The sequence below is a fragment of the Arachis stenosperma genome, chromosome 8 (assembly GCF_014773155.1).
Source record: "Arachis stenosperma cultivar V10309 chromosome 8, arast.V10309.gnm1.PFL2, whole genome shotgun sequence".
Classification (NCBI taxonomy): domain Eukaryota; kingdom Viridiplantae; phylum Streptophyta; class Magnoliopsida; order Fabales; family Fabaceae; genus Arachis; species Arachis stenosperma.
Window position 1 is genome coordinate 29524102 of NC_080384.1, and position 144179 is coordinate 29668280.

General features: G+C 34.5%; 12 protein-coding genes across 15 annotated transcripts; 6 read left to right on the forward strand and 6 right to left on the reverse strand.

Annotated features, from left to right (window-relative positions):
* Positions 1-13887: 13887 nt before the first annotated feature.
* Positions 13888-29127, reverse strand: LOC130945747 (uncharacterized). Its single transcript, XM_057874453.1, has 25 exons — positions 29026-29127; positions 28548-28715; positions 28122-28196; positions 27849-27927; positions 27447-27511; positions 27267-27356; positions 27028-27117; positions 26824-26910; positions 26568-26651; positions 25837-25956; positions 25265-25293; positions 25038-25170; positions 23808-24365; positions 23072-23619; positions 22894-22957; positions 22635-22737; positions 22360-22532; positions 22163-22288; positions 21844-21914; positions 21003-21065; positions 20490-20562; positions 20176-20295; positions 14533-14610; positions 14253-14303; positions 13888-14177 (listed from the first exon to the last, which is right to left on the reverse strand). Exons 1-25 carry the CDS (start codon positions 29116-29118, stop codon positions 14076-14078), a joined length of 3243 nt encoding a protein of 1080 aa, XP_057730436.1. The 5' UTR covers positions 29119-29127; the 3' UTR covers positions 13888-14075.
* Positions 29128-36504: 7377 nt separating this feature from the next.
* Positions 36505-48159, forward strand: LOC130945748 (uncharacterized). The gene is made up of 10 exons (XM_057874454.1): positions 36505-36622; positions 44696-44931; positions 45244-45430; positions 45560-45693; positions 45952-46064; positions 46350-46596; positions 47397-47549; positions 47697-47776; positions 47882-47931; positions 48035-48159. Exons 1-10 carry the CDS (start codon positions 36505-36507, stop codon positions 48157-48159), a joined length of 1443 nt encoding a protein of 480 aa, XP_057730437.1.
* Positions 48160-50489: 2330 nt separating this feature from the next.
* LOC130946298 (phosphatidylinositol N-acetylglucosaminyltransferase subunit P) lies at positions 50490-51796 on the forward strand. Its single transcript, XM_057874974.1, has 4 exons — positions 50490-50754; positions 50835-50907; positions 51151-51269; positions 51430-51796. The coding sequence occupies exons 1-4, from the start codon at positions 50586-50588 to the stop codon at positions 51552-51554; spliced, it is 486 nt and encodes a 161-aa protein (XP_057730957.1). The 5' UTR covers positions 50490-50585; the 3' UTR covers positions 51555-51796.
* Positions 51797-52991: 1195 nt separating this feature from the next.
* Positions 52992-55647, forward strand: LOC130944351 (uncharacterized). The gene is made up of 8 exons (XM_057872642.1): positions 52992-53343; positions 53475-53515; positions 53617-53680; positions 54183-54371; positions 54531-54602; positions 54891-55066; positions 55194-55312; positions 55429-55647. Exons 1-7 carry the CDS (start codon positions 53182-53184, stop codon positions 55309-55311), a joined length of 822 nt encoding a protein of 273 aa, XP_057728625.1. The 5' UTR covers positions 52992-53181; the 3' UTR covers position 55312; positions 55429-55647.
* A 125-nt stretch (positions 55648-55772) lies between these two features.
* Positions 55773-59872, reverse strand: LOC130944349 (aspartic proteinase 36). The gene is made up of 10 exons (XM_057872641.1): positions 59242-59872; positions 58896-59025; positions 58539-58789; positions 58174-58401; positions 57537-57699; positions 57343-57416; positions 57129-57225; positions 56761-56827; positions 56551-56622; positions 55773-56242 (listed from the first exon to the last, which is right to left on the reverse strand). Exons 1-10 carry the CDS (start codon positions 59475-59477, stop codon positions 56079-56081), a joined length of 1482 nt encoding a protein of 493 aa, XP_057728624.1. The 5' UTR covers positions 59478-59872; the 3' UTR covers positions 55773-56078.
* A 3319-nt stretch (positions 59873-63191) lies between these two features.
* On the forward strand, positions 63192-66597 carry LOC130945749 (serine/threonine-protein phosphatase 7 long form homolog). Its single transcript, XM_057874455.1, has 5 exons — positions 63192-63269; positions 64313-65028; positions 65100-65190; positions 65277-66348; positions 66458-66597. Exons 1-5 carry the CDS (start codon positions 63192-63194, stop codon positions 66595-66597), a joined length of 2097 nt encoding a protein of 698 aa, XP_057730438.1.
* A 1210-nt stretch (positions 66598-67807) lies between these two features.
* LOC130945750 (uncharacterized) lies at positions 67808-70507 on the reverse strand. The gene is made up of 3 exons (XM_057874456.1): positions 69919-70507; positions 68727-69719; positions 67808-68628 (listed from the first exon to the last, which is right to left on the reverse strand). The coding sequence occupies exons 1-3, from the start codon at positions 70505-70507 to the stop codon at positions 67808-67810; spliced, it is 2403 nt and encodes an 800-aa protein (XP_057730439.1).
* A 7208-nt stretch (positions 70508-77715) lies between these two features.
* Positions 77716-81228, reverse strand: LOC130945751 (uncharacterized). Its single transcript, XM_057874457.1, has one exon. It carries the CDS (start codon positions 81226-81228, stop codon positions 77716-77718), a length of 3513 nt encoding a protein of 1170 aa, XP_057730440.1.
* Positions 81229-85341: 4113 nt separating this feature from the next.
* On the forward strand, positions 85342-88835 carry LOC130944623 (uncharacterized). The gene is made up of 4 exons (XM_057873026.1): positions 85342-85793; positions 86331-87293; positions 87428-87475; positions 87954-88835. Exons 1-4 carry the CDS (start codon positions 85602-85604, stop codon positions 88365-88367), a joined length of 1617 nt encoding a protein of 538 aa, XP_057729009.1. The 5' UTR covers positions 85342-85601; the 3' UTR covers positions 88368-88835.
* A 637-nt stretch (positions 88836-89472) lies between these two features.
* Positions 89473-95507, reverse strand: LOC130944626 (magnesium transporter MRS2-11, chloroplastic). Of its 2 annotated transcripts, none has more exons than XM_057873032.1 (14): positions 94940-95507; positions 94693-94765; positions 94426-94481; positions 94246-94331; positions 94041-94131; positions 93421-93489; positions 91839-91919; positions 91586-91751; positions 91411-91456; positions 91068-91148; positions 90884-90966; positions 90355-90398; positions 90108-90226; positions 89473-89924 (listed from the first exon to the last, which is right to left on the reverse strand). In XM_057873032.1, exons 1-13 carry the CDS (start codon positions 95348-95350, stop codon positions 90131-90133), a joined length of 1383 nt encoding a protein of 460 aa, XP_057729015.1. In that variant the 5' UTR covers positions 95351-95507; the 3' UTR covers positions 89473-89924; positions 90108-90130. The 2 variants fall into 2 exon arrangements, with proteins under 2 accessions (XP_057729015.1, XP_057729013.1); XM_057873030.1 differs by having other exon boundaries at positions 94411-94481.
* A 243-nt stretch (positions 95508-95750) lies between these two features.
* LOC130944625 (uncharacterized) lies at positions 95751-100841 on the forward strand. 3 transcript variants are annotated; one of them, XM_057873028.1, is made up of 10 exons: positions 95751-95944; positions 96232-96573; positions 96708-96773; positions 96896-97035; positions 97499-97625; positions 97840-97991; positions 98187-98322; positions 99079-99163; positions 99323-99537; positions 100470-100841. In XM_057873028.1, exons 1-10 carry the CDS (start codon positions 95861-95863, stop codon positions 100605-100607), a joined length of 1485 nt encoding a protein of 494 aa, XP_057729011.1. In that variant the 5' UTR covers positions 95751-95860; the 3' UTR covers positions 100608-100841. The 3 variants fall into 3 exon arrangements, with proteins under 3 accessions (XP_057729011.1, XP_057729012.1, XP_057729010.1); XM_057873029.1 differs by having other exon boundaries at positions 95752-95944; positions 96078-96573; positions 99266-99537; XM_057873027.1 differs by having other exon boundaries at positions 95753-95944; positions 99266-99537.
* Positions 100842-100993: 152 nt separating this feature from the next.
* On the reverse strand, positions 100994-103048 carry LOC130944627 (GDSL esterase/lipase At5g22810). The gene is made up of 5 exons (XM_057873033.1): positions 102707-103048; positions 102484-102614; positions 101773-102006; positions 101421-101676; positions 100994-101341 (listed from the first exon to the last, which is right to left on the reverse strand). The coding sequence occupies exons 1-5, from the start codon at positions 102963-102965 to the stop codon at positions 101148-101150; spliced, it is 1074 nt and encodes a 357-aa protein (XP_057729016.1). The 5' UTR covers positions 102966-103048; the 3' UTR covers positions 100994-101147.
* Between the last annotated feature and the right edge of the window lie 41131 nt (positions 103049-144179).

A 144179-nucleotide genomic window follows, 5' to 3' on the forward strand; every position in this document is an offset into this window, starting at 1 on the left:
AGATGAACTTATATAAGATTTAATATAAAAAACAAGATATCTCATGATGGTTAAGTAAATTGTATAGTTGAAATTAAATTTTGTAGACAATAAAATATTAAAAAATTAATTATACAAATAGTATATCTATTTAAGATTTTAAGTAATCCACTAACATACATATCAATATCTCTCAAATTGTATATCTATTTAAATTTATACAATTTCAGCAACTTATAAACATAATCACAAATTATAATTAAATAAACAAATAAAAGTTCATATATTCAAATGAGTAAATTACAACAAATTTAGTAAAATTAACAACAATCAACTCAGCAAAATTAATTCAAAAATAATTAACTCAGACAACAATAAACTCAAAAAATTAACAGTCATCCAAAACACCTTTAACTCAAAACAAATACTAAATTACACCCTACCTAATATTATTTAATTTCTAATTGCACTATATTAATATAACAAACTCTAATTACACACTTCATTAAAAAATTTAATCAATAATTTAATAAAATACCTAACAAAATCCTAAGCAAACAAAGAATATGAAAAAATACAAAAATTATAGAAAAAATTACTTCTGATTGTGGCTATAGAATGGAAGTGTGGCGGTCACAGGAGGCGGCAGGAAAACCTACAGTAGTGGAGTTAGGATTTAGTAATATAACAAACAACTAAAAGAAAAAATGGACAACAACCTTAACTTGGCGCAGTTATGATAGCGACAAGGCGACGACTTCCGATCGATGGCAAGGGACACCAACAGCAGTGGCACGGCGGAGGCTCCAATAGCAGTGACGACGACATGTTGATCTGCGACGACAATGTGATTTACCAACAGCGACAGCAGTTTCAGGTGGTAGCGGCGCGACCTTCTTTAATGGACCAGAAGGAGATAGATGAGAGAGAGACGAGAGAGAAAGAGTTTGCAGAAGTGAGGGAAAAAGGTGTTATATTTGAATTTTATCCCAAATTTATTTTTTGATTTATCAACAAAAAAATCCGACAATAAAGTGTTCATCGTTGTCTAAACAAAGTGTTTCACTAAATTTTGTTATTGTCAGAATTTTTTGACAAAAAATTCGATGATATTCAGCGCATTTCTTGTAGTGTGAAGAAAAAAAAAGTAATAAAAGTTTTATTTGAGAATGTTTATTTGTGAGTGATTTATAACTACTTTATACCTACATAATTACTAGTGTATCTAAAAAAAAGATATGTGATTATATATTGAGGACAGAATATATTATTAATCATTTGGGGCATCTCAAATATGTAAAATTTTTTTCTTATTTTATATAGTTGGTTAATATTATTTTTAATGGTACCAATTATTTTATTAATTTTAACTAGGCATGAGGTATATAATTAGTGTGTATTAGAGTTATATATTTTGATAGTTAATTATTCTGTAAATAATATGAAGATTATATATATATATATATATATATATATATATATATATATATTGAAAATTTATTTTATTTGAATGATTTTAAAAATAATATATATTATATTATTATTACTTAAATAATTGTAATGCTAATTATATTATAATTTAATGTATGGATATTAGTTATAATATTATAATAATTAATTTTTTGTAAATAATTAAAAATAATTTTAGAATTTTATTTTTTAAGATATTATATTATCATAATTTAAATAATTGTAGTGTTAATAATATAAATATAAAATATATTACTCAACAGCGAGTCACTCATCAATCTATCCAAATTATAAATTAAGAAAACATATTCTTTATTCACGTACGCATGTTTGCATGTTTAGAAAATTTCAATGTATGTATGAAGTCAAGACCCAAACTACACATAAAAGATAAAACATTAAAGAGTTAAATGACTGCACGTAAAACCACTATATTATTTTGCATGACTGTCTCATCACTGGCTTCGTAATTAGCTTTAAAGTCTTTTTTGTTATTACTGTGCATTTTTTTGTACATTTCAGCTCTGCCATCTTCCATCTCTGAGTCATGTTAATCCCTTATTATATATAATCTATATAATATATAACATAAATCAATCGTCGGCACTTGCACTTAAGTGTGCTGATGAATATAAAATATCTGTTGCATACTTGCTTTGTCAACGATGAGCATAGTGTCAAACTGTATTGACCCGCCAAATACGTATAAAATTTCTGTGTAAAATATGGCTCACCTTCTTTAAGATAACATTTTCTATGCTTTGACAAAAATTTTATTGTAGCTCTGCAAACATCACAGTGCATGGAATAATAAAGAAAAATGGATTCTCACATGCAAAGCTCACACCTTTATGTATATTTCGTATAATCTTATCGTTATAATACATCAGTATATTTGTACTACCCTCCATCACACCACCAACACACTAAAACAATTCTCGCCTTACACTGGGTAAAATGGTTAAGAGCTTTGTATTTATAGCAAAAATTTTCAAAGAGCATTCAACATGCAGGTCATATGTGTTGCATTAGCAACGATTCTCCATGTGACACATGACAACATACAAATGCATGCTGACGGCACGCATTCTTTCTTTTTTTGGTGAAGATGGAGGGTTAAAGATTCCAAAAAAAATAGAAAAAAGAGAGGCTTAACAAGACCTTTTCAATCTAAAAGAACCGAAACTATCAAAAATTAAAGCATGAGTTATATCAAGGGGAGGATTGTCAAAGATGTGTAACCCAAAAGAAAGCTCCTGTCCTTTTTTAACTAAAATATCAGTAGCAACATTCGTCTCATGGAGTGTATGAATCCAATCGGTAATTTGCATTCAGCTGGTCAGAATGCTAATTTTTTAGACAAGAGATGGGCAAGAATGGGAATTTGGAGATCTATTCCTAATGAAACTGAGTGCCATTTGTGAGTCAGACTCCACTATGACATAGTGAATTTTGAGTAATAGCAATTTGGAAACCTTTAATTTAATAATCGCCTAAAGCTTCGCATGTATAATAGAGTAATTTTCAAAGTTACTAGAAAAACCTGTAATAAATCTTCCCAAGTGATCTTTAAAAATATTATCTTACTTTGCATTACTATTATGTGAGAAGAATGATCCATCGACATTTAGCTAGATAAGATGTTCTTGAGATGGAACCCAATGAATAAGTTGATCCATGGCATCATTGGCTTCTTAAGGACCATCATACTTCCTAGAACATAAAGGACTTTCTTTGCCCGAGATTGGATGGAAGCACAAGCAGTATTTGGAGGAGTGACTTTACTTTCAAAAATCAATTGATTTCTAAGGTACCAAATAGTCGATCAGGCACTTACAACATATAACACAGGCCACAGATCCTTTCTATTGATGTTGAACCCAATCCAGTTTCTTGTATTTGAGTTGAAAAAATTGCTCATGTAGGCTCGAAGAACAAAGAGACTCCAAATAAGCTTTGCATAGGGACAATCTCTCAAGATGTGCAAAGTGGTTTCTTCCCTTCCAACACATCTAGGACAATCTGCAATATTTATCACGTGTCTCCTTCTCCTTGTCAAGTTGGTAAGAATGGCTTCATTAACCATAAGCCATGAGAGGTATCAAATTCTTTCATGACCTCTCCACTTTCATATTAATATGAAAATATGCTCAAAAGGGATTAGATTATCTTCTAGCGAGTAGTATGCAGTATTCATGCTGAAGGTTTTATGAGGGGTAATTCTCCACACCACTTAGTCATTTTTTTCCATGGAGATGGAGGTGCCACGACTATAATTCTATCCACAATGTTGTTCGACAGCCACTCCTTAAGTTTGGCTTCATCCCAATCTCCTGAAACAGAGAAAAAGTCATTCAAAGATATATTATTATTCAAATATTGATTTACCTGCAAGACATATTGATCAAGCCTTCCAATATTTGGAATTTATTGATGTTTCCAAAAATTTATATGAGAACCATTTCCAATACGCTAAATAGTATTCTTTTGCATATCCTTTCAAGAAGAACAAACTCCTTTCCACAAGTTTGAGTTATTTCTTCTTTTGACATTAGGGTCATGTCATTTTTATATTTGTACTTTGATTTTAAGACTCTTGATCATAAGCAATCTTTCTTTTCTACCAATTCCTAATCAATTTTCATTATGAAGGCATGGTTTAAATCCTTGGAGTGACGAATTTCTAGGCCTCCCACATTCTTGAATTTTGTGACATCCCTTAAGCTAATAGAGGACATCTTTTTAGATTGTTCGGTGTCAACTCAAAAAATTTTCTGTAATTTAGATCAATCATATTACAAGTAAAAATAGGAAGTAATGCAATCTACATAATATAACTAGAAAGACAGTAAGAACGTATCTCATCAGAGTAGCTCATCCTGCAAGAGAAAGAGAAGCTGTCTTCCAATTGCTTATTTAGATTTCAATTTATCCATAATCCCATTATCGATATGTTTTGTGACTCTAGAATGAAGTAGAGAAACACCCAAATACATACTTCTCAAGATCATTTGTTTTGGTAAACTGAAGTGTCCTCCCAAATGTTATGGCCCACATTTTTAGAGAAAAAAATTCCAGATCTTATCATTCTGTGCGTTGAATCCCGCTTCCTGCGTGCTGGGCCAACATGTCATTTACATGTTGATCTTATATGTTTGCCACTTCTATACACATGCAATTACAACTGATCGGCTCATTTTAACAAAAAAAATTCACATTACTTTTTTATATTAGAAAATCTATTTGTACACTAAAATCAGCCACTAAAATCAGTCATTGATGTATTTGTGTATAAATACATGTATTGTTTAATTTATTTTTAATGTGTATTTATATTTCAGCATGTATTTTATATTAGTAACTGACTTTGATGACTGATTTTAGTATACAAGTAGCATAACTAAAAAAATAAGACTTGTTTTGATGTTAGCCGTAAAATTATAAGTTAGTTTGCATAATTGTATTTGCACCTTTTTCAAGAGTAAAGGTATGGCTGTGTGACAACGACCAATACTAAAAGTCTCACTCCATTATTTCCTATTTTTTAAAGGTGGATACTATCATGAAAATTTTACAATTGTCTTCATGTAAAGATGTATCTTTTTTATCATTAGATGTTGAATTATAGGATTTGATTTGATATGCTATAAAAATATTATCTTTTTTTAAAGTGTGGCCAAACAAACAAAACACACTTTTAACATAAGACTCTTCATAAGAAGATGTTTTTAACATCTTCATTTGAGTAAGTGCCTTTTTCAAATGCCACCCCTCACAATTCTCATATTTCCTCCCACACACATCCACTTTCTTCCTCATTCTATGCCATTTGTTTTTTCTTCATATCTTCCGTTTGGTTCCCCTTGTCACTCTTAGAACTTTTTTCTCTGTTGCCTCAGTAACTACCTCTTTCAACTCTCTATTTCTCATTTCTTATTTAGTTTTTGCTTCTTTTTTGTAAGACCATACCTTAGATGGTGGGCGTGGTGGATAGAGGTGGGGTCAAAGAAGTGAAGGTGAGAGATTAGTAGTGAGTTGTGATTGCGATTGTATGGTGATCCCAATAGTGGGATGTGTGGAGAATGGAGGTGAGGTGGGAGAAATAAATATGGTAAAAGGTAGGGATGTCAATGGGGCAGGGCGGGGGTGTCTCCCTACTCATCCCTGCCTCCAGATTTGCTTTCCGTTTTTATTTTCGTTTCTCGCTATGAGGGAATATTACTCCCTATTCCCATTCTTCACAGGACTCCATTCTTCGCAGGGACCCCATTCTCCATCTATTTGATAGTTCTAACTAATTATTAATTTCTATATGAATAGAGTTGTAAATATCTATCTTATAAAAAATAGCAAGATTTCATACAAAAAGTCTAAACGACAAGATGGTAATTTCTTTCGAAATGACGCAGTGGGGGACGCAACGGCAAGCCAAAGGACAGAGCAGTGAACGAGGTGGGAGATGCAGCAACAGAGAGGATAGAATGGACACGACGGCAGAGTTACGGAAAGGAACGCCGCAAATAGAGAACACGATGTGGTGAGGGTGATGACATGGTGAGGTGTGACGATGCAGTGAGAAGGGATTGTGGCGAGGGGGTGGCTGCAGAGAAGTTGGATGGAGTATGGAGTATGGATAGCATTAGGAATCTCTGAATTGAAGAAGGGTTATGCAAATGAAGATTAGAAGTTTTGGGTTTATATGTGTGTGTGTGAAATGACTAAAAAATATATATGAGAAATAAACTATTAAGAATAAGTAAATTTATGAATTTTGGGGATTAGCGGGGACGGGGCAGGGATCCTCGCTCGGGTCCCCACGCCTGCTTCGGAGTAATTTTGTCCCCCGTCCCCATCCCACAAAAAAATTCTCCACAATCAGATCTCTATTCGAGGCAGTCTCCGCAGGGATTTCCGTGCTTCGAAAAATTTTGCCATCCCTAGAGAAAGGAGTAGAATAAAAATTTTAAAACTTAAATAAAAATTAAAAAATCATTAAAATTTTATATTTCAAAACAGATATTTTAATTTTAATTTTTCGTCACATAATTATATAATACTTAGTCCAAAGTTCTAATTCTCTCCGTCACGGTCTTAACAAATAATCGTAACCTAAACTTAAACACTTTTTGTTTTTTTTTTTAATTTTTTTGTCAAGTAAATTGGATAATCTCTAATTCTAGGTACAATATATATTTATACACTCTTCACATACTTACCAATTTTTTCTTCTCAATTATTGTTGGTAGGAGATAAACTCAAGACCTTTAAAATGGGAAGAGAGCGAAATGCTGTTGTGAGTTAAAATTCATTCGCCTTTGTTCTTCTGGATGAAACTTATCATCATGTAAAGTGGGCCACGTGATGAATATCAGGAAAAAAGTATAAATTGTGAGAAAGGGTGAAAATGGAATACAATAATAAATATGTACCTTTCAAACATTAATTATGTAAATCCACAAAAATTAATGTAAAATTCTTTTCTAATATTATAAATATAGAGTAAAGTATTGTTTTTGTCTCCAATATTTTAATCATTCTATTTAAATTCTTAACATTTTAAAACTGACTTAATGTTGTTCTGCCATTAGGGATCTGTTAGGGACTTAAATAGGACGAAAACGTTGGGGACAAAAATAATACATAGAAATAAATTTTAATTTTATCCTTCAATAATATTAATTTTTTTACTATACATAGTATTTAATTATTTTTTAATCACATCTAAGTAAATTATACTTAATCATATTACTTTTATTTTAAATAAATTAATTTTTTTATAATTTTACTCTTAAAGATTTTTAGTTATCATGAAATATTTGTAGAATGACTAGTATATAAATTTGCAGAAAAGAAAAAAAATAATATATATATATATAATAAAATATAAATTATATCTTTTGTCTCTAATGTATCAAAATTCTTTAAAATTATAAAAAAAAATAAATTTATTTAAAATGAAAGTAATGTGATTAAGTGTAATTTATTTAGATGTAATTAAAAAACAATTGAATACTATGTACAGTAAAAAATTAATATTATTGAAAGATAAAATTAAATTAAAATTTATTTTTATGTATTGTTTTTGTCCTTAACGTTTTCGTCCTATTTAAGTCCCTAACGTTTCAAAAGCATCTCAATTTTGTCCCGCCGTCAATTCTGTTAACGGATCCCTAATGGCAGAACAACATTGAGTCAACTTTAAAACGTTACGGACTTAAATAGGACGATTAAAACGTTAGGGACAACTTTAAAACTTACCCAAACGTTTGAAACAAAAACGATACTTTACTCATAAATATAATATCTCAATGTAACTAGAACAAATGTTTTCCTCTAATTTTTATTAAATTATTATGTGAGTGTAATTAGCTTCATGTACTAATCGCTCGTCTAATTAAATTGAAAGAAATTGAATAATCATTTGAATGAGAAAGACAATTAATTATAGTTATTGATTTAGTATACAATTAGACCAGATGAGAGTGGTGATTTATTTTTAAAAAATTTTATTGCACTCAAGTTGTACGCATGTATCCATATATAACGATGTCATATAAATATTTTGTACTATTTTTTTTTTTATAAGAAATATTTTGTACTATTTTTATATTAAAAGTGTTTAATTATTATATATTCATCTGAAAAAAAATTATACTATTATTTAATAATATATTTATATTTGTGTGATTTTAAAAATAATAATTTTCACATAATAATAATTTAAAATTTACACAAATTTCAATTATATTGGCAAAATTAAAATAACTAATCATCATCTAAATAAATAAATTTGAATGAATAACAAGCCACATGCATTTACTCGCCATCAAAAGAATATAGAAGTGTGAGATGTGTGATTATAGTAACACAATCTTTTCTTTTATTTTTTCTGTAGATATTTATTGATATTGTTCGTCCCAATAAAAAATAAATCTAAACTTGAATGTACAAGAATTTTGAACATAAAATAATTATTCATATAAAAATATCTGTACATAAATAATTATTATATATAGTTAAAAATTACTAAATAATTTAACATATTTAACTAAATTATTTAATATCATACATATATATTTACCTCTTAATTATTATTTTTACATCAAAATATCTTTGTAGAATTTGCCAGCAAAATAAGACCTGAACATGCATGTGTCAAGTAATGCTGATATGTAACTATTTAATAATTAATTAAGAAGCAGCCCTACAAGGTGTTCCCTTTCTTTTCCTTGAATTTGCATTGGATGGTGTAGGAACAGCAGTGGTGGGCAGCTGAGCAGACTGTGATAGCATGGTTCTTGAAACTCCTTCAATGGGGATGCTTTCCTTCTCACTCGTCTTTGTCCACACAAGCTAGTCACAAAATGAGATATATATATAACACACCAATATTAATATATAAATAAAAAAAAAAGTGTAAAGAGATATTATATTTAATTATGTTGTAATGCATAATTGTATCTATGTATTAGTTAGTTGAGAGTTTTATAATTAGTTAGATGTTGTAACAACAGTTAAGTGACAACTAGTTTTATATCATGATCACTAGTTATTTTAGAGTATAAATTAGATATAAAAGGGGCTAATGTGGCATGTGTGAGTACTCTTTTATTTGTTTTTCTTCAACTAAATACTTTTACACAAAGAATATAATTTAATTTTTATACAAGCTTTAAAAAATTTTAAGAATTCAAATATTCAATAAATAAAAGAAACTTGTCAAACATCATATTTTAATCCAAAATCTAGTTAAAAATGATAAATCTATGAATAAGTTATTTAAATTATATGCACTCTTTATTTTATTCATTTCTATTCAAGATAAATAATACTTATCACATCAAATCAATATCAATTATATTTAACTGTTTGATCCATAATATTAGTTATAAAACTTTTATATATATTATTACAACATACAACTTAGCCCAATTTTAAATAATTTATAAATATAATGAACAAGAGAAGCCGTAACCTGCTTTTTATTGCACTACACATATAATGACAATAATGGTTTAATTAGCCTCATGTTCTAGAAATTCATTAGAAAATTAAATTTTTAAATAATAAATAATAAAAAAAATTGGATAAGCAAATATTGAAAAAGAAAAATAAATATTTTCGAAAACAAAAAATACACAAATTAAATGAGATATGAAAAACTAAATTGAATTGAATAAGCGAAGTATATCCAAACCTTGCATTCCAAAGAACAGAAAACAAAAGGCTCCACTAGATTCCTTGTGCAAATGACACAGTTAGTGTTGTTTTTATTAACACTAACTCTATCACTAATTAGGCTCTTATTATTTGGATTAATAGGCCTTGTAATCAGGAAAAAGACCTGGTAACCATTGATTCTATATGTCTGAATCCCAGTTATGTTCAAAGCATTTTCAATCTCTTTCACTCTCACAACATCATGATAAGATGACCTCCTTATCTGCATTACAAATATATATACCACTTATTAATGAATTATATATATAATAACATCAAATGAATAATTCATTTATAGACCTGAACAACTCGGTGTTTTTCATGAGAATATGCTATGCAATGTGCGCAATATGCTTCATTGTTGCAATCGAGACAGAACATTTTGCATTCATTCCTAGATTGCTTCTTGTGCACATTGCACAGAGAGAAGAATCTTGTCGACAATAGATTTTCAAGCCATGATGGCACCTGAAACACATAATTAAACTACTTATAAGACAAATTGAAAATAATAATGTGAATAAATTAAAATTAATTAGAGGGACAATGAATAATTAAAGCATGGCATTACTACCATTGCCGAGGTTGATTTCATTATCGAACCTTCAAAGGAGATAAGAGAGAGATAATATGAGAAGAACTAGAATGATATAGAGACTAGCAAATTCAGTGATAGTAAACATAAAGCAAGTATATATATATATAGAGAGAGAGAGAGAGAGGGGGAATAAGAGAAGAGAAGGGTTAACTTTGTGATGAAATTAAAAACTAACATGGAAAAATATACCAGACAAGGGTAATCGTGGCGGTTCAGATGAGAGGATGTTAGGATGGGTTAGATGAATTTTGAAAGATGACGTGAGAGAGTTGCGGTGACGCAGGTGAATATATAGAAGATAATAAATTGTGAAAAAGGGTTTACATGGAATGTAATAATGACAATATTTCTCATAAATCATATATAATTTCAACAATTTTGTTTAAGAAATTAATGTGATGCATATTTCGACTATTAAAGTGTCAGAATACACTAGACATCTGATGACTCATTAATTAATGGAAAAAAAATTCAATAGTTTTAAATTATATTAACCATTAATTGAAAAACATTATTTTTTATATTAATTTTATTTTTTATTGTTCATATAATAAATTTTATTATTTTTTTATAATATTTTTTTTATGTTTTCTCATGCATGTTATTATTTTTATAGAGTTCTTATTATTTCTTATTCATATGAGTTTTTTTTTACAGTTTTTGTTATTTTTATGGAACTTTATTTTATTTTATTATTTTGTATTGTAATTTTAGTAATTTCATTAAAAAGAGCAAATTAAATAAAAAAGCTAAATGAAAGTAATATTAGAATTATAAATAGTAAAAAAGTATACTTAAAAAAGAATACTGAAAATAGAGTATTAAAATTTATTTAAATATTTAAAATAAAAATAATAAATTAATATAAAATAATTATTTAAATTCATATTTTTTAATAACTTTTCATCTCAAAATAATTTTAAATAATATAATTCAAATAATATTTTAATTTACTGTAATTTATTTTGATATAAAAATTGTCATATATAAATTAAACTACAAATATAAATCATATTAATATCAACTCATTCTTAATTAAAATCAAAATTATAAAATTAAATTTTATACAAAATTTCATTTACAAAACTTCAATCTAAATACACACATCTTACAATAAAATACTTATTAAATTAAAATTTAATTTTAATATACTATTAATATAAAATAATTTTATACATATATCTAATTATATTATTTAACATCATGTCATTAAAATTATTATCTTTTATATTAATTACATAAATAATTATCTAAAATAATAAATATAATTAAATTTGTGTAAAAAATTTTATGTTCTCATTGCATTAAAATTAACTTATTAAATTTTTTTTGGTGACTCAATTAACTTATTAAATAAAAATAACCTTAATGTATAAGAAATATTATTGTGAAAATTTATCCTGGGTCAGTTGCTCCACCGAAATAAACATAACCTTAATTCCAGCCATATGATCCGTATCATCACCATTTGTGTGCACAACTCCAAAGCAATGTTTTCCAAATCAAAAATGTTAATTAAAATTACCCACTAATATATATATTTGTGTATAAATATATATTTAATTTATTTTATTTTTAATATATAATTATATTTTAATATATATTTTATATTAATGGCTAACTCTAATAACTGATTTTAGTGTACATATAACATAATCGTATCCAAATTAATTATAACATACATTGTATATAAAGCATAAATAAATGAAGGTTTAATTATTTTATTGGTCTCTGTAGTTTTATTAAATTTGTAATTAGATTCCTATACTTTTTTTTTTAATTAAATCCCTATACTACTTTTAATTTTATAAGTAGGTCCTTTTCAATATAAAAAATATTAGAGTTAATTGAATATTTCATTACAAATTAAATGTATTCATAATTAAAAATCTAATTAGATTTTTTACCAAATATAGGAGAAATATTTTATTAATTTTAATATTTTTGACATGTAAATGACCTAATTATAAAATTAAAAGCAGTATAAAAACCTAATTAAAAAACATAAAAATTTAATTAAAATTTAGTAAAATTATACGAAACAACAGAATAATTAAACCATAAATAAATGTCCTAATTACTTTTAATTTTTTTGGTTCTTCACCATAACATTAAATAATGAGAGCCACTCAAATAGAGACGTTTAAGACGTCTTTTTTTTAAAGATATTTTATAGTAATTATAATTTAGTATATATAATAGATTAAACCGTGTTATTTTTGTCAAAATTATGTCAGATAAATTAATTTAATCGAAAAGATGGGAAATCAAATCTTAAACCGGTCTAAATTTATTTTTTATAAAAAATAACTATAATATCCTTATTATAGAAAATAACAATTCAGGCAAGCCAGATTTATTACCCATAATATAAATGCGTTTTAAAATAAATGAAAGAAACTATTATTTACTTATATATTCTTTTTAAAAATTATTTACATTCTTCCCTTTTATTTTTATCACATTTTTTATAACGTACCTCGTTGTCAATAACAATAAGATATGTATATTTTTATTTCATTAATAAACAAAATAAGTAATAAAAAATTAATTTTTTTATAAAACATATATTGATAAATAATATATTTTATTTATTCATTTATAAAAAAATCCTATAAATGCCATAAGTGATATTTGAATATTTCTGTTCCTCCAAGATGTAGACAGTTTTGGAGTATAGAAATAAAAGTGTGGATTCTATAATTTTTCTGTAGATCTCACATATTTTTTTAATGAATTTAACCTCTCTTAATATATGTTTTAAGAGCATATATGTATTAAAATAAAATATCAATTGAAAGTTTTATAAAAAAAAATGAAAATAATTATCTTTTGAATATATTTATTGAAAAAATTAAAATTACTAATAATAATTTTAATTAATATATATTTTTAGATCACATGAGCTAAATCTTTTTTATTCATAATTATTTATACATTTATTTCTACAATTTATAACTGTCTACATCAGTTTTAAAGGAGTAGAATAACATTTCTTCTTTTAGAGACGGAAATATATATAACGCAGAATAATAACGTACGCATGCATGAAGTGAAATGTGCATGAAAGGCACATGGTGCTCGTTCAAGTTCACTTTTTTCACACAGGTAAGACAATGTAGTGTGCAAGCGTGTAACCAAAAGGACATGATCACATGGATTTGGATGAGAGAGATTGTAAAGTGAGAAAATGATGATTATGGGTTAATTACAACTTTAATTTTTTGGATTTGTAATTTCTATTGCAATGTTAATTAAACGGTTAACCCCTCTTCATACGTTCACTTTACAACTTCAAATTAACTCTACTTTTATAGAACATACAGGGAAGGTAGAGCACTGCCAACAGTAGAAGACACCATAAACAATTCTTAAACTTGCAAGCAGTAGAAATTAATCTTATCAATTTCTGATGAAGTGATGATTGTTATGTACAAGAAGATAAACGAAATAGAATAAAACTAGAATAATGAAGGGATCAAGTCATTTCAGCAATTATGGACTTCACTATACCAACATAAAAGCCCGTAAGATAATGATGAGTTCCATTTCACATCTTACTTTTTATGCACTATCATACACTACATACAGGACTAAGGATATTTCCAGAAGATACACATTCAGGAAAGAAAATTACTCCGTAATTATCAAGAGTTTAAATACCATGCAATATACACTACTTTACAAAGAGCGCCCAAGAGTGGAATAAAGTAGACTAAGGATAAAAGGAGCAAAGATTCTATATATACGCCTGAGACACAACAATAAATTTTTAGAAAATAAAATAGAAGAAAAAGGGAGAGGAACATCACTCAATCTTCTCTAGTACTTGCAACCTGGTTTTCCGCTTCCAACCTTTCATAGAGGCGACCAGGTTGACCAGTCCAACAATCTGGCTTTTACTATATACCTGCAAAGGATGGAATTCTTTATTAAAGTTCGTGTGAGAACTTGTAATGAAGCCACATAAATGGAATGTCCTTACCGGGTGTGCATGTGCCCATTGCACATATTCTTTATCAGGAAGGTAGTAAGCCTGGTTTGGAAGTGAAAGTGTAGATGTCCGTAAGAAAATTATATTTTGGCTGCCCCATAATGGAAGCGTCAAACAAGAAATATTTGACATTATCAAATAGTAAATGATAGGCGAAAGGAAATTTATTTTGACCTTATGACCAAGAGTATTTTGTATATGAAAACACAAGTGGAGTGTGTTATGTTACCAGGTTGATGAGATCCTTATTATTGGTTCCTTTCTTCCTTACCTTGATATAAGTTTCAACCATTTGTAGCTTGGACTTCACATTCAACGACAAAAGATGTTGTAGCCCATTGATTAAAACCTGAAAGGAGAGCAAAAAAAATCCTAATATAACATAGGGCAACTGAAAGCTACAACTACGACGGGAAGAAGGATTTATCAATATATTGGTTTTGACGTTTTGTCTGCAATTAATATGATATAGAGGCGCCTACTACTAACAGGTTTGGACTGTGTTACAAAAGGAGAGGTAAGTAGAGGTCATGTAGAAGTATTTTAGGAGTTGTTAGGATATCCAGCTGGCTGATAGGTTGTTATAAATAGCTAGGATATAGTAGTTTAGGGAGGATAGTTTTTCTGTTGTGAATTCTGTTAGAAATTGGAGAGGATCTCTCTCTAAGCTGGTAGTTCCAGCTGTGTAGAACCTTCTAGGGAGAGCTAATTGGCCATCCCAGTATATCAATAAAGCTTGATCATTCTGCTACAACTGGTCCTATCAACTGGTATCAAGAGCTTGAGGATCCCGACGCTGAATGGTGCAATCGAGATCGAGGAAAATGGAGTCACGATTTGACACGATTAAATCGCGCATGGAGGAGATATTCCGATCGATGCAGGAGACGCTACGGCGCTTCGATTCTCGAATAGATGCGTTCGAAAATCGCGTGCCTAATCGGAATGAGCGTGGTTCACCGGGATCGCACCTGGCCGCAGGCTCATCGGCCGGAAGCCGCAGCGCGCCGAAGCAATGGCGAAAGCTGGAACTTCCGATCTTCCGCGGAGACGACGCGGTGGTTTGGGTTGAACGCATGGAGCAATTCTTCTTGCTACGCACAGTGTCAGAGGGGGAATGGCTCACGGTCGCCACCTTTGCAATGGAAGGAAGAGTATTCACGTGGTTCAGGTGGTGGGAGGCGACGGCGCCGGTGCTGCAGTGGCGGTTTTTCAGTGCGGCGCTACTGTGGCACTTTCAACCGGAACGGCTACAGAGCCCGTATCAAGTGCTGCTGAAGCTGAAACAGACGAACTCAGTGCGGGACTATGTTGACCAGTTCATGCATCACGCGCGGCCCCTCTGTGGAATTGCACCAGAATTGCTGATGGATCTCTTCTTGAATGGGCTGAAACCAGAAGTAGGAGAAGAATGTAAACTGTTCCCATACCAGTCAGTGGACGAGTTAATGGAACTGGCACAGAAGGTCGAAAACCGCAATGCTGCATTGCGAGGGACATCGGGATGAGGTAAATCACTAGCTCCCAACTTCACCGTTGTCAATTCAACCGCCACCAAAGCGGTGCATCCCGCTACAGCGTCCACCTCTGCAGTAAGCAACAGCATGGAGTTGACGACAGACCCCTTGCGACGGCGCAGATTGAGACATCTCAGCAACGAGGAATATAGAGCTAAGCGGGCCAAGGGGGAATGCTTCCTCTGTGACGAACTATACATTGCAAATCACAATGGCAAGAATAGAGAGTTCAAGCTTTTACTCATGGAGCCAGACTTTGAAGCGGATTGGTTACAGCATGAGGCAGTTCCGGAAACAGGGGAACATGGACAATTGGAGCTCAAATTCATGAGCTTAAGTGGACATCACAAGTCAATCAAAGCCTGGGCAGAGGTAAATGGCCACCGTGTACGCGTTCTCATAGATTGTGGAGCTTCGGACAACTTCGCGACACCAGAGATTATCACTGAGTTGGGCCTGAGAATTGACAACACCCCTAAGTTCCAGGTCAAGGTAGTGGAAAGTACCAATACAGAGGGACAGGGAAGGTGTTTGGGTGTCACACTCCAATTCAAGGAAGTGGCAATCAAGGAAGACTTCTTCATCTTCCCAACTGACGAAGCGGAATTTGTCCTGGGACTAGCGTGGCTAGATAAGTTGGGAGACGTTCTCGCAAACTTCAAAAAATCACACCTTCAATTTCGGAATGGGGACAGCATGGTTACATTGCAGGGGGACCCAGAGCTGTGCTATGGAGGTATGCACCTTCAATCTGTAGTTTTGTCCATTCAAGAAGGGGGAGAAGGATTTATGGTCCAGCTGTGGCCCATGACTTTGCAAGCGGCTATGGTATTGCAGGAGCCGCAGGCAATCGAATCAGTGTTAGCGTCTCATGCTAAGGTGTTTCAGGCATTACCGGAGCTGCCACCACATCATTACCATGATCATGCCATTCCACTAATAGAAGGAGCTTCAATTCCGAATATAAGACCTTATCGTTACCCGCACCATCAGAAAGCAGTAATTGAACTAATGGTATGTGAAATGCTAGCCTCAGGGATAATTCGGCCAAGCTCCAGTCCCTATGCGAGTCCGATATTGTTGGTGAAGAAAAAGGACGGCAGCTGCAGATTCTGTGTCGATTATAGGGCGTTAAATGGTATTACGGTGTCGGATAAATTTCCTATTCCCGTCATTGATGAGCTACTCGATGAATTGGCGGGAGCTGCAGTTTTCTCTAAGCTGGATTTAAAATCGGGGTACCACCAAATTCGGATGAGGGACCAAGACATCCACAAGACCGCCTTCCGCACTCATGAGGGCCATTATGAGTTTCTAGTCATGCCCTTCGGCTTGACCAACGCCCCTAGCTCCTTCCAAGCCTTAATGAATGACATTCTTAAGCCTCTATTGCGGAAATTTGTCCTAGTTTTTTTTATGATATCCTCATCTACAGTCAGGATATGGCTAGCCATGCCCTTCATCTCCAACAAGTTTTCCAGATTTTAGTGGAGAACCAGCTGGTGTTGAATGAGAAGAAATGCACATTCGCAGTAAGCTCGGTGGAGTACTTGGGCCACATTATCTCGGCACAAGGGGTCTCGACGGATCCTAACAAAACCACAGCGATGCTAGAGTGGCCGGTGCCTACGGACTAGCGAGCTTTACGAGGATTCTTGGGCCTTACCGGCTACTATAGGCGGTTTGTGCAAGGATATGGGGTAATCGCCAAGCCGTTAACGGAGCTGACAAAGCGAAATGTGTTTGAATGGAATGACAAGGCACAGGAAGCTTTCGAGAGATTGAAGAGGCTAATGGCAGACCTACCGACTCTAGCAATTCTGGATTTCAATCAAGACTTTATTTTGGAAACAGATGCATCGAGTGAGGGGTTGGGTGCGGTGCTGTCCCAGCAAGGCAGATCAATAGCATTCCTAAGCCAAGCACTATCTCCAAGGGCCGGACAAAAATCTGCATATGAGAGGGAGTTGATGGCCATTGTCTTCGTTGTCCAAAAGTGGCGGCATTACTTGTTGGGTCGCCATTTTATTGTTCTCACAGATCAGCGAAGTCTGAAGTTCCTCATGGACCAGCGACTTATGGACCCAACTTACTTGAAGTGGACCACTAAATTGTTAGGCCTGGATTTTGAGATCCGATACCGGCCAGGCCTTGAGAATAAGGCAGCAGATGCGTTGTCACAGCAAATGATGGCAAGGGCGATTTCAGTAGTACATATGAACCTCTGGGAAACGGTGGAAGAGGAGGTGGCTCACGACCAAGAGCTACAAAAGATTGTGGTCGCCTTGCAGCAGGGGCGGAATGACTATCCGGGGTATTCCCTACACAAGGGTCGGCTGTTTTATCAAGGGAGAGCAGTGTTGCCTGCAAATTCTTCTCAGATCCCACTTTTGCTGGCTGAGTCCCATGATAGCGGAGCGGGTGGACATTCAGGCTTCTTTCGAACCTATAAGCGGCTGGCAGCAGCGGTTCATTGGCGCGGCATGAGGCAACGGATCAGGGATTATGTTGTGGGCTGCCACACTTGCCAGCAAAACAAGCATGCAACGATGAAACCGGCGGGGCTGTTGCAGCCACTACCAGTCTCGGAGCGAGTTTGGGAGCACGTTACAATGGATTTTGTGGCGGCATTGCCAAAATCCAAAGGCATGGACACTATCCTAGTAGTGGTCGATCGGTTAACTAAATATGCTCACTTTATCCCCTTAGCTCATCCATTTTCAGCCAAGGAGGTGGCACTAGCCTTTATTAAAGAGGTAGTTAAACTGCACGGGTTTCCCAAGTCAATCATATCGGATAGGGATAGGGTGTTCATGAGTAAGTTTTGGTCCGAACTGTTCCAAGCAGCAGGGACAAAATTGAAGTACAGCACGACATTTCATCCGCAAACCGATGGCCAAACCGAGGTGGTGAATCGTTGTTTGGAGACTTATTCGCGGTGCTTTGCGGGGGGCTACCCAAAGAGATGGTTGGAGTGGCTACCATGGACTGAGTTTTGGTTTAATACCTCCTACAATGCCTCAGCCCAAACAACTCTATTTCAAGCACTTTATGGGGTGCCGGCACCTATTCTTTTCCGGGGAGAGACATTTCCATCACATGTCGAGGAGGTGGCAGTATTGACTGCAGCCAAGGATGCGGTGTTGGTAGAGTTGAAGATGCACTTGGTGCAGGCTCAGCAGCGAATGAAACAAGCAGCGGATGAGCATCGAAGGGATATCGAGTTCAAGCCGGGTGAGTGGGTTTATTTAAAAATGCAACCTTATCGGATGCGGATACTGGCGCGGAGGGTCAATGAAAAGCTAAGCCCTCAGTACTATGGACCGCTTGAAGTGGTTGAGAGGATAGGGGCAATGGCATACAGGTTAGCCATGCCTCAATGGTGCAGACTTCACCCGGTCTTCCATGTTAGCAAGTTGAAAAAGGCTGTCCCGCCGCAGCAGCAGGTACAGACGCTTCCACCAGGGCTGGCTGAGGAAGGTGAGCTGATGACGCAGCCATCCCAGATTGTGGCATCGCGAACCGCAGAGGATGGGGCATTGGAGTATTTGGTGCGCTGGGTGGGCCTATCTCCTTGTGAGGACAGCTGGGAGCGAGCAGCGACACTGCGGGCCACCTTTCCGGAACTCCACCTTGAGGACAAGGTGGTTGTCCGAGAGGGGAGTATTGATAGAGAGGCGCCTACTACTAACAAGTTTGGACTGTGTTACAAAAGGAGAAGTAAGTAGAGGTCATGTAGAAGTGTTTTAGGATTGTTAGGATATCCAGCTGGCTGATAGATTGTTATAAATAGCTAGAATATAATAGTTTAGAGAGGATAGTTTTTTTGTTGTGAATTCTGTTAGAAATTGGAGAGGATCTCTCTCTCTCTCTGAGCTGATAATTCCAGCTGTGTAGAACCTTTTAGGGAGAGCTAATTGGCCATCCTGATATATCAATAAAGTTTGATCATTCTGCTACAACTGGTCCTATCATAATACTTACTCCATAACAATAGATTTGATTGACACTAAGATGTAGAAAAAATTTGTTGTCTTAAAAGCTCAAACTTTGAAAGTATTTCAGACATTGGTAAATTTTTCAATAAAAAAAATTACATAATATTCAACAGTGAAATAGGATCAAATTACGATATCGCAGGGCCACAATTATTAGTCCATGTTGACTTGAAATTCAATTTGTTCATAGCACTAAAAAAGATATTAACAATAGGTGAATATTATGCCACTTAAAAATTTGGTGTTTAAATACCAAAAAAAATATTTAATTTAAAAGTATAAAGATTAGTAAATTTTAAATATTTAAAATTTATTATAAAAAATAAATTAAACAAAAATTAAACACCAAATAATACATATCTTAAAATTGATCTTAAACATATCTGAAAAATAATTAACCTGCAAATCCAATGACATTAGAGCTCGTCCTTCATCACTACATCTCTTCACCCGTGAAAGTCCTTCGACAAGCGTTTCTGCTAGGATCTCAAGTCCATAGTCCAATAGTTTGTCTTGAATCTACACATTCAAAGATCAAGTTTATACTTGAAAGACTAGGAGTAGTTACTTTGGTTTTTTGGTTTCAAAAATTAAACAATAGTATGAAATTGTAACCGATATTTACCAATTTTTGCTTTGGGTCATCAGAACTTGTAACTGGGTTTATATGTATACATGTATATGTCATATGCAACATCGAGCAAGAGCAATACCTCTTTACGAATTCCACCATGAGCAAGTCGCGCTGCATAATGCTTAAATTCCCCCAGCAATAAATCAACATACCTATAAGGACAATTTAAATAAGAACTTCATGCAGAATGCAGCTCATTTATTATTAAATATAATAAAACCGGAAAGAAGTTGCAGCTATATGTTCTGTTTAAATAGTATACATTTTTTACCTATATAGTTGTTGTTTCATAGCACCAATAGAGCTAAATATTAAGTTATACCACGTCGTCTCAGACACAAAGGCCAAGATGAACAATGAGGTAAAATACTGTAGGAACTAATATCAAGTATGGATAAAGTAATAGAAAATGCTAGTGATTCTCTAGGATTAAGGCAATACCAAAAAAAGTATCACACTCCTCTCGGTGTGTGTATTATTTACTGATACTGAGAAACATGTATACTGCTGAATATTCGAGAGACTTAACCCTTTCCTAGGCTAGTTTTATTGCCATCGAATATATATTAAGATGAGATCCAGCAATACAAACCCATTATGCTCTAGACCTAGCTCTTTCACTTCCCATTTAGAATTGGCAATGCGTTCGATGTACCTGTAAAATGTTGACAAAAAATATAGAAATTTGTAACTTTAAGAAAACCAAAATTATATAATAATAAATTTTTAAAGTCATGCAATATATAAAATTGAAAGTTCTCAATGGTGAAGAGGCCAAATTAATTAGGACCAGTGGGTATTTTAAGGAAACACAAGAACGACAATCTGCATTGAACACCAAACACAAGCCTTTGCTAAGAGAATTCTGTGCTCTTTAAGCATCACAGAAGATTGCCATTGTGCATATGGTGTGTTTTGCACTTTGGCTGTGTCCTTGTTACTATCTCTTGGATAATAAGATTTCTAAACTGAGTAGGGCTAAACTGATTCTACATGAGTAGGAGTCATTTTGGTAATTTCAGCATTGTGGTATTGTCCACTTCCCTAGTCTGACTTACGATTAAGGGACTTTCTAGTCAAACATTATAAGGATATCATTTTTCTTAAGGACGCAAATTATAAGCTAAATTCCTTAGGTGCTTGAATTGCTTTCTCTAATAATAATATAACCAGTTTACTAATTTTTAACCGCCTCATCCTTTGTTTTCTCAAAAAAGTAGCAAAAGTTGTGTTTATTGGAGAACAACACCACATGTATCCAAAGATCATCACATTGGTCCTTTTATTAAACAATAATTTAAGCATCATATAACTTTCCTCTTCAACTGATATTTGTAACAGACTGACCCACATTGTCATCATGGAGATTAATTTGAAACTTAAGAAATATTGTTTGATTCATAACAACAGCCAAGAGTTCAAGTCATATTTACCCATTAACATGAAGAAGGAGTCTTGCTGTTGTCCTATGAACATGCTCTATAAGATCTGGAACAGCATCCACCTAAGGAAATCCTTAGATATCATTATCATATATATTGAGCAATTTTATATTAATTATTAAAGGATGAATCAACTAGAGTTAAACAGGTAGATAAAATAAAAATCCTAACGATCCAATCCAAGCATGCTTTTTCACTGGAAGTAGAGACCTCAGTAAATATGTTAAGTGTGCCTGAAAATTTAAGGCTTCAACAAAAGTGTTTTAATTTAGTCTAATCTCTCAGACCTCAGGGATGATATTCCACATACCAGATGCACATAGAAATCCTCAAGTACAGTTGTATTACTCTGCAAAAGCATTGATCGGAGATGAGCTCTGGATCTATTCAGTGTCCGAGCAACAAGAGACAGAGCGTCAACAGCTACACACCTTTCCTGCGACATAATAATCTAGTTGAAGAACTAGATTATTTATATGATACAAAATGATGAACTCAAATGCATACCGTGAGACCCAATGAATTCCCTGAAGAATGACCAAAATTCATGCCAGGAGGACTTGTAGGGGTCAACTCTGCATGTACAAATGGTGAACCTAAAGACGTGGGTGATGACTGGGGTTTCATCATCCACATGTCACAGTCTTGCTTTATTCTGGACAAGGCTGTCTTCAGCCGATCTGCAAGTCCCAGTTATATTCAACCACTAGAAATGAATAAATACAGGATTCTTCTATTGCCAATGCTTGAGAATGTAATACCCTACTGACTATATCACTTACGATTATGAGAACAGGGTGAACTTTTTCCACTTGAACTACTATTCAGCTGACCAAAAGTTTCATATATAAAATGGAAAAAAATCTCAAACGACTGGCATATTCCCTGCAGCAGTATACTGAATCAGGAAAAAGAATTCAGAGGAAAAATTAAAACCATAATGATGGCTTATATTTGAAAATAGCAAATCTTGGCAGCGGTCCCGGCCTTTGGGCCCCAAGAAAGTGTAAACAAGTGCTTTGACGGTAGAATAGAGCTTACCTTAAAGAATTCAACATTTATTACTTCTATTTTCTGCATAAGCCTTGCATATTTATCCATACACCTAACATGTTTAAAGCATCAAATAACTCAATAAACCCATTCGAAAAGTGGCAGAGACAAAATATAGTACATGATAATAGCTGATTTTGTTCATGCAAAACGGAAAACAACTCACCTTAGCAAACATAGCGAAGATCCAGTGTGTGCTGTATTCTCATCATCATTACAATGGGAAGCATAACCTCTTTTAAGATTCAGTTTTGAAATTCGACTAGGTAGTTGGCTGTCTTCATCAATAAAGTCAGCAAGAAGATCCTCATTTTCATCTTCAGAAACAGAATCATCACCCTTCATTTGAACTGAATCATTTTTCTTAGGCTGGACTTTATCACCCCCGAAGTTGTTTCTTGAGCCCCCATCTATAATATCACCATGAATCATTCCATTGGGTTGGGAGTAACCATGACCTTCTTTAGGGGTTGATGATGTTAGCAAAAATGGGTTTCCCCTTCTAATCCAATCAGAAAACCCACTTTTCCTAGCTCTATTGTGTGTGAAGTTTACTGATTTATCCAAATCAATTGCACTGGTATTAGTTGATTTGGTATTAGTTAAAGAAATCAATGGTGCACCATCACCAGTAAGTCCAGCAAAACTGACAAGTTGCACTGTATCTGGAGGTAATTTTAACCAAGAATCTTTCTCCAAAACCACTTTAAGTGCCTAAAAATAGTAACAAACCTACAAAATTAATCATTATGTATGATCTTGGATTGCATATAGAGCCATGATTTGCAGATCTCAAACTAGTACCTAGTACTTATCTCTAATATCATACAAGGCTCAAAGGAAATCGCAACCACTATGATAAGAAACAATTACGAAGAAGGAGAAGCGCTTAGTTCACTTACATGTACATTTTGTTTATGAAAAGTTATAAAATAGTTTTCACAGACGAGCTTCAACTTCTGCCTGAATTCAACTGCTTCAATTCCACAAAAGGCTTCCCCAGCCAATATGAAGACAGTGAGGTCTTCATAATTTTTCAGGAACTGATGAATACTAGCAGAAGCAGCAGCAGAAGAAGAAATCAATACTGACACACGACTAGTAGTAAGATGCCATAGATTCTTGCATCCTCTTTGAAGAGTTTGTGAAACAAATGCTGTTGCATCTTTGCGAAGATGATACCATGGGGAATCAATGCTTGATTCTATGTTGTCCTCCTTTCTAGAAGCCTCAGCAACTGGATCATGAGAACCACTTGATGGTGAACCATCATTTACATTATTTTCAGCTAGTGAGGTAACTGTTGCAGATTCCTCCCTATAAGACGAGCCACACATTACATCCCCAGGACTGAACACAGAATTGTTGCTGGCTCTTACATCTGAAACAACTTCCTGAGCCTCACCTGGACTGCAGGAAATGTCATTGTTGCACGTATTTGAAGTTTGGTCTACTGAATCCTGCAGGTAAAATTGACCAAACGTAATTAGAATGAATAGCATATATCAAAAAACTAAATTCTTGTAATAGTGCACTCAGCGTGAATAGCTTTATTCCTAGTCTTAAGATTAGATGCATATTGGTGTTTAAATTCTAGTTATACATGTAATCTACCATTGAGTAGTACTTTGCTCGACCAAATGCAAATCAAACCTAGGTTTCCTCGAACTTCCTTATGATTGGGTTTCATTTCATAAGTAGCATGTTCCTTTTATGCAGTAGCTATATGGGCATCAAATGGAACATATTCTGATTATAAAGAATTGAGGAATACTCTCGAACCATTTACAGGAAACTATTTTAAAAAAGAGCTATTGAGCTTTTACTGAAAATTTTAAAATTTCCCCCCTGGTAGTGTCAAATAGTATAATTGATGCGCAAAGGCAATCCTACCTAATATGTATAAGACGTTATTGTCACTTTAATAGGGACATAAAGATTGAACTCCTAACTGCTTGGGTCATAGATGCTTTAATTCAATGTAAACAAATGATAACACACACACACACGAAAAAAAAGAGCATCGGCTGCTGATAGGAGGCCAAGAATAAATACTGACCTAATTCCAGCCTATATGAATATATGTAAGCAGAGAAGAAAGTAATATCTCGTTAGAAGAAACCCAAGTTTACCTTTCTTTCTAGCTGAAAATCCATAATTTCGTGGTATGAACACATAATTTCAAATAGAATAGCCAATGTTCTTAATAAGCACTGTCTAAACTTAGATTCAGGTATGTGAAGGCATAGATCGCTGTAAGTGAGCCTGGAATCAAATAACATTCATGAAGCACAACAAAAGTATTGTAATTGGTGACTACAAGATGGTAACTAAGCATGTGAAGGGAATTGAAAAGTACCTACTATTTTGTGAAGGAAACTCTTCCTCCTGCAAGAGAGACCAACATTATAATTAAACAAGTTCTCTGCCAATTTGGATGAAGGGAAAAGAAATTATAATCCTTTAAATCAAGCAGTAAAAACTTGTGCTTATCCATCTCTTTCAACAATACCGATTTCCGTTGTTTTCTTTTCACTCATTAAGAATATATTGTACTCTTAAGACTCATGAATCAGACTGCAATGTCACGGATTATTTACTGCAATTAACTGATAATAACATATACAAGAAACAGAGAGAATCAGGTAGACAGATCTTTAGCTAGTCGCTAACAAGAAAAGTTAAATAATTCAGAATTAAAATACATCAGGAGCCTCTTAGAGTTGCTTAACCCATCCATCCCAAAATATCACAAGCTAGTACCCATATTGCCCCTATCCCAAAAGGGAAAACAATAAATCATGTTTCCTGTTTTACTTTTGCCTTCGTAAAATTTCTAAAATAGAAAATATTAAAACTGAAAACGCAAACCAAACAGGTAGAAACCCAGATGATCCTACAGAGGAAGTCAGAAAGAACATATTGTCATACCTCTTGCACAATAAATTTTAACACAGAGTTGGTTTCTGATATAACTTCTTGCATGAAGAAACTTTGTATCTTTTCAGCAAGGCCAGTTGTATCTCCCATTAATGCATATGCATCGATTACCTGTATCAACTCAGCTTGTATTACATTCCGGTTTGATAATATATACCAGTAGTCCAATAGAAAATCTCAGCATACACAGCACATCCATTGGGGTCAAATGTTGATAGCAGTTTGTTATATATAAACGAGCCATGTTCTGACTTTAAATTGAACCAGAGATAGATATTATTGTCATAATGAAAACATGCTAATAAAAACATGCGTGAGCAAACATGTGATGATGAAACAAACAGATGTTTTTCAGAATGTCTTGCTAAATGAACCTGGGTAAGTCATAAAAACACGTTTTGGCAACCAATTCTTTTTTGAAAATATGATAATGTGATGATAGTTTATTTAGTCAAAGCTAGTCCAAATTAGAAGAACCTATTGGCATGTGATTGACTACAGTAGTTCAACTGTATATGGATTTATGTTACAAAACTAACGTTCAACCTCCATACATAATTTTTAATGTTGCCAAATATGTCATTGAAGGAAAAGTACAACAAAGCAAGTCCAAAGGCTCATCACAAAACTGTCTGCTTGCTACTAGCTCCATGAAAATAGAACAACAATCAATTTCCTGCGAAAGGAAATAAAAATACAAAACATAAAATCTGCACACTCACTGTTATATACCCATCTTGCTTGAACTCCTGGCATATTTCCAATAAAAGACCATCCAGCTTCTGTAGAGTTATTCCTAGCCAAACCTAAGTAATCATATGATTGAGGAAATCAAGCAGTTAAACATATCTTATATTGTCATCGGGGATTTGTGTTTTGACACAAGTGCAAAAGAATGGATTTTATTACATAAGTTACTCGGATGTAAAGAAAATATTACAAGACAGCTGTATTCGTAAATAGTAATTTGTTATTCACCTCCACACCCTGACTCATCTCTTGTATTACTGAGAGCTCTGACAAGCTATCTAAGACTTGCAAATACTCAGAAAACACTTGAAATGCCTGCATAATTATCAATGTAAAAAAATTGTACGTTTTGGAACCTAGGTTTCATTCAAAATAAACAGCAAAAACAAATAGAACGCCATACACAGCAGCAAAACAAATATAGAAGAACACCTTGCAGTAACTCCCTTCCTCAACGAGGGATTCAAGTGTTGATTTCATAACAAATGCACGATGAAGTTCAGTCAAGATTGGAAGCAGGTCCTGTGAATGTAGAAGCACGTATCATAAAGTTACTGCCAAATATCATTCAAAGTTTACACGATCATGAAGAAAGGGAAATCAAATCACAATGACACAGGAAAAAATTGGTAGCGTTTGGCGCTTATCTATGGAGAGAGAGAGAGAGAGACCAGAAGAGCTTGTTTCTTTTTTGAATAAGAATTCACAATCAGATCCCTTGAAACCTCATTGACAGATGATGTCAAGTGTCTTCTTCCATTCTGAAAAAAAAACCATTAAAAATAATCCAGTGAACCATAAAAATCTTGTAACAGTAGGAGTTGTCAAAAACCTTCTGAAGCTTATATTACCATGCTGATGACATTAGCAATCCTCAAGTCTCTTTCTAATTCCCTGACCAAATTCATCCCCTTCACTGGCCAAAAGTAAATATATGAACCTTTGGTAAACTAAATGAAATGAGTCAAATGACCCATAAAAGGCAGCTAGAAGGTTCCATATACAGAGCTTCCCGAATTTCTAAATAAACTTGGAACAATGGGGTTCACTATTTTAGTATAACGTATTATTGTATTCTTCCATATATAGTGATTTATGAATATAGAACCATGAACTGTAGTTTTGGATTAGCAAATGAATAATCACAATAATTGGAAACCATGAATTTTGATAGTAAAGAAGAGGTGGATGCTAAAGGCATAACATTATCTACTAGCACAAAATAGTTGGTGAGAATTAATCCTTGAACTTACCCATTACTTCATGATGCTCCATAACATGACGTGATAAATGCTCTGCTACTCTATCCAATTGTGTCAATCTAAGGGCAGCCTACATTAAAAATCACAGACTAAGGCATCTTATCAAAAGAGTTGATGCTGTGCACCAGAATTGATATTGCATACTATCATCAACTGTGGGTTTAAGAAGAACTGTTCAAAGTAGAAGTAATACAAAGGAGTGATTTCCTCAAAACATTTAGAATGCATTCCACAAACAGTAAGTGTCAGTAGGAGAAACTATACCTGTTTTTCAAAATATATCTTCTCGTTTTCGTTTGCTGAAAGATGCACCAAAACATGCCTAACTGGATCAAAGTCCTGCAGCAAGATATATTTATCAGAATTTTCTAGGATTTGCCAAGAATTCATTCACCTTACTAAAACAGTGATGAAATCCATCTAATTTGTGTTCATTTCTATTAAAAATGAGAAGAAACTATTTGAAATGCTTGCATGTGGATGCAAGGAAGTACTGAGAAACTTAATATTTATTTACTTACAAGTTACAGACGTCGTTCATCTTCTTCTAATAATTATTAAATATGTAAATAGATGTAAGTAAAAGCATAGCATTTTTAAATTTAAAATGCTATGTCCCTTCAACAGAAAGGAGGATGCAAGAAAATATCAGCACACAATCAAAACTAAAGAGACGCCATCACATAGCACCTCTTCATAGAATCCATCCTCCAGTTCCTCCACCACTTGATCATGAGGTCTCCTCCCATATATGGAACTCAACTCCTCGGAACTCGTTGAAAGGCTATACCTCTGGTGAGGAGGCAATCTTGCAATAGCACGAGCAATTGCAGCTGCCGCAGCAGCTCGAGCAGGAATCTGCAGAACAACAAAGATTCATTTCACATTCATTAAAAGCACGAGCTAAAACTCCAAGTCGCACGGAGCAACTAATCAGAATATCAGATCACCAAAAATCATATAATCCGAAACTCGAAACGAACACGTCTCTAAAACGATTGAAAAACTCGCACCAATCGGACACATCACAAACAATGCATAACAGATTCAAACACGTTGTCTTAGCTAAACCGTAAAACAACAATCAACGATTCAACTCCATGGATTCAGATAGGAATCAACTGAAACTAGAAATGGCGCATTTGAATCTTCTTTCATTTTTATTTACCTCGGGGCGATCAGAGAGGGGAAGCAGCTGGCTGCGCGATGTGGTGGATATGACGGAGTTCAAGATCCTCTCTCCAACCTTGGACAAATCCATTGATGACGATGGTGCTAGTCCTTCCTGGAATAACGAGAAAGGAAGCAATAAGAAAACCCTAGAGGTCACGCTCAATTCGCCATTGGAGTGGTTGAAGATGAATAACGGATTTCCGAGAACGCTTTCAAATGGAAGAAACATCTATTTATACTCTCTCTTTGGCGCGCGCGATCGAGCGGGAGGCTCAACTCCAGTCACCTCGACTGACAGGTAACAGTTTCATTATTGATTTCAATTCAGAGTGAAGCTATGCAATTAGATCTGATTAGTGAGTGTTAATTAATTAATTTTGATTTGGTTGGAGGGTAATTGAAATTAGAGAATGAAGATTTTTTAAGCTGCAGTTCACGTTAGTTAGGATCGTCTCTTCTCTGCTCTGCATGAAACAATACCGAAATTGATTATTGGTTACGATGTATCATGCATACAACATACAAGTCCCTTGCATAGAAATACAAACTTATTATTAGAAAAATATTGTGACCGGTTAAACCAGCATAAAAAAATTTGTTTAATTAGCAGAGTGCACATTATCGATTTTGTAGTTGTACTATTTTTATATAAGATATTTCGTTAATTATTTAATTTTAACTTTACAGACATTGAAATTAAATAATTTTTTTTATTCAAATATAATACTTTAAAATTTAAAGATCAAAATAGGATTACGCCTAAACGTAAGAGCATCTCTAATGAAGAAGTCCGGTTACTATTTAGTCAGAGAAAAAAAGAATTGGACCTTTGGAGGAAACTAAAGTGAGTTCCTTCACTTTTTTCAAGAAGAGAGAGAGAAGAGAGAGTCCCTCTGAACGGATATTCTCATTAATTAATATACAATTGCCAAATGGCAACTAAATAAAAAATAAATAATTATATAAAATATTAATTAATTAAATAATTATATTATATAATTAAATAATAATTAATTTAATAATAATTATAATGATTAATTAAATTAAATATTAATATTCTTATTTAATTAATAATTTATATTAATTAATTAACTAATAATTAATTAAGTAATTAAATTATAATTAATTTATTAATAATTATAATAATTAAATAAATTAAGTAATTAAATTTTTATTTAATTAATAATTTATATTAATTATTTATATCATAATTAATATTAAATATTATTTATATTTATATTATTATATTAATTTAGCTGTTGCAAAACTAGCTGTTGTAAAAATAACCGTTAGAAACTAGCCGTTACTATGTTACCGTTATTGTTAATAAATTAATATTTTGTTACTCTATATATACCACTTAGATACACTTCAAATAATGATATCAACGTTGATGAGTTTGGAAAAATCCAAATTAATATTTGTGATGAACAAACATTATTGAAATAATCAATTACAAAATTATTAATATGATTTTCATTAAACATGTGTTAATTAATAATTTTGTGATGCAGGTTTTAATATTGGTCCGAAAAATAAATTTCTGATGCAAGCCCAATCACATTCAGCCTTTAGTTTTGATAATATATGATAAATATGGCTAAATTGATTTTTTATGTTACTTGGGCCAACTTAATCCAAGTCCAAGCTGAAAATGCTTTCCTATTTGTTTTATGCATGATCCAAAAATTCATCAGGAAAGCAAATATTATTAATTGGGCCAGATTAAATTTTGTTGCTACCAAGCCCAATATTAATTTTGATGAATGCTTCCAAGCTTGGTCCGAAACCAAATTAAAAAGAAAGCAAGTTGGCTCCATGCTTTCAACGGATTCCATTTCTTGTTAAGGGATGGATTTCAAAACTTAATTTCCTAGCATTGGAAATATGAGAGAGAATTTGACATTGATTTGATTGAAGGCATCATTGCTATACGCCACTCTAAGGGAAGTAAAAGCAACTTTTACCAATTAATTGGTTTAACTCATTTAATTGCTTTTCTTCCAAGATTGCTTATTCTCTCTCATCTCTCTCCTTCTTCTCCTTCGGTCATTGTCCAGGAAACAATGGAAACTATGTTCAGCAACCAAAAGAAAGAAGAAGATGCATGTTTCGAGACCATCGAACTAATGATGGCAAGAAAACATAACAAAAGAAAAGTATGTTGTGGCTCAGATCATCACCAAAAGTGGTAAGATTTGGTGAGGTAATCTCGGATCCTTCATACTCAAAAAGAAAAAAGGAAATTCGGCCAGCAAGGAGGAGATTCTTGGAGGCATGACTTGTCTCTGATTCTGCTCAACCACCACATGAAGTAGCTAGAGTGGCGAAGTGATGGAAGAGACAGAGATTGGAGCAGATGAAGCCATCATTATCATGAAGCATCAAGGGCCAGAAATTCATCTTGGAGAGCAAGCCAATGATGGAGCGCTCGGATTGATGTAGAGTGATGACCAAGGAAGAACTAGAGGTATTTGCATGTTGGGTTATGCATGAGTTACCTCTTCTCTCTCTGTGGCCGAACCAGATTTGTTTTTGAAGGAAAAGAAGTTTAAGCTTGGCTTTATTTCAACTGTGAAGGCTTCTCTTCTCTATAAAAGGAGTGAACAGTCACGGTTTGATTCAAGGAAAGAAAGTGAGAGTGCAAGGCACAGAAGTCTCATAGCTACCTAAACTTACAGATTTTTTTCTCCTTCAATGTATTCTGTTTTGTAATTTTTCTATTTAATTTTGTCATGTCTTGAGTCTCATGGAAAAAGACAAACAGTGAGGTTTGTAAGAAAAAGCCATAGAGCGGAAAAAGGCAGAGAGTGCAAAATTAAAAGAAAAAGCCATAGATGTCCATAGAGTTCCTTTGTTCATCTATGTTGTGTTTCATGATTCTGTGGGAATTCCCTTGTAAGTTGGGTTAGCACTTTACAATTTGTAATCTGGATGATTATAGTGAAATTCCATCATTGTTGTTATGGAGACTGGATGTAGGCTGCATTGCACTTAGCAGCTGAACCAGGATATATCTAGGTGTAATCTTCTCTCTCTACTTCTTCATTTCTGTTTCTACTGCACAGGAGCTAAAATAAAAATTGTCTCGTGCCAAGTGACGAGACAAAAGTAAAAAGTCTCGTGGCTAGGGACGAGACAAAAACAGAAAAGTCTCCTCAAAGACCAGAAAGTATAATCAAGAAAAAAGTGTAATTTCTCCAGTGTTTGATGATATTCTAAATGACCGTGCTCCTGAGGTAAATTATACTATTAATGGTAATAATTATACAATGGGATACTATTTAGCAGATGGTATTTATCTTGAATGGGCCACATTTGTCAAATCAATCTCAAAGCCACAAGGTGAGAAACGCAAGTTATTTGCACAATACCAAGAAGGGCAATGAAAAGATGTGGAACGAGCATTCGGAGTGTTGCAAGCACGCTTTGCAATTATACGTGGTCCAGCTTATTTTTGGAAAAAGAAAAAGCTTGCCAACATAATGAGAGCTTGTATTATATTGCATAATATGATTGTTGAGGATGAAAGAGACAGTTATGCAGGAAATTTTGCTCAAGGTTTAGAGTATGATGATGTTGAAAATGGCTTATCACAACCTCAGCTGGGAGAGGAAGATTTTGCACCATACCATCAATTTCTCCAAAAAAATGTCCAACTTCGAAATAGGCAGCAGCATAGACAATTGAAGGAGGACTTGATTGAATACATATGGCAATTTTACAATGCTTGTCGTCAACTATAGAGTTTAATTATGTTTTTCTTTGTATTAAGTAATTTTACAAATTAGTGTAACCCCGAATCATCTATTGTGTATTATTGTTATATATGAATTTATTAATATTAATATCTTTTAATAGTGAATTATTTTTAAATTTAAATATTTAAATTACATTATTAAAAAAATTAATTACATTAATTATAAGTATTTTAATTAATTAATTAAGTGGGACCACAACAGGGACTAAAGTTAGTTTCTCCTAATGGAGAAGAGAGAGATGCTTTGAGTTCCTAATTACTGTTTATGACGCAAAAGCTGATGTGGAGTTACTTTTTATGACAGGTGGGCCATAAACAGGAATTGGGATGAGTTTTCTACTGGAGATGGTCTAAGAATCAATTTAATAATTTATCCAAAATTAAATATGGAATTACATCAATAACATTTTTAGAATAATACTACATATTCAAATGTTTTTGACAATAGATAGTATTACTCTAAATCTTATTATTTAACTTAGTTAAACTTGATTTACAAAAAGATTTGGATATATAATATTATTCATATTTTTAATACAATTATATTAATTGTACATTAAAATAAATTATTAAAATTAGTCACTAATATAAAATATATATTAAAATATAAAATATACATTAAAAATAAGTTAAAGGTTTAATTACTCTGTTGATCCTTATAGTTTCGTGAAATTTTTAATTAGGTCCCTATACTTTTTTTTTCTTTTAATTGGGTTTCTACACTATTTTTTTTTTCAATTAGGTCTCTCTTGGTAGTAATTGACTTAATTGTATAAAGACCCTACTAAAAAAAATTGGTGTAAGGACTTAAATAAAAGGAAAAAAAAAGTGTAGGGACTCAATTAAAAAAAAATTGGTGCAGGGACCCAATTAAAAAGAAAAGTGCTTGTGAGAAGAGTGTTAAGATGTCTCACTAAAGAGTGGAAAACAAAAGCTTTAATTATTTCTGAGAGCAGTAATCTTGATTCCATAACACTTGATGATTTGAGAGGAAACCTTCTTGCTTTTGAAAACACTTATTTGAAAAAAGAGTCAAAAAAGAAAGGAATTGCATTTTCTTCTGTTACTAACTCTCTGGATGATGAATCCATTGATAACTCCTTTGAAAATGAATTTGTGTTGTTTGCCAAAAAATTCAGGAAAATGGTAAAGTTCAAAGGCAAAGGCGGCAGCTCAAGGAAAATGAAGAAAGACCTTAGCAAAGTGACTTGTTTCAACTGCAAGAAAATGAGGCATTACAAATCTGATTGTCCTAAGTTAAAAAGGGAGGAGAAGAAAAAAGGAGGAAAGAAGAAGGGTCTGATGGCATCATGGGAAGACTTGGAAAATGACTCAGACAGTGATGAAAAATCTAAGACCAAGTCACAGCCTTGCCTCATGGCAAATCATGTAGATCAGGTATTTTTTCAAAACCCTAACACTGAAGACCTTCATCTTATGATAGATCACCTTTCTGAAAAAATAAGATGTTTTCTGACTGATAATCAAGATCTTGAACAACAAATTTTCATTCTTAAAGCTGAAAATGATTTTCTCAAAGAAAAGCTAAGGGAGGCTGAAACTGCTTGTGATCTTGTGGAAGAAAATAAGCAGTTGAAAGCTCAACTTAGAAGCTGTGAAAGTGATCACTCGGTAGTTGCATATGTAAACTGTTTTAAGGAAAATGAAGAGTTGCTAAAAAAAGGTCAAAAGTCTTGAAAATGACTTAGCCAAATTTACTCAAAGTTCTGAAAATCTAAATCAAATTTTGCCTAGTCAAAAACTACTCTTTGATAAAGTTGGTTTGGGGTTTTATAAATCTGATAGGAAACCTTCTTTTAAAGATAAAGCTTCTTCATCCAATGACACAAGGTTTCAAGACCCCACCTACTTTAACAAAACAGCAACTCCAAGGTTTTGTAGATTGTGTAACCGAAGTAGTCATTTTCCCGTTCAATGTTTCTTTGGTGAAAGAATGATTGGTGATAAAATTTACAAGGTTGTTTTTTATTACAATGATTTGGGACATAAGAGATGGTTTAACGTGAAAGGATCCAAGAAAATTTGGATACCTAAGGTCACTTGAGCTTATTTTGTAGGTATGCCTAGCATCCAAGAGGAAGGAAAATATGTGGTATATGGACATCGGATGCTCTAGGCATATGAACGGAAAGACAACCTTCTTCATTAAGCTTGATGAATATGATGGAGGACTTGTCACTTTTGGTGATGATGGAAAAGAAAAGATAGTGGCTGTTGGATAAGTTGGTAAAAACTTTTCATCTTGTATAAATGATGTTCTTCTTGTCAATGGTTTGAAACATAATTTACTTAGTGTAAGTCAATTGTGTGATTTAGGATTTGAAGTAATTTTTAGAAAATTTGTATGCTTGGTTGTTTGTGAAAAAACTGGGGACATTCTTCTTGAAGCTAAGAGATGCAACAATGTGTATAGATTAACTCTTGAGGACTTGAAAGAACAAAATGTAACATGTTTTACATCTCTTGAATCTGAAAAATGGCTATGGCATAGAAAGTTGGGTCATGCTAGCATGTACCAAATTTCTAAGCTAGTGAAGAAAAATCTGGTTAGAGGAATTCCTAAAATTAAATTTGATAAGGATCTTACTTGTGATGCTTGTCAATTAGGCAAACAAGTCAAATCCTCTTTTAAACCAAAAGATGGAATTTCAACCAAAAGGCCATTAGAGATGTTACACATTGATCTTTTTGGTCCAACTAGAACACAAAGTCTAGGAGGTAAACACTATGGTTTGGTAGTGGTAGATGATTACTCTAGATTTGGTTGGGTACTTTTTCTTGCTCATAAAAATGATGCTTTCCATGCTTTCTTAACCCTTTGTAAGAAAATTAAAAATGAAAAAGATTTAAAAGTAGCTCATTTGAGAAGTGATCACGGAAAAGAATTTGAAAACCAAGACTTTTGAAAAATTCTGTGATGACTTTGGAATTTCTCATAATTTTTCATGCCCTAGAACACCTCAACAAAATAGGGTTGTTGAAAGAAGGAATAGAAGCCTTCAAGAAATGACTAGGGCTATGTTATGTGAGAATGAAGTTCCTAAATTTCTATGGGCTGAAGCTGTAAATACAGCATGTTATATTTTGAATAGGACAATAATTAGAAAAGGGTTGAAAAGAACTCCTTATGAGTTATGGAAAGGAACCCCTCCAAATCTTAAGTACTTTCATGTTTTTGGATGCAAATGTTTTGTGCTTAACAACAAAGAAAATCTTGGTAAGTTTGATCCAACATCTTATGAAGGAATGTTTGTTGGATATTCCACCACTAGCAAAGCCTATAGAATTTACCTTAAAGAACATAGAACCGTAGAGGAATCCATACATGTTACTTTTTGTGATTCTAACTTAATTCTCAGTACTGTGATAGAGAGTGATTCAGATTGTGAAGGAGCTAGAACAAGCAAAGAAAATCCCAAGTCTGCCCAAATTGAAGAATCTGCCAGTCCAGAATTGTCTCGTCAGATTGGAGGAGACATTTCTATTTTATCTCCTGAGATAGCACGAGAAACTGAAATAGTAAGACCAACAGAAACTCATCAAAGCTCAACACCACAAAGGAAGCCTAGAGAATGGAAGTCTATGAGGGGTTATCCTCATGACTTCATAATTGGTGATCCCTCCCAAGGAGTGACAACAATATCCTCAACCAAAAGACAATCCGAATCAAGCAACTTTGCATTTTTGTCACAAATGGAGCCCAATAATGTGAAGGAAGCTCTTGAAGATCCATCATGGGTCAAGGCCATGCAAGAGGAACTCGCTCAATTCGACAAAAATGAGGTTTGGACATTAGTACCTCATCCGGATGGTAAGAAAGTTACGGGTACTAAGTGGGTGTTTAAAAATAAACTTGGTAAGGATGGACAAGTTGTTCGTAACAAGGCTAGATTAGTGGCCCAAGGTTACGATCAAGAAGAGGGAATAGATTTTGATGAGTCTTTTGCTCCGGTAGCTAGAATGGAAGCAATTAGGTTGCTTCTTGCCTATGCTGCCCATAAGGGTTTCAAAATGTTTCAAATGGATGTCAAATGTGCTTTCCTTAATGGCTTTATTGATAGAGAAGTGTATGTGGCCCAACCCCCCGGTTTTGAACATAAAGGCTTTATTCATAATATTTGCATGATCTTACAATTCCTTCCTAGTTTAGTTATATGGTTGAAAACTTGCTTCCTAGAGATCTTTTAATTACGTATTTTAATTCTCCTTTATACCATTCAATGCCGTGATCCATGTGTTAAGTGTTTCAGGTTTCATAGGGCAGGAATGGCTTAGAAAATGGAGAAGAAGCTTACAAAAATGGAAGGAACGCAAGAACTAAGGAGATGACCAGCGAACACCGACGCGGACGCATGGCTCACGCGACTGCGCAAAATGAAAAAAATCGCAGTGACGCGTTTGCGTGCCTGATTCGAATGCGTGGATTGGAGTCTGCACGAATGACGCGAACGCGTGGACGACGCGTACGCGTGGCAAGAAAAACGCTGAATGATGCGCACGCGTGGATGACGCATACGCGTGACATGCGCGATCTGCAGAATTAACAGAACACGCTAGGAGCGATTTCGGGCCACGTTTTAACCCATTTTTCGACCCAGAAACACAGAATAAAGCCAAGAAACATGCAGAGACTCAATTCATACGGAGCATAAGCTGATAATTCATAATTTTAGGATTAGATGTAGTTTTTAAAGAGAGAGGCTCTCTCCTCTCTCTTAGGATTTAGGATTAGGATTAGGATTTAGGATTTCTATTAGGATTAGGCTATGATTTCTTCATTCCAGGTTCAATGTTCCATTACTTTAGTTTCTCTTCTATTTTTATTTATTCTATTACTTGATTTATGAATTTTCATGTTTAATTTGATTTTCTATTTATTGCAATTTGAGGTATTTCATATTTATGATTTTAATTTAGCTTTTTACACTCTTAACTTTGGTTGAGTAATTAGTAATACTTGAGTTATCAAACTCAGCTGTTGATTGAAATTGGAATTCTTTGCTGATTAATTTGTACTCCAATAACTCTAGTCTTTCCATAGGAGTTGACTAGGGCTTGAGGATCAAATTAATTAGTCCGCTTGACTTTCCTTTATTTAGTAAGGGTTAACTAAAGTGGGAGCAGAATCCAATTCTCATCACACCTGATAAGGATAACTAGGATAGGACTTCAATTTCTCATACCTTGCCAAGAGATTTTCTTTATTATTAATTTATTTTTCTCGTCATTTAAATTACTTGTTCCTTATTTCAAAAACCCAAAAATATACTTTTTTCATAACCAATAATAAATCATACTTCCCTGCAATTCCTTGAGAAGACGACCCGAGGTTTAAATACTTCGGTTATAAATTTTATTGGGTTTGTTACTTGTGACAACCAAGCTTTTGTACGAAAGGGATTTCTTGCCGGTTTAGAAGCTATACTTACAACGAGGATTTATTTTGTGAAAATTCTAGACCGCGCAGGAATTCAGTTCGTCAGGTCCATATCAGGGCTTTTAAAGTTCCTTAGAACTTTTTTCCTCATTATGTCATCGCTAAATGGGCCCTCTCCCCCCAAGAGAGAATCTTCTCGATCGCTGCGGGAGCTTCGACTTTTTAAAGTAGATTCCAGCCTCAAGAGCTTTTCTTCTAACTCTTTTTGTCGCTCTATCTCGCTCCTTAAATTTCTTTCTGCCTCTCGCTATTGTTCCAACTCTTGCTCCAATTGTTCCAAATGCCCTTGATGGTCGTGGAACAACCCCATGAAATCCGCTGCATGAGGTTGTCCTTTCTTTCATGACTAGCGCCCTTTAGAGGAGTTCGTTTTCGGATTTTTCAATCCTGATGTGCCTTCTTTATGTTGATTGGTCATCCCTTGGTGAGCGTCGATGTCATCATTGTTGTTTCCAATGTCCAGATTCTCTTGCTCAGAATCGAACGCTATGTGGCCATCTTGGGGTGAATCATCCGCCATTTACTGGTTGATCTCTCGGGTACCCGGCAACGGCGCCAATGTTACGATGAGTAACCGGAGATAGGTAGGATGGACTTGTTAGGTTGGCCCAATCGCTTGAAGGAGGGGGCCCTCTGACCGAATTCGCGTCTGGGCGCCTCCGTCCGACTTGTGTGCGTATGAGTGAATGGGGGTGGTACCTACAAAGACACTCTGATGCCTAAGTCAGCAAGGGTCTAAGTAAGTTTTTAGAGAGTATTGGAACTTTTTTTGATACTTGAGGGGTGTCAGTGTATTTATAGTGGTGAACCAATAACAACCGTTGAAGTAGATCACATTTTAAGGAGGATAACCGTCCCTTTATCTTAGAGAAGTTGAGATATGGCTCCTGGAAGTGGGTTGAAAGATTTTAGGGGCAGTTACTTATTTGAATGGGTGTTATCTGCCAGCTAATCTTTACTCCCGACTTCCTTATAGCAAGTCGTGGTTAGATCCGACTTCTTGAGAGAAGGTCGGTGTCGAATGGGAGCCAATCCTTGGATTGGGCCTTTAGTTCGGACCTGGGTCTTAGTGTTGGGTCAAGGCATGAACAATTATATTTTAAGATTCTTATAATTATATTTATTATTTCAATATGCTATTTAAATCAAAGAATTAATTTGGATTTTTAATATTATTTTGAGTTTACATCACTTGAGACATTGTTTGACAAAATGAATCAAAAAAAATATTAACGGATATTTTTACTTTATATTATTTAAATTATTCTTATTAAAATTACTTATTTATATATATATATATATATATATATATATATATATATATATATATATATATATACACAAAATAATAAATATTCTAAAATTTTTTATTCTTAATTATTATTATAGACGTAATTGAAAACTTGTATCACTAAAAGAAGAAAAATAAGTAGATGTAAACAAAATCTATAAAAAATATGAAAAATAAAGTTTTTGTACCATAATATAAAAAATTATTACAAATTCAAATTATAAAATTCTTACAAATTTCATCAAATTATACTTATCATACAAAAAATTCTATCAAATTATAAATTACTAACTTAATAATTATTACATATTTAAAATTAAATTAAAGATTACAAATCAAGGTGCTACCACCATTTTTATACTATTTGTTAAAATAATAAAAAAATATTGAGTACAACTGCCTTAAATATAATTACACTCCAAATCAACAATAACACTAAAATACCATCTCAATTGAAGAATTTATATAGCCTCACGTTTATATTAAAAGTCAAAATAGATTATTTTAATCTTAAAAAATACTCTCGATAATTACACTGCTACCAAGATATTTGTCCCAACAAAAAATAGTAAAACTCAATTTCTATTACAACAAATAAAACATATAATACTACAAAAATTTTATTTATGCAAACCATCATTTATATTCTTCATTGATTATAGGAACTAATTTTACCAACACTAATATCATCATATCTAGATGACATATCAATCAAGAGATTAAAGAAAAAAAAAAAGTAAACGAATCTAAAATACATCTTCAGATGAAAAACATACTTACAAAAATGAAATAAAAAAAGATAATAGAAAATATATACAAGTTAATAATTCAGAAAAAAAAATATGTCTTTACAAGAACATATGAAAAAAAAAAGTCGAACAACCACTAAAACAAAAAAAAGACAAACATCATATAAAAAAATTATGTCCGTCAATTAAAATAAATACAAAAATAAAAACAACAAATAAAAATGTAGCTTTATATATACAATTTTAATATAAATAATTTTTGTATTATAAAATATTTAAAAAAATACATCTAATTTAATATAAATTTATATATTTATATTATCATTAATTTAACAAGTCTCCCCCTGGTTATAATTTATTTAGAAAAGGTTGTATAGCCCTATATGAAGTCTTCAAGAAGTCACGTGTGTGGCGTGCATGCCAGTTACTTCATGAATAGCCACTTCTATGCCTCTAAATGATAACAATGATGACGATGGACATCGTGGACGATCATTGTTGTTGTGATCATAATTTGACTAAGACAAAATAATGTAGGAATCAGAATCTAATTAAACAAGATAACAACACCTTTAAAAGGTATCGTGACCACGACCAGAAGAAATTTAATTGATGAGAATAAATAAGTACTCTATATATCCAAATCCATATTAAAAACCATAGTTCTATCTTGGAAGATATACAGGGAATGAAGCTGACGATTTATTACAAGATAGCATAATGCATTACATATATGGGGTATACTATGGAGTAGAAATGAAATTGTTTTTATATGTGTAAAAGGATAAATGTTAAAGCACCAGTAATTCACGCTTTTAGCTCTTGGATAAAAAAATTAATTACAGCACATAATTATTGATTTCTTTTTTTTTTGTGGAAACAATTATTGATTTCTTAGACTTACAATAAATTAAGAAAGAGAGTCTGTGACTCTGCGTCATAATGACTATTTATTATTTGATTTATTGTTAATAATATGTGCATCACTAACTAAATTAGAATTAAGTCTATTAGATGAAAAAAATTTAAAAAAAATAAATATTATTGTAGAAATTAACTTAAAAAGAAAAAAATAAAAAAAAAAGAAAAAAAAGAAAGATACAAAGACTAACTTATTTTTACTCTTTACGTTATTACTATTAAAAAAGGGAGAATGTATAGTTATAAGTAAGGGATAAGTATGATTTTGGTCTCCAACGTAGGGGTTGAAAATTTATTTCGTCCCTCGATTTTTTTTCGCTCCAAAATGATCCCCAAAGTTTCAGTTTATTTTAAAATCGTCCTTTTTACCAATTATATTTTTTATTACTAAATTACCCTTTATTAAAAAAATTATAAAATAAAATAAATATAAAATTAAAAAAAAAAGAAAAAAAGAAAGAGAGGGGGATACAGAAGCGGGGTGGGAGAGGGGGGGCGAGAAAGAAAGAAAGGGGGGAGGGGGGCCGAGAAAGGTGGGGGGAGGGTGGAGGGGGGAGAGAAGAGGGACGAGCTCACCGCCGCACTGCCACTGTCCGCCCGCCGCCTCTTCTTCTTCTTCTGCCATACCCGCCGCACCACCGCCCGCCGCAGCCTCTTCTTCTTCTTCTTCTGCTATATCCGCCGCACCACTGCCCCCCGCAGCCTCCCCTGTTTCACCACCGCCAGCGAGCATCCCTGCTTCTCCTCCCTCAATCCCTGTCACAGAAGGAATCAGAGCTCACCGCCGCCCGTTCCCCTCCCTCCAGCCCCTTCCTGTCATGCCTAGACCGCCGGCGCTCCACCACTGCCTCCCCTGTCTCCTCTTTTTTGTTTTCTATTTTCATAATTCAGGTTATCATTTTGTTGATTTTAATTTTCTGTTAGTTAATTTTAGGTTATTGAATTATTAAAAGTTGCTACTGAATTGTTATTGTTGTTGTTGAATTAGCTTAGATTTGATAGAATTAGCTTAGATTCTGTTAATGGTTAATTGTATACAAGATCCATGGTTGTTGTTGTTCTTCTTCTTCTATATCTAGTTGTTGTTGTTGCTGTTCTTCCGCTTCTGATTGAGCTTGTTGTTATCCATTATTGCATGTTTTTGTTTCTGTATTTGTGGATCTGCTTCTGCTGCTGTTGGTTAATGTTGAGGAAGAAGATGGGTATTGAGGAAGAAGAGGGGAGGGAGGGAGGGGTATTTTCGTTCGAATGACGATTTTAAAACAAACTGAAACCTTGGAAACCATTTTGGAGCGAAAAAAAGTTGAGGGACGAAATAAATTTTCAGCTCCTACGTTAGAGACCAAAATCATACTTATCCCTTATAAATAATTATTATATATTCATTTACTGTGGTGAACAAATTTAATTTGTTTTTATAATTATATGTTCTAAATACATTATTAATTATTTTTATTATTTTACATGTTTTAAACTCTTAATTTACATAGAATGGTTTTAATTTTGTCAACCAAAAATAAGAAAATAAAATTTGGATAAATACCAATACTTATTAAAGATATAAGGATATATAAAAATCGAAATAAATAATTATCGCGGACCAGAATAAAAAAATATCAAAGGCTCATTAAAAAAATGGGTCCATACCTCGTACGAAAATAATTTGAAAGATCTAAAACAAAAAATAATGGTATTTGTTAGCAACAACATAATGAAGGCAGTAATATAGATTGATCCGAGTTTTTTTTTTTCTTTTATCACTTAGAAAGCCTACAAGATGAAAGTCTTGATCCGAGTTTTAATTTTCTTTCTTTTATCACTTAGAAAGCCTACAAAATGAAAGCCTCATGCACGATTTTAAATGAGAAAAAGAAGTGAAAAATTCTCTTTTCGACTTTGACTCTAAATTAAATAATCCTCTTTTCTTTTTGATAAATTACTATTATTAAAGGTGTCTCTTTCTTTTTCTAAATATCAATTTTTACTTTCTATTGTAGTTTTACCTATTTAATTAAGTAAATTAAGAATAATTTAATATATTTTTTAGTTTATTATAATAAGTTAGGATCCTTTATATGAAATTTGATTTTAACAAAAAAATTAATTTATTTTTTAATAATATTATTAAGGATAAAGTATATTTTTATCCTAATATTTGTGATTTTTTTTAAAAAAATATTCTTACGTTTAATTGCATTTAATTTTGTTCTAAAATTTTTATTAAAGACAAAATTAAAAACTTTTAAGGATAGTGTTGACACAAATCGAAAACATAAAGAATAAAATTGAACGAATAAAAAATGTTAAAAATAAAATTAAATAAAATAAAAAATTAGAGATAATTTAAAAAAATTGTAGACATTAAGAACAAAAGTATATTTTATTCTATTATTAAATATTTGAAAATAAATAACAATTTACAATTAAATAAGTATTGTTTGATCAATAATATTTGAATTAAGTTCTAATTTTGTCCTTAATGTTTAAAATATTTTATTTTTGTTTAAAACATTTTATATCGTTCTAATTTAGTCTTTTGTTCAAAATTAAAAAATTTTCTTCAAAAAACAATGGAATACCTTTAATAATAATAATTTATCAATTCAATTTATAAATTAAAACATGTAAAATATTAAAAGTATAAAAATAATTAGTAATATATTTAGGACATATAATTATAGAAACAAATTAAATTTGTTAACCACAATAAATAAATAGTAATTACCTATTACTTAAATTATACATTCTTTCGGAGTTTTCAATAATAATGACTTTAAATTCTATGAAAAATATTTTGGTTAATATTAAAAAAAATATTATATTTATTTTATTTTTTATTTTTTTTTCATCTAATAAACTTAATCCTAATTTGATTAGTGATACACATATTTATTAACAAATAACAATAAATCAAATAATAAGTGGTCTTTATGACAGAGAGTCACACACTCTCTCTCTCTCTCTTTCTTTCGGCCAACAAATTAATAATGGTATACTGTAATTAATTCTTTTTCATTGAATTATTTATGCTTTGACACCTATCTTTTTATACATGTAAAAACAATTTTATTTTTACACCCTAGTATGCCCCTACATATATAGGTGCGTTTTATAGCTGTTTTTCTAAATATAAATATAGATGTATTTTGTAAAGTTGTGTATGAAATTTATGAATGAAAAGGAAATGAAGAACACTCGCAAAGCACGCTTGACAAGATCATCATGTGCATGCATTAAAAGGACTCAAAATTTTATATATTTGAAGGGAGAAAAAAAAAAACCTCAAAACCAAACCATATATGCGACCCTTTTTGTTGTTGTTGTAATTTGCAACTATGAAGCAAAAGCAGCACCCATTAATAATATTAGCTTTCAACTTGCTTCTTTTCTTTATGATTTTTCTCGTATGCTCAACTTACTCGTTAACGATTCCAAGATTGAGTCCCATTGCTGAATGGGAAAAGACTACTGCTGATGATTATTCAGATGTGAAAACATTTTATTACAATCAAACTTTAGATCATTTCAACTATAATCCTCAAAGCTACCAAATATTTCAGCAAAGATATCTCATCAATTTCAAATATTGGGGTGGGGCTAATTCTAATGCTCCAATATTTGCCTTGTTAGGTGCTGAAGAACCAATTGATAGTTCTCCCCCAGTCATTGGATTTTTAACAGATAATGCTGCTTCCTTTAGTGCTTTAATATTATACATAGAGGTATACTTTACTTTAATTTACAAATTCAATTTGCTTGGTTTAGTAAAAATTTTTTTTTTTGGAGAGATTAATTATGTGTATGTTTAGAGTTAAAAAAATGTATATATTTATTCTTGTAGTTTTTAAAAATTAAGGGTGCAAATAAAATATTTTTAAAATTAGTTTGTGATTATTATTAAAATTAAAAAAATTAATATTTTTTTGTGTCTTAAAAAATTTAATATATTAATTTAACGAATAATAAATTACTTTTTTACAGAACTGCATTTTCTTTAATTTAATTCATTGTTTTAATTTCTGTTCCATCACCAGCATCGATATTATGGAAAATCTGTGCCATTTGGTTCTAGAAAAGAAGCAATGAAAAATGCAAGTACTATTGGATATTTCAATTCAGCTCAAGCACTAGCAGATTATGCACAAGTCATCATACATGTAAAAAAGACACTACACGCCAAAAATTCACCCGTCATCGTAATTGGAGGATCATACGGTGGAAGTAAGTGAGTTTAATTTCTCAATTATTCACTAGTTCTTTAATTAGGTTTCATATGCATTATTTTTCACTTTTTATTTTTGTCTTCCATTTATATAATATTTTGATAGAATTTAATTTGTTACTACGTAGTGCTTGCCACATGGTTTAGGCTCAAATATCCACACTTAGCCATTGGTGCCTTGGCTTCATCGGCTCCAATTCTCTATTTTGATCATATTACACCACAGGATGCCTACCACTCAATTGTGTCAAGGAATTTTCAAGTAATCTATATATATTATCGTTTTTTTTTATTTTTGAAAGAGTTATAAAAATAAATAATGAAAGACATTCTACTGTACAAATTGAAGTGGTATAAAAAGAGAGTATAATTCTTTTTATAATTATTTTTTATTATTTTATTATTATTCAAAATGTTAGTCCTACCTTTATTAATTTCTCTTTCATTTTATTAAAAGAAAAATCTGTAAACTTACATCTTTACCATATAATTCACCAAATAATTATTGACATGGATGCAGGAAGCTAGTAAGACATGCTATGAAACTATAAGAAAGTCTTGGGCTGAAATTAAAAGAGTAGCTTCTCAATCAAATGGTCTTTCCATTCTTAGTCAGAAATTCAACACTTGCGAGTATGAACTCTGTTTTTATTTTTTATATATGCATTATCATTAATAGATTTTTAGTTTCTTTAATAAATTATAAAAAAATAGTTTTAATCTTTATCATCAATTTAATTTGTTAAATGCTAAATGTGATATGATTTTGAGCATTATTTAACCTGCTTATTAGGGTTAAACAAACTAACAATATAAATTTAAACAAAATATTATTATTATTATGTATTTGAATATTGACTGTAAAAAAATATTTTATAAAATCAATAATTAATATATGGTTACTGTTTCTAATTGCAGACCATTAAAGCAAATTGGTGGCTTAGTATACTATTTGGAACTAATGTATATATCTGCGGCACAATACGATCGTCCACCAAATTATCCAGTTAATGTGATTTGTGGCGGTATTGATGGAGCGTCTTCTAAAAGTTCAGATATTCTCAGCAAGATATATGCAGGTGTTGTGGCTTTGACGAAAAACAACACATGCAAAGTTTATGGCCCATTTCATGGATCTGAGACCAGTGATGGTTGGAGGTGGCAGGTAATAATAATTAATTGCAATTTAAACAAAGTTAATTAAAGATCTTTAACTATTTTATTTTACTTGCACCACTTAAATAACGTTTGAATTTTGAAGTGAGTTAAGCCAACTCATGAATCAATTTGAATTCGATAATATCTTGATAAACTGAACTCATCATAATGAATTGGTAAGTCAAACTTAAGTCTGAAATTGAGTTTATTAAATTAAATGAGTCGAACTTATATTTGGATAAGTTTAACTCATTAGCTTGTAAACTGATTTGATTATATATATTAATACTCATCTCCTATATGCATTTAATCTATATTTTTAATATTATATATATTAATAATTTTAATTATTTAAATTTTTATATTTATTTTTTATTTAATTTTAATATAGAACATAAAAAAAATTTATAATTTATTGATAGATAGACAATATATAAAATTAATTTTTTAAAATATTTTTTAAAATATATAACTTATAATTTATTGATATAAAATTATAAATTGAACTTAAATTTAAAAAATAAAGCCAATTGTTAATGAGTCGAGTCTCAGTCAAACTCAATTTTTGTGAGTTAAATTGGCTCACTTTTAAGTTTTAACCCTATATACCTTTAAACTAATTTTGTAATGGCATGTAATTAAGACTCATCACTCATAACAGACATGATGAATTATTGCAATAATATGTATACTGCGATAATATGGTATTTATTTTTCCAATAAGTGTCATTTTAACAAGCACAAACTCCCGACCCTATTATTGATCTTAAAAAATGATATTTAATTAATATTTTGTTGTAAATTCAGACATGTAGTGAAATGGTGATACCCATCAGCATAGGAAACAATTCCTTATTAGAACCTTCCCCTTTTAATTATGAGAGCTTTGCGAGGGATTGCAAGAAAAAATTTGGTGTTGCCCCTCGACCCCATTGGGTCACTACTTATTATGGAGGCCATGTAAGTACATCTTTAATTTGTCACACCCATATTTATTTATATGTTATTTACTATCATATATTTCAAATTTAATATTTGTATGAACGTTAAAGATATAATAGATGTTACTAAGATTTTTTATTTTTTTTTGTGGCTAATTAATGACAGGATATCAAGTTAGTTCTTAAAAATTTTGGCAGCAACATCATTTTCTCAAATGGGTTAAGAGACCCTTATAGTAGTGGCGGGTAAGCATCTAAGCCATATAAATTACAAAATATTATTGATTATTCTAAAATATTAATAGTAAACATTATTTGTGTGAACATGTTATGTATTATTAATAATTTCAGGGTTCTTAACAACATATCAGATAGTCTTATTGCTGTCCACACAGTTAATGGTATGTTCCTACATTATATCAATAAAATAGTTTTTCATGGTCTTTTCGTTCTATGTCCCATCCTTTTATTTATTTGTCAATTTCAAATATTACCAATTTTTAGGATCTCATTGCTTGGATATGTTGGGTGCAAAAAAAACTGATCCAAACTGGTTGGTGGAACAACGGAAGACAGAGATTAAGATTATGAAAGGGTGGATCACTCAATACTATGCTGATCTTAAATAAGTGCATTCAAAGACATGAAAATTTCAAAGCAAACTATTAAAGTCATATATATGAATATCACTATATGAGGTCTTTATTTGTGAAGCTCAAATAAAAGAGTTAGTTATACTCTACTGATTATCCAAATTTTCGATAACACTTTTTGTCTACAGCTTTGGTTAGTTTTGGTTAATCCATTATTACTTTAACTTTACGTTTGCTTTAATAATATTATTATTCTTATGAAATATTAATAATTATAAATTGGCAAGAACCATATACCAGAGAGATTCGTAAAAAGATTATCATTTGGATATTGTTGCAAGACATAAAGTTTAAATCACCATCAATTTTCTTTTTCTTACACCATATTTTGTCAAAAATTCATCAATCAAATTAAAATTCTTACATCTAATAATATATTATCTCAAATAAAGAGAAAAAGAGAATATAGTTCAAGAGAGATGTGTGTGTAATAACGGCAGCGATAACAATAATTTGAGTTTAAGATTTAAGATTTGAAAAAAAGACAAAAATAAAATTATAACCTGAAATAAGGATAAAATTTATAAATATTAGTTAACATTTTCCTTTTTTCTATAGTTTTGTGTTCTCCATTTTGGAGTTTAAAAAAAATAATATATTAACGAATTAAAAAATCAGATGTTATACATCTAAATATTTTTTTATCTAATTTTATTTAAGTAAGTTTAACACCAACAAAAACTACTCTTATTAAAAGAGTATCATTACACACACTATTTTTTCTTCTCCTTCCCTTGCTTCTTTAAATACACGCATACTCATTTTCTTCTTTCAAATTTAAGCATACCTCCTCCTCCTCCTTCTTTTTTTCGCACACGCAGATTTTTCTTCTACTACTCCTCCTCCTCCTTTTCTTCTTCTTCTTCTCCTCTTTCGTTATCATCATCACCAACAACACAACATTTTGCTAATGAATTATTTTTTCAATCCAATCAAATGAAATGCAATTGCTAAATTGAATTGAATTAAATTGAATGGACGCAGGTATTCTGAATTGAATTGAATTGATAATCTCTAAATTATAGATATAGGTGTTTTAAATTTGATTTTATATAATGGATAATGTTCCGTTCATTTAGTATTATACAATTGTTTCACCTTAATAACGTGTTCGGTTCATTATGCAGAAAGCTGCATGTTTTGAATTTGATTTTATATAATGGATAATGTTCCTTTTATTTAGTACTATACAATCGTTTCACTTTAATAACGTGTTTGGTTCATTATGCAAAAAGCTGTTCTGAATTTGATTTTATATAATGGATAATGTTCCGTTCATTTAATATTAATTGTTTCATCTTAATAACATGTTCGGTTCATTATGAATTAAATTCAATTGAATTGAATGGGCGCAGGTGTTCTGAATTGAATTGAATTGATAATCTCTAAATTATAGACGCAGTTGTTTTGAATTTGATTTTATATAACGGATAATATTCCGTTTATTTAGTATTATATAATTGTTTCACCTTAATAACGTGTTCGGTTCATTATGCAGAAAATTATTTTAAATTTGATTTTATATAATCCGTTCATTTAGTACTAATGGATAATAGTATGTTCATTTAGTACTATACAATTGTTTTACCTTAATAACATGTTGAGTTCATTATGAATTGAATCGAATGGATATATGTATTTTAAATTGAATTGATAATCTCTAAGAGAAGGAGAAGAAGAAGAAAAGAAGAAAAACTTGCCTATACAAATTTGGAAGAAAAAGAAGAAGAAAGAGGAGGAGAAGAAGAAGGGAAGAAGAAGAATCTCCGTGAATTTGGAAAAAGAAAAAGCGCGTGATTTGGAAAGTTGTTACAACAACTTGGATAAGGATTTTGCTTGTTATTCTTAAAAAATTTTGTATAGTTATTTAGTTAAATTTATATTTTAAATGAAATTTTAAATAATAAATTTAAAAACTAATTTCTTTTATTAATATGATAATGAATATCTATATAAAATCCTACTGCATGAAAATAAATTCAATCTATAATTAAAAATAACAAAACGAAAGAAAGCGTGAATTATTTTTGGGCTCAGTAATAACAAGATGGATCCAGTCCAAAAATCTAAAGCCCATAAGTAGCACTATAGCAGGTTGTGTGTATATTTTTGAACATTTCTATGGCTAAGCCCAAATCCTATCCGAACCCATAACCCAAACCCAAACCCAAACCCATCTGATCTTCTCTCTCAATGCGTTGAGTTCTAGCACCAAGAGACAAGCTCCCATGGCCTCCAAAAGGATGCAATTCACACTGACAAAAAAAAAAAAAAAAAAAAGATGCTATACCAAACAAAAAAAAAACCCTAAAATCGTGTGAGTTGTCAGAATCAGATATAGAGAAGAAGCAAGGCCGAAAAAGAAAACAGAAGATTCATAGAAGAGGAGGAAGATCGGAGAGATGGAAAATCCATACTCGGTGAACAGCCCAAGGAGGACGCTGAGCTTCTCGAAGCAGCGCAGAGCAACCGTTTCCTTCTTTGATGACAAAACCTGCGCCGGCGAGCATGGCCCTAAGCCTTCTGAAGTCTATGGCTTCGTCGGTTCCATCACCACCGTTGCCGCCGCAGGTTCCTCCAACCTTCTTCCCTTTTTGCCAATTTTGATTATTCAACTCTCTTTTTGTTATTTATGGTTGTTTTGTGAATAGTTATCTTCCTTGTGTGGGCTTATGTTCCTGAATCATGGCTACATTCTGTTGGCATTTATTACTATCCTAGCAGGTTAGACAACTAGTCATTTTCATTACAAGAATTCTCAAGTCTTAATTTGAATTCTTGCATATTTATATTGAAATGTGTATTTGTAAATGAGTACACAAAACATTTACCAAAGCAAAAAATGGCATTGGCTCTTGCTTTCTTAGATATTTGGGTAGAGAAATCAGCTCAAATATTTGGATTCACATTCTAAATTTATCTTGTATGACATGATGATGAAATTGTTCATCAACTTATGCTATTTAGGTATTGGGCTCTGGCAGTACCAACTTACATGATGGTGACCATTGCACTGATGCTGGTATTCTACATTGGTCTTAACTTCATTTCAACACCTTCCCCTGCATCTATATACACAGTTTATGGTGAGTTTGATGCTGACTTAGTTATGGTTGATTTTCCATAAGCATGTGATATTTATAGGTTGCCTCCTAAGCTTCTTCAAAAGTGAAGGAACATTTTTAACAGTTTCCCTGCAATACATTTTTATTTTCAGCTAAAGCTTTAAATAATATTTTTGTTCAGATGAATGCAGTAGGGATCCTTTGAGTCCTGATTCTTCTATGGAAGGAGATGAGAAACCCATTGAACCTATATCAGATATTGGTTTAGACAAAATCAATGATATCATGTTCAATGCCACAACCTAACAACAAAACCTGTCAACAATCCAGCGCCGGCAATTCAATGTTATAGCTGTTAGTTGATCTTGCAAAACAATGACTGAAATCAACTTCAATGTAGAATTTATTCTTTTATTTTTTGTCTTATGCTTGCATTTTCTGTAAGTTTTGATGTAAGCCTTGCTAACTGGTCATCTGTGAGCGAATTGTAAGATGATCAATTTCTTTGTTGGGTGTTAATAGTATATATACAGATTAAATTGAATTTCCATGAACTACAGAACTTATTTCATTCTCATAAAATTCATGCACTCCTATCACCTGATGAGTAATTCAGCAAACCATGAGAAAATTCAATCATTGTTAAACCTTATATAAAAGTAGTGAAGTTCCTAACCACAAAATGAAAAATGGTAAGCACCCAAGTGACACAACCTATGCAGAAGTATCGACAATGTAATGATCTCAGTTTATAAAAAGCAGCATTACAATCTAAGACTTATCCTTATAGGCTTAGAACAAAAGGAACTAGAAAATAGTAACAAAGTTTTGGGATAACTAATTGATAATTATTTCAAATTAAGTAAGATGGCCAAATTATTATCTATGGTTCAATGTGAAGCGAATCAAGGTATTGTAATTTTTTGGCATTATGATTAATTCTCCAACTTACAAAAATGACATGTTGCATTTTTCACTATACAAAACTTACAGATTTAATAATTTAAATAAAATTATTTTACGTTGTTATTTAATTAGATATTATTAATGTCAAATAAAAAAAGAAAAAGAAAAATAGATTGATTAATTTTTAAATAGTTACATGAATATAAGAATTTAAGAATTTTTTTGGAATAAATTAAAAAAAAACATTATTTTTAAAAAGAAATTATGTTAACTTTAAATACTAGAATACTTTTTTTGTTGTAATTTTTAAACAAATTTATCACCCGGATGAACTCTATAATATTAATAGATCATATGAATTATAAAGATTCTTCTTACACAAATTTTTAAGCTTTATGATTGATAATGATAACCATTATCATCGTCTCTGGAGAAATAAAAGTACAAAAGAGTACACAAATATAAGTTGTACTTTTTAAAAAAATAATGATTTAATATGGCATTTATTGGGATGCGGCGAACTCATCCTAAACCAAAAAAACATTGGGGAATTAAAGTTCGTTTAATTTTGTTTGGGAAATAATGTTTTTTCCTTTAAGAAAAAAAAAAACCAAGAATTTAATTATACACTTTCATTGAAATTAAACTCATGTTTTTTTAGTAAAAACACAAGGTGTGTTATAGTGAAATGAATCAAATGATTATTTCTATACCAGTGAATTATTATTTTTTTTTAAAAAATAATAAATTGATAAAATAGTCTTAAGACTTCGACAATTTTCCCAATAATTTATCAGCCAAAAAATGCTAAATGATTGATTAGCATGAAATCTAATCTAACTGTGAATTTGTAATTGAACATATATTGCTTAATTTGGAATCTGTGTTAGAGAGGGAATTTAGCGAGTGAAAACTTGAGTCTACGAAAACGAAACAAAGCTCCTCAAGAACAAAGTTACAAACAGAGGCACAAGAAACAGAGAGAGAAATATTGTAATTTGATATCGAAATCAAACAAGTTGGAAAGATGATAGGTTTGAAGCGATTGCTACCAAGATGTTCAACTCTCAGTCGCACTCTCACTCTCAATCTCAGAGATTCCGTCGTGGATTCCATTTCAGAGAAGAATCTCCATTACCCAATTCTTCTCCCTCGCCTCACCCCTAAACGATTCCTTGATATCCACCAGGTCATCCTTCATTCTATTTTTTCCTTGCTATCCTCATTGCAGCACCCTAAAAATGTGGCAAAGATCGTTTTTTCCTCCCTGGATTGAATTGCTTTATGTATTTGTGTGTAAAATTTTCCCCTTTTTGGCAGATGAGAAGTAAGGCAGCGCTTGAAAAGGAACGTGCTCGAATGTGAGTTCAATTTTTTATTTTTTGTGGGTGACGTTTCACGGAGCGGATTTTAGTGTGATGAAGTGTTATTGATGATGCTGATGATTTTTTTTCTTGTGCAGTTTAGATGAAATGAGTAGGGGATATGTAGCTGATATGAATGAGTTCAAGCAACATGGTGGTAAGGTATTGCAATGATATTTATATATATGATGTATGATGATAAACTTGTTGCATTGTAATAATTTACAAAGAACTCTTTGATTTGCGCACTCCTTTGTTTTGATAGCATGTAGTGAGGTTCCACGCATCTGAAGTACAAACTCCTATCCCCTCATAGGTAAAGTTAGAATTTTCATTGCTTAGTTTGGGTTTGCAAATTCTTGTGTTCTGAAATCCAACTAAGGTTGCTTAGAAAGGGCACATGGGGCTCGCACTTGGCAGAGTCCAGTGAGGGTATATGTAGTTGGTGTTACCCTCCTTACTATTGTGCCAAAGCTAAATTCCTAAGGTGACATTGTCAGCTAACGTAAATCCTCGAAAGTGCATGTTGCTGAGTTTTTTCTGTGTTGGTCCCTTGAACTTTGAAGCTCTAGCCAAAAGTTTGAGATAGGTTAGAGATGAAGCATGTTTAGTGTCTATTAGATAAGAATAGGACAGATTCATCCATGGTTTGGGGTTTGTACAGATTGCTGTAGCTAATAAAGTGTTGATACCAGCAATGGTAGCTTTGAAGTTTCCTGATTTGGAAGTCAGCTTCTCAGATGGGAAAACAATGAAGCTTCCAATCCGTATTTCAGACAATGCAGATGCTGCTCACAAATCATCTGTCCCCAAGGCATCTTTGGTTTGTCTTTCATTCCGAGCAAGCTCCCAGGTAATGAATCATGGTAATAGCAATGATATGACTTCTATTATTCCCATTTTGATCCTGTATAGAATTTTGATCACTAAGTGCCTTCTATTATTTCCTTTTTTTTTCTGGGTTTGGTTTTGGCCTGATATTGCTGCAATGAAATTCCTTTATTCTTTTCAGGAAATGATCAATTCATGGAGTGCGCCCTTTGCAGAAGCATTTAGTAAATCAGAAGATGTTCATTTATATCAGGTAATTAACAGTTTGATTCAGGTTGTTTGCCATTGATCCTAACATATTAGGTATTTAGAAGGACACAGTTTAATATCCTCCTCCAAATGAACTTTTTTGTGGGGGTGGAAGTGGGGTGGGGTTTGGGGGGAGGAAGGGAGTCCTCGGCCAGTGTTAGATTGGGCTTAGTTGGAATATAGCATCATCTCATTACTCCCTTTGCTGGAAATCTTAATGGTTGCTCTTAGTATGGGATTTTTGAATGATCAAATACAGTTTACAATTGAGGAATTGACAATTTTCTATCAGGTATCATTTATAGATTCGTGGCTATTATGCCGGAGTCCTATAAAGCGTTTCCTTCTCTGGACAATGAAAAAACCAAATCAGGAAAGCAATGATGCACTTCAGAAGCACATGGTCTTTAAATTTGGTGATCACTATTATTTCAGAAAAGAACTGCATATACTGAATCTTCTCACAGGGTACAGAGACTGAAACTTCTTTTCCGCATATTCAATTCATGATTAGCCAATGAAATCACCACTTATGAAAATTAATGTTATTGACATTTCAATTTTTGCCACCCAAAAAATAAAATAAAAATTACAGGTATATCTTTCTACTTGATAATTTTGGTAGAGTAAGGTGGCAAGGATTTGGATCAGCCACAAAGGATGAGTTGTCTTATCTTGTTTCTTGCACATCATCACTTCTTGAAGAGAAGTGAGGTATTAATATAAAGGCTATACTCTTTCTGTTTCATTGCTTAGGCACTGCTGCAATAATGTCATAGTTTTTTTTTTTTTCATTGGTCTGAGATTAATCTTATATTCTGTATTTGCAGTGTCCTTATGATATGATTAGCATGGCAATTTACATAGACTAGCTTTTCAGACATTTATGCAGCCATCACTATTTTATGGGGGTAAACAAGAAAACTGTAACCCAAGGAAGAAGCTGCATGAGAAACAACTTTTTCAATTTTGTTTTCTCTTTTGCTACATTTTAGAGTCTCAAATGTATCAGCATATTCAATAATAATACAGTTTTCCTTTGTATTGAACCAGTTTCGATCAGGTCATATATATCTATTGTGACTTGTGAGACATAAATCTTTGGCTTTGTACTCTTGTTAAGAGCAGCTTTTATCAAATTATACAACTTTAATTCAAAGAAGACACAATCATATTGTATAACTGTATCTGCGATTGAATGAGTAATTCTGTCAATAAATTTACAATGCTGCAAAAAATAATAAAAAAAAAAATTAATGAACTGATTCTACATGTCTGATAGTATCCGACAGAATCACCTATAGCTAATTTGGACAAACCAACCTATAACAATGCATAAATGAAGCACAAAAAGCAACATTCAAAATAGTAAATGTGGGTGTGGTTTTTGCCGATTGCCACAAATAAATATGTACCGGCAAGAGAATTTACATAGGAAAAAATACATCTTAATTCTATGCTCCCACAATGTTTATATACGCTATAAGATCACTATGTAGCAAATCAGTGTTAAAGCTAAGACCCCTATGTTTATCAGCTTGTTAAGTCCTTCATGTGAAGAAGTGCTGCCACTTAGTTCTCCAGCATTCACATATTCACTTCTTCCAGTGCCAGTATTTGCAGACACATTAACTGACGAACCACCTATGTAAAAAAAAAAATTTAAGATTGAATATGCATTACAATAATAAATAAGCTAACTTTATCATGGCATCCTATAATTCTCATTCTTTCCAGAAATTAATTAAAAGAAAAGTTTCAGTTAGTTAGCAATAAGGGTTTCATTTTAACTATAACCGCTAACAGATACATTATGCTTAGGCCTTAAGCTATGGCTACAAGACATTGTTGGCTTTAAGAACAAGAAAATTTCTTGGTTGGAATCGAAAACGAACAACTTAGGAGCTTCAAGAAAAAATAATAAAAATAAAAGATGAAATAAAATAAATTACAGTTATAGGGAGCCCATCCAAGGCGTTGACCAGCAAGATCATAAACAACGATTTTGTCTTTCAATACAAGGTCTGCAAAGAAAGGGAACCCAATGTTAAGCAATATTTTTTAAATTTGACATTTTGACAGGTTGATATTGCTGAACTCCAAAAGATACTGTAACTGAAACCCTAACCTTATACCAAAGAAAACACAGATATAATACATACCTCCTAGAATTGTAACATCTTGACCAGAGATTTTCTGAAAGCCAATACACCATACTGCTGCACCACCCTATAATATTCAAAGGTGTGAGTGATATAACTATGAGTAGATAATAGAGAAAAAGAAGGACTATGAGTCAATGTCCTAAAACATTCTCTATATGCATATTTTAGTTGTAAAATGTAAAATGACATGTGATGAGAAGTAGAATGCCAAGTCTTCTCAAAATGCAGAAGGGAAGCAAAGGAAAGAAAAGAAACAAATTAATAGACCAGTCATGTAACTGATTCCTGCTTGAAATGGATGTATTTGAAAGTCAATTGAGACCTCAGGAAATCGAAAAATTAGAAATTTAAGGTTGAATACTCACACTAGAACTCTGCTGTATAAGATAGTCTTGTGGTTTTAAATCCATGGATGCACCTCCCGCAAAGTTCAGACTCACTTGAGGAAAAATATCAGATACACTAAACATAATATAAACAGAAAGAGTTAGAGAGAAAGAGCGGGGAGCTTATTTGTTTTTGAGTATTGAACATGCAACAGACATATAAGAAGAGAAAGAATATCTTTAAAATCCTAACCTGCCAGTGACTAAGTAACACTGGTTTCCCTTGGAATTAACACTGCTTACGGATTGTGGAATTGAAGACGTAATCTACATTAACAAAAATAGCATTTTTGCAATCAATGTTTATAAACCTCTAAGCAAGCAAATAAATGACAATATCTTCTATTGATCAATTAAAAGCTATGTAATATCCTTAACAGAACTCACCGCATTGACAAAGGGATCATAAGCTTCCTCAGCAAGATATGCCAAAGTTGTTCCAGAATCAACAATGGTACCTTTGTTGCTTGATGTTGCAAAAACTGATGAATCAATTTGTAACTTCTGGCCGTTGACAGAGATACTCTGCAGATTCAAATTGTAATGTGGCCTGAAATGTTTACAAAGGAAGCAGTTAGTCCAAATGCTTTTCCCAAGGGACATTTTATCATGACACTTTATTACAAATACCTTTCATCAATAACATGTTTAAATTATTCAATTTCATTCAAACTTTTGTATAGAATTTTGAAGACACAATAATGGGTGCATATCATATTGTGTAGTTCATGGTAGAACAATAAATTGATGGGACAATTCATCTCCAACTTTTGGCATCCATGCTTGAAAGTATATATCTTTGCTTAGATGAATAATCAGAAGCCAAAACCAAAATATCAAAATAAATACTTGTTATCTCTTCAGTACAAGTTTTATTAAATTATCTTATTATCCCCCTAAGAAACAAAGCTTCATTGACTCACTAAATTTAATAAAGAATTTCACACCACAAAATGTGTTTTTTACTTCACAACCTCTTATAAATAAAAATGTAGCATTTGTTTTTCTGTATAAAAGAACTTACTGTGATGCTACAAGTGAAGTATAAACAATGTTTGGCTCCACAATCTCACCAAGAACCAATATGCCGCCACCACTGCTATCTCCTTTCAGACAGTGAGAGAACACATTTGGAGCTACTCCTTGCGAGGAAAGTTGGGAGATAACAGACAAACCTTGTTGTCCGAATCCAAATATGCCAGCGACAGCTCTATCGGACTTTGTCAAGTCCCCGCTCTGCTCTGTGCTACATCTGCACCAGAGACAATACAAGCAAAGTGGTTTCAAGGATTAAACCAATAAAGCATAGATAACACTAAATAGGGATGTCATACTGTTATTCAATTAATATTTCAAGTATTCAATCATCCCAGGGTTATGATATCTCACCCAAAAACAACAGATGCCGTGGAATTTGAAGATACAGATCCCTCAAAAATAGTGTTGAAATGCATCAAATCCGAAACATAGTAGCCCGATGTACCACTACCATCTCCATACTGGAAACTATAGGAGCACTGGTTACCCTGACTGGAACAGGTTGCATCTGATGATTGAACTCCAGTGTTGCACCTCTGATCCGAGCAAGAGATCATCGAAGACGTCGATGAACGCGATGCATCGAAGAAATTGAGTGGAATCTGCATCAAAACCCAGCAATCACACCACAATTTTAACAATTCCAGCACTATGCAAACATTTTAACATGATATTGAATTCAAAAATAGAGAACAATGAATTAATTACCTGAAGGCCACTTGTTTGGGGACAACCATTGCAAGAGGTGCAGCTAACCCAGAGAACATCACTGCCAGTGTCAATCTGCACATAGAAATCAACTGGAGGAGAACCCAACTGCACTTTTGTATAGTACAACCTGAAATTCAATGCCATTAATTTCAAAATTAGAAAAAACACGTAAAGTTTGATTCTTTGTTTGAACTACAGAATGAGAATTGCAGGAAGCATAAAGAAGGGTATTAATTTATCAAAAAGGGGAAAGAACAGGGAACAAAATTCCATTCTCCAAATCCCACAAAGCGTTTCAAAATTCAAACTGAATTGCAAAAAGAATGAAAAGAGAAAAAAGTACCCGACTTGGAAGGGATCGAAGGTGCCTTGAACTTGGAAATCAATGACCCCGTTATTAGTGGACTGAAGCATTCTTCTGTGCCTCAGCATGTCACGTGCTCTCAGCTGACTCAGCTCCACTCCATGATTCGTCGGAAACGCCCTCTCCAAGCTCAGCGTCGCCGGAGATCCACCAACCGCCGCCGTCGCCACCCCTAACAAGAACACCACCACCCACGCCACAAAACCAGCCGCCATTCCTGTCGGTCCTTAGCTTGCTTTTGTTAGTTACTATATATAGCTATATACGTATGTGTATACGTGTACGTACGTATCTATCTATATGTATAGCTATACATACATTCACAGCTATGTATATATAAGAATTTGAATGTAGAGACTAATGGGAGGGAGAGAAGAGCAGAAAAGGGTAAACGCTATGGATGAGGATGTTCTTGTTGGTGGTGTCGTCTTTTATCATCATCATATCATATCATATCATAATAATTCGAGAGAGAGAGAGAGAGAGAGAGGAAAGTTCCAAAGAGACAAGAAACAGCAGAAAAGGACAGAAGAAGAGAGGAGATGGAGGAGGAAGAAGAAGAAACAGAGAAATGAGTTTTCAGTTTTCAATTGTCAACAACGGATTACGTTAACTCTTACCTTCCCTCTCTTCTCTTTCATCACTTTTGTAGTTATGTTTCTCAATTATTATTTTTTGTTTAATTTTTATTTTAAAGTTAGAAATGAGATTCAAATCTAAAAATTTTAAGTAAAAATGGGAACACTATCTTATTTAAATTATAGTTTGTTAAAATAAATAATAATATAAATTAAATTATTACTTAATTTATATTATTCTGTTAATTTTATAGTTTTATTAATTAAATTTTTATATTATTTTTAATATTATAATTACGTCTTTTTTTCATTAAAAACATTAAAATTAATTAAATATTTTTTAAAAATATATGTGATAAAGGATCTAATTAAATTTTTAATTATAAATATTTTTAATTCATATAAAATATATTTAATTAATTCTAATATTTTTATACTAAAAATAATTTAATTATAAAATTAAAAATAATATAAAAATTTAACTAAAAAATTTATAAAAATTTAATTAAAATTATAAAAAAATAATAGAATAATTAAACTTTATTTAAATTTATCTTTTAATAAAAGATATAGCACACATTAAATTAAAATATGTATAATTATACTATATAAATACAAAAAACCAATTATTACTTATTTGTATAAAAATACTATTTAATTATTTTAATAATAAATTATTTTGTTAAAACTTAAAACATATATAAAAATTATTAAATATAAATTTAATGACTAATTTTTTATATTTATAAATATTTTTTAATTTGTATTATTGTATCTATAAAAATAATTAATTATTTAAATATATAAATCTTATTTAATATGTAAAGTAGTTTTAAAGTTAAATTTTAAGAATAAAAAAATACAATAGATTCTCATTATTTTTATAATTTTTCAATTGAATCGGATTAACTTAATCATATTATCGATAATAATAAGATTTAAACGTTAATGAAATAAATTATTTGAATTAGCCGTAATAATATGGCACAACTAGAATGTTACGTTTACTTTGATTATAAATTTTTCTTTTATTTATGTCCAAAAATAAGAATACTGAGTACAAATAACTAAAATTTTTTGGTATTGATTGAAAATAAATTTTCTCCATTTTTAATAATTGAAGAGGTAAAGTGTAATTTCTCATAATTAATTTTATAAATAAAATCAAAAATAAATATTAAAAAATAATAAAAAATTAAAGATCATGCTTTATTCTGTGCATTTTTTTTTTCATTTGACTATTTTTAACATTGAAGGGTTCGTTCCCATTTGGCGAACTACATGTTACGTAATCATGTGCGTTCTTCCCACGCGTTTTTCTCTCTCTTCTTTATTTTTATTTATTAATATCAATAAAGAAAGATGAAAACAAAGATTGGTTGCCTTTATTCTTGTGGACTTTTCATTCTTTTGGTCAACAAACATTTAGTTATATGAATATTAACGTCAGGTTAAAAAAAATTAAAAAATCCTCCCTAAATGCAAATCATGCATATGAATATATATATATATATATATATATATATATATATGATTATGAATGTCTACTAAGCAAAAAAAAAAAATTGGTAAAAATTTAAGTATAATTATTTTTATGTGTTTAACTAATAATTTTACATATAAAATAATTATGCGTGAGGGTTTTTCTAAAGCCAGGGATCTAATTTTCATTAAAGAAATGAAATTATAATTATAATCCATGTAAAATATAATTGATATGTATGTTGACACTGTGATATATATGTATCTCTTTACACTTCTCTTTCTTTTTCTATTAAAAGCTTTTGTATTGAATAATATATATAATTCTATTTAATATTTATTAAGACGTGGAATTATATGTCACATTATTACTATCTGAGGGAGATCACATTAAACATGAATCGTTATTCCTTAACCATCACAATCTCTACCAAATTCAAGACTATGGATATTTATTCTGTTAAAGATATGAAGTAAAGACAAATTAACATAATTAATAAAATGAAAAATTATATAAGTACTTTTGTTAGTCTAAAATGAACCTAAATAATTTTGTGTAAATTAGTCATCAGATATGTCACTCTTCAATCATTCATAAAAATAACAAATAAAAAATACACAAGTTATTTGAGCTATTTTACACACACTCTTAAATCTTAATCCTCTATTACAAATTTACAATTTCTTTACATTAATTATTATTATAAAATTTATGTGAATACAAAAAAATTAGTCATTAATTCAGTTGTAATATATTTATGTGTAAATATATTTATTGTTTAATTTATTTTAATATATATAGAGAAGCTTATATTATGGTAGAAATTAAAATAAGCAAAAGCAGTACTTTCAGCTTTTTGCTTTGCTCCTCATCATGTCAATAGCTTTATCCAATTCCAATGCACAATTATTTCAAATTTCACCTTTAAAAAACTGTACTCCACCTAGAAGACCACCATATTTTGGCTTTTGCTTTCATTTTCAGACACATAATTAAAAACAGGAAGGAAAAAAGAAAAGAAAAAAAAAAACAGGATATAACAAAATTGAATAATATCCATAAAGCCAATTTCTCTATTTACATAATTCCACTTGGCTAATAGACTTAGTTACCTTTTTTTTTTCTCTTTTGCTTCATTATTGGCATAATGTTGAATGTGCTGAACTACCACATTTAATTTGTGGTTAGTAGGGATTCAATTGTCATTATTACTTTTTTTTTTTTTTTTTGCAGAATAAGCTTTTTCTCTTTTTACTTTTTTTAAATGAAGAAACCTTAATTACCTAAGTCAGAGACAGAGAATTCATATCACAATTTGCACAAAGTACGGTTCCTACTTCATTTCCCATTGCATGCCTTTCATGTGATATTGCAATACAAATTTTCAAAAGTAATATTAATCGTATATTTAAATGAATGTTTAATTGAAACTTTAATGCTTTTTAATTTTGATATTGGGGAGGGAGTGGTGTTTTGTCGGTATATGGTGTGAGAGGGTGATTAACTTGGCTGTGGTGTCAGAAAGGGGTGTATAGAAGGAAACGGACCCAGCGTTTCCCCCCCGCTGAGGAATCGGACCCAGCGATTCCCCCCCTACACGGGAATCGGACCCAGCGACTCCTCTTCACAGATCGGACCCAGCGATAGGAGCAAACGGACGGTCCGATTGCTTGACCACTCCACGTGTCGGACTCGAGCTCCTCCCCAGAACGGTGCCCCAGCAGCCAGCATACCCCCCTTTCCCTTTTCCCCACTCCCTCACTCCGAAACATCCTTTTCAAAGTGAAACCCCACCCCATTTCTTCAGCTGAGTTCATCCTCCTCCTCCCTTCTTCTTCAAAAACTTGCATGCAATTGAATCTGTGGATATGGCTAAAAGACACAAGACTAGAGATGTTGATCGTCCTGAACTTCACATTGTTAATTATTTGTCTAATCCTGATTATGTAAGTTAAATTTTTTAATTATTTGCAAATTTCTGTATTTTAATTAAAGTTTGTAGGAATTTTTTTTGTATTTTATGGTTAAATGTTGCAGTTAGGTAGATAGATATATATGTTGATTGTTACAGATTTTGTAAGAATTTTTTGAGAGCAGTATTAGAATTTTTAATTAATTAATATAAAATCTGATTTTTAATTTTAAAATTATAATGGTAGCAATTTTTTTAATTTTTTGTTATTATGTTTAGATATTGTTAGTTAATTGGAAAATATGTTGAAAAAAATTTTGTTAGACGGTTATTTTGATTAATGAATAAATTTTGATGATTAAAGTTATAAATTATGATTGTAAATTGTTTGTTATTATATATAGATGCTGTTAGTTAGTTAGTTGGAGGAAATGTAAGATATTATTGTTGGAAATTATATATTTAGGATTTATTATAATTTTTTGTTGGAGAATATGTTAGAAATCTTTTTGTAATACGAGTAGATATTGTAGTTTAGTAACTAACTTTTGTGATCAAGGTTGGAAATTATAATTATGATTTTGTAATAGATTTAGAATTTGGAATTTAGAGTTACTTAATTTACTTTTGTTATTAATTTAAGAATTTATAATCCGGAACTGCATCATTAATAACGAAATTTGTTAATATTAATTGCAAGGCCAATTTACTTAATACATAGTTCATTTGGGAAGAAAGGTAAATTATAAGAATTCAATTATAAATAAACTAAGAATACTAAAGTAACCTTAATTTTGTATGTTGTTAGTTAGACAATGTTGTTCATATGTTGTTAGTGAATAGCTGAGAAGTTATAATTAATTAGTAAATTATTATGATTAATTTAGGAAATTATAATTATAGGAATTATGATAACCTTTTGAAGTTATGTTTACATGCTGTAGTTTGATAATTTGTTAGTTATTTTTTAGTAATTGGGCTAGAAATTATGATTAATCGATGAAGTAGTAACATTAATTTAAGTTGTAAATTAGTAATCATTCATGATTTGACTAGGAACATGTTATGTTTTTTCAGAGTTCACGGATGATGACATGTGACCACCCACTGCCTCCTGATCGGTACCATCCAAGTGTAGAGGATCATTTACGGGTTACTGGGTTTTATCATGCCTCTCAGATTGGAGTAGTCCAAGGACAGAAAGCATTGATAAATGCTTTAGTTGAGAGGTGGCGGCCGGAAACACACACGTTCCACCTTCCGATTGGTGAGTGCACAGTGACCCTTGAGGATGTAGCTGTTATTTTGGGCCTCCCGACGAACGGCCTTCCGGTGACGGGGATGACCTTGAGCAGCTTTGAAGCATTGGAGGGTGAGTGTTTCCATCAGTTTGAGGTTGCACCGAGAAAGGCAGACTGCAGAGGGAGCGGCATAAAAATGACATGGCTTAGGAATCTAAAAGAACGTATACAACTGACTGACGAAAACAGTATGCAGAGGTACGTCAAGTGCCACATTATGTTGTTATTGGGTACTATATTACTTGGAGACAAGTCAGGGGCATCTGTGCACTGGAAGTTTCTGCCTTTGCTCCGGGATTTTCATAGTATCAGTAATTTTAGTTGGGGATCGGCATGTTTGGCGCACCTATACCGGTCATTATGCCGGGCCTCTCGTTTTGATTGTAAAGAAATCGATGGTCCGTTAACACTGCTCCTAGGTTGGTTTTGGATCCGCCTGCCCTATCTTGCGCCCCCTACTAGGGAACCACGCAGTTTTCCGCTTGCAAACAGGTAACATTGTCAACTTACTTGTTATGTTCATAATTCTATTTAAGATGTGCTAGTAACATAAATAATTTCAGGTGGCGTAACTGGGAGCGTGGTGACAATCGGTATAGATATCTTAGTCTGGCCCACTTTAGGGAGGCGTTAGATGAGGTTCAGGAAGGGCAGGTGTGTTTTTAATAGAAAATATTTGTCTCCAACTGAGGTTGATTGTTATTTGGCTTGTAGTCACGTATGTCTTATGATATGTGCAGTTCGTCTGGGTTGCTTATGGTGTGGATCGCATTGAACCGGGCATAATCCCAGAAGACATCTTCCTGCACGCAGTTGTCTGGAGCGCTACGGTTCCGTTGATTTCATTCGAATCTATTGAGTGGCATGCAACGGATAGAATTAGAAGACAGTTTGGTTTGGTTCAGGGAGTTCCATCTGAGGAAACAAATCTGGGAAGGGCACATGGAGAAACACTTGCTGGTCCTAAGAATCTTGACTGGGCCACAGCCCCGTCCCATTCATGTTGGATTATGCGATGGACAAACAGGTATAATTACATTCTGCGTGAGTATGTGGAACCTTCACAGCATCCGTTGGATGTTTACATGGACTGGTATCGTGCACGGTATGGCAAGCATTTGAGATTGTCAAATGTTGTGGTTCAAGAGAACGATGAAGGTGAACAAGTAATGGATGATGAGGGTAACCCACCTATAAATGATGAGGGTAGCCCAGTAATGAAAGATGAGGGTAGCCCAGTTATTCATGTAGCCAATGAAGAACCGGGGGCACATTCACATCCACATCCACATCCACCTCCACCTCCAGCTTCCCAAGAACAACTTCAGGCCTCGGTACCATATCATGTTCAGACACAATATACCCCGTCATACCCAATAGATCAACAATATTGGAGTACTCCACAATGGGATACTGGAGAGGGTGCTTCTTTTAGCCAGTTGCTTGGCTTCATGGCTGCGGATGCAGGGCAGTCACAATTTGGCCATCAACCTGAATTTATGCCCGGGAGGTATTCTTTGGACGCGAGGATTCCATGCCACACTGCCTCAGTTGCTTCTGGAGGTTTGGAAACTGGAGATTCAAGTAGAAGTGAAGGCGGTCGGGGGATATTTACTAGCCGGAACCTACGGCGTGTATCAATGGGTCAGATTGAAGAAAATGCCGGGATAGGTGAGCATGAAACCGATCAGTATCTCGTGGAAGAACCGGGTGATGAGGAGATGGATGAGGATCAAGAGGAGAGCGAGGATGACGAGATGGATGAGGATGAAGAATCCCGCAACAATGCTCCTGATGATGCGGATGATGCAGGTCCGACTTTATGATTATGTTTTGAACTTGTTGGTTTTTTTCTTTTTTTTTCCTTTTTATCCCGTGTTTGCATCATTTTGAATAGTCTCTTTCATTAAATTATGTACAGGTGAGAGAGGTAAACATTACAATCTCAGGGTGGACCCGCCACGTCGGAGCGCTAGTCGATACACCCCGTCCATGTTCAAGAAGGCCAAGAAGAAATGCAAGAACATCCTCGAGAACATAAAGTGGGCAACAAGAAAGTAGCTGTGTATCTATGTTGAGTTCCTGTGTTTTGAGCTTAGTATTATGTATCTATGTTGAATACTTGTATTTTGAAGTTAATGTTGTTTATCTATGTTGATTACTTGTATTTTGAACTTAATATTGTGTATCTATGTTGAATACTTGTATTTAGAAGTTAATGTTGTGTTTCTATGTTGAGTACTTCTATTAAGAACTTAATATTGTGTATCTATGTTGAATACTTGTATGTTGAAGTTAATGTTGTGTATCTATGTTTATTACTTGTATTAAGAACTTAATATTGTGTATCTATGTTGAATTGTTGTATTTTGAAGTTAATGTTGTGATTCTATGTTGAGTACTTGAATTAAGAACTTAATATTCTTATAGTAAACTACGTAAATTTTTTAAATTTTAATAATTTATTGATTAATTTATATGTATTATACTAGTATATACTACAACTATTTATTGAAAAATAATATTAATAGCTAGTATATAATTATGAAAAAAATAATAACTTAGTTTATAATTAATGTTAAGTAAAAATAACATTACTTTAAAACATGGCTGAACTTAGTATAATTACGATAAAAATAACTTATGTAGTAGATAATATTAATATATAATTTAATTTGCATAAATCTTAGTAACAGATAACCTAGCCTGGTGGAAGCAGCTCTTTTTTATTATCGTGCAGGGATGGGGTTCGAACCTCAGATGATCCTTTTTGAGGAAATATTAAATTGTTCCGGTTCGGTTGAACCGGTAACAACCGATTTAGACCGGTTTCTGCCGGTTTAACCGGGCCGGTTTCTGCTAACATTGTTTTCGCTTATCCTTTATTAATATTAATTTCATGTATTTTTGTTTTATATTTAATCTTTCTTAAATATTTAATTACGGTTTACTCATATCACTATTAAAATAAAAATTAAACTTTCTTAACTATCTATAAATTAATATTTATGTTTTATTTTTTTATTGATTAATTATATGATATGAATTTATATTAATATTTTTTAACATATATTTAAATAGTGTAATAGATACTAATTAATTAATGAATTAGAAATTAAGTTAATTTGATATCTACGGTCATAAACAAGTCTCAGGTCTCATAAAGAAGTTTCATGAAAGAACAATGTCCCGATAAACATAAATAAACGCGTAAAAATAAACAAGCAAATGCCATAGAGTACTACAATGAAACATGATAGGCATAAAACAACTATCCTGAGTTACTGGGACCTACACCAGATGACCGACGGCATCTACTTCGGCTGTGTCCCTCTGCTCCACATTGCCGACAACGCCTAGGAGCACGTAACATTCGTGTGTCCATTTCGTTCAAGAAACGTGTCATCCTTGGGCGACCTTTGTTCACCCGTCTCATGTTCGGATTCGGGACAAATCGAGGGCCGCTGTACACAGGCCACATAGTGGGATTGCCCAGTGGCCGAAACCTAGCTCGGTAAACCCTCCGAACTTGGTCCATCTTGTAAACTTCGTGGACATACACTCGCCAATCCAGTTGCTGGTTCGCACAACATGCAAAAACATGTCGACAGGGAATCCGATCCACCTGAAACTCACCACAGTCACAGCGTTGTTGACGGAGATCGACGGCATACTCAGTTCCAGCTGGCATCTCACGAACCTCGAAGACCTCATTCATCCTATCGAAGCAATTAACCTGGATGTTAGAACTTGCAAGTTGATTGGCATTCAATTTTGACGTGACAACCTCAGAAAAAACATGTCCAGCTGTTATCCGCGACTCCGCCTCGGCTCTTTTTCTAGTGAACAACTCGTTAAGCCTGTAGAATGTGGCTTTCACAAGTGCAGTTATAGGAAGATTGCGTGCCCCCTTCAACACTGAGTTGATGCATTCCACAAGGTTTGTCGTCATGTGACCCCAGCGGTAGCCACCGTCATACGCCAACGCGTACTGTTCGCGTGGGATTCGGTTAAGCCAGTTCGTATATGCCTCGCCCCGTTCACGTAAACGCTGGTAGCGCTGTTCGTACTCGCGTACCGTCCTCGAATAACCTGGACAACAATCAAAGCCACACAGGAGAAGAATTCATGAGAAAAAGTTGCTGGAAGGTAACTCGGTTAATAAGGAAATTCAAACTATTAACATTTACCTATATTGACCACAAGTTTTTGCAGGTACGGTGCCTTGAACTTTCTCAAGAAGTTCGACTCTATATGCCTGATGCAAAACATGTGGAATGCTCTCGGGGGCGACCAAGCTCCGTTGCTCCGGGCAATAGCTGCATTGATGGATTCGTGCCTGTCAGAAATCAGTCCCACCCCATCCCTAGTCACAACATGTTGTCGCAGGTTACTAAGGAAAAAGTGCCATGCATCAGAAGTCTCCCCCTCCACAATTGCAAACGCAATAGGGACGATATTACTGTTACCATCCTGTGAAACGGCGACCAACAAACAACCCTTATACTTTCCGTACAAGTGAGTCCCATCAACCTGGACAACTGGCTTGCAGTGTCTGAACGCTCTAATGCAGGGGTAATAACTCCAGAAGACTCTATGCAATACCCGGATATCAGTTACTTCCTCATCACCTTGATATGCAGACATAGTCTCGTAATGGACGATTGCTGATGGCTCCTTGTTACACATGGCCTGAAACCATATAGGCAAAGCTTCATATGATGCTTCCCAACCGCCAAATATTTTTTCCACTGCTTTTTGTTTCGCCAGCCATGCCTTCCGATAGCTGACGGTGTAATTGAACTTCGACTGCACTTCTGCAATAACTGATTTCACCTTTATCGACGGGTCAGCCTCAACCAACGGCTTTATTGCTTCCGCAATTGTGTTCGAATCCAGCTTCGAATGATCCTGAGAAATAGTGGCTCTAGTACAAGTGTGAGAACCGTTGTACCTCCTTATAACCCAACAATACTTTCTGCTGATCATGCTAACCCTGATAAGCCAATCACACCATGATCCATACTGTGTACACTTCGCATAGAAGGTCAACGGCTCCGACTCATACACACGGTAGTCTACGCCTCTTCGGATGGTATAATCTTTCACCGCCTTCAATACAGCTTCCCTAGAACTGAATTCCATTCCGATTGCAAATTCACCATCTGCGACCATAGGAATTTCTACCACAACGACAGCCAAATCAAAATAATTTAAGGCAAATACATTTAATTTTCAAATCCTACAAACATAAACACATCAAAAACTTTGGACGAATGCACAGAAATTAATTTTCACGTCACTTATATTCTTATTTACATCTATCAACATAGATTATTTCCCAAAGTCTACTACTTTCTACATTTATATGTAAATACGTACCGGCACTCATATATTCCGGAAATTCCGGCGCATGCATGGCTTCCAAGTCCAGAGCCCGCATGAAGGACGGCTCCTCAAATGGATCTTCGTTTGCAAGTGCATGTGCAACGTCTCCCACATTTGGAGCCTCCACCCCGTCACCTTGATCTTCTTCTCCTTCTGGAGCAACAGCTTCGTAATTGCTTTCAAACTCTTCCTCACTGTCACTATCATATTCTTCCTCTTCAATATTTCGGTCAGCTTCAGATTGTTCGAATTCGACGTACAACTCTATCACCGATATCTGACCGCGACTTTCAAAATACATTGAAAACATCTCCTGCATACTCGCTTCGTCGGTTACATACTTGGTTTGATACTGCACGAAACCGCCAAATACCGGTATGGGATATCTATATACCATACATGATATTTTTTTGGATATCTGAAAACCTATCCTCTCACAAATCACACCTTTCAGCTCCTCAAATGAGATCGTGAACGGAATAACAATATCTAACGGCTTCTCACAACTAAATCTCACTCCTTCAGGTGTTTGTAATAGAATCTGACCAAAATAATATACTCTAACTGTAACTCTATCAACCATTTTTCATACTCTCATACATAAATATCTAGTAAACTCTCATTTATTCTTGAAATTCAAATAAAATCACAAAGACGCAATGACAAGTAGAAGAGAAGAGAAACAGCAGGAGGAAGAAGGGAAGAAGACGCCGAAGAACATACACGAATCACATATGAGGAGTGGATCCGAGTTTCCAACACACACCCACATATATATATATATATACAAATCGGACCCCCCGAATCATACAAAAAAATTTTTTTTTCCTCAATCATCAAATCGGACCCAGCGACTCCATAGGAAAAAAAAAATTTTTTTTTCACCCACAAAACGGACCCAGCGACTCCGTCTAAAAAAAAAAAAAAAACTTCCACCAAACGGACCCAACGAGTCCATGCCTAAAAAAAAACAAAAATCAAAAACCTCCCCAAACGTACCCTCCGATTACCCTTTCCTACACAAAAAAAAAATTATTAACATTGGAATCGGACCCTACGATTCGCATCTAATTTCAAGTTTCTCTCCCGCGCAGCCCAATCGCTGGGTCCGATTCCCCCCCGCCATGGATCAGAAAAAGCTGCCCCACACCCATATCTAACACCCCCATATCCCATTTCTCTGCATAACTCCTCCGCACTCCCAATATTGAAAAAACTGAGCCAAACTTTAATGGTGAAAATTTAGGTGTAGTATTAAATAAAAATTTAATCAAATCAGTTAAATCATCTAATGACTCTTAGTTATTAACTTCACGTGAAATTAATTGTAGCTGAGTTTTTACCAACTTTAATACAATATTCAGAAAAATCCTGTAGACTTTAATGTTATTTTAACTTTTAAATTAAAATAATATTTTATAGTAATTAAATAGTTTTAGCTTATTATATTAATTATATATATAAGTTTTCTTCACAACAGTATCATCCAATTATCATAATAAATTATAACAAAAATAAAAATAAATATATTTCATAAAGATTTAGCTGACATATTTTTTTAAAGATATATATTAAGAGTATAATATATTTTTATGTATTAATGTGTTGAAAATGTTAAAAGAATTTAAAAAAAATTGTCACATATTTGTTTATATATAGTATTCTTCAAATATATGTTTGAGACGATTATTAACATCTAAAATAAAAACTAAGGGAGAAACTTCAGGTATTTTAAAGATACTAATATTTCAATACTCTTAGTCATTAATTATAATTATAAAAATATATATAATATATATTAATTAAAATAAACAATTAAAATTATTGAAACATCAGTAATTTTAATATATTTAAAAAAAAATTAAAATTACATTTATCGTTGATTTGCTGTTTTTTAGAAATAATGTTGTTTAATTTTAGGATTATCAAACGAGTTAATCCAGTCTATTTAGATCCGATATATCTGAACTTATGCGCTAAATAAATTATTTGTTTAAATTTATTTTATTTACAGACTATAATTTTTCAGCCTAAATTGTTTATGATCAACACGATGCATTAAATAGATTAATCTGATTACTTTTTTATTTTAACTTTTAAAAAATATGCTGACAAAAAATATTATTTTTAAGTTAAAAATTTTAAATAAATATTTTTTTAATTAAGAGATCAAATTTTTAGGTTGAAAAATATCTGTAAAAAATAAATAAATTTTAATTCGTTATATTTTTTAAATTAATTGAACTCTTTAATTTAAAAATTAAATAAATTTAATTTTAAAGAAAAAATCTATTTATTTAAATAAATAAATAGACTAATCCCATAAATTTAACCAATTTTAATGATCTATTCAATTTTCGAACACTGTGAATTTGTAGGTTTGTACGAATATATCAATGGTTGTCTTAGGTTCAATCGGTCTGTTACTGTCTCCGGAAGAATGCTGTTGTTGTATTATCTGTCTTGCCATGAAACGCTATTAATATTAATTAATATTGTATTACTATTTGATTAATTAGAAAAAAAAATATTCAACTTTCAAATGGTTGATATTTTCTAGAAGATCAGATAGATGCATCATAGACCGGCATCAACTATTTTATTGTGTGTCAAAAGTCAAAACCATTGACGAAATAAATAAATTAAGTTTGATAAACTAATTAAAACTACCCTAAACATTTGACTTAGTGCAATTCATATCAAATTAAATCTACTTGTCAGAAACATAAAATTATTGATTTACGAAGATAGTGACAAAAAAAATGTAAAATTTGCACACACAAGTTATAAACAGAGACAAAAAAAAAAAAAAAAGTGAATTTGTTGTCAAACTGAGGCAACATCCCTCATGATTTTATTTTAAACTCATAAGAATGTGAATCATCAGTCAAGTTATGTCGATGGTTCCAATTATTTTTTATTCAATAAATTAAGCAAGATCAGAGACCTTATAGTAATATAATGAATTGAATTGATGAGTGAGTTGGCAGCTTATTGAGTAAATAAAAATACATGACATAAACATATAAATTATAACAATTTCGACTACGTTATCAATAGTATTTTTGTCAATTTTTTTTATAATTATATTTAATAAAAATATTTTTATAAATATATCTAATAAAAATATTTTTTTATAATTATATTTAACAAAAATATTTTTATAGATATATTTTTTAAATATATCTCTTTATATATATATTTAAAATATAATAATTAATTATTATTGACATGCAATAAATTAATATATTGATATCCCATATTTTTTCAAATTATAATAATTAAGTTGTGTTCCAGAAAATACCCTCATCCCTCATACCAAGCTGATGTGTGGTTCGAATTCCATCCACACATTTGCATTCAATTCCTAATAATCGATTGACAAATAATGAATAAATTATCAATCTGACAAAGAATTATGTTAATCAAATATATTATGCATAGTTTGTCTAATGATTTTGCCAATTCAAAGTAGCTATTCTATCACAATAAACTAATAAAGTAATAAACACAGCATTTTAAGATCAAAATAAACAGAAAATAGAGTTTCATTAAGTAGTAATTTTAATTCATGAATTAAAATTTGTTTACTTTGCATTTTTATTTTTTATTTTTAAAACTTTGTGAAAGGAAAAGGAAATCAACAAAATCTTATTTTTTGTTTTTTTTATAAAAAATTTAAAATAGAAAATACTAAAAATACAAATAAAAATACAAACCAATTACAACTTTAATATTTTAAGTTCAATAAATATGTTAATAATTTTATAAGTTAGTTTTATAAAATTTAAATTAAAATTTGATAAACTTTATCATCTATATATTCATACACGTCTCTATAACCATTGGAAATTAAAGTAAAGCACATTATTGATGAATCTTCAGCATTTCTTTGAACCTTTTGGGAATAGTAATTAAAGAAATAAACTCTATAGGAAGTTGGGTCTGTATAGACGGCTATATCTATATATCTATTAATATTTCTTTGTAAGACTCCAACACGTTTTTTGTTGTTGTTTTTATTCCCTATTTTCCTTGGTCCCTTCGAAAGTTTAAATAATACAAATGTATATTCTTCGTTGCTTATACTATTAGTTTATGCTTTATATAGACATTGAAATCATCGTCAAGCTAAGGCATTACCAATTTTTGGTCAACATGCACCATCTCAAAGGGAGCAAAACGCGCTTCATCCTAGATCTGTATTTATATGGATTTACTATCTTCATCATTTTTAAATATTACTATTCTTGTGTAAATAATATGAACGTAGTTTTCGTTATAGGAGTTGACGCCGAATTTTAACTTTTAACGCCGAGTTATAGATTGAGATAATCCGAGTTTTTCGTTCAAAGAGATATCACGTCATAAAAAGTACGAACAAAAGAGAAATGTACCTGTAAAAGGCATTCCGATATTTAAGTTAGTACTGAAAAATCATTGTTCCGTTTGAGGATAAAATATCATATTTTTATAGGTGAGGTGAAAATGGTCGGTTACATTTTATTGATCATCTAGATTGAAGAGCAGTTATTAGGTTTTAATGAGTGATAATTCCTAGTCGGACGTTTTTCTAGGATGTAGTCCGTTGAGTCTGAAACGTATAACGCCGAATTATAACGTAAAGTGCCGAGTTATGACATCGGATTTATAACGACCGTATCACAGCCCCCAAACTTAGTCTGGGAATACATTTTAATGAATCATAAGTCGGCCATTTAGTAAGATCATAACTCGGCCATTGGATTAGCCTTGGAGCCCCCGGTTCAAGATGCTTTATTAAAACAAGGAATAAAATCTTTTGAATTTCAGACATTATTTGAAATTAATGTGTATTGAAAAGTGTAGTAGTATTTGTCATTGATTTTGCCTTTGGATTTTTTCAATGTAATTTTGAACCATTGATTTAATAGATGCAACGGTTAAGGTTTTTCATGGAACTGAATAGTTAATTTGAATAGTCGCTGAGACGATTTTGATAAAAACGAATTAGTTGGGAGAGAACATTGCGTTAGTTCACCTTTGTTTGGTGATTTGATTGAAGATTGAGTTTGATTATGCATGTGTAAACAATGCGACTTTAAATTGAAGAATTATTGCGAATGAGCGTTAGTTCACCTTTGTTTGGTGATTTGATTGAAGATTGAGTTTGATTGCGCATGTGTAAACGATGCGACTTTGAATTGAAGAATTATCACGAATGAGGAGCGTTAGTTCACCTTTGTTTGGTGAATTGATTGACCATTGAGTTTGCGCATGTGTAAACGATGCGACTTTGAATTGAAGAATTATGGCGAATGAGATGTTTGGTGAATTGATTGAAGATTGAGTTTGATTGCGCATGTGTAAACGATGTAACTTTGAATTGAAGAATTATTGTGAATGAGCGTTAGTTCACATTTTTTTGGTGAATTGATTAAACATTGAGTTTGATTGCGCATGTGTAAATGATACGACTTTGAGTTGAAGAATTATCGCGAATGGGTGTTAGTTCACCTTTGTTTGGTGAATTGATTGAACATTGAGTTTGCGCATGTGTAAACGATGCGACTTTGAATTGAAGAATTATGGCGAATGAGATGTTTGGTGAATTAATTGAAGATTGAGTTTGATTGCACATGTGTAAACGATGCGACTTTAAATTGAAGAATTATTGCGAATGAGTGTTAGTTTACCTTTTTTTGGTGAATTGATTGAAGATTGAGTTTGATTGCGCATGTGTAAACGATGCGACTTTGAATTGAAGAATTATTGCGAATGGATAAGTGTTTGTGCTTGTATGATATATGATTTAATTTGTTGACTGTTGATAGTCATAGTTTGGAAGAAAGTTGATATAGATCTGATGATAGTTGATATAGATTTGACAATGACTGATAATGATTGATATAAATTTGAAAAAGAGATAATAGATATAGACTTGAAAATAGAAAAATAGATATAGATTAGCAAATAGAGATAACATATATAAATTGGCAAATAGAGATGATAGATATGGATAAGAAAATAGAGATGACAGATATAGATTAGAAAAGCAGATATAGATCGACAAATAGATATGACAAATATAAATTGAAAAATAGAGATAACAGATATAGATCGGCAAATAGAGATAACAGATATAGATCGGCAAATATACATAACAGATATAAATCGGCAAATAGATATAACAGATATAGATTGGCAAATAGGGATAACAAATACAAATCGGAAAATAGAGATGATAGATATAGATCGGAAAAATAGAGATAACATATATAGATCGGCCAATAGACATAACAGATATAAATCAGAAAAATAAAGATAATAGATATAAATCAGAAAATAGAGATGACAGATATAGATCAGAAAAACAGATATAGATTGGAAAATAGATATAACAGATATAAATTGGCAAATAGAGATGATAGATATGGATCGAAAAATATATATAACAGATATAGATCGGCAAATAGATATAACAGATATAAATTGGCAAATAGAGATAACAGATATAAATCGACAAATAGAGGTAACAAATATAAATTGAAAAATAGAGATAACAGATATAAATCGGGAGATAGAGATAATAGATATAGATCGGCAAATAGAGGTAACAGATAAATTGAAAAATAGATATAACATATATAAATAAGGAAATAGAGATAACAGATATAAATCGGCAAATAGAGATGACAGATATAGATCGAAAAAATAGAGATAACAGATATAGATCGGCCAATAGACATAACAGATATAAATCGGCAAATAGAGATAACTAATATAAATCGGAAAATAGAGATGATAGATATAGATAAAAAAACAGATACAGATCGGTAAATGGATATAACAGATATGGATTTGCAAATAGAGATAACAGATATAGATTGGCAGATAGAGATGATAGATATAGATCGGCCTTTTTCGGGCCTTAATGATTTATTATATGACCTTTGTTTACAAAGGTGCAAGTAAGTTTGAAGCCACTGGAAGGAAATACGGCCTATAGAAAGAAGGGCGTTTATTTCGAGACCTCGTGGTGGCGCCAATTGTTCTTGTGTGAATAACCTGGACGTAGCCTCGGCTACAGGAGTTGACGCTGAGTTTTAGCCTTTAACGCCGAGCTATAGGCTGAGATGATCCGAGCTCTTCGTCCAGAGAGATATCACGTCACGGAGAGTATAAACAAAGGAGGAGTGTACTTGCAAAAGGCACTCCAATGCCTAAGTTAGTACTGAGAATTCAGTGTCCCGTTTGAGGATAAAATATTATACCTTTATAGGTGAGGTGAAGATGGTCGGTTACATTCTATTGATCATCTGAATTGAAGAGCAATTATTAGGTTTTAATGAGTAATAATATCTGGTTGGACATTTTTATTCTAAGATGTAGTCCGTTGAGTCTAAAACGTATAATGTTGAATTATAACATAAAATACCGAGTTATTGTATATAATATCGAGCTATGACATTAAATTTATAATGGCCGTATCAATTATCAACCCTAAAAAGATGTATATTTTTCTTTTAATTTAATTTTTATCACTCGTTAATAAAGAGAATATTATTCTATCTCCAAAATAGTAGATAATATGGACATTTGTCTTCAATATGAAAAAAAAGTGGAACATATGGGATTGAAAGATCAGAGATAGAATGTTTTTTTTTTTTTTTTTTGGACATGGCCATGGGCCAGATGAACAAACCTAGCCTAGACCCAGAATCCGAAAACTCCCAAACCCGGAAACCCAAACCCGAACCCGTTCATCTCACCCACTCCCCAGCCCGACACTCCTCAGAACCCTTAGCAACCTCAGGATCTTCTTCTTCCTTCCGATGAGTGCGTCCTTGCCCCCTCGAGGAAAGTTTCCGTGCTACTGCGGCCCGTACAGATTCTCTCGCTAGTCATTGCGTGTGTCCCATCTTCCTCCTGCGCGAGTTCTCCTCTTCGCTGAAGTACCCCTTGCTGCCGTTGAGCACGACCTGAATTTGCTGAGTTCTGAACCACGTTATAACCCTTGCTCCACTTGTGCTGAGAGAGCATTTGCGGAAAGTTATTTGAGTGTTCGTTCCCTTTGTTGTGGCTGTTTGCTTTACTGAAAGTGTCTCTGATGGTGGGTTCCGTTTGCAGAGTAGAAATCATGTTGTGGAGTTGCAGATTCCCTTGAGTTGCATGGCTGTTCCAGGTTTCCCTTTCCACCCGCCCAGGTAATCCTTCATCTCTTTGATTTCCTTGAGGGTTGGTTGAACTTGAAACCTGAAAGTCTTGAACTTGATTGCGTTGATTATTATGAAGATTTGCGAATCCTGCCTCTGTTCTGATAATCTTCATGATCTGTGTAGGCGGATTGAAAGTCCAATGCCTCTGTAGCTGATTTACTGCTGCCGTCGCTGCCAGTTGGTGAGCTAAGGTGTTGCCTTCTCGCGGAGTCCAAGTAGCTCCCACATCCGGCGCCTCTTCAAGCAGTTGCAGAATGTCCCTGATAATTGCATCTGCTTCAGCTAGTGGCGTTCTTGCCTTGATCGCTTGAACCAAAGGTAAACAATTTGATTCGATTATGCAGTTCCTTATATTTAGATTTTTAATGAGAATAAGAGCTTCTCTGTATGCTTGTGCTTCTGCTGCTAAAGCTGATATTGATTTGAATTTTGATGAAGTTCCGGTTATGATTTTGCCTTCCCAGTCCCTGAACACTGCTGCTGTTGTTGCAATTCCTGTCTCCCTTTGGAAAGCTGCGTCTATGTTTACTTTTATCTTGTTGCGGGGTGGAGGCCTCCAGGTAATCCTCAGCTTCTCTGCATTCCTGTCTGCCCTGGCTTTAATGTCTTTGTTGAGATCTTTTGTTGCATTATGATATTCTGTTGCAATCTGTTCTGAATGGATTATTGTATTTTGTGGATTGAGTTTCTTCTGCTGAAATATGTGCTGATTCCTAGCTTTCCAAATGCACCAACAAATACATCCTAATTTGCACAAAACTTTTTCTTGTTCATCTCCTGCCAGTTTCTTAATTTTGTCAGTTGTATTTATCAACCAATTTTCAAAAGATTTGACCTCGTACGCCGTAGGCACGATTTGAATACTAGATCCAAACCAAACCGCTCTCGTCCACGGACATAATAGCAACACATGTTCTATAGTCTCATCTTGTTCATGACATATGCTGCATTTGGGAGTGAGAGTAATTTTACGTTGATATAAGCTCGCGTTCACTGGTAGAATCCCATGTGCTGCTTTCCAAAGAAACATTTTAACCTTCTCCGGTGCCGGTAATCTCCAAATCCTCTCCCAAATCTCCTTCGAATTCTGACTTGTTGAAGCTTTGCCAAGAGTTGCGACTTCCATTGTGTCCTTCTCCTCCTTCGCTGCCTGATATCCTGATTTGACTGAATAGTCTCCGTCATTCCTATACGGCCAGACCAAATGATCATTTTTGTTGACCAAACTAATCGGCGTTCTTGTTATCAGCTCAATCTCATTTGGATGAAAAATTTTTTGAATTTTCTCTAAATCCCATCCCTCGCCCTCTCTTATTAGCTCACTCACTTTTTTATATTGATTTTCTCCGGCTGTCCTCAACTTGTCTATTCCTACCACCCAATTATCTTTCCAGATATCTATCCCTGCTCCATTTCCTATACTCCACCTTCCTTTCCTTCTGAGAAAATCTCTACCCTCTAACATACTCCTCCAAATCCATGATGCATTGCCTCCTCTTTCCGCTTCCCATAGGCTACAATTTGGAAAGTATATGGCCTTTATAATCCGAGCCCATATTGCATCTTCCTCCTTTACCAGTCTCCAAGCTTGCTTAGCCAAGAGCGCTAAGTTTTGGCATTCGAAATCCTTAAATCCTAAGCCTCCGTTTAATTTGCTCCTGGTCATATTTGTCCAGCTCTTCCAGTGAATGCTTCTTTCCTTATCGTTTTTATTCCACCAAAATTTTGCAATTAATGATCCCATTTTCCTGCAAAAAGATTTTGGAAACTTGATGATGTTCATGGCATAGACCGGAATCGCTTGAATAACTGCCTTTATCAGAACCTCCTTTCCCGCTTGATTTAAGAGTTTCTCCTTCCATCCTTGCATTTTCTCTAGTATTTTTTCTTGAATCCACTCTAGTGCTTTGCTCTTGGATCTCCCCCATGTTGCTGGTAATCCTAGGTATTTTCCTGGCTCTTCCCATGATGTCATTCCGGTGATCTCTTCAATATTAACTCTCTTCTGTATCGATACTTGGCTTCCAAAGATCAGTCCAGATTTTTCTATATTTATTCTCTGTCCTGAAGCCTCTGTGTATTTGTTTATGATCTGAATTAATTGATAAATCTCCTCCTCTTGCGCACCTGCAAAAAAGATACAATCATCAGCGAATAGCAAGTGGGTTAAAACTGGTGCTGTTGGAGCTAATTTAATTCCTGAAATCAGGTTGTCCTTCAATGCCCTTTCCATGAGAATAGTAAGACTTTCCGCTGCTAAAATAAAGAGATATGGCGATAGTGGATCTCCCTGTCTAAGTCCCCTTTGCGGGTGGATCTTGGCCGATAATTTTCCATTAATTTTAAATCTGTAATTGGCGCTCTTAACACAACTCATCATCAGCTTCACCCATTCTGTACTGAAGCCAAAATTTTCCATGACCTTTTGCAAAAAGTTCCATTCCAATCTGTCATAAGCCTTATTCATATCCAATTTGATGGCTATATCATTACTTCCGTGATTTCCTTTTCTGTTTAATTTGTGAAACACTTCCTGCACTACTACTATGTTGTCCTGTATGAGCCTTCCTTTTATGAAAGCACTCTGAACCGGAGATATGATCGAGTCAAGCACTTTCCTCAATCTTCCAACTAATACCCTTGTTACAATCTTGTATATGAAGTTACAACAGCTGATGGGTCTGAGTTGATTGAGACTCTCCGGTTGCCTCACTTTCGGAATTAAAACCACAGTTATTTCTCCTATCTCCTCTGGTAAGCTGCCTTCTTCAAAAATCTGCCTCACCACGCCACACACTTCTTTCTTTAGAATGTCCCAATATTGTTGGTAGAAAAGTCCATTTAACCCATCAGGACCCGGGGCTTTTAAGCTTCCCATGTTGAAGACTGCTTCCTTGATTTCCTCATCTGTGATCTTTGCCATTAGGTTATCATTCATCTTACCCGTGACTCTTATAGGTATATGTTTTAAGCATTCTTCCATGTTCCTATCCCCTTCCGATGTGAACAGTTTGGCAAAATGTGTTTCTACTAGTCTCATGATTTCTGTTTCTCCCTGTATCCAATGTCCAGCCTCATCTCTTAGTTTATCAATTCTGTTCCGCATTCTTCTCTGTATGGTTGTTGCATGGAAAAAAGCTGTGTTTTTGTCTCCCCATTTAAGCCATTTCAACCTTGATCTTTGCCCCCAGTATTTTTCTTCTTGCCTCCAAAGATCATTTATCTGGTTCTTCAATTCTTTCTCTCTTTTTTGATCCCCTGTCCGTCATCTCACCTTTTTGTATCTGAAGTAGCTCGTTTTTCTTTTTTTCTATTTCTTTGTCTGCTCTTTTAAACTCTCTTTTGCTCCATTCCGTCAATTCCCTTATGCATCTACCCCTCTTTTTGGTGAATTGATTCCAGTAGTTTCTGCTTCCATCATCCTTCTGCCAGCTTCTCCTAATAACTTCTTCACATTCCACATGTTCAGTCCAAAAAGCCTCATACCTGAATTCTTTTTTTATCCTAATTTTCGGCTGTGTTTCCAAAATTAAGGCACAATGATCCGAACTTATGGCCGGAGCAGCTTTTAGAACAACATTCTGATGTAGATTAAGCCATTTCCAATTCACTAATACCCTATCTAATCTTTCCCTAGTGACAAAGTTATTTCTTGGGTTGCTGTACCATGTGAACCTACTTCCTTTAAGATCAATATCTATTAAACCATTATCATCTACAAATTTTCTGAAGGTATCCAAATAAATCTTTGGTTGAGGATGAAGGCCTACCTTTTCATCTTGACTTAGGATATCATTGAAATCTCCCAAAACAGCTTGAGGTTCTTCATTGTTTCTATTACTTACCGTGAGCTCCTGCCAGAGTTTCCTTCGCTTTTGAAAAATTGGGTTGCCATACACAAAAATACCCTGCCATTTCATAACATTATTGATATTAATATTTGCTTTAATATAATTATCACACCACTCATAAACATCAATATTTATATTGGATTTCCAGAGCAAACATAGCCCACCGGACAAGCCCCGGGGTTCTACACAAAAAAACTTGTCAAAATTCAACTTTCTTCTTATCCTAATCATTCTTTCTTGACTGGCCCTGGTTTCCATTAAAAACACTATAAGCGGCTTTACTTTTTTACAAAGGTTATACAACTCAGAAATTGTCGGGTCAGCCGCTACTCCCCGACAATTCCAACTGATGATACTCATGGCTGAGGGAGGGGCTTGATAAGGCCCGCCTCCTCAGCCATTTGCATTTCAGTAGTCTGACCAGTGACAAACCTAGCTAACTGATACTCCCCTGAATCATTGGAATTGTTGCTGTTCTTTGTTTTCTTGGGTTCTCTATCCTCTTGTTCCTCTTGCCTCTCTCTGTAAGTTAGCATTGGAATCTGTTTGGTTTCTCGCTTTCTCTTCAGATTCAGCTTTAGTTCCAATTTCTTTGCAAGTCGTATCTCCCAATCTGTCTCTGCTTCCGCTTCCTTTTCTTCATCTTCATCACTTGCTAATTCAACATAATAGATATTATCCCCCAGCTTTGTTTTTTGGTAATCTCCTTGATGTTCTATCATTTGATCTTTTTTGGATAGTCTTCCATTAGCATTCTCCTCTGTTTCCCCCTTCATAAGTTCTTGTTTCTCTTTTTCCTCTGTTCTGGCTCCACATTCCTGTTTGTCCAGCTTCCTTGCTAACATAAGCCTTTTTAATTCTTGGCCCATAGTTTCCTTTCCTTTTTTTTCCTGGGCCCATTCTCCAATCGTCTATTTTATAGCTATTCACTTCTTCTCTTTCCATTGCATCCTTATTTAGCCCATTTTTTCCCGTAAACCTTCCTTGCTGGTGTGAAGCCCCTGTATTAGGCCCAATATCTCTTGCTTGACCAATTCCATCTGATTCCTTTTCCTGATTCCTCCTTTCTTGCATCTGGGCCTTTTTGAAATTGGCCCATTCATTCTTCCTCTCTCTTATCTCCTCAATCAGATTGCTAATCTTATAGGCTGCTTGTAGGTCATGATGCATATCCCCCTCTTCCTGAAAATCAGGGATTCTCGGTACTTCTTCTACCTGCTCCTCTGCATCTGCCATCTCTTCTTCTCTCTTCATTTGGTTTTCCCAGACACTTTCCTCCCGGATTTTCTGCTGCGAAACTTTTTCTGACCTCTTCCTACTCTCTTCAGAGCTTCGTTCATCACTACTCTCTCTCTCCGGGTTCCTTGGTTCACGCGCCTGCATCCTCCCCTCCTGATTCTGTCCTCCTTGGTTTGAGGTACCTCCTCCCATGGTTGATCCTGTTCGGCCCTGAGTTGCTCCCAGTCCCGGTGCATATTTCTTCTTTGTAGGATCCCAGCATGCCATGGCTGTTGGATTCTTGCATGACTTCCTTTCATGCCCTAGTATGCCACAGTTAAAGCAGTAGCTGTCCGGCAGTCTCTCATACTTGAAAAAAATCCACAGTGGAGGCAGATTCTCTCTATCTAACCAGAATCCTGTTGGTAATGCTTTTGTGATGTCGATGCTCACCCTAATTCTCAGATATGGCTTTTTGAGGACTCCCTCTGTCTTTGGTTCTTCAGCTTCGACTAAGACTCCTAGCATTTCTCCGATAATCCTAGCAGTCTCTTTCTCCATGAACTCAAGTGGTATGCCATGAACTTGAATCCAGAATTCCATAAAGTCATGGTCAACTTCAAAAACAGACTCACCCTCCCTCCATAACCTGAGATTAATCAGATTACCTTTGACATTCCATGGTCCATTCTGAATGATCTGCAACCCTTTCTTCCTATCTTTAAAGCTGAATAGTATCTTCTTTCTTCCAATATCTGTAACTGCCACTCCTTGAGGGTTTCCCCACATTCCCAGTAAGGCATTTTTGCAAGTCTTGAAGTTTATCTCCTTATCACTTATTAGTTTGCCCACCACATTTAAGCAATCTTTCTTATATCCCATTTCTCCCGGCTTGTTGAGCTTTATGACTTTACCTTCAATGTTGTTCATTTTGAATGTTGATGTAGGGAAGGTTTTGTGTTTCAGGTTTAGAGTTTAATGTGGGAAGTATATTGTGTTTCATTTTAGAATGTTAACACTGATGAGAGATTTTTTGTTTTTTGGACAGGTGATGGGAGTTAAACTGTTTAGTTTTAATAAACGTTCTTTACATTTTTTGTCAAATAGAGCAAGTCATAAAACAAGAGGAGCCCAAGTAATTATAACTAGGTTTGTTAATGGGCTCATAAAACAAGATGTCATTTTTGGGTACCAATATGCATGTTCAAGTCCATCCAGCCTCATGACCTCCACATTTAAATGAAAACAAAAAACTTTGTCCAAAAATATATAAAAATAGAAAAACAAAACGAAAGAAAATATATTGAGAATCACTGGAGTAATTCAAGAGCAATTTAACCCTATAACATTGCATGGGTAAAAATAAAAAAACCTAGTTTCTTTAAAATCTATATTATTCAAAAAAAAATTTAAATATCCTTATGTGCAAGATTGGTGTAAATAATAATATTTGAAAGGTTCAAGTAGCTTATTCTAGGGTGAGGCTAAAAAAGTAAAAGGTTAACTTTGTGTAAAATAATTTGACATGATAAAATTCTTCATTTTATAGAAAGATTATTATGAAAGCAAGGGTCCAACATTATGACTTGCTTAATCTCTTCTCACTGTTTTAACTTTTATATTATAAAAGCCACCATTAAACTAGCTAGAAATCATTTCATCCTATAATAGAAGTATAGAACTACATCCAATAATTTTTGTTAAAGAAAATGTGAGGTCAATTCCTAAAAATACATATTTGTATTTCCTGGTCTTGTTAATAACAAGCATTTACCTTGACACAAATAATTAAGAATCCATTAAAAAAAATTATAACCATAGAACACATGTATTTGTATTTATTATAATGATTCTTATTTTATTTTTAACAAATTAAGTTGTGAATTATGATATAAGACTACACACCAATCACATTTCCTAACTTATTAATTACAAGGTTGATAGTCTAACAACCAGCAGGAGTTACCATCAAGTTACACAAATAAGTAAATAACAAATATTCAAATAATAATATAATTACTTTATTTTAATTTTTTTTCCTGACAAAAAATTCGTACATAATTTAATTGAATTCAATGCGAGTTAACCTTAGACCTAGAATATACTAACCTATAGTGTTATAGTCTATGGTTGTCGCTGTCACACATAACCCATTCATTTCACTTGGTTATTTTCCCGGCAACACCTCAGAAACCCTAATTTCCCAGTTTTGCACCGTTTCTCACTGAATTCAACGCTTTCCGTTCCCTCTAAAAATCAACCCTGACAATTCTCCATAAATCGAATCCTCCTTACTGAAAAGTTTCCTTTTTTCGTTTCCGGTGTAAGTTTTGCTGATATCGTCAGCTTGGGTGTGCGTGCGCTGTGTTTTTTTTTTTTTTTTTGGGTGTTTGTGGTTGAAGGTCCTTCAATGGCGGAGGACCGGACGAATGAGGGAAGTGACTACAGTTCGGAGGAGGAAGGAACTGAGGATTACAGGCGCGGAGGGTACCATGCGGTTCGGATTGGGGATACATTCAAGAATGGATGCTATGTGGTTCAGAGCAAGCTTGGTTGGGGCCATTTTTCCACCGTGTGGCTCGCTTGGGACACTCAGAAATCGGTGCGTGCTTTTTTTTTTTTCATCAGGGAAAAAAGATAGATATCACAAGAAAAAAACAATTGATGGAAAATGATTTTTTTTTTCAATTCTACTTTGGACGATTAGTTAGTAGCTTGGAAGAAGCCGAGTTTTGTGTTTTAATTGGGTTATGGCTTTAAGAATGATTGGCATTGTTTCAATGGAAGAGGACTTTGTGGAAAGTTTAGGATTTCCTATTTTATCTCAATTTTTCTATGGGAAAAAATTTTCTAAAAGGATTTTATTCCAATTGTCATTGAAACAGTTTTCATCAGTGTTCTATGTTTGGCATTCTAAAGAAATATATAATTCTTAATTGTTAGATAAGATAGCTAGATTCTGCTTCTTAATGCTTTGTTTTGCTACAGAAGTTGACAAAACTTTGTAATCAGTTGTTCATATTATATTGCCTTGTTGCTTTTTTTACTGCGATGTTGTTGATGTAGATTGTAATCTGTGGCTATGTTATTCTTCAATTTGGAACTATATGAATTGATGTGGGCGATTATTTGTCTTCAGAGATATGTCGCCCTAAAAATTCAGAAGAGTGCTCAGCACTACACTGAAGCAGCAATGGATGAAATAAAGATTCTCAAACAAATTGCAGATGGAGATCCACAGGACAATAAATGTGTTGTGAAGCTTTTGGATCACTTCAAGCATTCAGGACCTAATGGCCATCATGTCTGTATGGTTTTTGAATTCCTTGGGGACAATCTTCTCACTCTTATCAAGTATAGTGATTATCGAGGAGTTCCCCTTCCCATAGTTAAGGAAATCTGCTTCCATATTTTGGTGGGTTTGGATTACTTGCATCGTGAGCTTTCTATAATACACACTGATTTGAAGCCGGAGAATGTCTTGCTTCTGTCACCACTGGATCCATCTAAGGATCCTAGGAAATCAGGCATTCCACTTATTGCTCCAAATACGAAGGAGAAGATCAGCAATGGGACCTTAAAAGATGAAAAAAGTTTGCATGCAGATTTGACCAAGAACCAGAAAAAGAAAATGCGGAAAAAGGCTAAAAAGGCAGCTCAAGCTTGTGTTGGGATGGAAAGTCCCGAGGAAGCCGACGAGGATGGTAAAACACCTGAGCAAGATGAATGTAGTAAAGATGTGGAACTAAGTTTAGAATCCAGTGAAGTTAATGGTTCTGTGGGCAAAGATGAATCGACAAAGGCTTCTGAAACTAAGGATGATCCCCAAGGAAGCCGTGGTCAAAGGAAATCTGAAAGAAAGAAGTTACTTGCCTCTGCTGATCTTAAGTGCAAGCTGGTTGATTTTGGTAATGCGTGTTGGACTTATAAACAATTCACAAACGATATTCAGACGAGGCAGTATAGATGTCCTGAAGTTATTCTCGGATCAAAATACTCAACTCCAGCAGATCTATGGTCTTTTGCTTGCATTTGCTTTGAGCTTGCGACTGGTGATGTTCTTTTTGATCCTCACAGTGGTGACAACTATGACAGGGATGAGGTGATCATCTGTTTTAGAATTGAAATTTACTGATTGGCTTCATTTTTTTCATATCATTAGCTTTTGACTTTGAAAACTCTCTTTAACTTAAATCGATGGACTACTTTATTGATGTTTCAGAATTTTCTTTGCAGGATCATCTGGCCTTGATGATGGAGCTTCTCGGAATGATGCCCCGCAAGGTAAGCATGTCAACGTCCAAGTTGTTAATAATATAATTCAATTTTGCATCATGACATAACCAAGAAAAAATATATATACAACATACCTAACTACCTATGCTTGGTTGTTTCTACGTGTCATTCAGTCATTTCATTATGGACACTACTTTCCTTGTCCTATTGCTGGTGAATATTTTTCTTTCTTAATGACATCTGATACCAGAGAATGAAACAATATGTTGGTTTACTGCATTTCTTTTTATATTTTAATTTTGATATTCTATAAGTGTGAAGTTATTTGTACCATCAACCAATTATACACACTACACACATACAGACAATTTTTGTGATAATTATTGCAAGTGTCAAACCCTTTTAGTTATATGGCAATTTATGGTTGAGCTACATAGCAGAATATAAATAGAATTTTATTTTTAATTGTCAGTAAGTATCAATATTTTGTTTGTTCCCAACTGCTAAGAGCAAATATTTCCTTTAGATTGCATTAGGTGGCCGTTATTCGCGCGAGTTTTTCAATAGATATGGTGATTTGAGGCATATCCGTCAGTTGCGGTTCTGGCCTCTTAACAAAGTACTGATGGAGAAATATGATTTCAGCGAGCAAGATGCAAATGACATGGCTGGCTTCATTATTCCATTACTGGATTTTGTCCCTGACAAGAGGCCAACAGCAGCTCAGTGCCTTACTCATCCATGGTTGAGTACAAGACCTCGGACTCTCAACCCTTCGTCCACACCTGTGCAACCGGGGGCGAAAGATGGAGAGACATTGGAAAAGACAAAGGAAAAGGCTGAGCTGGAAGCTGTGGAAGTTGGCATTGGGAATATAGCTATTGATGGAGCTCCAAAGCCAGTTGAAATGTCCCAAACTATACAACAGTTGTCAAAATAAATAGAAATGCATCCTGTTTTTGTTTATTTGGAAATGCAATGAAGGGCCCTTTGATGAGTGATATTCATGGAACTGTTGTATTAGACCTTATATGAAGCAATGGGTCCCATATCAAATTTGGGGTGAGGTATTTTTTGAAGCTTTGAATTTCGGTAGCCCTTGATTGGATGAGGCATGGTGCATGGATGTCCTTTCTGATGTGCTGCAGTAATATTACCTTTTGAGGCCTTCCCTTATTCCAGAATGGCTCAGATAGCTTCCTTCACATTCAACATAAAATGTCTCGGGCTGTAAACACTAATGTCCTTTATTATTTATTTTTATTGAGTTCTCCCCAGAAACTTCTTCCTAGATTAGATTTTTCTTTTTTCCTTTTGAAAATGTTACTTGTGAGGGGTTTGAATTGTATATCTGAATGAGTTATATCCGTTAATTCTTGATGTGTTCATATCAGAATTTGTTGATGAAGACTTTGCCCCCTAATACGTTTTTTTTTTTACATTAAAATTCATACAAAAGCTTCATCGTATGCAGAGATATTATATATTTCGAAACTTTAGTTTCTTAGCTTGTTTTAAAGAGGACTCTGAAAAACTAACGGGTTGAGTTGTTTAGTGACTGCAATTATCCGAGTGACTTGGTGGATTTGAAAAAATAACGGGTTGGGTTCGGATTTGTTGGGGCTTCGTTCGAAATATCAGACTACCAGACTCGCAATTCCAAGATATTAGTTGGTTTTTCATTTTAAAAAAATATTATTTATACAAAATAATTTAATAACTAAATTCATCTTTATTTGTGTATAAATATATTATTTAATTTATTTTTTATATGTATTTTATATTTCAATATATATTTTATACAAACAATTAATTTGATAAGTCCAATTAAATTAGTGTAATATAACAAAAATCAATTATGACTAGTATTATTTCAAATTTTATTGTTTAACTTAGTTAGACCTGATTCATAAAAAGATTTGGATGTGTAGTATTACTCTCTTTTTTTGTGTACTAACAACATAATTATTCTATTTTCCCCAGATTTGGTTAGTAAATGATCACGATAATACACAGCATTCATTGTGAATATTAGTCGTACTTAATTTCCACATTAAAAAAAAGATTGGATCAATCCTGTACCGTGTTTGGACGTCATTTTTCTAATCTTGCCCATTCCAATATTCTACACACACCAGCACCCTAAAAAATTCCCAACTAAAATGCTTCTTGCTGGGGGAGTGTTCAACTTCCTGTCTTGATGCATATAGTGTGAATGTGTATTGTTTTAGCACGTACGGGCACGAGCAACAACTAGATGTAGGATCTCGATGGCTGATCGTCGATTATGACTATTATAACCACTCTGAAATCATTAAACAACAAAACAATGCTCTACTCCCTTCCTAAATAAGAATGGAAACCAATTCTTGCCGATTGATTGGTAATGACTAATGCCGGTAATATTGCACACACTTTCCAATTCATTCTGGATGGTCCTCATGCACAATCACTGGCATTCATTGAGTTCTTAGTTTTCTTCATGATCTGATATCACCTGAAAAAATAATTGCATTGGGAAGTCATTAGAAGCTTCATATATATGCAATATATTTGGGTTAAGGATGTTATATAGACAAATGGCTTAAATGTAACTTTTGGTCCATATAGATATACGTTGTTTTTATTTTAGAGTAGTACTACAGGGGCTAATAAGTTAAAAGGTAGTAGATATTATTACCTAATTTTTGAAGTTTCTTCCAATCAAAATATTTTCCTTGCCTTGAGGTAGAAATACATAAGGAAAAAAGCAACAACAGCACCGACAATTATTCCAGCTGTCGTCAGCCAAAATGCAAACTGCATACAAATTAAAAAATTTAGCTATGTTTGTAGGACTTTTTTGTTTCTTTGAGACCAAGTGACAACCATTTGCTAGAAGAATCAAGAAAAACATGCATGAAATATGATTTCGGAAAACAACATACCACATGCTCTTCAAGATATGACTTCAGGTTCATGCCAAATATACCTGAAATCATGAAAAATAATCAGTCTGATGCATTTGATATTCATGTAGCATTTGATATGTAATCTGCATGTTTATTTGTGATATTTCATTCAACCTCAAAATTGAGCAGCTGAAGATCCTAAATATTAACAGCCCTTGTCCTTGATAGGATAGAACATTAAAACAAAAGAATTTTGCTGTTATCATGGTAGTAAGTTATGAAGGCCAAATGCATGCTCATATGTTTTAGACTAACTTCAGAATTTTAACATAACAAAATTGTTAAACGATTTTATGAACAGTCTGCAACTGGATGTCAAGCTTTAATCAAACTGAAGTTTGCTGGAACTCTTGGTTAATTTTAATGCTTAATGTGAAATCATTTCAATTAACTGGTTTATGTGGTCTTGGGTGTGATTAGGTAAAATAAATGCTGGTTAGCACATGGACGGTTTTGGTAGAACTCACTGTACAAACTATATCAAACCATTGCCAAAAATCTGTACCTGCTACAAGTGCACCAACTGCCACACAGAATGTTCCTACTTGGAGAAGCAGTTCCACTCGGCTAACCTCAAGCCTTCGTGAGCTGTCAAATGCAATCAAATTTGTTGGAACAAATAGTGTCAGTAAAAGCAATGATTGCAAACTGCCTAATCCCCTGTGACAAGAGTGAATTGAGGGCCAAACCTCAAACTGACTGCTATAGAATCTTCCATTTCCCTTGCAGAATCAAGAAGCCTTTCAGCTTGACCATGACATGATTCACATCTGAAAGTACGGTTAGAAATAGAAATCAATTTTTCAATGAAATCAATAGTTATGAAGTAATTTGTTGAAATCATCAACTTTTAGGGAGTTTGAAAGCTTCATGAAACTTGTTTCCTAATGTAGATTCCTTTAAAATATTTGTAGCTAGATTACATAGCTTTATGGATATCCATGAGGTTGTAACATGCAATGGTAACCAACAGCTTAAGATATTGGTTTCAAATTGTTTACATGTAATGCACCAATTAGGATTGAGAATAACCTTTGAAGATAATTTTCAAGAAGCATCTCAATTTCCTCCTCCTCCTCTACATATCACAAAAAAAAAAAACAAGTAAATAAGAAGAAAGGCAAACGAGAAGTTATGTTATAGGTCAACAATAGAATGTAAGACCTATTTGAAGTCAGCAATAACAAAACTTCATCAAATAGCTTACCTTCGGCAATCTGCTTCTCTAAGGGTACAGAGCATTCGACCAAATTGTCTCCTTTTGTAACCGTGCAGTTTCTTCCCATAATACATATACGGCGTATTTCATGGGGATCTTCCAAAAGGTCGAGCAGCATCTGTCTAAGAGCGCCAGCCCTAGAACCTAACTCAACCTAGCAAATATGCATGAAGGAAATAAGCAACTATAGAGATGAAAAATGATAGCTTATTGGGGAGAAAAACTACAGATTAAATTTTACCAAAGTTTGTTTGCTAATACGAAGTTGCTCCAATATGTCACCCGTTAATCGATTTGGCAAGGCTTCAAGAAGAGCCTGCACCTGGAACAAGAGGGAGAGAAAGAAAGTTGAAAAAATATTATATTTCCAATCAAGGAGGGAATCCCGAGACTCAGTGACGGACCCAGAAAAATTTAATAGTGGGGGCAAAAATATAATAAAATTTAGATATAGAATTTTTTTTTAGCTTTTCACGATATCCAACAAGTTAAAAATTAATTTATTGTGAATTTGGGTTCCATTTAATAGCCTGCAATTGACCAACAATGAATTGCGTGCTACACATACGAGATGAAATTTAAACTCTCAATACTTACTTAAGTAGATGACTAAATTATCACTTGACTAATCCAAATTGGTTTAGATATATTTAAAATTTTAAATGAAAACTATCTATACATATTAATAAGAACTAAAAATATATATACAATCACTTTTATAATATTTAAAATAATAAAAATATAATTTCATACATACAATATAATATTCAAAATAATGAAAAAATAATTTATAACGACTTTTTTTTTATTTTTAACATGACTAAATATTATTTTTATATTTTTTTAAATAATTATTTTATTTTTTATTATCTCATATTTAATTGTCAAATTTATTTATTATAATCTTTATAGTATAAATAAATTTTTTAACCAAAATAATTACAGTAATATTAACATATAAATAACATATTTTTTTATTTTAAATAATTTTTAAAAAATTACTAATAATTTAAGTTGTATTTAATTAAAAATTAAATTTTAATTTAATTAACAATTAATTAACTAATATAATAAAATTAATTATTACTATTTTTTAGTTTATTTATTTATTTTTTATACTAAATTAAATTTAATAAAATATTTTTTTAATATAAAATATAAAAAAATTATTTATATTTTATTTTAAAATAAACACAATATAATAAGTTATATATATATATATAAAGTGTAAGTATTAGTTTTTTTGAAAAAGCTTTGTGGGGGGCAAATGCCCCCTCTTCCTTATGCATAGGTCCGTCCCTGCCGAGACTTAAAATGGTGGAAACTTATGGGTCTGCTATTAATCCCTACTACAGAAAACCAATATAATCGGAAAAGTATTTCAGTAAGACTTTCTAGCTTGAAGTATGCAATGCTGAACATAACATATAAAGCACCACAAAATGAGCTTTATATCACTTTTCAGATGTAGTGGAATGCATGCATGAAGTCGTTGGAACAGATCACACAAGAACTAATAGATAATGCAAGGAATTTATGCCAGTTCTGGTTCGGAAGTAGATTTTGAAATAACTCCCGTTAATGTATTTTATAAAAACAACCTATGATAATAAAACAGGAGGCAAAAGATAAGAAATATGATAATAATAAAAGATGTTAGCTAACAGACAAAAAGTACAAAATATACTCGAACATTTAAGTTTAGAAATACCAACTTATGATAATAAGAAGACAAGGAACAACAAAGAAACACATAAATGCAAGAACACATACACAAAACTCCAACATGAAAACTCAGTTACTCACTGTGTTCCCATACTCACTCGAGGTTCTAAGTCCATCAGTCTGCGCTCTAAACGCTGTATTCTTGAAAGCAATGCTGCTTCAACAGCCTGAAAGTTCCCCGGGTAGGGATTGGTCCAGATTCTTAAAATTAACATGTTTGAGAAAAATATGAATACAATTTATTAAATATCCCTCTGAAAAGGAAACTAAGAAATCTTCTAAGATTATAGGATATGAAATAGAGGATTTCCATCTATTTTGTAGTGGGTGTAAATTGTTTAGAGTTTAGTGGGAAGGCTCCATGTATGTGATTTGTCTAACAGTTTAGTGGATGGCATTTCACAGCCGCTTGTTTACAGTGCCACCACAAATGGATGCCTCAGTAACATAAAAGAAATCAAAAGAAAACTCTTAGGAGACACAGTCACTGCTGAAGAGCCAAGAAATGGTTAGGTTCTCCTATCTGTATACTTCGTGTTTACAAACATCCACTACAGTACGAAACTTATTTTTACCTTTCCAAAAACTATGGCCATAAAGATCTACTGAGCTATAATTTTGAAATTTCTCCAACTGTTCAGTTTTGGTTTTTCTCCTTATCCTTTTCAGTACTATGTATGTAAGTATGTTAAATGAAAGTAGCAAATTTCAGACAAACCTCGAGTTCAAATGGCATTGATGGCCCTCCGTTACTGTTCTTGGGGTTCAACCTGGGCAACAATGACTCCAGAAAAGCTTGCCCTCCTTTACTGATAAATATCAGCAGAGGCAGAAGTTTGGTTTTAGTGCACTCAAATAACTTTATCCATGAAATGATGACAATGATGCAACCATAATTTATTAATTTGGAATTAAGACATTACCGATTATAGTCAAATATAAGTACACAATCTTTCATTGCTATTGCTCGAAGGGAGCCCAGATTTAGAAGTATCGCATACTCACGAACCTAACACAAGACAAAGAACTGAAAATTAATTGATATAAAAGGCAACTTCAATAAGGGATGCAAACAAAAGAAACTGTACCAGCAAGGAGGGTACCGAATTCGTCAAAAACAAAGACGGATCCACACTTCGAATGTCCCGAGGACGAAGACCTGAACCATCATCAAACAGAACAAAGCGATCACAGCATCAGCGTGCAAATGCATCTTTGCAAAATAAGCAATGGGTGCAATGGTTGATTCAGAAACAACTGTTATGCAAACTATAACTACGTTACAGAAAGAAGCTTAACATGAGTAAATGAACTGATATTTATTTTCCGCTAATTTCAGCCTTAGGCGTAAATTTATCCATTTAACTCACCACTTGACTTCAACAATTGTCTCCTATTGATTTTTCTTGTCGATACTGTTCCATCTGATCTCACTTCCACAACCTTCACAAAGCAACAAAACAGCAGAAGAATCACATGAGCAAAATGAAACCAAGAAAAAAATGAAAAAAAAGAGTAAAAAACTGCATAGAAGCTTCAATAAAATTCTAGAAGCTTCCAATAACGCCTAACATAGTAGTTTCAGAAGTTAACAGGGAGCTAATGATAAGAACGAACTTCGTAAACCGGTTCTCGAATTCCAAGCGAAAGAGAGTCGCCGGAGTAGCTAGTCGCGACTCTCGGAGACTCAAGACGGTCAGTTTCCGAAGCAGAGGTTTGGCTCCGAAGCTGACCGGTTCCGTCATCTTCAGAAGCAGCTTCGTCGGAATCAGTGACGACTGTTTCGGCGTCGCTCCATTGCTTCTCCTCTGTGGATCTGGCGAGGCATTTGACGACGTAAGGCGCCAGAACCTTCAGCTTCAGTGCCGGAGCCAAAACATTGCTCCGGTGGAGTAGATTCACGGAAGAAAGACACGGCGCGTCAAAAGCACGCGGTTCGGCGAGATCGGAGAAGGCGGCAAAGTTAGTTGGAGCGAGCAGAGGTTGTTGAGAACGGAACCGCAGTAGGAGCGGCCATCTCAAAGCCATGGTTTAGTTTAAGTGCGGTTATGGTTATGGCTATGGTTATGTTATGGTGGTCGTGCATGCCGTGCAGGAACGGAGTAGTTGGAGCTTCTGCACTTCAATCGGAGTCTGTAACGATCAAAACGAAACGATGTAATAAATTATCCAGTCAGTTCTTTTCTTTTTATTATTTTAATATATTTCGAATTATATTTTATTCATATTCCAAATTTCCAATGCAAAGATAAATAAGGGGAAAAACTGAAAAAGGACATAATTTATTTGTGGCTGGTATTTGCCGTTGGATTCAGGTGCAAGGTCCTTCTCGAGTTATCATTTTTATTTTTTTTTCTGGAAAAAGAAAATAGCTGGGCCTTTTGGGCCAGAGGCCGGCCCAACAATGAACTTTAGAAGAATCATTGAAGAAGATACAAGCTGGTTTGGATGGTGGTGTTGACGATGCTACTGAATTTCTGATTCGATTTGCCGGTAAATATTTGAAATTGGAGGGAACTGCTAGCAAGGGCGAAGCTGATGGCGGTTCCAACAGATCCTGCCATCGAAGAAGAGGAGGAGCACGGTGGTCCGACGCACCATCCTTCTGCTCCGCTGGATGAGGTTATCATCAACGCCTCTGATTGAATTTTTATTTTTCTTCTCTTTTATTCCTCAATATTACAAAATATCATTTCAGTTACGTTTGAATCCATTCGATGAAATTAATTTTATTTCTTCAACTGTCTTGCACCAGTGTACTGTGTTCTTGCTTTAGTTTGAAATGAAAATACAAAGAAGAAGGAGGAGGAGTAGTAGTAATACTGGAAATGAAACTAGGATTGTTGCAATAGCTGGTTAGGGTTCTTCATTTCTTACACAGCGATTGCTTTAAATTACTTTTGATGCAGTCTTTTGACATATCAACAACAGTTGATCCGAGTTATATAATCTCCTTGATAAGGAAGCTGCTGCCGTCGGGTTCTGCTTCTCAGAATGCACCTAAACGAAGTTTGAGTATTAGTAATGAAGAAGAAGGGGCTCCAGTGTCTGCTGCTAATGATAATGATCATGAGCACCTCAATTCATCCAGTTATAAATCTGAGAACATGGATGTTGATGATTCTGGTGAAGTGTTTTGCCAGCAAGGAGAATGTGATGGTACCAGTAATGCAGGTAAAGAGCAGGACTGGGAGGAATATGGTTGCGTTTTGTGGGATCTAGCTGCCAACACAACACATGCAGAACTTATGGTATGTATGCTGTCATCTATTGGTTTAATTCATGACATGTCCAAGTCTGGATTACGTTTATAATACTTTCTGCATTTCAACATTTTTTATGTTGTATGAATTGAGATGATGCAGTTTCTTTTATAATCTTATAGGTGGAGAATCTCATACTCGATGTGCTTTTAGCAAATCTCCTTGTTTGCAAGTCCCCACGTGTTACTGTAAGTGACTGTTAATATATGACATAATTAATGCATTTTTTTACATGGTTTGTGGAAAGTAAGATTATCAGGTAAGAAAGAATTATCTAATACATCTATCTATGGTTAATTTCATGTCACAGGAAATTAGCATAGGAATTATCGGAAACCTGGCCTGTCATGAAATTCCAATGAAGCGCATAGTTTCCACAAATGGATTGATTGAGATAATTGTGGACAAATTGTTTATGGATGATCCTCAATGCCTTTGTGAAATATGCCGGTATGTTGCAGTTTTACACAATTTGGTTTGACTTCAGCTTTGGTTGTCCAACTACTTTATAGTTTTATTTTCTTTTTGCTGATTAAATTTGCGTTATTTCTTTCTATTTCTGTATTGCCTTAGTTTTGTGGTTTTCATGTTATTTTCACTCTATGCTTTTACAGTGTATAACTTGTGTGTGAAAGAAACATGCTCCAAGTATATCAAATGTTTCTTTCCTATTCTTTTTTGATAAAAATACATATGTTTGTTCCGGCTGAACTAATTTTTCCTTGTTATTTTTAAGATAAACTCCGGCACAACAACCATGTGATTAGTTGGGAAATTACACTTTGATTTATTTTCTCGTGATTTGTTGCATACTTTAAATTAGGTATCATACTATAACTTTTATTTGTTCCAAAGCATGAAAAAGAATTCAATTTTTCAGTGAATTCTAATTCTTGATTTTCCAAACACTCAGGTTGTTGGCTGTGAGTCTTCAAAGTGGTGAATCTGTTGCATGGGCTGAGGCATTGCAATCTGAATATACACTGTGCCAAATATTATGGATTGCAGAAAATACGCTGAACCTTCAGCTTACAGAAAAGGTAATAAGCACTCTGTATTAATACATGGTAATTTTGACTGATTTTTATGTTGTTTATGATTTTTGAGAGCATGTTATTGAGTACCTGCACAAGAAACTTAAAACATTTTGAGAGGAAACTATTTGTTTTATTCCTTTGCTTTTTTTAGCACTCTTTCTGAGTCAGAATGTAAGTTCATCTAATCAATAGCTAAAACTGTTCTACCGTTTGACAGAGCATTGGACTTATATTAGCAATATTAGAAAGTCAGCAGAAAGTTGTGGATGCTCTTCTTCCCCCTATTATGAAGCTTGGTTTGACAAGTATATTGATCAATCTCTTGGCCTTTGAGATGAGCAAACTAATGAATGAAAGAATACCTGAAAGGTACATCTATCCATAGCCCTTCATTCTGCAATGACAAAGCCATATGGTTCCTATTATCTTCTTATACTAACTATAAAATAGCAGTGATAGGTGCTTAAAGTACTTTCACTTTTATTCTTCTCTCTTACATATTCAACATTATCCATCCAGCTATATACTGGAAGTGATAGAACATTTTATTATCTTATGTTTCAGGTACACGATTCTTGATTTAATTCTTCGTGCACTCGAAGCACTTTCTGTTATAGATGATCATTCTCAGGAAATATGTTCAAGTAAAGAGCTTTTCCAGTTAATTTGTGATCTGATTAAGTTCCCAGATAAAGTGGAGGTATATTTTTTTGACTCAATTAAAACTTTCAGAACATTGCATTTTGCTCAACATACTTTATAACTATTGATGGCTATAACCTGGTATTTGGTAGCCTATATATGTATGCATTTTTAATGGTCAGAATATGAATTTGTAGGTGATCCATGCTAGGGTGTGAGATATTGTTGGAGGAGTATGTTGGTCAGGAATAATCTTTTGTCCACAGAACTCATGTAAATACCTAGATTTTTTTTTTTAATTTTCCAATACCTCACAAAGTTTTTCAAATAATCTTTTCTTGTTTCTGTTCCTTGTTTCCTTGATTACATCAGTTCATGGGTTTTCAAATATTAGCATGCTTAAAAAAAATTAAATAACACAATCCATGTTACAAATACAAGCATATGAAAGGATTTGTGGTATTGATGATAAATTAACAATTTTGTTCATACATGTCAGTCTAGATCAGTTGAGCAGAGGACTCAATAATGCAACCTACTTTTTTAAACAAACATCAATGTACCAAATTCACGTCAATGAATTTTGAGATATAGTGTTGTGGAAATCAAATTTTCTCTAAAGTGGTAACACCTGATTTTTTAAGTTAACATAGAATATCATCTAAATTGGCTGTAGCTGATGAAAGCAGAAGCCAATGTACTCTTGTCAGTTATAGCTCCTGCTGCTTTAATATGTGCAATCTATAGATTGCCAAGAAATGGAAATGATTTGGCTAACTTAAAATATATGGTGAATTGTTTATATCTTTTGTAGGTTGGGAACTGCTGCGTTACTGCTGCAATTCTTATTGCAAATATTTTGTCTGAAGTTGCTGATCATGCTTCTGAGATATCACAGGGTAAAACAGGTTTCCCTGTCTCATACTCATACATGAACTTCAACCATTTTTTTTTCTTTCATGATTCTCAGTATTAATTATTAATGGCATTCTACTTTCCAGATTTTGGCCTATTGGCTGGTCTGCTTGACATATTTCCTTTTGCTTCGGATGATTTAGAAGCAAGAAATGCACTATGGAATGTAATTGCTAGAATAATGGTTAGAATTCAGGAAACTGAGATTAGTCCGTCAAGTTTATATCATTACGTTTCAGTTCTTGTGAACAAAACGGATATGATTGAAGACGAGCTTCTTAACCAACAATTGGTCAACTCTAGTCATGAACAGGAAGGCTTGTCTCCTGGCTCAACCGTGGATGCTAGAAACACATCGGTATCCTTCTCTTTTAGCTTGTTGAATTTATTATCTTTGATTAATGCTCCATTTGGATGACAAGAATCGGTATGTAGGAAGTATCACAACTCTAGCATGTTCCATTTAATTCCATTGTATGTGATCATGATTATATAACTTGGAATCCATACTGTTCCTCCTGCACTAACTGGTTAGTATAAGCTAGTAATAGTTTATATTAAGTGATGACTTGTGCAGTTTAAATGTTCGGTTGGAAGGTAGAAGTGAAGGGTAAAACTAGTGAGGGGTAAAATTTTATAGATGAATTTCGTGTATAATTTTAAAGAGTTGATACATGAAATTTACCAAATTTTCTACTCCTTGTACCAAAAAGTGTCTTGGTTGAACCCTATGAAGTATGGACACTTCGCTGAGTTACCGTGTTCGCGTGTCGGATACATTTCGGACATGACACTCATTAGCACTCGTCCGACACGCATGTCTTCGGTGTCCAACCGTGTCTTAATAGAAAATAAAAAATTCTTTTCCAGACACATTTGGACACACCTAAATACCATCACGTGTGTTCAGCCTTATTTTTAATATATATTCTTGAAATGAGTTTAGAAATAGTATATATCATTATTTATTAAAATAAAAAAAAATATTTTAAATATTTTATATAATTAAAAGAGATATTAAAAAAAGTTAAAAAAATAATTTATATTTTAATATTAATAAAATATTAAAATATTATTACAATTTATCTAAAATATATATATATAGTGTTTCTATGTCTTATAAGAATTTCTTATAAGAATTTAAAATTTGTATATCTCCGTGTCCCGTGTCGTGTCTGTACATCATAGGTTGAACCAATACTCTGATCATTTAATTTGCAACCAGTGCCCCTTTTTTGTGCATGCATGTTTTGCCTTCATTAAGTTGTTTCTCTTTAACCTTTGCTATAGCTAAAGAAGATGATCAACATTTTGAATCAATGGACTGATGCTAAGGAGACTACTGAGAATAAGTTGGATGCCGATGATATTGTCGATGAAAAAGATGTGAAGAGATTGTTGGATTGTTATCATAAATTCTACAAGTAGAATATTTTTATTTATTTATTTTTCATTTTACTCTTGTAAATTACTGTTGTCCAGAACCCAGACAGTTTTTGAAGAATATACATTTATCTGTGCTATTATACATGACAACGTGAGCAATCTTGAATTCTTGACATTGTCGTCATCTTACATTCTTATCTTCTCATAATGTTGTTTGTTGCCCAGTAGCATGATCATCGTATCTAAATCCTTTGAATAAAACAAGAGTTTTGCTAAGGTGAAGGTGCTTAATATAAAAGTTTTATTGACAACAAAAATGTTTGTAGTTTCTAAAAGCTTTTGTAAGTTCTATTCTGGAACCCGTTAATTAAATAATTACTTGAATGATACCTGGCAAATTAAGCCCCACCAATATAGAAACTTGAAGCTTAAACGAATATAATACTTGATTGGTCTTATTAGATGAAAACGTAAGTTCAACTAACCTTGAACATATTAAACCACGTTTTACATGAGCCGAATACGGACAACAACAGCAACCACTCTTAACTGGAGTTTTAAACGAAAGTCGAAAGTTCTCTTTTAGGATATGAGAGAGATCCCAGCAGCAATCAAATCATCAGCTAAAACCTTGTTTGCAGACTCCGATGGATGAAAACCATCCCAGAATACATACTCGGATGCATTGGCACATGTTCCTATGGAGTTCTTGTTGCACAATATAGCTGTCTCTACCAACCCTGTTCCACAACAAGCCTTCCTTGCTTCAAAAAAACCTGTCAAATGTACCCAAGATATTCTGAGAATGCATTCAATTGTATGAAAAGCTCACATTATTTGATTATGTGTAAATACCATTTTCGGAAGGTTTAGTAACAAGTTCATAGAGAGGTTGGTAGATATCAAGGATGACCAATTTGAGGCCAGGAAGGTTTCTCAGCAAGCTCTCGGATGTGGAATTTAGCTTCGTGTTGAAGTTAAGAGCATCGGTGTTTAGCCTGGCCACACATACATTGCTATCGGAGCCAAATAAAGTGATGGCGGCCGGCACGCAACCCATTGGAGGCAGTGTTGTCACACCTATCCTCCTTGCTCCAAGTGCATATAAATTCTGCCACAAGTAAGCATGTTTTGAAATTCATAAATAAGAACCAATTAAGTAAACTTGTTTGACATGTTGTAAGGTTGAGATATGAGGAAAACATGCCTGAATGAAATTGGCATAGTGTTGCATGAGAATGTCAGAGAACTGATCAGCAGTGTAAACCTTGTTAAGCAGAGGGTTTATGTAATAATTCTGAATGAAGTCACTGTTGCCAGCACTAACAAGATGTATAGCACCAGATATGATTGATGAAGCATTTGATTGTCCTGCTACTTCCACCAATATATTCTGACATTCTTTGTAGTGTTCCAATTGCTGGCTCAATGGAATTGCATCCTGCATCCAAAGGGGAAAAAAAAAAGACTAAATTTGAAAACACACACACAGACACACACACAAACATAATAGGAGACTTATATGGAGTTTATAGGAGCCTATTTGCTTTCTCAAGTAAATGTTTTTTTTTTCATGCTTCACATTAATATTAACAGCACAATAATAAAAAGTTGAGTTTGCAGTTAAAGAAACCTTAATGAAGTAAGAAATTCTTGTTCTGTAGAGAATGATAGAACTTCTTGTAGATAAAGTTGAAAATGATAGGTAGAAGTAATAAGTAGAAAACTATAGTTATACAACATAATTATAGAATTACTTATTCTTAAAAACAAGCAAACTTGAAACTACTATTCTTTTTGCATGTTTTATCTTTTAAAAACATCAATAAGCATCATGAACTTTAGAAGTGTTTTTAAAGAAAAATTGGAAGAAAAAAAAAAGAGGCCCTTTATCTTGTGTCAAAGTATTTAAAGATACCCATAATTTGGCTGTGAAGTCATAGTAGCCAGAAGCAGCTGAGGCAAAGTTAGCACCATTCAAGAGGTTATTTCCTTTGACCCTTAAGTTGAGGTAAGGGGGTGGATAAGATGTAAATCCAAGGTTTTCAGCTGCAATAATGAAATGGAACACAAAGATCAAATTCCATGTTGAAAAACAAGGTAATACTATATATTTTGATGTGTTAGATATAAATATGTACCAGTGAAATCTGAGGCAAGTTTTCCATTGCAAAACCTGCCAGTTGACCTGTGATTCTTGAAGTCTCTTCCATAAGGTGGGAAGTTTGCTTTGACAATGGTGTGTAGTTGGTTGTTGTTTCCAACATCAACCACTGAGTCACCAAATATGAACAATGCTGGAACTAGAGGCTGTGCATTAGAGACATTCAACACTACTACTACTAGTGCTAGAACAGGCAATAAGAAAGTCAAGTAATATCTTGAATGATGATTCTCCATGCAATCAATTTTCTCTTCAGCAATGAGCTTTTTCTTCTTCTTTTGAGAGAGTGAGAGAGAGGGATTGGAGTGTTGGGAACTGATGTTCTGTTGTGCTTTGAAGCTATAGGCTGCAGTTCCAAGAGTCTTATAAATGCTTCAACTTACTGAAATTTTGAGAGTTGCATTAGTTAAAAAATAAAAAATAAAATAAAAAGGTAAAATGTTTGTTAAACATTTATATTATCTTAATTTTGTGGACATACCGACTGTTTCATTTTATTATTTTTATATTGTGGTGTGGATTTATAATCAAGCTGGAAATTTAAAATATCACAGTTTAACCGTGTATTTGTTAAAAAACGGAAAAGTTCTGCATTCATGTATTTTTTACATGGTTATTAACCAAGTAATTTCCTCCACACGCGCGTCCCCCATCCCTCACTCGTTTGTCATACACGCGCTACATATAACGTGCTGCAACCTAAAGCTTTATTCAACGTAAACCTTCTGTTGCAACGTAAACCTCCTCCTCCTTCTTCTTCTTCTTTGCTCACGTTCTTCCTTATTGATCTACATTGCCTTCGTTGTTCTCCTCTAGTCGCGTTCATCTTCTCGTTTTCTTATTTTGATCTAGTTACGTTGCATTTATCTTCTTCCTATTTTTCTTCGTTTTCTTTTTTGATCTGCACTTCTGAATCGAAACAATAAATGACTCAATTTCAAATCAGGAGAGCGATTTGGATTACTCTTCTGAAACGAATCAAACTGACAAAGTTTGGATTATTCAATTTTGAATCGAATTGAATGGAATGCAATTGCTAATTTGAATTGAATTAAATGGACGGAGGTGTACTGAATTGAATTGAATTGAATTGATAATATGTAAATTGTAGGCAGAGTTATTTGAATTTGATTTTATATAATGGATTATGTTTCGTTCACTTAGTACTATACAATTGTTTCACCACGAGTACTGTGTTCGGTTCATTCTGTAGAAAGCTGTTTGAATTTGATTTTATATAATGTATTATGTTTCGTTCACTCAGTACTATACAATTGTATTGTGTTCGGTTCACCATGAGTACTGTGTTCAGTTTATTCTGCACTATTCAAAACTCTTCTTCACCAGAGAGAGAAGGAGGAAAAGACAAAAAAATACAGCAACAACAACAACAACAAGAGAATGACGATAGAGTTTCAGGGTTTAGGGTTTTAGGGTTTAGGGTTTACGGGTTCAGGGTTCAGTGTGTTTCAAACTTTTGGTTCGCCCCGTGTATTAATTTCGGTTCACCGTGTTCATGATTGAGGGTTTAGGGTTTAGGGGTTTAGGGTTTAGGGTTCAAGGTTCAGGGTTTTAGGGGTTTAGGGTTTACGGTATGGTTCAAGGTTTAAGGTTTAGCATTCAGGGTTCGTTCACTTAGTACTATACAATTGTATTGTGTTTGGTGCACCATGAGTACTATGTTCGGTTCACCATGAGTAATGTATTCGGTTCACAATGAGTACTGTGTTCGGTTCATTCTGCACTCTTCAAAACTCTTTTTTCTCACCTTCTACTACTTCTTCACCAGAGAAAGAAGGAGAAAAAGACAAAAAAATACAACAGCAAAAGAATGACAATAATGAGAAAACACGTGAAGAAGAAGGAACGCGAAAAAGGAGGAGAAGGAAGAGAAGAAGGAACGCGAAAAAGAAGGCGAAGAAGAAGAAGACGCTCCGTGCGTGAAAAGAAGAAGAAGAAGAAGAAGAAGAAGAAGAAGAAGCGCGGGAGAAAAAGAAGAAGCGTGGGGGAGAAGAAGCGTTGGGCAAGAACGATTTCATGTGTGTTGGGCACGTGTATTTCACGTTTCATTTAATGTTATTATGTTTTTTTGGTGTTGGGCCAATTTAATTATATGGTTACATAGATGTGTAACATCCCAGTTTAAAAAATAGTCATGATATGTGAATTGCAGAAATATGATAATACATCATTATGTTGTGTAAATCGTCACTAGGAATTGAAATAGATCCAGACCAAACTTCACTATTAACAGCCTAGGCCTGCAATAAAATTTATTGGTTTGAGTTTGTTATAGGCTATTTGGCTTGTTGACAAACCTAAAACTTATTAAAAGACCTAATAATTTTAAAAAGTTAAAAAATAATAAAATAATAAAATCAAAGATATTAAGTATATTTAAAAAATGTATATATGTAATTAAAGAAATAAATAAGCTAGTAGATAAAAGTTTTTAAATAAAATAAATTATATAAATTTAAATTCTTATCATTATATTTTTTAATATAATAAAATTATATATTTATATATCTTAACAGGTTCAAACTTACTTGATAGGTCAAAAGATTATTTTATAAACCTAACCTATTATAAAATTTAAATTTTTAAAATAGTTTAAGTTTAAACTTTAAACTTATTTTTTTGTTAGATCAGAATAAGTTAGGCCAAACATAGGCCAATTCACAGATTTCTAAGTTCTAACAGACCGTCTAATTTTTTTTCATTATTAATTGTCACTGCCTATATCTTTGTATTATACCCTTATTAATTGCTTTTTGTATTAAGATAAATTAAAACGAATGGTTATAAATACTTTTAAAATATGCAATATGTATTTAAGGAACTTACAATGATTTTTTCAAATTGAAAGAAAATGTGTTTATTGAAGATCTACGGTATTTTGTATTTTGTATTTAACACTAACTTATTACTTTTAAATTCTGTTATAGTCTCATTACAGCATGCATGCTTGTAATTTGTTAACACGAAACTAAAGTTTACAAGTTGAGGTGACGGAAAAAATGCATTAACCATGAGCTGTAGCCATTATGATGTCACTTTAGTTTATTTGAAAATTCATTCTCAAACGAAAGCATATAATAAGCATGTCTTGAACTACAAGGTATACCCATAATAATATGATCAAATAGAGCAATAAAAACTAAAAAGTAGCAACATATTTAGTATGGCTGAAAGTAATTTTCAATTTTTCATCAGCATGCTTTTTGTTCTGTTTTCTATATTTTCCAAAACCAAAATATTGAGTAAGTATTATATACTAGTAACAAAAGACGTTGGTTACTAACTAATAACTATAGTAAATTCTAAGTCCGTTGATGTCATGAGCTGTCCCAGCTTCTTATACAAGGTCCACTTTTGTGTACCATGCCAAATATACAAGTCTCTAAATACAACAAATTAAAATAACGTATAAAATATATAATAACTAATTTTTGTGTGTACAGAGTAGTTGCTCTATCAGCGATATTAGATATATAGTAAAATTAGTTATTAATATAAAATATATATTAAAAATAAATTTTATATATATATATAATGTTTAATTTTAATGACAAATTTTAGTGAATATATAATAATTTTGTTGTGCTAGTATGTCTTAATTAGGGGTGTACATGGTCCGATCCGAATCGAAGATCCGGTCCGGCTCCGAACATTTTAGGGACTAATTTAATGTGATTTCATCGGGTGTAGGGACGGATAAGGGTCTCAAAAATAGATTCGGTCATTATTTCGGGTTGGATCCGGGCCATAGCTCGGGTCACCCGAACTTGGCCCGGTGGCCCGGTCATCATACACAACTAATATTTTGTGTTATTAGTAATGGATGATGGCTATTCTTATGTGTAATTTAAATATTGTAAACATTAATATTTTGTGTTATTCGTCATTATAAGAATATAAGTTAATGTTTTATATTTAAAATGCATAAGACTTTAGACTAATGCATAATATTATGTTATTTGTATTGATTTAAATATTTGGTGTTATTAGACAATATTAGTATGGAAAAATATATGGAATTAACTCCTAATTATCCAAAAATAGAACAACTTAATTAATTATAATTATATTAATTTTAAATTTTTTAAATTCAAAATTTAAAAAATTTAAAATTAATTAAGTAAATCTAATTAAAACTTATAAATATCTTCCTCTTTTCTCTTACATTAACCCACCCACTTCTAACAACTACATACACAGACTCCTCTCTCTCATCGTTAGATCTTCTCCGCTTCTATTCTCATTCCTCACCCAAAACTCTACAACTTCTCAGACTAAAAATAACATAATAACATCACGTAAAGGAACTGTCACTGCATTGACGCGGTCAATTCCCATCATCGAAACCATGTGAAGGCGCTTATAAATACCAAAAATTGTACCAGTTAGAATTGATGCATCAATGTTTCGTGAACCATCAAGGGGATCTGTTACCACCACGTATGGACCATTGTCACTTATTCAAATTGGTGCATCGCTTTCTTCCGAAGCCATAACAGCAACTTTTTCAGACTTTTGGAGTGATGACAAAATAATTTCATTCTGTAGTAATACATGATGAAAGTATTGATTAATAAACTAACTTCTTAATTCCTTGATACACCCTTAAAATCAGTCTCTGTCTAGTACTTGACATCGCTTCAGAAATTGTTTAAAAGAGTGGTAGAACACGAATTGTTTTTTAACAATTACAAAAATATAAAAAAATATTTATTTAATATGAAAAAAAAATATTTTAATGTTTAACAAAAAAAATATCTAATTATATTTTGTAAAAATAATTAGATATCTATAAAATTTAAAAAAAATTATAAAATTCTTAAAAAAATAGAGACATTCACATTTACAATACAAAAAAATTCGAAAAATATATAAAAGAACATCCATTTAGTATAAAAAAGAAACATTCTAATACTTAACTGAAAAAACATCCATGTATATTAACTTATTTTTATTAAGATGAATTTCGAAGTCTAATCCATTAAAAAGTTGGTAGGAGTTGGCTGAACCCCTCTTGGTTTTCTAGCAAAATTGTATTAGTATTGATTATGGTTATACTTTAATTTTAGAAAATGGTTAATTCTTGTTATATTTTTTTAAGTGAATTTTACTATGTGAATTATGAAATAATGATTGGAGATTAGGTATTTTTACATGCTAAAGACCCGATTTTTACCCAATTTTCACCCGACCCAAAGGTGCGTAAATTTTATCGGGTCTATGATCGAATTAGAGTCTAAAAAATAGACCCGATCTATATTTCGAGTCAGGTCTAAATTAAGCCAATCCCAATATGACCCAACCCATGTACACCCCTAGTCTTAACTTTATTATCTATTCCGTACAAATAATTAACACATCTATTGGGTGCTTTAGAAAGTATATGTGTGATGTTTTGAAAAGACAACAATAATTCCATCATGGCTAAACCAACTGCTATTTTATAATCAACAATAATTTTAATATCAGCATTTTATATGTGAAGTTATTTAGTATTGTTAGTTGTCTGGTTGTATATAGTTGTTTTGATATATAGCTATGTTCAGCAATTAAACTCTCTTAATTGCTTCGTTTGCTTATGGGCAACAGGTTATTGTTTCTTGTGACATAAGGTAATAAGCACATGACATCCAATATTTGGTGGATAAGTTAATTTTAATTTGTGAGTTTCTTTTCCAAATCTTTAAGCACCACTCTAAATGTGTCGTTAGCCACTCTACAGTCTACACAGTAGCCCTCAAATTTTTAGAAGATTAGAGCTCATACTTGCCAATGCGGATGCGGTCCTCAATTTTGGGCAGCCACCTACACCATTTAATTATGTCCATGCTTTCTATTTATTACCTCCCTTTTCTTATTGATAATGAATTAACGAGAGGCATTTGAAAAAAATGTCGGTAAATAATTTCTAACAGTCAATTTTAAATAATTATTAATTTTATATTTTTTAAAAAATAAAATTTAAATAATTACTGATAAGTAATTAATATGAAATATGATAAAATTGTGAAAGAATAGATGAAGAAATTTTATTGATTGTTGATTGATTAAATTGTACATTAAATTATGAAGGTAAAACTAAATATATATGTAAAAGTAAAAATAAGATAAGAAGATAACATAAAATAAAGATAAGATAAAATAAAAAAAGACAAATTAAAACTGAATTTATGTATTTTGTTGGACTGAATTTTTGGATCATAAGATTTTTTTATTGTTATCATGGACTAATATAGAAGAGCAATTTAATAAAATATAATTTAAAAAGGTTTATTGATTTATTATTGACTAGATTTTTATTAATTACTTAATGGAATTATAGTCAAATTTTTTTACATTCATAAATTAATATTTGTATTTACATACATTAATTTATCATTATATAAAGAGGAATTAAAGCAACTATTTTGCATTATATATAGACAACTATTTCAATAAAAATGTTAAAAATATTTTTTTATGATAATTTTTATTTAAAAAGTGTGATTTATTTGTTTAACCACATTTTAAATAAAGATAACATTTTTATAATATATAAAAATTAAATTCTACAATTTATTATCTAATAATCAAAATAAAATATTTTCACATGATGACAATCATAAAATCTTCATTGGAGTAATCACCTTATATATATTAATCGTTTTCAAACATACCTAGAACGATTTGTAAGTAATTGAGTTTAGACAGCTTTACGTTAACTCTAAAAAAGACAGGTAAGAGATACTTGTAAAGGACTTTAATATCAAAATCAGCAAAAAATTTAAGTAAGTTATATGTAGAATAGGTTAAAAAATATTCGAATTAAATTGGGTATTTATAGGAGACGGTGATAATTTGGTCATCACTCCTATAGATCATATTTGAAGTGAGTGAGTAAATTTTTTTTCCTTGTTGTATAGTTATTCCACAATGAGGTGGTTACTAATGTGAGAAAACTATCTAAAATAGTGGAATAACAAACCATTACTTGACGCACAAGTCGAGCACACAGGTCGTGATACTCGTGTTTCAAGTAGGTTATGTAGGTTAATTTGTATAGTTTTTTGAGTTGATCTTTTTTGGTATGGATTGGTCTCATTAAGTCCATAAAACGGGACTAGCCTATTTTAAACCATGGTCTTAATTATTTGAGCTTTAGTATAAACACTATGTGTATATTAAAAATCAGTTATTAAATTAATTATAATATAAAATATACATTAAAAATAAATTATAAAATATTTATATTTATATACAAATAATATAAATTTAGTGGTTAATTTTCTATATGCACATATATATATATATATATATATATATATATATATATATATATATGGGTCGGGTCATATGGTTGGGGATGAGCTCTGATTTTTTCTGTGGTCTGCGCCATTCTGTTGGCCTGGATTCTGAACCAAAAAAAACTAAAGACTAGTGAGGTACAAGCCCAAAATAAATAAATAAATGAATTAGTTCTTTTTCTACTTCTTTTTGCCGTTTGTGTTTGGGCTAGGCTCTTTTTATTTTCTTTTTGGATATTTTTCTATACTCTTACAATGAAGTCTCCATGAACAAATCCAATTGGGTAAGTTTCGTTTTATTTTTTGGGTCAGAAGTTGATTGTAATTAAACGAGCTAGAATTACTTTAATCAAACCCATTAGCATTTCCAACAATGCGTGCAGGCCCTTCAAAATGAAGTATGAATCAATATTGGTGTGGCCCCAAGGAAACTAGGCTCCAGTGCAATATACATAACAGACAAAATTTCCCATTCTCTTGCTGGCCCAATTTTTACAATACTCTTCTCCATAGTTAGTTATTCGGCCAAGTGCATTACAGATTTTCTTCCAAGCAAACAGAGAAGAATGGATGGAGATGAATATACAACAACAATTAGGACATGACTAGAATCAGAATTGGATGGATATATTCATTATAACATGCTGGAAGATGTGGAATTGGAGAAATAAAGAAATTCATGAGCCAAATTATAACAGGCCACAAAATACTCATCTTGAAGTGATGAAGAAAGTGGCGGAAGTCAAGGAAGCTTTTCAGAGAAGGGTGAAGAACCGAATCAACAAGAATAAAGAGATCCGAAACATAAGATGGATGCCACCATCACAGGAGTGGATGACGCTTAACATCGATGGCACAGTACAAGGAGAAAGAAAAAAGCTGGGTGTGGCGGACTCTTGAGAAATGGAAGAGACAAATGGGTTGCTGGTTTTTCCTTCAACATAGGGAGGTGTACGGCTTATATGGCGGAACTGTAGGGAATCAAAAAGGGAATGGAACTAGCGTGGACTTTGGGGATAAGGAAAATTAAAGTGGAGTGTGACTCCAAGTCAGCAGTAGAGATGATCAATAGCTCAAGGAATCTTATAAACCACCCAAATGCTTTGATTAGGGATATAGCAAGTGGAAAAAGAAAAATTGGCAAATTAGTTTTGTGAATATTTATAGAGAAGGCAATAGATGTGCAAATTGTCTGGCGCGTAAAAGTTTGAATATAGATCCAGGATTCCATTTTTGGGATACTCCTCTTAGAGAGGTGCTTAGATTATTAGTAGATGATGAACAAAGGGCATCTCTGTCTCGTTTAATCTCAGTGTAATTTTTTTTTAGACTGTGCCGTCTTAATACCAAAAAAAAGGTTAGTTACTTTTCTTTTACCCAAAATAAATTGACTTTAATTTTGATTAATTGATGGCATAAAAATTAAAGAATGTCATGATGGATGAACTCAAATTAAAATTAAAATTAATTGGTTAATTAACTTAGGTAATTATTAATTAATGGATGAGATTGAAAAAATATAATAAATATATTCAAATTATTAACTAATGGATGAGACTGAAAAAATGTAATGGATAGACACAAAAAAAATAAAAATAAATAAATAAATAAAAACAGAAAGAATGTGATAAATAAATAGATACAAATGAAGTTAATGGACGAGACTGAAAGAATACAAATGATCAGGTGCGATGAGTGATATTTTAGAAATTAGTTATTAATTAATTACTGTTTATGAAGTACGGATATTTCATTGAGTTATCGTATTTGTATATTAGATATATTTTGGATACAATACTCACTGACATTTGTTCGACACCCATATTTATTGTGTCCAACTGTATCTTATTAAAAAATAAAAAATTTATTTCAGAACATATTTGGACACACCTAAATACCATCACGTATCAGCGTATTCAGTCTTATTCTTAACATATATTTTTGAAATAAATTTAGATATAGTATATATTATTATTTATTAAAATAAAAAATATTTTAAATACTTGATATAATTAAAATAAGACATTCAAAATAATTAAAAAAAGTTCATTTATATTTTAATATCAATAAAATATAAAAATATCATTACGATTTATTTAAAAAATTACTTTATATTTTATATGTATGCATGTCTCATGACTTGTAAAATTTTAAAATTCGCATGTCGGCATGTTCCATGTCGTGTCGTGTCCCGTGTCCATGTCAGTATCCGTGCATCATAGATTATTGTGCACAGAAATATATATATTTTTATATTTAATAAAATTTATTTATTATATTATTATAAACAAATTCAAATATTAATTTATTCAATAATTGACTTTTTTATTAGAATAAATTTAATTATTTTAATAACGGATTATTTAATTTAAAAAAAAGGGTTAAATATGATTTTAGTCTCTATAATATAGGCCAAAAAATTTTTCGTCTTCAATATTATTTTTGCATATAAAATTATGCTTAAGATTCAGTTTAATTTAAAAAATTATCTTTCGAACCAAAATATCCTTTTCCAACAAACCTTTTTTACCAAAATAATCAGTTTCGCTTCTTCTTTTTTTCTTCTTCATCACAACATTAGCAACAACAACAGTGAAATTAGAAGCAGAAACAATGTAATAAACAAAAAATACAGAAGTAGAAGAATCAACAATATAATTAATAAATCAATAAATATCAAAGAATCAGAAACAATAGAAGAATTAACAATGTAATAAAAAAATAATAACATAAACCAATACTAAAGAATCAACAAATTTGCATCTCAAATATTAAAGAATCAACAAAATAAACAAAAAATAATTGAAACTGTTACGTAGGTAACCTGAGGTAGGTGGATTGAGCTTGAAGGATTGGCCCAAACGTTAGAGGAAGGTGGTCTCCGACTTGTTCGCGTTCGGGACCGCCGATCGAGTTGTGTGTTTGAAGGAATGGGGGGTGGTACCTGCAAAGACACTCTGATGCCTAAGTTAGTAAGGGGTTAAGCAGGTTTATAGTGTATTAAAACTTGATTTTATCTGATTGTGTTAGTGTATTTATAGGTGATGATCCAATAACCACCATTAGAGTAGTTTCACTTCTGAAGGTGGATAACTGTCCCATTATCTTAGGGTTGTTGAGATATCTCTTCTAGAAGTGGATGAGAGATTTTAGGGGGCAGTTACTTATTTGAAGAAGTGTTATCTGCCAGCTCATGCTGAACCCGACCTCTTTGGGGAGGGGATTATGTCAAACCTGACCTCTTCGAGGAGGTCGAGTATGTGGTAAAAGCCAACTTTTGGATTGGGCCTTTTTGGCTTACTTGAGCGTGTGCCATAATATTGGACCAGGACATGAACAGTGCCCCCTGATCGAGTCCGATCTCTTAGCCATGAGTTGGATTCGAGTATTTGATTGAACTCGGGTTTATCTAAGTCAGAAAACGACGTGATTTTAGTTTGAAACCGACGTGATTTTGAATTCCTCAACCGTTGCTTCTAATCAAACGTCGTGTTCGTTTAGGATTCTGTATTTACATGTGGGGGCAGTTACATTGGTAACGACGCGTTTCTTTAATGACCGCGTCATTTTACTGTTATGCCCTTGGTCTGTTATAAATACTTTTTCCTCTTCTTTCTTTGCTTTCTTTTGTCTTCTCTTTGAAGTTTTCTCCCTGCTTTCTTACTTCTTTGCTCAAAAACTCCCTTTGGCCTTTCGTTCGCGGGTGCTTCGTCGTTTTCTTTCGCCGAGACTACTTCTCTTTTGGTCCAACAAAGAAGGTTGGTTCTTCTTCATCTTTCTCTGTCATTTGTGTAGTACTTTCTTTATTTCTGCTTGGTGCGCTTGTGTGTTTTGGGAAAATTTCATACTTTTACCGCTCCTTTATTTGCAATGCGAGGCTTTAGGATTTTTGCATGTTCATTAGAAATCGTTTCTGTTGCCAACTGGTGATTATTTTTCTTATTTGCTTTCGAAAGAACCTGTATTGCCTTTGGGAGCACTGTTTTTTTATGATTTTATTTTTATTTGTAGTTTTTTTTGCTTTTATATACACTCCCTTATTGCTGAAAAAATGTCTTTCCGTATCCCTGAGACCCTCTTGAGATGGGTAGATGATTCTGTGCTTATTGAGAAATCTTTAGTGGATACCGACTTCATAACCGAGCTTCGCACCTATCATAGGTTTTGTAGTCTTGAGGCTGATGAGCCTAAGTATGAATTAGTGGCTTGGATCTTGAGGACCGGGTTTGCTGTGGGAGGGTTGTTGATTCTTATTCTCACTTTTTCTTCATGTACGATTGCCTTTTCACCTGTTTGGGGGTTTCCCTTCCTTTCTCTGATTTTAAAATGGACGTTTTGTCCTATTGTCGAGTTGTCCCTACCCAACTTCATCCCAATTCTTGGGGTTTCATGAGGATCTACTAACTTGTCAGCCAAGAGGTTGTTTCCCGACCTCTTAAAAAATCTTTTTCTATCTCTTCCACTTGACTAAACCTTTCAGTGCTTCCAATAAACAAAACAAACAGTTTCAAGGTTGGAAAGTTTTTTTGCATCTTTGACGAGTCCTTTCACGAATTCAAAAATTTTTTCTTCAAGGTCCAGGCCGTAGAAGGCCATCATCCTTTTTTCTTGAATGAGAACAGCCAGCCCCAATTTCCTCTGTACTGGTCCGAGTCCTACCCCGTAGATAAGTATGGCCTAGATGACTTGGATGAGGTAGAAGAAGCTGTTGTTGTGTTTTTTCGAGAGGCCTCGGGGGAGCTCCAAATCTGGACACTAAGAAATTCCTCATTGGCCCGCCGAGTTTCGTCCAAACTAAGATAGGTAGCTTTTGTTTCTTTGTGGCTGCTCTTGTGATATCTTCTGATTAGTTTTTATCTGACCTGTATACTAATTATTTTTGGTCTTCCTTCAAGAGATGGTGAAGAGTGGATTGAGTGCTACTTATCAAAAAGTCCAGGAAGCAAAGAGGAAGGCTCGGACCCGAGCTGATGCCCAGAAGGTCAGAGCTTCAAAGTCTCTCCCCTCCCATGGATCTGGCTTAGGGACCTCCTCTTCGAGGTCGATCATGGTAAATCCTACTACTACCTCTTCTTTTCCTCCTCCTCCTGCCTCTGTTCCCCCAGCTCATCCTTCTCTAGAACCTGAGAAGAAGAAGCGCAAGACCTCAGAATCCGGCTCCTCTATAGCTGGAGAGGCAGGGTTTGATGGTCACAAATTTGCAAAAAAGCACATCATTTCGCATAGTCAATTTTCTATGGATGATGCTTCCCTTCGAAATCATCTTCAGGTTTTTATTCGAGGAGGGATTTGAGCTGCCGGGGTTTGTTCCTTCTCTTCTTGATATTTTGGATAAGGCTCCCTTAAGTGCTTTTAGGAAATTCCTAGAGGATCTTGAGGGGAGGATTGTCTTATATTAGGAAGAGGAGAAGAGGCTGTAGGGGGAGAATGCCTGGTTGCAGGAGGAGCTTTCCCGACTCCAAGAGTGGGAGAAAAAAATTGATGGGCCAATGTGCCATGGCTGAGGGGTTAAAGGAGAAGGCAGAGTAGAATTATGTTAGAATTTTTCTGAGAATCTTGATCTGCAGAAGCAGCTGGAGTTGAATCGGGAGGCTGATAAACCCCATTTGTAGGGTTTATCTTGTATTGATTTTAGGGGATTTTATAACCTTTTACCCACATTTATCCATTGAAATAGCATGATTTTATAACTTCTCCTTTAATTGTGCTTAAGAGTGAAAACATGCTTTTTAAGTCTTAAAATTGCTAAATCTAATTCTCCTTGATTCCATTAGATGCCTTGATATGTTTGTTAAGTGATTTAAGGTTTAGGAGGCAAAGATTGGATCAAGGGAATGAAGAAAGAAGCATGAAAAGTTGGAGAACTCATGAAGAAATGAAAGAATCGGAAAGTTGTCAAGCCGACCTCTTCGCACTTAAACGACCATAACTTGAGCTACAGAGGTCCAAATAATTCTGTTCCAGTTGGGTTAGAAAGCTAACATCCGGGGCTTCAAAACGATATAAGATTTGCCATAGTTGCTACACGTATGGTGGCGCGCACGCGCAAAGTACGCGCACGCGCCGTTGCTGCCACCTGGTTCACTTAAAGCAAAACGTGGCCAGCGAATTCTAAAGTCTTGTGGGCCCAATACAACTCATTTCTGATGCTATTTAACCCAGGGAGTGAAGAGGGAAACATATGTTAGTTACCATTAGTCATAGTTTAGTTCTAGAAGTTAGTTTCTAGAGAGAGAAGCTCTCACTTCTCTCTAGGATTAGGATTAGGATTAGGATTAGGTTTAGTTCTTAGATCTAGATTTTAATTCATTTTCTTCTACTTCTATCTTCTCAATTCCTTGTTGTTACATTCATTCTTCTTCCATTCTTTTGTTGTAATTTTCTTTATGTTGTTCTTGTGTTTTGTTGTAGATCTACTTTTGTTTCTCCCATTTTCTTTCAATTCAATAAGAGGTAATTCATAATAATTGTTCTTCTTTGCTTTTCTATTGTTGATCTCTTGCCTTTGTAGTTAGATCTCTCTTTAATTCTTGCAATTTATGTTGTTTACTTTTATTACCTTTTATGTGTTTGATGAAATGTCTCTTATAGCTATTAGTTAGATTTTGTTTCTCTTGGCCTAGGTAGAGTAATTAGTGATACTTGAGTTATCTAATTCCTTTGTTGATTGGTAATTGGAGAGATTGCTAATTGGTTTGGAGTGCACTAAAGCTAGTCTTTCCTTGGGAGTTGGCTAGGACTTGTGGCTCAAGTCAATTCATCCACTTGACTTTCCTTTTTTTAGTAAGGGTTAACTAAGTGGTAGCAATGAACAATTCTCATCACAATTGAGAAGGATAACTAGGATAGGACTTCTAATTTTCATACCTTGCCAAGAGCCTTTTATAGTTGTTAGTTTATTTTTATTGCCATTTACTTTCATGCCTCTTGTCCAAAACCTCAAAACAACTCAAACCAATAACAAGACACTTTATTGTAATTCCTAGGGAGAACGACCCGAGGTTTGAATACTTCGGTTATTACTTTTAGGGGTTTGTTACTTGTGACAAACAATCTTTTGTATGAAAGGATTATTGTTGGTTTAGAAACTATACTTGCAACGAGAATTCATTTGTGAAATTCTAAACCGTCAAAAATCTAATCATCAAAATGGCGCCGTTGCCGGGGAATTGCAATGGTGTTGTGTTATTGGTTATTGTATATATGTGAATATTGTGAATAGCTTGATTTTTGGATTGCTTGCTAGTTTTTGCTAGTCTTAGTATTTTGTTTCGTTATTTCTTATTAGTTTTTGTTCCTTATTTTCTCTTTCCATTATGAATTCTCATTTTGGCTATGAGTGTGATTACAACTATGTTGTAGGTGATAAAGACTATAATGGAGATATGTATCAAGGATGGGACAACCAAAGGTGGGAGGAGCCATATGCATATGATCAATCTTCTTGGCAACAACCTCCACCAATGAACTATGAAGAAGAGCCATTCCATGATGCATACCAATCAAATGGCTATGGTGAATCTCCTTGTGACTTTCAAGAACCACCACCATATGCCTATGAGTCATATCCTCAACATAACTCTCAACCATACTCACAAGCCTCTTTTCACCAACCATCTTCATATGACCCTAATCCATATCCATCCTACCAACAACCATATGAGCCATATGAACCACACATAGAGCTACCACCACCCCAACATCAACATTTTCAAGAGCCACCCCCTCCATATTATTATCAAGATGAACCACCTCCAATATACGAAAATTTTCAACCACAAGATGAATACTACTTTCCACCACAACCTCCCATGGAAGAATACTCATATCCATTGATCCAAGAGCCACATGATCCTAATCATATTATCCAAGAGGAACAAGAGTCAAGGGATCATCTCAAGGAAGCATTGGATCAATTTCAAGCAACCATGGAGTGTGTTGTGCAACAAGTGGAAAGAATGGAAAATATTGAACCACCACAACTCTACCAAGAAGAACCACCTTCCTATTATGAACCCTTCTCCCAAAATGATGAACCCTTCCACCCACCCCAATCTCTAATGGATGAAACTCTTGGTGTTCTTGTTCAAGGCCAAGAAGAGATGAAAAGGGATGTGCAAAATTTCATGGCCGCCTTGGATGCGGTAACAAATCAATTAGCCTCCCAATGCTTGAACACTCAAGGAACTCCCACGGCTACATGTGGAGAATCAAATGAAGAACATAGCATGAAAGAGAGATTGGAAACTCCGGTGGGAAATGAGGGAAGTTGCTTTGTATTGGAACAATTGGAGGAAGCTTTAATTGTTGAAAACAAGGAAGAAGTGGTAGAAGACTTAGGAGATGCGGAGCCTCTATGGGAACATGGAGTTGAAGAAAACCCCTCCAAGATGATTGAAATTGATGCTAGGGAGGAAAGTGCACACCTTCCAAGGCATATTCCATATGAAGACTTGGATGGGATAGAGAAAGAATTGAGTTCCCTTGGTGATGAAGATCAAGCATCAAGTCTTAGTGGTAAATAATCCTTTGAGCATGAAGAACCTTCTCCGGTTGGATTTGAAAGCATTGAGGAGGTAAATTTTTCTCATCCTCCCTATTATGATTTGAGTAAAGGAAAAGGTTTAGATAAAATTGTTAAACAAAGGATTGAGATTAAGAGATCTTGTGAAGAGGTGGAAGTCCCTAGAAATGGAAGAACGAGGGTTGGCTATGCTTTATCAAGATCTTTGGAAGCATCTTTGCCTAGGTTGCCGTCTACACCTTCATTTGAGTGGGTGAAATTCATTTCTATTAGTTTTATTATCCCACTTGAATATGGTTTGCTTGAAACGGATGGCCAACTTAGGGAAGTTTGTGGGATGAAGCGTAAGCGGAAAAGGTTTTGTGGTGGGCGTTGCAAATCGAGGCTCATCATGGTTGATGCATCAAACATGAGATATAAAGGTTGGAGTAGTGCTCAAATAGATGGGTCCAGGAGGATTGTTGGGCACTTCATAGAGAATTCACCTTACTCACCACCCGATTGGACTAATAATGATGATCAACCTCAAGACGGGTGTGAAAACAAAGTGTGGGACCCCGGATCACAAAAAGAGGATCAACTTTGGGAGCCCCAAGCTTGTGAAGAACCCCATCAACACTTGTCTCAATCCATAAGAAATCTTGGGGCACAATAGAGAACCAAGCATTGGTGGGAGTTCCAAGATGAGTACAAGCACAAGCCACCTTGATGAGGAGCTCCCCATAAGTCCAACTTAAGGACAATAAACAAAAGTGCTAGGTGGGAGACACCCCACCATGGTAAAATCCTTTCATTTTCTCTTTTGTACATATTGGTAGAACTAGTTTAATTTCATGTTTAGATTAGTTGGTTGAGTTTAATTAGTATTTTAACATGTTAAATAAGGTTTTAGGGTGTTTTGGTAGTAGCTTGGAGGTTTGGAATGCTTGGATTGGTGCAAAAACATAGCAAAAAATTTTTGAAAAACAGAACACCATCCACGCGTGCGCGCACATGACGCGTACGCGCACCTGAGCATTTTTCGACCACCCACGCGGACGCGCACTGTACGCGTACGCGTGGATGCAAAAGTTCTACCCCAGCCAAAAACCCGAGAGTTAGGCCTGCGCTGTGCGAACATTGGGCCTAAGGCACAAGTCTATGCACGCGTGCGCGCACCTGGCGCGTACGCGCACATGATCTTAAATTCGCAATGCACGTGCACGCACACTGTGCGCGCGCGTCGATTGCACAATCTGCACCCCCGGTACTTTTACCCGAGAGTTGTGCCAGACTTGGGCCGACACTATGCCTCTGGCCTAACTCGACGCACGCGTGTGCGCACCTGGCGCGTTGATGATTGGATTTTTGATGGTATAGAATTTCACAAATGAAATATCGTCGAAGTATAGTCTCTAAACCAACAATAATCCTCTCATACAAAAATTTGTTTGTCACAAGTACAAACCCCTAAAATCTATAAACCGAAGTATTTAAACCTCGGGTCGTCTCTCAAAGGACTTGCAGGGTAGTGTTCTTGTTATTGGTTATGGATTTATTTATTTTGGGGTTTTAGGTGAGAAAAATGAATAGTTGGTGCGCGAAATTGTGATTCACTAAACAACTTTGCACAACTAACCAGCAAGTGCACTGGGTCGTCCAAGTAATACCTTACGTGAGTAAGGGTCGATCCCACGGAGATTGTTGGTATGAAGCAAGCTATGGTCACCTTGTAAATCTCAGTCAGGCAGACTCAAATAGGTATAGTGATAAACGAATAAAGCATAAAGGTAAAGATAGAGATACTTATGTATATCATTGGTGAGAGCTTCAGATAAGCGTATGAAGATGCCTTCCCTTCCGTCTCTCTGCTTTCCTACTGTCTTCATCCAATCCTTCTTACTCCTTTCCATGGCAAGCTTATGCAAGGGTTTCACCGTTGTCAGTGGCTACCTCCCATCCTCTCAGTGAAAATGTTCCTATGCTCTGTCACAGCATATGGCTAATCAGCTGTCGGTTCTCGGTCAGGCCGGAATAGAATCCAGTGATTCTTTTGCGTCTGTCACTAACGCCCCGCCTGCTAGGAGTTTGAAGCACGTCACAGTCATTCAATCATTGAATCCTACTCAGAATACCACAGACAAGGTTAGACCTTCCGGATTCTCTTGAATGCCGCCATCAGTTCTTGCCTATACCACGAAGATTCTGACCTCACGGAATGGCTAGCTCGTTTGTCAGGCGAGCACTCGGTTGTCAGGCGATCAACCATGCATCGTGTATCAGGAATCCAAGAGATAAACACTAGAGCCTTGATTGCTTGTAGAACAGAAGTGGTTGTCAGTCACCTTGTTCATGAGTGAGAATGATGATGAGTGTCACGGATCATCACATTCATCAAGTTGAAGAACAAGTGATATCTTGGACAAAGAACAAGCGGAATTGAATAGAAGAACAATAGTAATTGCATTAATACTCGAGGTACAGCAGAGCTCCACACCTTAATCTATGGTGTGTAGAAACTCCACCGTTGAAAATACATAAGAACAAGGTCTAGGCATGGCCAAATGGCCAGCCTCCCAAAGTGAGTTCAATCATAAAAACATGATCAAAAGCTCCAGATGAAAATACAATAGTAAAAGGTCCTACTTATAGAAAACTAGTAGCCTAAGGTTTACAAAGATGAGTAAATGACATAAAAATCCACTTCCGGGCCCACTTGGTGTGTGCTTGGGCTGAGCAATGAAGCATTTTCGTGTAGAGACTCTCCTTGGAGTTAAACGCCAGCTTTGGTGCCAGTTTGGGCGTTTAACTCCCATTTAGGTGCCAGTTCCGGCGTTTAACGCTGGAATTTCTGTAGGTGACTTTGAATGCCGGTTTGGGCCATCAAATCTTGGGCAAAGTATGAACTATCATATATTGCTGGAAAGCCCAGAATGTCTACTTTCCAACGCCGTTGAGAGCGCGCCAATTGGGCTTCTGTAGCTCCAGAAAATCCACTTCGAGTGCAGGGAGGTCAGAATCCAACAGCATCTGCAGTCCTTTTCAGTTTCTGAATCAGATTTTTGCTCAGGTCCCTCAATTTCAGCCAGAAAATACCTGAAATCACAGAAAAACACACAAACTCATAGTAAAGTCCAGAAAAGTGAATTTTAACTAAAAACTAATAAAAATATAATAAAAACTAACTAAATGATACTAAAAACACACTAAAAACAATGCCAAAAAGGGTACAAATTATCCGCTCATCAATAGTAAATGGTAAGAAAACTTTATTAACAAAATGGTCTTGGCAAGGTGTGGTTGTCAAGGGTCTTCATCATTATCACTAGCCACAAGTATGGTAGTTGCAAGGATTAATCCCACTTAGTCATCCTTAAATCAATTAACAAAGGAAAGTCAAGTGAGTTATATCAATCCTAGTCCATAAATCCTAGCTTTCCACTAATTGGATTAATGAAGGCTAGAGTTAATGGCTATCAACTAGCAATCAATTGGACACTAGTGACTCAAGAAATCCTAAGTTACCTTCTCAAGCCAAGAACATAAAATTCTAGTCTAACATCCTCTCAAGCATTTCATCAAACACTTGGAGGGTAATGAAAGAAAGCATTTTTATTTGTAAGGAAAAAAGAAATCAACAACTAACAATTACAAAGGATTAACAAAACAACAATCAACAACATCACAATCACATGAATTATCTCAAATTGCATTATTAAAAGAAAATAAAAGAACAAAAATATCTCAATTACAAAACCTAGAAACAAAACAAGAGAAATTACAATAAGAGGATAGGGATAGAAAGAAGAACCAAAGTGTAGCAATCATCAATTGAAGGTAGAAGTAGAAGGAGACTTGAATTAAACCTAGAACTATGAGATCCTAATCTAACCCTAATTCCTAATCCTAACTCTAGAGAGAAGAGAGAGCTTCTCTCTCTAACTCTAACTACTTCTAAAACTAAACTAATGGTTAAAAGTTCAGTTGATTCTTCTTCAATCCTTGGCTTAAATAGCATCAGAAATGAGTTGGATTGGGCCCACAAGGCTTCTAAAATCGCTGGCCACGTTTTGCTTTAAGTGGACTAGGTGGCAGCAACGGCGCGTGCGCGTACTATACGCGTGCGCGCCACCATACGTGTGGCAACTATGGCAAATCTTATATCGTTTCGAAGCCCCAGATGTTAGCTTTCTAACCCAACTGGAACCGCATCATTTGGACCTCTGTAGCTCAAGTTATGGTCAATTAAGTACGAAGAGGTCAGGCTTGACAGCTTTTTGGTTCCATCATTTCTTCATGAGTTCTCCAACTTTACATGCTTTTTCTTCATTCCCTTGATTCAATCTTTTCCTCCTAAATCTGAAATCACTTAACAAACATATCAAGACATCTAATAGAATCAAGGTGAATTAAATTTAGCTATTTTGAGTCCTAAAAAGCATGTTTTCACTCTTAAGCACAATTAAAGGAGAATATACAAAACCATGCTATTTCATTGAATAAATGTGGGTAAAAGGTGATAAAATCTCCTAAATTCAATACAAGATAAACCGTCAAATTGGGGTTTGTCACGCATGCGCGTCCTTCAACCAATTTGCCCATTGACGCGTAAACGTGCATGACGCGCACGCGTCGGTAAAAAAAAAAGAGTTTTTTTTTCTCATCTTCCATTTTCTCTTGTTCACTGCATTCGCATACTTCTACTCTTTCCATTTTCATTTTGTTTCTATAGCATGTTTTCAGTTTTTTTCTAAGTGTCATTTCAATAATGGTGTTGGATTCTTACACTCAATTGTTGAGAAATTCTTGCATTATATTGGTGCTTCTTGACTTGTTTGATATTGTTGGGTGATGAAACTTTTAAATCAATGCTTCATCTTGTATGACTCTTATGTCTTTGTGCATTTATATGACCTCATATTGTCTTTCATGACCCACTTCTTCTTATGTGAACTTGATGTGTGGTGCGCGAAATTGTGATCACTACACAACTTTGCACAACTAACCAGCAAGTGCACTGGGTCGTCCAAGTAATAAACCTTACGCGAGTAAGGGTCGATCACACGGAGATTGTCGGTATGAAGCAAGCTATGGTCACCTTGTAAATCTTAGTCAGGCAGACTCAAATGGGTATAGTGATATACGAATAAGGCATAAAGATAAAGATAGAGGTACTTATGTAATTCATTGGTAGGAACTTCAGATAAGCGTTTGAAGATGCCTTCCCTTCCGTCTCTCTGCTTTCCTACTGTCTTCATCCAATCCTTCTTACTCCTTTCCATGGCAAGCTTATGTAGGGTTTCACCGTTGTCAGTGGCTACCTCCCATCCTCTCAGTGAAAATGTTCCTATGCTCTGTCACAGCATATGGCTAATCAGCTGTCGGTTCTCGGTCAGGCCAGAATAGAATCCAGTGATTCTTTTGCGTCTGTCACTAACGCCCCGCCTGCTAGGAGTTTGAAGCACGTCACAGTCATTCAATCATTGAATCCTACTCAGAATACCACAGACAAGGTTAGACCTTCCGGATTCTCTTGAATGCCGCCATCAGTTCTTGCCTATACCACGAAGACTCTGATCTCACGGAATGGCTGGCTCGTTTGTCAGGCGAGCACTCGGTTGTCAGGCGATCAACCATGCATCGTGTATCAGGAATCCAAGAGATATTCACTAGAGCCTTGATTGCTTGTAGAACAAAAGTGGTTGTCAGTCACCTTGTTCATAGGTGAGAATGATGATGAGTGTCACGGATCATCACATTCATCAAGTTGAAGAACAAGTGATATCTTGGACAAAGAACAAGCGGAATTGAATAGAAGAACAATAGTAATTGCATTAATACTCGAGGTACAGCAGAGCTCCACACCTTAATCTATGGTGTGTAGAAACTCCACCATTGAAAATACATAAGAACAAGGTCTAGGCATGGCCGAATGGCCAGCCTCCCAATGATCTAAGAACTAGATGTCCAAAGATGACAATACAATAGTAAGAGGTCCTATTTATAAGAAACTAGTAGCCTAGGGTGTACAGAGATGAGTAAATGACATAAAAATCCACTTCCGGGCCCACTTGGTGTGTGCTTGGGCTGAGCAATGAAGCAATTTCGTGTAGAGACTCTTCTTGGAGTTAAACGCCAGCTTTTATGCCAGTTTGGGCGTTTAACTCCCATTTAGGTGCCAGTTCCGGCGTTTAACGCTGGGATTTCTGAGGGTGACTTTGAACGCCGGTTTGGGCCATCAAATCTTGGGCAAAGTATGGACTATCATATATTGCTGGAAAGCCCAGGATGTCTACTTTCCAACGCCGTTGAGAGCGCGCCAATTGGGATTCTGTAGCTCCAGAAAATCCACTTCGAGTGCAGAGAGGTCAGAATCCAACAGCATCTGCAGTCCTTTTGAGTCTCTGGATCAGATTTTTGCTCAGATCCCTCAATTTCAGCCAGAAAATACTTGAAATCACAGAAAAACACACAAACTCATAGTAAAGTCCAGAAAAGTGAATTTTAACTAAAAACTAATAAAAATATACTAAAAACTTAACTAAAACTACTAAAAACATACTAAAAACAATGCCAAAAAGGGTACAAATTATCCGCTCATCAATGTGCCATATGCTCTTCATGCTTCGATTTTACTCTTGCATCAAGTATCAGTTAATATGCCATTAGCTTATATTGTTTTCTCATTTACATGCGTAGCTAACATGTAGTGAGAACCTTACTCTTCTTTGGCATTAGCCCCGCCTATGTTCTATTCGCTTCGATATCTTTGTTATAGGTTTAACTTTCTTTCTTTTTCTTTCCTTTTTGGTTGGCCACCAAGGAGGGAGAAAGGAAAAGCTTTTAAATGGGGCAACAAACAAGTCCTCCGCACAACCTTGTGCAGAAGCTCATCAATTGCAGCAACCCGTCTACCCTGCTCTTCTTTGTATGCACCGAGGACGGTGCAAACTTTTAAGTGTGGGGAGGTCGTCCGACCGTTCGGCGATTTTTGGTGACAAGTTTCTAGTCCCAATACTTTTGCATTTCATTCTAGGATTTTAGGATTTTTACTTGCATTCTCTTAATTTTTGCATATGTATACACAATAAGCTTAGTCAAAATAATGAAAATTTTCAAGATTTCTATCTATAGGGCACCTCAATTGATTTGAGTGAAAAACTTTTCATAGAACTTGCTTGAATTATATATATTGTGGATCATGTTTTTGAGCTAAGAACACAAGCAAGTGAGATTTGAGCCTAATGGTGTGGTTACATCTTATAACCACTTATTTTTCCTTCTTGTGTGCATTATTCTCTTCCTATGATTGTAATCTTTGATTTGTTTGATTCTTTATGTCCATTATTTTGTGTATACATGCATTTATATGATTGAGGCCATCATTTCATTAGCTCACTTATCCAAATAGCCAACACTTTTATATTCCTTTGTTAGCCAATTTGAGCCTACGCTTAACCCACTTGTTCTTATTTTAGCACATTACAAGCCTTTAAGTGAAAAACAATAATTGTTCCTTATTTGGATCTTTGATTAGCTTAGGCTAGTGTGTGTGAGTATCATTCAAGTGTGGGAACCTGGGGACATTGGGTGAATAAAAGGGGTAGTTTTGTATTGTTATTGAAAATATTGGGAATTGGGTGCATACTCATGTATTGATCAAATGTAAAACCTTATGCATTGAGGTTCTTGTATATAGAAAGAAAAAAATGAGAAAAAAACAAAAGAAAAAGAAAAGAAAAAGAAAAAAAATAATATGAAAAAAAAATTGAGAAAAAACAAAAGAAAAAGAAAGAAAAAGAAGAAAAAAAAAGTAATAAAAAAGGGGACAAAATGCCCCAAAGCAAAGTGAAGTCAAATAAAATCAATGCATATGTGTGATAACCAAAAGAAAATGCATGAGTATGTGGAAAAGTGAGGAATGGGTAGTTAGGTTAGCACTTAATTGTATAGGATATCATAGGTTAGGTGGGAAGTTTAAGCTTATCAAAGATTCAAATTTCAAACTCACTTAACCAAATATGCATCCTACCTTGACCCTAGCCCCATTACAACCTAAAGAAAAGACCTCATGATACTTGTATGCATGCATGAAATATATGTCGATTGTTAGAAGAAAAACAAATCTTAGAAAGCATGATTAGGAGAGAATTGAGTGAATCAACCCTAAACACTTGAGCGAATAGAGTGCAAATACATCCGGTGAGGGTTTGATGCTCAATTACATGTTTCCACCAATGATCATCTCCTTTCATGCAAGTTTGTAAAAATATTTAATAGCTCAATTCAATTGTGGTTTGGCATGGTTGTTAATACCTTTTGCCCTTGTGCTTATATATGCTTCTTGGGAATTAATTTATTTTGACCAAGCAATTGCATTCATGTAGATAGTTGCATATAGGTAGATTGCATTTAGTTAGTTTTCATTGAATAAATGTTGATCCCTTTGCTTTCTCTTGGTTTTAGCATGAGGACATGCTTGGTTTAAGTGTGGGGAGGTTGATAAACCCCATTTGTAGGGTTTATCTTGTATTGATTTTAGGGGATTTTATAACCTTTTACCCACATTTATCCATTGAAATAGCATGGTTTTATAACTTCTCCTTTAATTGTGCTTAAGAGTGAAAACATGCTTTTTAAGTCTTAAAATAGCTAAATCTAATTCTCCTTGATTCCATTAGATGCCTTGATATGTTTGTTAAGTGATTTAAGGTTTATGAGGCAAAGATTGGATCAAGGGAATGAAGAAAGAAGCATGAAAAGTTAGAGAACTCATGAAGAAATGAAAGAACCGGAAAGCTGTCAAGCCGACCTCTTCGCACTTAAATAACCATAACTTGAGCTACAGAGGTCCAAATGATGCGGTTCTAGTTGGGTTAGAAAGCTAACATCCGGGGCTTCGAAACGATATAAGATTTGCCATAGTTGCTACACGTATGGTGGCGCGCACGTGCAAAGTACGCGCACGCGCTGTTGCTGCCACCTGGTTCACTTAAAGCAAAACGTGGCCAGCGAATTCTAAAGCCTTGTGGGCCTAATCCAACTCATTTCTGATGCTATTTAACCCAAAGAGTGAAGAGGGAAACATATGTTAGTTACCATTAGTCATAGTTTAGTTCTAGAAGTTAGTTTCTAGAGAGAGAAGCTCTCACTTCTCTCTAGGATTAGGATTAGGATTAGGTTTAGTTCTTAGATCTAGATTTTAATTCATCTTCTTCTACTTCTATCTTCTCAATTCCTTGTTGTTACATTCATTCTTCTTCCATTCTTTTGTTGTAATTTCCTTTATGTTGTTCTTGTGTTTTGTTGTAGATCTACTTTTGTTTCTCCCATTTTCTTTCAATTCAATAAGAGGTAATTCATAATAATTGTTCTTCTTTGCTTTTCTATTGTTGATCTCTTGCCTTTGTAGTTAGATCTCTCTTTAATTCTTGCAATTTATGTTGTTTACTTTTATTGCCTTTTATGTGTTTGATGAAATGTCTCTTATAGCTATTAGTTAGATTTTGTTTCTCTTGGCCTAGGTAGAGTAATTAGTGATACTTGAGTTATCTAATTCCTTTGTTGATTGGTAATTGGAGAGATTGCTAATTGGTTTGGAGTGCACTAAAGCTAGTCTTTCCTTGGGAGTTGGCTAGGACTTGTGGCTCAAGTCAATTCATCCACTTGACTTTCCTTTATTTAGTAAGGGTTAACTAAGTGGTAGCAATGAACAATTCTCATCACAATTGAGAAGGATAACTAGGATAGGACTTCTAATTTTCATACCTTGCCAAGAGCCTTTTATAGTTGTTAGTTTATTTTCATTGCCATTTACTTTCATGCCTCTTGTCCAAAACCCCAAAACAACTCAAACCAATAACAAGACACTTTATTGTAATTCCTAGGGAGAACGACCCGAGGTTTGAATACTTCGGTTATTAATTTTAGGGGTTTGTTACTTGTGACAAACAATCTTTTGTATGAAAGGATTATTGTTGGTTTAGAAACTATACTTGCAACGAGAATTCATTTGTCAAATTCTAAACCGTCAAAAATCTAATCATCAGAGGCCTATCAGGATTTGGAGGATTCAATTGTTGAGAGCTCAGAGGAGGCCTTCAGGATGTTCAAGGAACAAGTCGGGGTTATCGCTCCTGACTTGGACCTTTCACCCCTCCATCCTGACAAAATCGTCATTGATGGTGCAATTGTCTCTCCTCCTCGTCCTGAAACCGATTCAGAGATGAAGACTCGTGCGCAACGAATTGTTAAGTCTCCTCCCCGTGAGGTGGAGCAACAGGAAGGATTCCTGTCGAGCTCTTCTAAAGTTCCGACTTCTGCCGCCAAAGAGATCCCTTCAACCCTTCCAACTCCTGCAGCAGACCCAAGTTCCACTCCTCTCGATGACTCTAATCCTTTCCTTGGTTCCCAATGATTTTCAACTACTAGGGCCCGGCTTGTGGGCCCTTTTTAAACAATTTATTTTTTTATGTGTTTGTTTTGATGTGGTGATCCCTGACATTTGGCCCTAAATAGGGTCATTAACAACAACTGTTTGTTTTGTGGGTCCCTTTTTGGATAGGGGCCCGTTAACAAAATATTTTTATTATGCATGCTTTGTTGGGTTTTTTATGCTTAAAAATAATTTTTTTGGCTGATTTTTATAAGGCTTTTTGTGAAAAACCGTTTGTTGTTTTGATTTTCCTTATTTATGAAAACATTTTTTGTCATATGAAATGCTCTAAGTTAGAACTTTTCGAAAACTTTTTGTTAGGTAATTCTTCGTTTCTATCTTCGAGGGATTTTTGTATCTCTTTCTGTGTTCCATTATTTGACTTTACATATTCAATTTTGCTTATTGAATTATTTTCATAACTTAGGTTATTTTTGCAATGCATTTTTGTTTTTCTCGGGCTTTCCGACTTGTGAGTCGTTAGTGATATTATTCCCAAGTTATCATGACCATCTTTTGTAACCTCTTTGCACTGACTTGTACCTTATCATTTTATCTCACCGACCACTCAGGTCGGTCATGGGTTTTTTACGCTTTTTCGAGCTTAAATCGGCGCGTTTCGTAGAATAATAATACTAATGGAATTTATAAAGAGATAAAGTAAATGCTTATTAATTGATGGAGATAACTTTTACAAAAGTTGTTGTTAGCTACTAAGGGATTTAAAACTTTTAACCCTTAGTCCCCGCTTTGATGCCTCGTTAAAACCCCCTTCAGGAAAACCCTTTTTGGAAAAAAACCATGAAGTCGGAAAAAAGAGTACATTAGGGAGTGGAGTTCGCTTCTAGCTATAATACCTCCTCATGTTGCAGGCATGCCTTGACCTGGGGAGCTCGGTACCCTCCAGGTCGGATACTTTGTAATACCCTTTTCCGAGTATTTCAATTTTCCTATATGGCCCCTTCCAATTGGCAGCGAGCTTTCCTTTACCTGACTTGTTTACGCCGATGTCATTCCTAATCAAGACCAAGTCGTCTGAGGTGAAGATTCTACGAATGACTTTCTTGTTGTATCTACTCGTCATTCTTTGCTTGAGCGCTGCTTCCCTTATCTGGGCCTGTTCTCAGACTTCAGGGAGTAGTTCGAGCTCTTCTTTATGTGCCCTGAGATTGCCGACCTCATCATAGAATCTCACCCCTGAACTTTGATCGTTGTCTTCAACTGGTATCATGGCTTCAATGTCATAAGCAAGTCGAAATGGTGTTTCTCCAGTAGCTGACTGAGGTGTGGTTCGATAGGCCCACAACACTTGAGGGAGCTCCTCGACCCAAGCCCCCTTTGCATCTTGAAGCCTTTTCTTTAACCCAGCTAGAATGACTTTATTGGCTGCCTCGACTTGCCCATTCGCTTATGGGTGTTCAACCGAGGTAAACTGGTGCTTGATCTTCATACTGGCTACCAAGTTTCTAAATGTAGAGTCGGTGAACTGGGTTCCATTATCCGTGGTGATGGAACAGGGAATTCCATACCTGGTAATGATATTTTTGTAGAGGAACTTTCGACTTCTCTGAGCTATAATGGTGGCCAAGAGTTCTGCTTCAATCCACTTTGTGAAGTAGTCTACTCCCACTATGAGGTATTTTACTTGTTCAGGTGCTTGGGGAAAGGGTTCGAGCAGGTCCAATCCCCATTTCGCAAAAGGCCATGGAGAAGTTATGCTGATGAGCTCTTCGGGGGGAGCGACATGAAAGTTGGCATGCATTTGGCATGGCTGACATTTTCTTATGAAGTCGGTAGCATCCTTTTGCAAGGTTAGCCAGTAAAACCTGGGTTGGATGACTTTTCTGGCTAGAGACCTTGCTCCGAGATTGTTTTCGTAAATACCATTGTGTACTTCTTCCAGAACTTCTGTTGTCTTTGAGGTTGGGATGCACTTCGGCAATGGTGTGGATATTCCTCTTTTATAGAGAATATTTTTCACCAATGTATAACTTTGTGCTTCATTTCGTATTTTCTTGGCTTCTTTTTCCTCCTTGGGTAGGATGTCGAATTTTATGTATTCAATTAATGGGGTCATTCACCCGAGGTCCAAGCCGGATACCTCTAAGACATCTTGCTTAGCCTCTATTTTCATGACGGAGGGCTCTTGGAGAATTTCTTGGATCAAACTTCTGTTATTTCCTCCTGGCTTGGTACCTGCTAACTTAGAGAGGACATCTGCTCTGCTGTTAAGATCCTGAGTTATGTGTCTGACCTCAGTCTCCGAGAATCGCCTTAGGTACTCCAAAGTTTTGTCTAAGTACCTTTTCATATTTGGGTCTTTGGCTTATACTCTCCATTGATTTGAGAAGTCACCACTTGAGAGTCACTAAAGACCACTACTTTAGTTGCACTGACTTCTTCTGCTAGCTTCAACCCGGCAATCAAGGCTTCATATTCTGCTTGATTGTTGGAGGCCGGGAATTCAAATTTTAGGGAGACTTCTATTTGGGTTCCTTCTTAGTTGACCAGTATTATGCCTGCACCACTTTCGACTTTATTGGAAGACCCGTCGACATACAACTCCCAAGTTATAGAGGTCTCCTCTTGTTCTCCTGCGTATTCTACCATGAAGTCGGTCAGGCACTGGGTTTTAATTACTGTTCGAGTTTCATATTTTAAGTTGAACTCGGATAGTTCTATAGCCCATTGAACCATTCTACCCGCAATATCTGTTTTGAGATGGATTTGCTTCATGGGCTGGTTCGTTTGAACTTTTATTGTATGAGCTTAAAAATAAGGCCGTAGCCTTTGAGATGCCACTATTAAGGCATATGCAAACTTCTCGAGTTTTTGATACTTTAACTCGGGGCCTTGTAGGACTTTACTGGTGAAGTATACATGATGCTGTCCGACCTCATCCTCCTGTATCAGTGCTGACGCTACAGCCTTTTCGGCTACAGACAAATATAGGACGAGTTCCTCCCCGATTTTAGGTCGGGTCAGAATGGGAGGTTGGCTCAAGAACCTTTTGAACTCCTGAAAAGCTTCTTTGCATTCAGGAGTCCATTCGAACTAGCATCCTTTCCTCAGTAGAGAAAAAAATAGTAGGGATCTCAATGCTGATCTTGCTAAAAATATGGAGAGAGCTGCGAGTCGGCCGTTTACCTACTGGACCTCCCTTAAACAAGTCGGACTCTTCATTTCCAAGACTGCTCTACACTTATTGGGGTTAGCTTCAATCCCTCTTTGTGTTAGCATAAACCCTAGAAATTTTTCGGCCTCTACTGTAAAGGTGCACTTTGCGGGATTCAATATCATCTCGTGCACCCTTTTGGTGTTAAAGACTTGTGAAAGGTCGGTCAGGAGGTCGGCCTTATCCTTGGTTTTTATTAACATGTCGTCCACATATACTTCTATTAGACTCCCAAGGTGAGGTGCAAACACCTTGTCCATCAGCCTTTGATATGTAGCTCCTGCGTTTTTCAACCTGAAGGGCATGACCACATAACAATAATTTGCTCTAGGCGTGATGAAAGATGTCTTCTCCTGATCCGACTTGTACATCGAGATTTTATTATATCTTGAGTATGCATCCATAAACGACAAGTATTGGTATTTCGAGCTAGAATCTACTAGTGTATCAATATTTGGAAGAAGATATGGGTTTTTTGGACACGCCTTATTCAAGTTGGTGTAGTCAACGCACATCCTCTACTTGCCGTTCTGCTTCTTGACTAGCACCATGTTTGCCAGCCAGGCGGGTACTTAACTTCTCTGATAAAGCCGGCCTCTAAAAGGGCTTGTATTTGTTCTTCGACCACTTGAGCCCGTTTAGGACCGAGCTTCCGTCTTCTCTGTTGAACTGGTCGGGATCCTGGGTACATTAACAATTTATGCGCTATGAGCTCGGGATCTATCCTGGGCATGTCGGAAGCTTTCCAAGCGAAGAGGTCGGAATTTTCTTGTAGGAGCCTGATGATGCAGAAATTGGTGAATTAAAAAATTCTTAAAATGTGTACGTTGCAAGTATAGTTCTTAACTCACCGGAAATCCACTTATCAATTTAGAAATATGTCACAGAAATTCTAATTTTAAATACTGGGAGTATGAATCCCAGGTCGTCTCCCAACGAGTTGCAGGAAGGTGTGTTGTTTTATTAATCAGATGTTTTCAAAAAGGTTTGAGTTGAATAACAGGAAATTAAATGATGAATTTGAACAATGTAAATAAAAGCCTTGACTGGAAGTTGATTAGTTGGAGTCCCTATTATAGTTGGAATGCTTTCAAGATTAATTGATAATTAAAAGTTATTTTGTTTGGTTATCCTTTACTAGGCAAAGGAAAGTCAAACAAGTTGGAATGCTATGTCTGTTCACAAGTTGCAACCCACTTAATTAAAAGGGATTGGTGTTAGTGACTAGAAGGCAATCCAACAGTAAACCCAATTACAATCTTTCTTTTAAGCCTTCCAACTCAATTGGTTCCTTTCAATCAACTCCCCATCAAGTTAGGGAACTACTCGCTCATTGTGAATGATAAATCCATAACATATGAAAGGGAATCAAAAGAAGACATGATTATTGGAAGGTAAAATGGATTAAAATGAAAGAAATAATTCTTGTATTAAATAATCATAAAAGTATTCCAATGACAAAATTGAACAACGCAAGGAACATGGAAGAAATAAACCAAGTTAAGAGAACGAGCTAGAATGACGAAGTCTTGATGAGGAAATAACTCTTCTCAATATCCCAATGCAAAAGTAGTAGAAAAAATAAAAATCCTAAAAGTATCAAATTGTGTAGATAGAAAACCTAGGGAGGAGTAAAACTAGATCTAAAAACTAAAAACTGTGTAGAATGAATGTTGTTCTTCGTTTCTGCATGTTCTCTGGTTCTAGTCTGCTGTTCTGGACCGAGAACTGGGTCAAAACAGGGCCCAAAATCACCCCCAGCAAAATCTACAGATTATGCAGATCGCGCATGTCACGCGATCGCGTCATCCATGCGGACGCGTCATTCGCGTTTTTTCGCGCCACGCGTTCGCGTCGTCCACGCCTCCGCGTCACTTGTGCTTTTCCTTTCTGCGTGAATGCGTGAGCCATGCGGCCGCGCCGCTGCGATTTCTCCTCTTCCGCGCGAACGCGTGAGCCATGCGGCCGCATCACTTCTCGCTGGTTGTCTCCTCAATTTCTTGTGTTCCTTCTATTTTTGCTAGCTTTCCTTCCAATCTCCAATTCATCCATGCCTTATAAAGCCTGAAACACTTAACACACAGATCACGGCATCGAATGGGATAAAGGAGAACTAAAATGCATAATAAAAAGTCTCTAGGAAGCAGTTTTCAACCATGTAATAATTCCAGGAAGGAAATATAAATGCATGCTAAATTAATGAATAAGTGGGTAAGGATCATGATAAAACCACATAATTATACACAATATAAACCATAAAATAGTGGTTTATCAACCTCCCCACACTTAAATATTAGCATGTCCTCATGCTTAATTGAAGGAGATAAGATAAATAAGTATGAACATGTAGAAACTCACGCAATGCAATGCAACCTATATATGAATGCAACTATATGATTCTTGCTCACTTGATCAAAAGTAAATAAGCTCTTCAAACAATTACAAATCAAATTCCATTAATTCTATCACTATACAGTAAAACAGATAAAAGTGCAAGAAGATAACTCATGAAAGTAGGGAACATGAAAATTTAAGCATAGAACCCTCACTGATGATATATACGCTCTAATCCCTCAAGTGTATAGGGTAATCAATCTATCCTTCTCTAATTATGCTCTCTAACTTTTGTTTTTCTCCTAACCAATCAACAATAGTTAATATGCCAATGCAAACATCATGAGGTCTTTTTAAGGTTGTAATGGGGCCAAGGTAAGGATAGGGATATATATATATATGGTTAAATGAGCTTATAAATTGAATCTTTAATTAACCCAGCTTTAACCCAACCTATATATTTTATACAACTTTAGAATTCATACCTAGCTACCCAGAATTTCCTTTTACTTTCCATACTCATGTATCAAATATATTATTATTTTTTGGCATATGTGCATTGACCTTTCGAATTTTTAATTTAACATTGGGGTAATTTTGTCCCCTTATTCATGCTTATCGATGCACATAGAGTTGTAATTCTTATAACTTCACATGAGTAGGTACCCAAATTCCCATTATATTATCATGACGCATTCCCTTAATAATTTTTGTTCCCACAAATTCCCATACTTAACTAGCATACACAATTCTATCTTAAGCTAACCAAAGATTCAATTTGGGATATACAATTATTTTTCCGCTTAAGGCTAGTAATGTGGTAAAATACAAAACAAATGGGATTTTAAGGCTCAAAGTGGTTAACAAAGGTAATTTAAAAAGGGTAGGCTTAATTTGGATAAGTGAGTTTAAACAAATAATGGCCTCAATCACATGCAAGCATATAAACATAATAACTATTGGACATATAGGATGAGACAAAATATAGATTACAATCATAGAGAAGTAAACACACAAGAATAAAATAATTATGGTTAAATAATGTAACCATGCAAAAAAGGCTCAAATTTTTCACAGGTTGTGTGTTCTTTAGCTCAAAAATCATGTTCCAAATACAACTTCAAGCAGATTTATCCTAAAAATTAGGATCAGAATTAGTAAAATTTTGTTCTAAAGATATATTTTTTTAGAAGACACTTATTATCTTTTCAATCAAGTAGAACATGCATGCAACTAACCTATTCTAAGAAAAAGAAAATCTAACTAAAATATCCTAATTTATTGGTGCTAGGGAAGAGAATTTACCTCCGGAAGTCAGGTACTGACTGACCTCCCCACACTTAAGGCTTTGCACCGTCCTCGGTGCCATCTGTCAGGAACAATGGTGGGCTGGTGGCAGTGTCTCCACAGTCGGGGCCGTCCTGGCTCCCTGTGCTGGTGAAGGACGTGGAGTCCGGGGTGTCTGAGTCTCTGCAATCTCCTCGAAGCAGCTCCCTAAGGTGTTTGAATCGGCGTTGGTTGCGGCGCTCACGGAGCTTTGCTTTTTTTTCATGTTGGTCCAACCGCTTCAGTATCTGATGTAGCAGTTGACTGGTAGATGGTGGAGGAGCTGTAGCATCCTTTGTGGACTGGCTGGTAGTGGCAAGTGGTGGCCTGAGATATTTTCCGTTAGAAACATATTGATCATCCCGTGGAAGAATGGCGTTGGTGTCCCCAGCTCTGTAGGATACTCCGGCTGCTGAGATGAGATCAGAGACCAATGCGGGAAAAGGTAGGTTGCCCGCAATCTGCACATGTTCCATAGCATTCCGGATATGTCGCGGTAAATTGAGAGGCTGGTCTGTGAGGATGCACCATAGTAGAACGGCCATGTCTGCGGTGAAGGAGGACTCATGAGTACTCGGGAAGACGTAATGGGACATGATCTGTGCCCATACGTAAGCCTCTAAGGTAAGGGCGGAAGCCGAGATTCCCTTAGGACGGGAACGATGGTATCCGAAGATCCATTTGCTGCCAGGGCGAGCAATAACTCTGAGAACAGCGTCCCAGTCAAAAGTGTATGTCTGGCGCTTGGTTGCGGCTTTCTGAAAAGCGTCCAATCCTTCTGGAGCAGGTGGGAGATCTAGGGCCTGCTGTATGGCTTCTTCTGTAATGGGGACTTGTTTCTGGCATAAATAGATGGACTGCAGAGTCGGCAGGTGGAAGTTGGAGTAGAACTCAACAACCTAAGAAAGATTAACCTGTCGTGGCTGTCTCAGTAAAAATCTCCAGTGTCTATGCGCAATTTGTGGCTCAACAAATTTAGCGATATGAGGCGGAAGGATAAGAAGGTGTTCGTTGTTATAATTTCGAGCTGCCAGAATAGGAAACATCTGCTCACAGTAACGATTTGGGAATCGTGCAGTGTCCTTGGCTGGGAAGGCTCGTTCCTTTTCATCAACCTTGATAATCCTTTTAATTCTCCTTGTTGAGGACTTGACTGCAGTTGAAGAAGGTTCTGCCACTAATGCTCTCTTCGTTCCTTTCCTTGCTGGGGGTTTAGGGGTAGCCTTCTCTTTGCCTTTCTTGGTGGCCATTCTGAAAAAGGGAAGAGAAAGTAAGTTAGATCCAAAGAAACAAAGCAAGGAAGGAGATGGAGTGGGTAATAAACAGTGCACGGTGAAGATGAATGAAATAAACACATGGTCTAGACAACATGTGAAAAGATCAAGAAAGGAAATAGGGTAGGTGCACAAAAAGGGAAGTAGATGCAAGATGATTATTGGCATGCCGGCAAGGGCATGAGTAGCATAGATCAAGCATCAAGTCGTAACAAATTAACAATTTGTATTGGAAATTAAATTGGATTAATAAAATAGTAAAGGAATTTTGTGAAAAACATGCATGGAGTAGTAGAATAGGATAATGTAGAAAAGTGCATGATGCCATATCGGCCTTTTCACAAACACATAGCATGCATGGTAAATAAGGCATAGAAAGTATTAAAGTAAACATGCAAGCAATCCCTTTTTTTTAGTATAAGATATAAGTGCCAAACAAATTACAATAATCCACAAGCAAATAATGAGGAATGGTGTCTCAAATAAATATACTAGCACCATGTAAAGAGGAAATAAGAAGAAAGAAAATAATGATAAAGAAAAGAAAAAGGAAAGAAAAGAAAATAACATCTAAAATAAGAATAATGATAAAAAGAGAAGAAGGAGGAAAGAAAAGAAAACCTTGTTAATGGAGGTGAGAGAAAGAGAGAGTGAAGGGTGGGGTAGAAGGGAGAAGGGAGAAGGGGGAAATAAGGAGGGAAAAGAAAAATTAGGATTTAGAGGAGAGAAAGATAAGATAATTTGGCAGTTTTGGTGGAGCTGTGCGGCGCAAGCGACGCGGCCGCGTGGAGCACGCGTTCGCGTGATTGCGCTGTAAGGTAGGTGACGCGGTCACGTCAGTCATGTGGTCGCGTCACCCATATTGTGCTTCTAGCGCGAGTACAGCCTCGCGGCTGCACAACTCTCTGTTCAAATTGATAAATTTGCCAAAATTGGGGTGACGCGATCGCGTGGGGCATGCGATCGCGTGAGTGGGCTTTTTAGAGGCATGTGACGCGGTCGCGTGGGTCACGCGGCCATGTGGGTAGAATTGTGCGTTCAGCACCATTCCAGTACCACTCCAGCACAATAATTGGTTGTGCATCCTTTTACGTCGAAATCCAGGGCACGCGGCCGCGTGGGGCATGCGATCGCGTGGAAGGCCAGGAATCCCATGTGACACGGATGCGTCCGTGACACGGTCGCGTGGGATGATTTGTGCCATTGGCACGCCTCCAGCCACGCTCCGGTGTGACTCTCTGTATGCTTTTTATTATCTCACCTCTTCCTGTGACGCAGACGCGTCGCTGATGCGGTCGCGTCGCGCAGCTTCTTTTTTTTATATATAAAAAGTGCGAATGCAGATGCATGAAGGCGCTAATAAAGAGAAGAGTTATTGATTAGGAAAAACTAAAGATAAAAAGAAAAGAACGATCATACCATGGTGGGTTGTCTCCCACCTAGCACTTTGCTTTAACGTCCGTAAGTTGGACACTCCAGTAGCTCAATCTTCTGGCTTGTGGGGATCTTCCAAGAGGAAGATCTCAAGCTCCTTATTTTTCTGCAGCTTCTCTCCATGGTACAGCTTCAGACGTTGTCCATTAACTTTAATAAGTTCAGAGCGTGAAGGGTGGCTTAGGTGATAAACTCCGTATGGTTCGGCCTTCTCTACTCTGTATGGACCTTCCCATTTCGATCTCAACTTGCCTGGCATGAGTCTTAGTCGAGATTTGTAAAGGAGGAATAAATTCCCAGGTTGGAACTCTTTCCTCCTAATGTGCTGATCATGTACAGCCTTTATCTTTTTCTTGTATATTCTTGAGTTCTCATAAGCTTCTAGGCGAAGGCTCTCCAGTTCTTGCAGTTGCAACTTCCTTTCAGCTCCAGCTTGCTCAATTACCATGTTGCACTCCTTGACTGCCCAAAAGGCTCTGTGCTCTACTTCAACTGGGAGATGACAAGCTTTTCCATAAACTAAGCAGAAAGGGCTCATTCCAATGGGTGTTTTGTATGCTGTCCTGTATGCCCATAGTGCATCTTGTAGCCTGGTGCTCCAGTCTTTTCTGTGAGGTTTGACTATCTTCTGCAAGATACGCTTTATCTCTCTGTTTGACACCTCGGCTTGTCCATTGGTCTGAGGATGTATGCTGTTGCGACCTTATGATTATCCCATGCTTCTTCATCAATCCTGTTAACAGAAATGGGTGCCTTGATCGCTCACGATTGCTCGTGGTGATCCAAAGCGGCAATAATATGGTTTCTCACAAAGAAACGTGTTAGCATCATCATGCGGGTGGGAATTGCTTCCACCCACTTGGAAACATAATCCACAGCTAATAATATATAAAATTGACCATTAGAATTTGGGAACGGACCCATGAAGTCAATGCCCCAAACATAAAAAATTTCACAAAAAAGCATAAATGGTTGAGGCATCTCATCCCTCCTGGATATATTTCCAAATTTTTGGCATGGAAGACAAGATCTACAAAACTCAGCAGCGTCTCTAAAAAGAGTAGGCCACCAGAATCCACAGTCTAAGATCTTTCTAGCTGTTCTTTGAGGGCCAAAATGTCCTCCACTCTCAGATGAGTGACAGGCCTCCAAAATGGACTGGAATTCTGATTGAGGTACACAACGTCTAATTACCTAATCAACACCACATCTCTACAAATATGGGTCATCCCATATATAATATTTAGACTCGCTTTTCAGCTTGTCCCTTTGATGCTTAGAAAAATGTGGAGGAAATGTGCGGCTAACTAGATAATTAGCTACAGGTGCATACCAAAGTGCTACCTCAGATACTGCTTGCAGGTTATCAAATGGAAAATTATCATCTATAGGAGTAGAATCATCCTTATTGTGCTCAAGACGACTCAAGTAGTCTGCCACTAGATTCTGATTACCACTCCTATCCTTTATTTCTAACTCAAATTCTTGTAAAAGCAATATCCAATGTATGAGCCTTGGTTTGGACTCCTTTTTCGCTAATAGATACTTCAAAGCTGCATGGTCCGAATACACTACTACTCTAGTACCAAGTAGATAAGCTCGAAATTTATCCAGAGCAAAAACAATAGCAAGAAGCTCTTTCTCAGTAGTAGTATAATTGGACTGGGCAGCGTCTAAAGTTTTAGACGCATAAGCAATAACAAAAGGATCCTTACCTTCACACGAAGCCAGCGCTGCTCCTACTGCATGGTTGGAAGCATCGCACATGATTTCAAATGGCTGGCTCCAGTTTGGTCCTCTTACATTGGGAGCTTGAGTCAGGTTGGTCTTCAGCTTATCGAACGCTTGCTTACAATTTCCACTGAACTCGAACTCAATATCCTTCTGCAGCAATTTGGATAAGGGAAGTGCTACCTTACTGAAGTCCTTAATAAATCTCCTGTAAAAACCTGCATGGCCAAGGAACGAACGGACTTCCCTCACAGAGGAGGGGTAAGGTAAACTGGAAATAACATTCACCTTTGCTGGGTCTACAGAAATACCAGTATTAGATACAATATGTCCTAATACAATCCCTTGTTTAACCATAAAATGACATTTTTCAAAATTCAATACAAGGTTTGTATTGACACATCTATCTAATACTCTAGATAATCCATCTAAGCAAAGGCTAAAAGAATCACCATAAACGCTAAAATCATCCATAAAAACTTCCATACAGTCCTCAATGAGATCAGAAAAAAGACTCATCATGCACCTCTGAAAAGTAGCTGGTGCATTGCACAAGCTAAAGGGCATTCTCTTATAAGCATAAGTCCCAAAAGGACATGTAAAAGTAGTCTTTTCCTGATCCTCATGAGCTATATGAATCTGGAAATAACCTGTGTAACCATCTAAAAAGTAATAATGTGATTTACCTGACAGGCGATCTAGCATTTGATCAATGAATGGAAGAGGGTAGTGATCCTTGCGAGTAGCTTGGTTGAGACGCCTGTAATCAATGCAGACTCTCCAAGTGTTCTGTACTCTAGTCGATATGAGCTCTCCATGCTCGTTCTTCACTGTAGTGACTCCAGACTTCTTGGGCACCACTTGTACTGGGCTAACCCATTTACTGTCTGAAATGGGATAAATGATACCTGCTTCCAATAGTCTGGTCACTTCCTTTTTGATAACTTCCAAAATAGTGGGATTCAGTCTTCTCTGGGGTTGGCGGACAGGTCTTGCTCTTTCCTCTAAAAATATTCTGTGCTCACATACTTGAGGGTTGATGCCTACGATGTCTGCCAAACTCCACCCAATTGCTTTCTTGTGTTTCCTCAGCACATTAAGTAGCTGCTCTTCCTGTTCAGGAGTGAGATATTGTGCAATAATAACTGGAAACTTCTGCCCTTCTTCAAGATAAGCGTATTTGAGATGTGGAGGGAGAGGTTTCAATTCAATCTTTTGGTCATGGGCAGGCTCTGGGTTGTCTGGAGCTTGTGAAAGTTCAGAAGTGTCCTTATTGTTAGTTAATAGAGTCCCCACACTTGGACTTTGTTCTGCGTACTTTTCTTCCAGCTCTTCCTGGTGAATTTCAGCTACAGCTTCATCTATGACATCGCACTGGAAGATGGAATGATCTTCTGGAGAGTTGTTTGTGACTCCATTCAAATTGAAGATTACTATTCGGCCATCTACTTCAAAAGAATATGTTCCTGAGAAAGTATCCAACTTGAATCTTGATGTCTTCAGGAATGGTCTGCCAAGTAGGATTGATGATGGCTTATCTGAGTCATTATTGGGCATCTCCAAGATATAGAAATCAGTGGGAAATGTGAGCCCTTTAATGTTTACTAAAACATCTTTAGCAACTCCAGCTACTGTAATAATGCTTTTATCTGCCAACACAAAACGAGCTGCCGACCTTTTTAAGGGAGGGAGCCTTAAAACATCATATACAGATAAAGGCATAATACTAACACATACTCCCAAATCACACATGCAATCATAAATTACTACACCACCAATAGTGCAACTAACTATACAAGGACCTGGTGATGAATGAATTTTTGCCGGTATAGAAATTATCAAGTAATCAGTCGTAGTATAGTCTAAACCGACACAAAATCCATCATCAAACAAATCTACAATCTATAACCGAGAGTATTAGTCCCGAGTCGTTCTTCCCTAGGAATGCTACAAGGATGCATGTTATTGGTTAAGTGGTCTTTTGTGGCTTGAAGAGTGTGGCATAAAAGTGCTAATAAAAGAAAACAACAATCAATCAGTATTAAAAAACCTTGGCCAAGGTGGAACATTGGAAGTTCCATCACTATAGCTTCCTTCAATTGTGATGACAAAGGAGTGTTGCTTTACTTAGTTAACCCCTTATTATAGAGGAAAGTCAAGTAAAAGTAACTAACTTGAGTCACAAGTCCTAGTCTTACCCTAGGGAAGTCTAGCTTTAGTGCACTCTAAGTCAATTAGCAATTCTCAATTCTTAATCAACAATTGACATCCATTATTCAAGTGTCTCCAATGACTCAACCACTAGGCCAAGTGAGGGGATACTACTCCATATCTAAAGTTGGCATTTTCGCAAATATTTGGAGGGCAAGAATGAAAGACATAGTAAAATTGAGAAGAGATTTGGAATCAAAGCAATTCAACACAAGAGATTAACAACAATCAACAATGAATAACAATGAAAATGAGATCTTCAATGAATTAATAGAATCCACAACAACAAAACTAAATCTAAGACCTATGAGAATTGAACAATTACAAACACTAATTGAGATTAGAGAAGAGGATCTACAACATGAACAAAGTAAAGTGAGAGTTGCAATAGATCTCACCAAGAAATGGTTGAGAATTGAGAAAATGAAGATGAATCCTAGAGAGAAGTTGGAGTTTTTTTTTCTACAAATGTAACTAACTAAAAAAATATCTAAAAACTTGTAAAATGAGTTTATGGAAGTGAATGTGTGTCAATCCCCTTCAATCCTTGGCTCTTATATGCATTTTGGCGCCAAAGTTGGTTGCTGAAACCTTCCAAAATTGCCAGGCACGTGTTGCAATAAAAGAATCACGTGCGGACTACGACGCGTGCGTGCACGATGCGCGTGCGCGTCCCTGGCTAATTCTGCGATGTGCGCGCGAGCGCCTTGTGCGCGTACGCGTGCTTGGCCGAGATCAATTCTTTGGCTTTTTGTGCTTCTCTCCACTTGCATGCTTCCTTCCTTGCTTTCTTTGATCCATGCCTAGCCTATTTCATCCTGATATTACTAGCAAACACATCAAGGCATCTTATGGAATCAAGGATGAATTAAAATATCAAAATAAGGCTTAAAAAGCATGTTTTTACACTTAAGCACAAATACGGGAGAGATAACAAAACCATGCTAATTCATAGGCTAAATGTGACAAAAGGTTATCAAAATACTCTAAATTCAATACAAAATAAACCGTCAAATTGGGGTTTGTCACCTGGGTCAATACATTTTTCAGGTAAACTTCCCATTAAAGCAGATATGGAACTTCCTAAAGGAATAGTTTCTAATTCATTAATTTTGTCCTTATGTATACATAAATATTTTAGAAACTTTGCATATTTAGGTACCTGTTGAATGACATCAAAAAGGGGAACAGTTACCTCAACCTTTTTGAAGATTTCTACCATCTTGGGGTCAGGTTCCAACTGCTTCCTGGGCTTCCTTGCAAGTTGTGGAAATGGAATGGGAGTGGTATTTTCTGCAGTGTCTGCGCCTTTTGGTGCTTTCTCCTGTGATTGAGCTTCTTCTCTCTCAGCTATGTCCTGTATGTCCTCTTCCTCTTCAACATCTTCTAATTCCACAACCTCTTCAGATGAGGCGTATTCTGGTGGGCTTGGCTCCTCCTGACTTCTCTCCTGCAGTGTGGTTCCAGACCTTAGGGTGATGGCATTAATACCACCCTTTGGGTTAGGGAATGGTTGAGAGGGGAGTCCACCAGAGCTTGAGGACTGGTTACTGGAATTTTGCGTTGATCCCATCTGTGAGACAAGAGTTTATAAAGTAGAAGCGAAAGTATTCAGAGTTGCTTTAATAATTTCTTCCGTAGCCTGATGTCTCTGATCAATGGCTTGTAGTAAGTCAACATTAGGGGATGAAGAGATGCTAGTGGTCTGAGAGGTTTGCTGAGG

Coding starts and splice junctions, on each gene's coding strand:
- LOC130945747 (XM_057874453.1), bottom strand. CDS start 29,118: ATGGATTTGTCCAAGGTTGGAGAGAGGATCTTGAACTCCGTCATATCC. Junction 27,512..27,848: donor GGAGCATCATGAAGTAATGG/GTAAGTTCAAGG, acceptor ACTTTTGGCCAG/TGAAGGGGATGAATTTGGTC. Junction 27,357..27,446: donor TTGCTAATGTCATCAGCATG/GTAATATAAGCT, acceptor TTTTTTTTTCAG/AATGGAAGAAGACACTTGAC.
- LOC130945748 (XM_057874454.1), top strand. CDS start 36,505: ATGGAGCCCAATAATGTGAAGGAAGCTCTTGAAGATCCATCATGGGTC. Junction 45,694..45,951: donor TTGTGTCAAGGAATTTTCAA/GTAATCTATATA, acceptor ACATGGATGCAG/GAAGCTAGTAAGACATGCTA. Junction 47,550..47,696: donor CTACTTATTATGGAGGCCAT/GTAAGTACATCT, acceptor AATTAATGACAG/GATATCAAGTTAGTTCTTAA.
- LOC130946298 (XM_057874974.1), top strand. CDS start 50,586: ATGGAAAATCCATACTCGGTGAACAGCCCAAGGAGGACGCTGAGCTTC. Junction 50,755..50,834: donor CACCACCGTTGCCGCCGCAG/GTTCCTCCAACC, acceptor TTTTGTGAATAG/TTATCTTCCTTGTGTGGGCT. Junction 51,270..51,429: donor ATCTATATACACAGTTTATG/GTGAGTTTGATG, acceptor ATTTTTGTTCAG/ATGAATGCAGTAGGGATCCT.
- LOC130944351 (XM_057872642.1), top strand. CDS start 53,182: ATGATAGGTTTGAAGCGATTGCTACCAAGATGTTCAACTCTCAGTCGC. Junction 53,516..53,616: donor GAAAAGGAACGTGCTCGAAT/GTGAGTTCAATT, acceptor TTTCTTGTGCAG/TTTAGATGAAATGAGTAGGG. Junction 54,603..54,890: donor AAGATGTTCATTTATATCAG/GTAATTAACAGT, acceptor ATTTTCTATCAG/GTATCATTTATAGATTCGTG.
- LOC130944349 (XM_057872641.1), bottom strand. CDS start 59,477: ATGGCGGCTGGTTTTGTGGCGTGGGTGGTGGTGTTCTTGTTAGGGGTG. Junction 58,402..58,538: donor ACGGCATCTGTTGTTTTTGG/GTGAGATATCAT, acceptor TCTCTGGTGCAG/ATGTAGCACAGAGCAGAGCG. Junction 56,623..56,760: donor AGATGTTACAATTCTAGGAG/GTATGTATTATA, acceptor CTTTCTTTGCAG/ACCTTGTATTGAAAGACAAA.
- LOC130945749 (XM_057874455.1), top strand. CDS start 63,192: ATGGCTAAAAGACACAAGACTAGAGATGTTGATCGTCCTGAACTTCAC. Junction 63,270..64,312: donor ATTTGTCTAATCCTGATTAT/GTAAGTTAAATT, acceptor ATGTTTTTTCAG/AGTTCACGGATGATGACATG. Junction 65,191..65,276: donor ATGAGGTTCAGGAAGGGCAG/GTGTGTTTTTAA, acceptor TGATATGTGCAG/TTCGTCTGGGTTGCTTATGG.
- LOC130945750 (XM_057874456.1), bottom strand. CDS start 70,507: ATGGTTGATAGAGTTACAGTTAGAGTATATTATTTTGGTCAGATTCTA. Junction 69,720..69,918: donor TCCGGAATATATGAGTGCCG/GTACGTATTTAC, acceptor TCGTTGTGGTAG/AAATTCCTATGGTCGCAGAT. Junction 68,629..68,726: donor AAAACTTGTGGTCAATATAG/GTAAATGTTAAT, acceptor ATTGTTGTCCAG/GTTATTCGAGGACGGTACGC.
- LOC130945751 (XM_057874457.1), bottom strand. CDS start 81,228: ATGCGGAACAGAATTGATAAACTAAGAGATGAGGCTGGACATTGGATA.
- LOC130944623 (XM_057873026.1), top strand. CDS start 85,602: ATGGCGGAGGACCGGACGAATGAGGGAAGTGACTACAGTTCGGAGGAG. Junction 87,294..87,427: donor ACAACTATGACAGGGATGAG/GTGATCATCTGT, acceptor TTTTCTTTGCAG/GATCATCTGGCCTTGATGAT. Junction 87,476..87,953: donor TCGGAATGATGCCCCGCAAG/GTAAGCATGTCA, acceptor TATTTCCTTTAG/ATTGCATTAGGTGGCCGTTA.
- LOC130944626 (XM_057873030.1), bottom strand. CDS start 95,350: ATGGCTTTGAGATGGCCGCTCCTACTGCGGTTCCGTTCTCAACAACCT. Junction 94,482..94,692: donor ACAATTGTTGAAGTCAAGTG/GTGAGTTAAATG, acceptor ATGATGGTTCAG/GTCTTCGTCCTCGGGACATT. Junction 91,149..91,410: donor CTTGAAAATTATCTTCAAAG/GTTATTCTCAAT, acceptor CCGTACTTTCAG/ATGTGAATCATGTCATGGTC.
- LOC130944625 (XM_057873027.1), top strand. CDS start 95,861: ATGGCGGTTCCAACAGATCCTGCCATCGAAGAAGAGGAGGAGCACGGT. Junction 95,945..96,231: donor CTTCTGCTCCGCTGGATGAG/GTTATCATCAAC, acceptor CTTTTGATGCAG/TCTTTTGACATATCAACAAC. Junction 99,538..100,469: donor TGGATGCTAGAAACACATCG/GTATCCTTCTCT, acceptor CCTTTGCTATAG/CTAAAGAAGATGATCAACAT.
- LOC130944627 (XM_057873033.1), bottom strand. CDS start 102,965: ATGGAGAATCATCATTCAAGATATTACTTGACTTTCTTATTGCCTGTT. Junction 102,615..102,706: donor ACTTGCCTCAGATTTCACTG/GTACATATTTAT, acceptor TCATTATTGCAG/CTGAAAACCTTGGATTTACA. Junction 101,677..101,772: donor ACTATGCCAATTTCATTCAG/GCATGTTTTCCT, acceptor TACTTGTGGCAG/AATTTATATGCACTTGGAGC.